The sequence below is a fragment of the Tamandua tetradactyla genome, chromosome 24 (genome assembly GCF_023851605.1).
Source record: "Tamandua tetradactyla isolate mTamTet1 chromosome 24, mTamTet1.pri, whole genome shotgun sequence".
Taxonomy (NCBI): domain Eukaryota; kingdom Metazoa; phylum Chordata; class Mammalia; order Pilosa; family Myrmecophagidae; genus Tamandua; species Tamandua tetradactyla.
Window position 1 is genome coordinate 20,241,074 of NC_135350.1, and position 144,179 is coordinate 20,385,252.

Below are 144,179 nucleotides of genomic sequence, written 5' to 3' on the forward strand. Positions count from 1 at the left end.
GGACATTCAAAATATCTAACAAGAGGTATGGTAATATAAATGAAATATAAATTTAAAATGTAAGAACTATTACCCTTTTACTTTCCCTTTTATATTGTTAACTTTTTAGAAAGTCTTAGCATATTTTTTTCCCATTTCACTCTCTGTGCTATGATTTGACATGGAAAACTGTTCAAGCCCCTTTTGATGACTTTTCCATTAAATTGATAGTCACTAAGAGGCCACAGAGTGTAAAGATTAAAACTGAGGGCTTTACTATTGAACCACCTGATTATGAATCCTGGCCCTGCCACTTAAGTTTCAAATTGCTTCTCTTACACAGTTTATTCATCATAAAATAGAGACAATTATGGCATAAGCATTTCAAATTATTTCTCTCAGTTTATTCATAATAAAATAAAGATGATGGTAATTATGGCATAGAGATTTCTGCTATAATGTGGTTATATTCTGCAAAATTTCCATTCTGGAGGGAGGAAAGCTACATTTTTAAAACCAGGGTTTAAGTGGAAAAATAGGATCAGAGGCACTGCAAAATTTGCGCAACTCAGTGACAAAAGCACGGTGGTAGGCTGAATTATGTCTCTTTGAAACAAATGTTCTTAACCTTAATCCATTCCTCTGTGACCCCACTGTAAATAGGACCCTTTGAAGATGACATTTTTAGTTGAAGTATGGTTCAGTTGAAGGAGGTTGGGCCTTAATCCCATTACTGGGGTCTTTATGAAGAGAAGGCCACAAGGAGGAGAAGCTGGAAGTCAGTGGAATCCAGAAGAGAAAGAAAAGACAAAACCACATGATGGGAAAGCAAAGGAACCCCAGGAATTGCCAGGCCACCAGATTGCTACCAACCTGGGAAGAAAACAAGCCTCCCAATCTCTCAAACTGGAAACTGTGAGATAATAAATTCCTGTTGTTAAGCTGATCCACTGTGCGGTATTTATTAAAGCAGCTGGGAAACTAAGATAAACACTAACGAACAAAGCGGTAATTTGTTCTTGTAGTGAAACTTTGGACTATGGAGACAGGCTACCCAGCATTACTGGATGCAACCTCTGCAGATATAGAAAAAGGCACCAACTTTCCAGTAACAGAGTTATAGTTCCCTCCTTTGCTAAGCACATGTGAACTAATTTGAGTTCGAGAAACGCATGCATTAGCAGAAAAGGCTGTACTCAAATGAGTTAATAAACATTTAGCAGAGAGAAAACCCAGCACAGAATAAGACAAGGTTAGCTTTCATTTTTATTAATATTGATCTTTAATGCCCATGATAGGAAGGCGAACAGTGCATTTTAACAGTTGTGTCATATTAGGTGGAGTTGAAATTCAGCAGGGACAGTAAAGAAAGAGATCCACATCATAAAAAGCATCTGGCCCCAGACGGCTTCAATAGACCCAATTTCTAACTTCTGTAGACATGTTCACCATGCTGACAGAGTCCTTTGTGCCTGCCCAGTGCCTATGATGGACCATTCTGCCTGTCCACCTACGTTACCCTTCTCTTCTAAGCTATCAGCCAGTGTTAAGTGATGTGGGAGTTTGACTCTGAAGAATGCAATCTAGAAGAATGTAGCCACAACCGCAGGAGACCAGAGAAGTAGTTGCCCATCAGTAAATCAAGCTTTATTGATGCCATCTTTCCTTCTGGAGTCTGAAACTGCTATAGCCTGGTTGGGGGGTGAGGGAAGTGGGTACATGTGAGTTTTAGAGGTAGAATTGTTGAAGGCTTGAAGGAGCCAGTCCAGCCTCTATAGTGCCCACTCAGGGCTCCTCAAGCCCAGACAGGAGGTGTGAGCAGCACAAGAAACCATCCTCAGTGGTACCCAGGAGATAGAACTTTTGGAGACTACTACAAGCATTAACTTTTAGAATAGTGCCAGCTGAACTGGAGCAAGTTCTAGAGGAACTTCTGCATCAGGTGTTATCTCAATAGTTTCTGAATTCTGAGGCACTCCAAAGGTTCAGAAGGAATAGCATAGGATTTCAAGGGAAGAAAAATGGCAATTGCCTGTATGTATGTCCAAGTCAATATCATAAAAACTAGTCCAGCCATTCCTGAACAGACCAGCTGCCTCTCAGTCCTATAGGCAGAGGCGGCACCGGTGGGGTTGCCAATAAGTTGTTCGTAGAAGTCAAGTGAGGAAAATCCCTACTCAGAATCACCCTTTTAAATTAATTATGAAAGTAGATAATTTTTATAACAATCACAGAAACAATTTTTTATAAATGGAGATTTCACATGAATATTTCAAAAATATCATTAATGTTCTCATCTTTTGTGTTTTTGAATATTTAAAATTTGCATAATATATTATTATATAATGCATGAATATAATTAGTAAATAATAAAAGATTTGTATATTGATGGTATATGCACAATAACTTTTAGTTCTTGATCAGTAGCTTTGTAGAATATTACACAAGCCCATATATAATAGTATAAAGATGAGAATGTAGTTCATTCTTCAGAGTTAATTATTTTGGATTTTTAGTTTTAACCATATTGATCATCTATAATCAAATCAATTGACACTAAAAACATTTGGAAATAACTGTGTATCCAGAAAAGTTTATATACTCTTATGAGCAAATGTTATCTATTTTATGTTTAATGTACTTCTATTCTTGTGGAGCTTAATATTGAAAATGAAAATTATACCAACCATAAATGAACTGCATGTAAATAAAGATATCAGCACCTGTAGTACATGCTGGTTTCTAATTCCCCCTTCAAAATTTAGCAAATAAATGTGTAGCACAGAAATTATAGACCAAGAATGGAATGCTATAATTTTACTGATTCAATTTGATTCAACTAATAGAGAGCATCCAAACAGTTATTATTATAAGGACTAAAAAGCTGAAAAATCCGTCCCACCAACCCATTCCCGACCCAAAATCAGCAGTTCTTACATTGAAAGTAATATAAACTTTAATGAATTTTGAAACCTAATTTTTCTCTATTATGTCTCATGTGTCTCTTGAAGCAATATAGAAAATTCCAGGGTTTACAGATGTTCAACAGATGTTTGAACTATTATTCCATATTTCTTTTAATCGAACCCTTTCTCTTCTACTGAAAAAGAAACAAATCATAACTTAATGGAATATTTTTAGTTTATTTGTTTATTTATATTAAAGAAATTGTGAGCTTACAGAAAAATCATGCATAAAATGCAGGGTTCTCATATACCACCTTCTTATTAATTTGCACTGGTGTGATACATTTGTTATAATTGATGGTAGCACAATTTTATTTTGTACTATAAACTATATGATTGACTATAGTCCATGGTTTACCTTAGGGTTCACTGTGTTGTACCATGCCACTGAATTTTTTAAACTGTATTATAATTACATACATGTAGCCTAAAATTTCCTTTTTTAATCACATTCAAATATGTAATTCAGGGCTGTTAATTATGTTCACCATATGCCACCATCATCACCATCCATTACCAAAACTTTTCCATCATCCCAAATAGAAACTCAGTACAATTTAGGCATTAACTCTCTATTTTGAAATTTTTCAATAAACTTGTATGATTTTGTTTGTTGGTTTGGAAAATTGTCTCCAAAGTTCTTGGGAATTAATAATGTGGTAGCAAAATAATCATCACTGCATAGTCTTATGGAATTACATTATACATACATTAATTTTCTAAAATCCCAATGTATTTAGTTGAAAGGAAGGAAGGAAGGAAGGAAAAAAAGACAAAGAAAGGGAAACAATTTACATTGTTTAGATAATACACTTCCCATTTCCTTATTTAGCCTGTGTCCAAGAAGGAAGAGGAGATTGGAGACATGAAACTTCCATTCAGTCTTTCTCCGGTCTCAGGTTCTTCATAGTGTAAAGGTTTTGCATAAATGCGTATGATTCCAGTGTTTAAAATATGTGTTTTTGAACTACCTAGCCTAACTACAAGTTAACATTTATCTTGTGTTGAACTGAAGAAGCAGTCATCTATTCCAGTTTGAAGACTAGCATTTTTGTTAAGAAGTTATGTGCGCATAGCATAATTTATAAATTATATAGAGCATCTCAAGGGAAATGTTTATTGTAGATGAAAATCCTCATATACTCTGTGACTATACTGTGCATACATATGTTTAAATATGCTGTTAGTGAGGCTATGAATCATCCCTGAGTTATCAGGGCAGCTCCTACCCAGCTCTGGTCTATGGTGTCTGTCTTTAAATCAGTCTCTCTGGTCCATCGCTGTTGGGTTTTAATTCCAAAAGAGGCTATCTGCTTTCTGTTTGTTTGTTAGAGTAGTTCCTGTTTGTTTTACACAAAAGGTTCTCAGGTCTATATTGCCTGAGTTCCCTATGTTTGAAAATGCCTTTCTGTTGTCTTTATTTTCTACTATGAGCTTAACTGATAGGTATAAATTTCTTTCCCGAAGGATTCTGAAGAATTCCTCAACTATGGAAGTAATATTCTCATGTAAAATTTTTAGGCTGGATTGATTTATTAAGCTTATAAGGGACTTGATGATTTTTACCTGTTATACAGAGTACTCTTTATCCAGAGGCCTAGTAATTTGAATCAAATAGGTCTTGACTGAGTCATCTGTATAAATTTTGAATGGAACATGATGAATCTTTCCAAATTCTAGATTTAGTTCTTTTTTTAAGGTAGAGGTTTGTTACATAATATATATTGAGGTAAAATTCTACATTTTAACTATTTGCTTGCTCTCAATATTATGCATCCACCGTCATTGATTTCAAAATGCTTTCATCACCCTAAAAAGAAACCCCTACCCATTAAATAGTCACTCTATATCCACCTCACCTCCTAACACTGGCAGCTACTAATCTACATTCTATCTCTATGGATTTGCCAATTCTAGACATCACATAAATGGAACATATAATATGTGGCCTTTCGTGAAGACATTCTTTTATTTAGCATAATGTTTCTAACTTCATCCATGCTGTGGCATGTATTAGTACTTAATTCACTTTTATGGAAAAAAGTATTCTAATATTGGAGGATGCTGAAATATGTTTTTTTGATGGGCATTTGAAGTGTTTACAATTTTTTGTGCTATTATGAATAATGTTGCTATGAACAATCACATACAAATTTTGTTTGAAAATATGCTCTCATTTCTCTGGGTATATTCCTAGAACTGAAATTGCTGGGTCATATGGTAATTATGCATTTAACTTTTTTCTGAAACATCACTGAGCTGTTTTCCACAACAACTGCAACATTTGACTTTCCAGCAATTTATGAGGGTTCCAATTTTTTTGCATCCTTTCCAACACTTGTTACTTTATGTTTTTTTATTATAATCATCCAAGAAGGTGAAGTGGTATCTCTTGTTGTTTTGATTTGAATTTCCTTAATGGCTAATGATATTGAACATGTTTAGTTAAAATAGTTCTTTATATATTCTGAACCTAGACCTTTATTAGGTATATGATTTGAAAATACTTTCACAAATTCTGTGGACTCTCTTTTCACTTTCCTAATAGTTTTATTGATCTACACATGATTTTAGTTTTGAGGAAGTCTTATTTATCTGTTTATCATTGGTTGTTTGAAGTATAGGTATCATAGCTAACAAATCTTTATCTAATCTATGATCACAAAGATTTACATCAATGGATTGTTTTTACTTAGAGTTTTCCATTTTTCTCTCCTACAGTTAGGTCTTGGATCCATTTTGAATCAATTTTTGGATATGATATATGGTAGGGGTCTAAATTCATTCTTTTACATATGGATATCCAATTGTCTAAACATGATTTGTGGAAAAGACAATTTATTTTCTCAATAAGTTGCCTTGACACCCTAGTTGAAAATCTGTTAGATGTACATATGTGGGTTTATTTCTTTCAAATCTATTCCATTGATCTATGCTTATCCTTTCAAATCTGTCCCATTGATCTATGCCTATACTACACACTGATTTGAGTAATATAGTTTTGTATTCAGTTTTGAAATCAGTGTGAATGCTCCAAAAGTGTTCATAATTTTTCAGGAAGTTTTTAATTATTTGTGGTCCCTTGCAACTGGGTTTTAGGATTAATTTGCCCATTTTGCAAAAAAATGCTGTTGGAATTTTGATCGTGATTGCATTAAGTCTGTAGAGCAATTTGAGAAGTATTGCCACTTTAACAATGTTAAGTCTTACAGCTCATAAACACAGGATGCCTTTACATTTATTCAGGTGTTCTTTAATTTCTTGCAGAAATGTTTTGTAGTTTTCAAAGCATAAGTTCTGTATTTCTTTTGATACATTCATTTCTAAGTAATTTATTCTTTTTGGTGCTACTATGAGTGGAATTGTTTATTTATTTACAGATTGTTCATTGCAAGTGCATGACATACTATTGATTTCTGAATGTTGATCTTGTGTCCTACAAACTTGCTTAAATTTTTTATTAGTTCTGAAACTTTTAAGCAAATTCCTTATTATCTCCCATGTATGAAGTCATGCCATCTACAAATACAGATAGTTTTACTTCTTCCTTACCAATCTAGTTGCCTATTTCTTTTCTCTTTTCCCACAATTTCCCTGTTTAGAATTTCCAGTATAATGTGACAAGTATGAATATTCTTACCTTTTTTCTGACCTAAGGGAGAAAGCATCCAGTCGTTCACTATTAATCTGATGTTAGCGGAGGGTTTTGCACTGATCTGTTTTTGAGGAAATTCCTTTTAATTCTTGGTTTCTTGAGGTTTTTTTGTTAGTTTGTTTTTCATGAAAGAGTGTTGGATTTTGTTCTAGTTTGCTAGCTGCTGGAATGCAATATACCAGAAACAGAATGGCTTTTAAAAAGGGGAGTTTAATAAGTTGCTAGTTTACAGTTCTAAGGCTGAGAAAATGTCCCAATAAAAACCAGTCTATTGAAATGTCCAATCTAAGGCACCCAGGAAAAGATACCTTGGTTCAAGAAGGCTGATGAAGTTCAGGGTTTCTCTCTTAAATGGAAGGGCACATGGCGAGCACAAGCAGAGTTTCTCTCCCATCCGGAAAGGCACATGATGAACACGGTCAGGGTTCCTCTCTCATCTGGAAGGACACATGGCGAACATGGCATCATCTGCTAGCTTCTTCTCTCTGCTTCATGGTGCTGCAGCATTCTCTGCTCTCTTCGAATCTCATTCATTCTCCAAAGTGTTTCCTCTTTTACAGGACTCCAGAAACTTATCAAGACCCACCCAGATGGGTGGAGACATGTCATCACCTAATCCAGCTAAACAACCATTCTTGATTAAGTCACATCTCCAGGGAGATGATCTGATTACAGTTTCAAACACACAGTATTGAATAGGGATTAGTCTACCTTTATGAAATGGGATTTTGATTGAAACATGCTTTTCTAGGGGACATACATCCTTTCAGATCAGCACAGATTTTATCAAATCCTTTTCTACATCATGTGTTTTTTCCCCTATACTCTATTAATGTGGTATATTGCATTGACTTCTGTATGTTGAACCACTCTTGCTTTTCTGGTATGAATCTTACTTCATTATGGTGTGTAGTTCCTTGTTATACTGCTGGACTCAGTTTGCTAGTATTTTGTTGAGGATTTTGCATCTATATTCATAAGGAATATTGGTCTCTAGTTTTCTTGTGATTTCTCTGCCTGACTTTGGGTCAGGGTAACATTGGTCTTACAGAATGAGTTAAGAGGTATTCCCTCCTCTTTTACTTTTTGTAAGCATTTAAGGGGAATTGGTGTTAGTTCTTTAAATGTTCAGTAGAGCTGGATTTTTTATTACTAATTCAGTCTCTTTACTTGTTAGAGGTCTATTCAGACAGTCTATGTTACTTCAGACAAATTTTTCAATCTCCTTATGCCTTGCTTATTTATTAAAAATAGGGAATAATGATAGTATCATCCCAAAGGGTCTTTAGGTATATAAATATGCTAATATATGGAAAGAGCATATCTTGAACACTGCCTGAGACATAATGTACTCAATGAATGCTAACTATTATTATTATTATTATCACAATAATTTTCCATACTTGCAGCTAAAAGCAATTGATGCAGGTATTATGTATCAAGTACTATTATATAGAATAAATTTAATACAAAAGGCAAGGTTAAATAAACGTATAATAATTTTAAAGATGATGAAACTGAGTCTGAAACAGGGTAAGATCAAGACAATGACGAAGAGTCAAAGCCCCCTTTGAACACTGGCATCTCAGTTTCTAAAGTCTGTGCTATTTCCATGAACCCTAAGGGATAATATAAATAAATAAATGATTAGTAAATTGATGTTTATTGGTTGGATACCTCAGAAGCTATAATTTACTGATCTAAAGAACATTAATTTTGTAGTAAGTATGCAGAGTCTGAATTTCCAAAAGTGTGTTTTCATATCCTTTAGAGAAATCATATTAATGATATTAATATGCTATCAAGTTCAATTAGCTAGTCAGTCAGCTAGGCAAGAATATCAAAGACTTAAAAAAGGTAAATCTTCATTTGGGATATCTGTTTCATAGGGTAACAACCTCCCAATCATAATAAAAAGATATTTTCTGCAACTAGTCATTCAGATTCAGGAATCATTTTTCTTTGTCCTCTTCTTTCTCACAATCAAGCCTAAACTAGGCTGTCCTTTTATTTATCATCTATATTTTTATTATTTATTCTTTTGTAAAGTTCTTTAAACATTATAAAATGTAGAGAACATAGGTATGTACAAGGACAAAAAATATAAAGTCACAAATAACCCTAATCCCAATAGTAAACACTGATATCATCACTGAGGGTACAAATCCTTCAATCCTGTTTTTATTTGCACAATAGTTTGTATCCAATTGAAATCATATGCTACATAGAGTTTTATGTTTTGGGTTTCTTCCCCACTTAACATTATAGCATATTATCCCATGTCATTCACAATTAATCTTTAAATTATGCTCTTCAAATGGCAGCATAAAAGCTCATCTTTGGAGAGGCGAGGATCTGTTTCTTAATTATGGAGAAATTATTTTACATGTATGCCTTTTATATTTTTGCTATCTATAAATATTGCTGCAATGTAGATTTTTATACATCAGTCTTTGTCTGAATTTCTGATTACTTCCTTAGATCACATTTCTAGAAGTGAAGCTACTGGGCTCAGAGTTAGTTTAAGATTTTTGATATGTATTAGTAAATTGATCTCTAAAAATACTGTACCAATCTTTACATCCTTAATGGTTTATAAACAGAATTGAGAGTTATCATTTTAAAAGAATTCCTACTATTTTGAAAGGGGAAGAACTTAATGATGCCTTTAATCATAGTCTCTTTACTCATTACTCTCCACCCAGTGCTTCATTTAGTAATGTCTATGTTAATAAAATAAATTGTTTGCCTGTATTGGCATTGCCAAGAGTGATTCTCTTTTCTGAGAATCGACAGAGATTTTCTAAAAAGTTAAAAAATAAAAGTGGGGCCTTTGAAAAAAAAGAACTTTACCTGCAAAACTGTAGTTTAACCAACAATTGGAAATAAGCCAATTTCAGACCAGTAGATATAATCTATCAAAAAATAGACAAGTTATAATAACCAATCTATAATCATTCACTGCTTTGTAAAACCTTCCTTTGTAATAAGGAATTTAAATGTTTACAACCAATTCTTGTAACTTCCCCATTGGAAATCTCCTAATTGCCTTCCTAAGCCAATATAACTAACCATTTGAAACTCTCACTTTGGTTTGAGACTCTCTTTCAGTAAACCCCACTGTATTGATTACTGATTTTTGATAGTGACTCAGTTTCTTTTGATATCTATATAGAACAGATCAGCTTCCATTCTCCGGTTTCAAAACCCTCCTCAAATGTGTCCTTCAACAGTGAATTTGCTCAACACAGCAGGTAAATTCATTTCTTTAAACTGAAGTGTCTCCTTCCAATTACCAACTCCATGGTCTTGGGCATATTAACTTTAATGGATGCTGCTCAACTTCTCTCAACAACTCTGGAGTTCCAAACCTCCTAAAGAACTACAGAAAATACCTCATTCTTTCACTAAAATCTATAAGAATTTGGGTATGATCACTTGGCAAAACTGACACTAGAACCTAACCATCACTGTGTACCACTTGTCTATTTGGAAGTTATATACATCACATTGAAACACATTTACTTTCCAAATAAAACACAGTAACAGACGTATGATTGATTCAGTTACCAACACTCAACTGTTCTGCATAAACCAGAAATGCACTGCATCTCCACAGAGTAGGGTACAAGTCCTTAGGTAACATTCACTCTTAAACTTCATATCCTATGACTTAAATGCTATGACATAAACAATATAATTGATGTCATATGATAAGAGGAAAACAAGGTATTTGCTTATGTACAAATGCAAACATACTCATGACAAAATAGGGAGGAGATATTCATACAATCACAGTCCTCATTTCTGTAACTGGTCATGTGGTCATAATTCATATTTATCACTACCTTTTTCTACTACCCATACCATGTTCCCTTTATCCTCAGCAAGCACTTCAGCTGGGCATTGTTCTTTGCCAGATGGAGTGACCCCCCAGACCTTCATTCTTAAAGTTTCTGGACTATTGGTAGTCTAGCCTGGGTTGGGCTATTACAGTTTTCCATTGACTTTAATCACAGGGCATGGTAATACTAAAAGAAGCCCTAGAGGATCTCCTGCATCCCAGGAAACTTCTTCTTTACCTCCATTGTGTAGTCATAACTCTATTTCCCCTTGACAGTCAGGATCAATCATCCCAGACAGAACAGTAAACCCCTTTCATGCCTGTTGACTCAGTGGCATGGCCAGGTGGTTGTTTTAACTTCCAGTACACTGGAATCATTACTGTGTCTCCTATAAGGAGCAATTCTCCTTTTGAAACTAAGGCCTATAGACCAGAAGAGCTTAAGGTTTCAGGGACAGGAAGCAAAAATATTCCTAGTGGATCACTAGGAAATCACCACTCCCATTTCAACCCCTTGATTCCTGAACCTGTGAATCCTGGCTATAGGAGAAACAACACCATAGAGTGGATGCTGATTCAGAGCATAAACAGCTTCCTGGAGAACATTCTCCCCAGCCCTGCAAGGTATTACCACCTAGTTGACACCATAATTGGGTTTTCCAAGGCCATTTCACCATTCTGTGAACCCAGCTGCCTCTGGATGATGGGGAAAATGGCAAGATCAGAAAATTCTAAGAGCATGTGCCATTCCCACACTTCGTTTGCTATGAAGTGGGTTCCTTAGTCAGAAGCAATGCTGTATGGAATACCATGATGGTGGATAAGGCATTCCATAAGTCCACTTATGGTAGTTCTTACAGAAGCATTGCCTGCAGGGAAAGCAAACCCATTTCTGGAGTAGGTGTCTATTTCAATTAGAACAAATCACCATTCTTTCCATGATGGAAGTGGCCCAATGTAATCACGTGCCATTAGGTTCCCTAATCACCTCAAGGAATGGTGCCATATTGGGGACTGAGTGTGGATCTCTGCTTCTGGAAGATTGGACACTCAGCAGTGGCCATGGACAGGTCTGCCTTGGTGAATTCAAATCCATGTTGCTGAGCCCATACATAACCTCTGTCCCTACCACTAGGCCCACAGCATTAATGAACCCATTGGGCAATGGCAAGAGTGGATGAAGGAAAAGGATGACTTGTATCAACAGGAAAGGTCATCTTATCTACTTGATTATTAAAACCATCTTCTACTGAAGTCATCCTCTGGGGAACATTCATATGGACCACAAATATTTTCATGTTCTTTGCCCACTCAGAAAGGTCTATCCACATACTCCTTTCCCAGACCTCTCTGTGACCAAATTTCCAATCATGCTCCTTCTAATTCCCTGACCATCCAGCCAAACCATTAGCAACAGTCCATGAGTCAGTATTAAAATGCAACTCGGCCAGTTCTCCTTCCAAGCAAAATGAACAACCAAGCGCGTTGCTTGAAGTTTCACCTACTGTAAGGATTTCCCCTCACAACTGTCCTTTAAGGATATCCCAGAATAGAGTTGCAGTGCTGCAGCTGCATATCTTGTAGAACCATCTGTAAACTAGACCTGAGTTTTCTCTTCTTTAGTCAACTGACTGTAAGGAACTCCCCAAGACACCATAGCTCTGGTCTGGGAAAGAGAAAGTAATGTGGCAGGAGTGGGGGCCATGGACATTTGGACCACTTCATCATGTAACTTACTTGTGCCTTTAGGACCTGATCAAGCCTTATCTGCAATATACTATTTCCATTTTATGATGGAATGCTGCTATGCATGCCCAGCTTTATGGCTTGGTGGGTCAGACAACACCCATCCCATGATAAGCAACTCAGGTCTCATGGTAACTTGGTGGCTTATGGTTAAGTGTTCAGTCTCTACTAAGGCCCAGTAGCAGCCTGAATGCTGTTTCACAAAAGCAGAGTATTTATCTGCAGCGGATAGTAAGGTTTTGCTCCAAAATCTTAAGGGTCTGCATTGTGATTCTCCTATAGGGGCCTACAAAAGATTCCAGAGAGCATTTCTATTTGCCAGTGACACTTCCAGCACCATTGGATCAGCTGGATCATATGGCCCAAGTGGCAGAGCAGCTTACATATGAGCCTGGACATGTGGCAGGGCCGCCTCTTATTCTAGTCCCTACTCAAAACTAATAGCTTTTCTGGTCACTCAGTAAATGGGCCGGAGTAGCACACCCAAATGAGGAATATGTTATCCCCAAAATCCAAAAAGGCCAAGTAGGCATTGTGCCTCTTTTTTAGTCATAGGTGGAGTCAGATGCAACAGATTATCTTTCACCTTAGAAAGGATATCTTAACACATCTCACACCACTGGACAACTAGAAATTTCACTGAAGTGGAAGTCCCCTGTATTTTTGTTGGATTTATTTCCCATTCCCTGGCACACAAATGCCTTACTGATAAGTCTAGAGTAGTTACTACTTCTTGCTCACTAGGTCCAATTAGCATGATATCACCAATATAATAAACCAGTGTGATGTGGGAGGGAGAAACAATCAAGTTCTTTGCAGATAAGATTATGACATAGAGCTGGAGAGTTAATATACCTTTGAAGCAGAGCAGTGAAGGTGTACTGCTGGCCTCGCCAAATGAATGCCAACTGTTTCTTGTGGTCCTTACTGACAGCTATTGAGAAAAAAAGCACTTGCCAGATTAATAGCTGCATATCAGGTACCAGACAATGTGTTGATTTGTTCAAGCAATGTTACCACATCTAGAACAGCACCTGCAATTGGAGTAACCGTCTGGTTAAGTTTATGATAATTCACTGTCATTCTCCAAGTCCCATCTGATTTCTGCCCAGGATGAATAGGAGACTTGAATGGGAATGGGGCGTGAATCACCACCCCTTCTCCTTCAAGTCCTTAAGCATGGCACTAATCCCTGCAATCCTTCCAGGAATATGGTATTGCTTCTGATTCACTATTTTCCTAGGCAGGGGCAGTTCTGGTGGCTTCCACTTGGCTTTTCCTACCATTATAGCCCTTACTCCACGAGTCAGAGAACCACTCAGTAAATGAGCCAGAGTAGCACACCCAACCAGTGAGTATTCTGTCAGTTACCAAGTATGTTGATTCTAATTTTGCATTTTGGAACTGAAGAAATGACCACAGAATGGGTCTCAGAACCCACTAGACCCATAGTACCTGAGCTAAAACTCCATCAATCACCTGACCTCCTTAAGCCCTTACTTTGACTCGTGGACCAGAGTGACATTTTGGGTCTCCTGAAATTAGTGTCACTTTTTAGCCTGTGTCTAATAATCCCCAAAATATCTGATAATTTCATTTTCCTGAATGCATAGTCACCCTAAGAAGAGGCTGTAGGTCTCTTTGGGGAAGACTGGGAGGAAGGTAAACAGGGTAAATTTGGGGCAGTATAAGAGTCCTTCCCCAAGGGTACCCAGCACTCCACTCATTTGAGGGGCTCTGGTTCTATAAACTGTCTCAAAGTTGGGGATTCATTAAGGGGCTTTTGCTTTGTCTTTGTAATTCAAGTTAGACTTCTGTTCACTTGACCTAAAATTCTTCTGCTTATACATCTCAAACAAAAATTTAGTAGACTGCCCATCTATTTTACTTCTACGTACCCCATGATCTACCAGTCAATGCCACAAGTTTTTGTGAGTCAGAATATTTTGACTCCTACTTTGTCTGCTGTCCATTATCATGGCCATGCCACCTTGTCTATAGTGATTAACTGTCACCACATGGCTTCTGCCAACTCAGAATCCAATCATCCCCATTGTGTTTAAGGATTTCAGCTCAGTGACAGCTGTCCCCACAGTAATATCTGACCTACAAAGAAGGGTGACTACAGAGCTCTTTAGGGACAATGGAGCTAGAAACACAAATTTATTTCCCAAGGTTGTGGTGAAAGATGTGCCCTCCAGACATTCTTAAGATATGTGAGCAGGCCCTCCATGATAAATCCACTCTAACATTTCAATTTCTCTAAGCTTCTGGATCTCCTCATATACGTTATGCCAGGGAAGGTCTGGTATTTTGACCTCAGGTAATTTCAGCCACCTTTTGATCCATGCTTTAACCAACCATCCAAACAAACTGTTAATGTACTTTCTAACCCCCTTAAGCTACACAATGTTGAATGCAAAATCTCTGCTCAATGGGCTCTTATCAATAAATTCACCTTGATCCAACTTTATATTTCTTCCACCATTATCCCACATCTTTAATATCCATTCTCACACATATTCTCCTAATTTCTGTCTATATAGATTGGAAAAGTCATGCAGTTCTTTTGGAGTATAGCATACCTACTTATAGGTCACAATTTTACCTTACTATTCAGGGTTTCTTGGGACTTTAATCAGGTTATGAGTCATGAAGAAAAGAAGAGTGGTTACAGGTCTCTCTAGCAAAGGCTCAGTAGATTCCAGATAACCTGTCTATCCATTGCCATCATTATCAAGCCATATATCACCATCCAATATTTCAGGATCCCAAGCTTTTCCAGTCAAAGCCCTTACTTTAGCAGCAGATACCCAGCAAGGTTGAGATTTTAGTTTACATTGTAAATCTGCTACTTGCACAATGAGTCTTTGTGCCTGGTTTTCAGAGCTCTCAATTCTGCAACCATAGGAAACAAGATTTTCTTTCAGAGCACACTTGAAAACTTTTACATCATTCATACGGTGCTTAAGGTACAAATTTGAAGGCCTCAGCTCATCCCTTTCCCTCATCACTGTATCCAGAGTATCTAACATCAACCAACCAACATCATAATACCTCTTAACTCTACAAAATTCCATAAAGGTATAAAAAACTTTCTCACCCAAAACCTTGTTTCATATAATCATACAATTAGCAACATCTAATGTAATATTTTGAGTATTTCTTTTGCCAAACTCACCCCATGGACTGTCAATACCATTTTGGTTTTTGAAAACAGAGCATTAGTACCTCTGAGTCTCACCAGAGTAGAAAACCAACTGTAAAAATATATTTTTAAGTTACTGTTTCTCAAGAACCACTCTTGGTGCCAAGCTGTGTTCATCAGGGTTCTCTAGAGAAACAGAACCAACAGAAGAAATCTGTAACTATGAGATTTATGAAGGTGTCTCATGCATTTGTGGGAATGAAAGAGTCCACAAGCCGTAGAGCAGGCTCTGAAGCTGGTGGCACCAATGAAGGATCTAGACAAATTCCACAGGAGAGGCTCTCTGGCTGAAGAATGAGCGAAAGAATATCTGTTCTTCCTTAAAAGCCTTCAACTGATTGGACTATCTCATTGTGGGAGACATACCTCAGTTGATAGCAGATGTAATCAGCCACAGATGCAATCAACTGACTGATGTTTTAATATACCAGCCTTCTGGTTTATCAACCTCAACCACAAAATAACCTTGCAGCAATGGTCAGGCCAGGCTTGCCTGATCAGAAAACTGGGCATATTCACTTGGCCAAGTTGACACCAGGACCTAACCATTACAGGATTATTCTAATTTTGGGAGGCCTGTTAAATACAAACATGAAATATACCATACTGTGTTTCCTTGGATTGTAAGAAAGGAAAAAAAATTGAATAAGCATCTAGTGTCTATTCTATACTTATAAGTTGCTCATAAATGACAAGGAATAGTATATATTCTAAGCAAAAATATGGAGAACGGATAAACTTGAGAAAAAATATATAATTTATTATTCATAATCAGATAAATATTCTTGGCCACTAGGAATAAATAGTAAGCACTCACATATATGATCATAATTTTTGCCATATATATACAGTTAAACCAGTTTTAGTTCACTATTATCTAAAACACATTAACATCACCTAGGTATATTTCCTGGCATCCACATACATTTTCATAGGTGCACCCTCACCCATGCTCCCTGGTTTTAAATGCAAGTATATAGGATCCTACTTTTAAGAATTTGTTTCTGCTTTACTGCTATTTCCTCTGTCCCTCTGCTCTTTTACCCAGTGGGCCAAGTCTGATGTTTTTTGGTGTTCTTATGGTAAAAGAAGGAGGATGAGGAAGAATAGGGAACCTTATCTGAGTGGGCTCAGAAAAGGGTGCGATCAGACTCTGGAGCTTCAAGGAGAAGATTATTCATCAAATTATTTTAGGAAATTATGTCCTTAGTCATTGTCACCTAAACCTTCCCATTTTTCAAGACATCTAATTTTTGGTACTTCATTCTATTCTCTAAAAGAAATTCTTGGAGAAGTTGGCAGAATCCAGGGGCATAGCATCCCTCTCCTTGGTTACATGCTTCCATTTTTTTTTTCTGCATCTTTCTTATTCTATTATTCTTAATATCTATTAAAATGTCATAAAGTACTGATGGTTGTCCCATACAGAAACTGTTTAAAAAGTTGAAAAAGTGATCAGACTTTGAGTAGAGATGTGAATGAAGCTGTTCTGGACAGGACTAAGGTAAATCAGAATACAGGGCAGAGGATGATATCCATATGTTAAAAGTTCAACTTCTGTGAAAGACCAAAGGGAGAGATGTTTATTTGGTGCAAAATTGATATTTAGGGTAGGGCATTTCCTAATTTAACTTGTATGGTCATTTTAGTTGAACACCCTAAGTACATGGAATCTTGAATAGGGTATGAGATCTTATTGGTTTGTCCAGATTACTGTAATACCCTGATATATCCTAGAGTAATTTGGACAGTGAATTAAAAAAGTATTTGCAGTGTCCTCTTAGGGCACTTGGGAGAAAGGAAGAAATATTCAACTTACCCATTTGGAGAATTTCTGATATCCTCACAAGCAGTGGGGACAGCAAGAATAATCAGTCTAGCCTTTCATCTTGAGATTCACCTCTATGAAACTTATTCCCGCAAAGGATAAGCTAAGCCTGCTTAAAATTTGGCTTGAGAGTCACCCCCAGAGAACCTCTTTTGTTGCTCAGATATGGTCTCTCTCTCTAAGTCAACTTAGCAGGTGAACTCATTGTCCTCTCCACTATTTGGGACATGGGGTGTCCCAGGGGTGTAAATCTCCCTGGAAATGTGGGACAGAAATCCTAGGATGAGGTGGCACCCAGCATGAAAAAGTGTTTGAGAAAGGCTTCTTAGCCAAAAGAGGAAAAAGACAAATGAGACAAAATAAAGTTTCAGTAGCTGAGAGATTTCAAACAGGGTTAAGAGGTTATCCTGGAGGTTATGCTTATGCATTATATTGATATCCCTTTTTAGTTTACGGTATATTGGGGTCGCTGGAGGGAAGTACCTGAAAGTGTTGAGCTGTGATCCAGTAGTCTTGATTCTTAAAGATGACTGCATAAAGATATAACATTTACAGTATGACTGTGTGATTGTGAAAACCTCATGTCTGTTGTTCCTTTTATTTATGGGTATAGACAGATGAGTAAAAAAATGAATAAAAATAAATAAATAATAAGGGGAACAAAAGGCAAAATAAATTGTATTTTTTATTTTGGAAATACTAGTGGTCAATGAGAGGGAGGAGTAAGGGGTATGGTTTGTATTTTTTCCTTTTATTTTTATTTCTTTTTCTGGAGTGATACAAATGTTCTAAAAAATTATCATGGTGATGAATTCACAACTATGTGATGATATGGTGAGCTATTGATTATATACCATGTATGGAATGTATGTGTGTGAAAATTTATCAATAAAAATATTTTTTAAAAAATATAGTGCTAGACTATAGGTTGTATGAGGACAGGATTCGTATCTGGTTGCTTCATTGCTACATCCCTAATACTTAGTACAACACCTGGAAGTAAGTAAACTCCATACATGTCTGAGGAATGATTGAGGTAATGAATGAACAATGACTATATGGAGGAGACTGAATTATGTACTCTAGTGAAAACATATTATTAATCTGTATTCCTGTGGGTGTGAACCCATTCTTAAATATAACTTTTGAAGATGTTATTTTTAGTTAAGGTATGGCCAATTGAGTCATGATGGGTCGTAAGCCGTATTACTGAAGGCCTTCTAAAGAGAAGAAACTGCAAGCCAGAAGTCAGAGAAGGCCAGAGAGGAGCCGTAAGCAGGAAGTCAGTGAAACTTACAGAGCAAACACATGGAGAGACAGAGCTCACCATGTGATGGGATGCCGAGAAGCAAGCCATAGAATCCCAATGATTGTGGCAAGCCAGTGCCAGAATGCTAAAGACTCCAGAAGAAAAAAAAAAAAAAACGCACGGTCTGTTGCGATCTTGATTTTGGACTTCTAGCCTCTGGAACTGTAAGCCAATACATTTTTGTTTATGTCAACTCATTGTGTGGCATATGGCCTGGCAACCTGACTAACTAAGACACTGCCCTTATAGGAAATAGGGAGAATCTTTCTATATAAAGCGGATGGAAGAAGTTAAGGAAAGAACTTTCATCTGGAAGGAAAGAATGTTTTAAACCCCTTTCATTGTACCTATTTCTAATTCCATCATTATCACTTACGGTTTTTGTCATATTACCTCTACTCCTCTATAAGCCCAATGAAAACAGAATCCCAGACATAATATTCTATCTAGGCAAGTGAAACAACAGTACAAACTAAGTGAATTACTTCACAATAAAGTAATTTCACAACTTCAAATACTTGATCAAAGTATGATTAATCACCTAATATAAGCAATTTCATAATCCTGAATTAGTGGTGTGTGCTGGTTTAAATCTGTTGTTCATGTACCCCAGAAAAGCCAAGTTATTTAATTCTCATTCAATTTTGCTGGGTGGAATCTTTTTTATTGTTCCAATGGAGATGTGGCCCATCCAATTTTGGGTGGTAACTTTTGATTAGATGGTTTCTATGGAAATGTGTCTCCACTGATTCAAGATGGGGTTACTTACTGGAGCCCTTTAATAGGGAACTACTTTGGAATAAGCTTTAGAGTCCATGCAGCCAGAGACCTTTGGAGATGAAGAAGGAAAACACCCCCCTGGGGAGCTTCATGAAAGAGGAAGTCTAGCGAGAAAGCTAGCAGACATCACTAGGTTCTCCACATGCCTTTCCAGTTGAGAGAGGAACCCTGAATATCATTGGCCTTCTTGAACCAAGGTATCTTTCTCTGGATGCCTTAGATTGGATATTCCTATAGCCTTGCTTTAATTTGGATATTTTCACAGCCTTAGAACATGTAAACTTGCAAGTTAAATTCCCATTTTTAAAAGCCATTTCATTTCTGGTATATCACATTCCAGCAGCTTGCAAACTAGAACAGAATTTGGTCCCAGAAAAGTGGGGTGCTGCTGCAGTTTACAAATACCAAACATGTTGAAACAACATCTTAAATGGATAAGGGGAAGATTCTGGAAAAGTTGTGAGGAACTTGATAGAGAAGGCCTAGAATGCTTTGAAGAGACTGTTGGTAGAAATGTGGACTCTAAAGATATCTCTGATGAGACTCTAGACAGAAATGAGGCATGTGCTATTGTAAACTGGAAAGAAGGCAATCCTTATTTAAAAATGGCAGATAATATGGCAAAATTGACTAGCGGTGTTGGCTGGATGGCACATTTTATTTATTTTTATTTTATTTTTTACATGGGCAAGTTCCGAACTTGGGTCTCTGACATGACAGGCAAGAATTCTGCCACTGAGTCACCATTGCACTGCCCTGGAAGGCCCATTTTAAAAACCATAAACTTGGGCATTTACCAGAAGAGATTTCCAAATTAAATGTGGAAAGTGGTTTCTCCTTGCAGATTATAGTGAAATGCAACAGGAAAGAGATAAACTGAGAACGGAATTCTTGGGTATAAAAAAACCCAGAAATTGATGGTCTGGAAAATTCTAGATTTCCAGAAAGGGAGACACTAGAGAATAACACCCCATGTGAGGATTTAACCAACTGTAGAACCAGTCAGCTATTTCTGCAAAATCCAGGATTGGAGATGGAATTATCCAGGAAGGACTCATGGAAACTACTTTCATCTGATGGGGACGAACCAAGCATATTGTATAGAAAGCCAACGAGAGTGTTGTGGGATCTGTATAAATGAAACTGTTGCCAGTCTGGATTAAAAGGCTTAGAAAAGGAAAAAAATGAAGATGCAATGTTTTCAGAGGCAGAACTATGAAGGTGAGATCTGAAGTCAAGAAACCTTGGGCCAGGAGAACGGACCTATCCACGTACTTGAAGAGAATGAGTTTGCACTGCATGCAGAGGGTGGGCCTTTCACCTCATTTCAGTGGAAGAGTTATACCACCTCAGACCTTGAAGAGAGTGGAGCACATTCCTTGGGATTGGGGAAAGTCTGGCAGCCATAACATGGAGGGGTTGAGCGTGTGCCCCGGAGATGGCAGAGAGTCTGCATGTGGCCTCAATACTTGGAGAGGGTGGAGCCAAGAAAAAGATGATCTCCCCAATTTCTTCCAAGGTTGCCTTCTGAGAGTGGCAGGCCACTGTGTAGGCCCTTGGAAAGGGTGTTGCAGCCTCCTAAAGTCCTAAAGATAAGTGACTCACAGACTTTGAAATCTAATGGAGTTTTTCCTGAAGGTTCTCAAAACTGCTTGGACTCTGTGACCTTTGTGTTCCTTCCAATTTCTCCCTATGGAAATGAAAACGTATTCTATGACTGTCTCTCCTTTGTATGTTGGCAGCAAATAACTTGCTCTTAGTTTTCCAGGTCCAAAGCTAGAGGAGAACTTTTTTTTTTTTTTTTTAAAGGAAAGACAGAGAGAAGGAAGGAAGGATAGAAGGAAGGAAGAAAGGGAAACATCTTTAAACATTTTCTTGTTTTATTGTATTTTGTTTTTTTGTTTTTGTTACATGGGCTGGGGCCGGGAATCGAACCGAGGTCCTCCGGCATAGCAGGCAAGCACTTTGCCCGCTGAGCCACCGCGGCCCGCCCTAGAGGAGAACTTTTGCCTTAGGACTGACCATGCCTTAGCTGACTTTGATGAGATTTTGTACTGATTCTGACTTTGTGTTGTATTTGTAATGTTACTGAAATGGGTCAAAGCTTTCTGATATTGTTTATGGAATGAATCTATTTTACGTTTGGAAATAATATGCCTTTTGGGGGTCCAAAGTGTGGAATGTGCTGGTTTGAATCTGTTTTGTACTCTAGAAAAACCAAGTTCTTTAATCTTCATTGACTATTGCTGGGCGGAATCTTTTTTATTCTTCTCATGGTAATGTGACACATCCAATTTGGGGTGGTAACTTTTGATTTGATGGTTTCCATGGAGATTTGTCTCCACCCATTTAAGATGGGGTTGCTTACTGAAGCCTTTTAAGAGTGCCCCATTTTGGAAAAAGCTTTAGCATTCCACGCAGTTGAAAAACACCTATCTCGCCCCACCCGCCCACCGCCAGGGAGCTTCATGACATAAGAAGCCTGGAGAGAAAGCTAACAGACAACCAGGTTCTCCATGTGCCTTTCCAGATCAGAGAGAAACCCTGAACATCATCGGCCTTCTTGAACCAAGGTATCTTCCTCTGGATGCCTTATATTAAACATTTCTATAGACCTGCTTTAATTTGAACATTTTCACAGCCTTAGAACATGTAAACTTGCAACTTAAATAAATTGCCGTTTTGAAAACCAGTTCATTTCTGGTATATTGCATTCCAGCAGCTTGCAAACTAGAACATGGTGTGTGTCATACAAAGGGATTTAAAAGAAAAACAGAGGCTTTCATTTGTAACTCAAATAATTTCTAGAAGGTGAATTAGCACAAATAAGTACATTGCCTTTCAAAAAAAAAGGTTTAATTTAGAATTTGGAAACAGGAAGTGTGAAATCACTATTAACTTTACTTATAATTTATCACATATTTTCACAGGCCTCTCTGGGAAGGAATAGAAAAAATATATTTAATAGCTGCCATTCTCAGGATGGATTTATTTTGAAGCAGGGTTGTATCAATATAATTATCAGGTTGTCTCAAAGTTATTATATACCGTATTATTTTAATCATAACTATAAGAAGACAAACACTGTTCATTCTAGTCACCCTATGTTTATTTGTGCAATAACCAGTGCAGGGTTTTGAAAGGGAAAACTTAAGAATATATAACATCTGCAAATCACACACAACTTTCTCAGGAAGCAAACAAAACTTGCTACACATACACAGGTTGATTTTGCCTGAAAATGTTAAGATGAAATGCACACTATTAACCACAGGGAAGGATGTTAACATTTGTTGAGGTCTACTTTCTGCCTGATGATAAGGAAATTATACTGAAAATACTAATTTTCATGATTATCATGTAAATTAAATTTAAAAAGCATTTTCACATGAGGTAACTAGGGTTCAAAGAGTTCATGTCTTTCCAGTAGATTGCTGAAAATATATAACCTTTAGTTCCTAAGCCTTGCCCCCAAGAAACAAAGAAGACAGAGTTGTTGCTCTGGGGACAGTTTAATAAACTGTCTGTAAAGTCGGTTGTGGTGGTTTGAAGCTGTTATGTACCCCAGAGTGGCCATGTTCTTTTGGTCCATTCCAGTGGCTGCATACCTATTGTAGATGAAACTTTTTGATTAGTTTACTTCAAATGAGACGTGACTCACCTTGTTCAAGATGGGTCTTAATCCCCATACCGAAATCCTATATAAGAGGAAAAGGACGCACAGAAAAGCTAAGAGAGGAAATTAAGAGACGCTTATGGAGAAAAGCCTTAGAGAAGCTAAGAGAGGACCCCCAGAAGCTCAAAGAAGAAGCCACTGGAACCAGAAACTAAAAGCAATGAAATAGGGGAACAAAGGACCAGCAGATGCTGGATCTGTGCCTTCCCATGTGACATACATTTCCCAGAGGCTAGCAGCCTGTCTTCAGAGCCCAGGTATCATCCTGTTGATGCCTTGAATTGGACATTTTCATGGCGTAAGAACTGTATGTGGTAAATTGATAAATCTCCATTGTAAAAGCCAACCCATTTCTGGTAGATATAATGCATTTCGCAGCTTTAGCAAACTGAAATATCTGTCTGAGCCCAGACTACATCTTCCAATTTGCTCACCTGTTCTCAGTCAAAGCTCAGAAGTTAGGTCTGCTGGTCTACTGGGAAACTAAAATTACTTCTACGATTCTTCACCCTGAGTCACACCAGGAAAACCAAGACATCAAAGAGCTGGAACTCCAAAGTGTGTTTGGAATTTTTCGCAGGGTACTCTCATTCCAAAGAAATAAAAAAAGTCCAAGTCTGATCTTGCTTTAAAAAAATCTACACTTTGCGGGTGGCTGGGGGCGGCGGGACAGGTGGGGTGGGGAGTGGGGATGGGGAGGGAGTGTGGAGGAGGGTGAGGGTGAGTGGTTTAGGGCGAGGGACATTTTTCTGGGGATAGAAACTAAAGGAAGAGGGGAAAAGGGTAAACTTGAGAAGTGGGACCGAGAGGAAGAAGGATCTAAAAAGCAAGGACATAAATGCAGGAGCAGAAAGTTGAATGAAATTGGAAAAGCTAAGGAAAACCCAAAGCGAGCGCGACGCTCTCTGTGATTACAGCCCTCAGCTGGCTGAAGATTTACACGCTCTTAAAAAAAATAAAATAACATAATCACCTGGTACGTACTTTCTCTCACCAGTGAATGGTTTAATTGGTGCAGAAAAGAACAGCCCATAATAAATAACTGAGAAGAGGGACATCAGCAAAATATCTTGAAGGTAACAGAAGGGAAACAACCCTGGAAAGATTTTAATAAAGCTGAGAAAGCGCAGCCCTTTCTTGTGCGCGTCAGCCCGCTCAGCTGCTAGGCAGTAAATAGCGAATGAATGAAATCCTACCGGCGGGAGGAAGGAAAAGAGCATAGCCTAGCAGACTAAGGGTTTGTCAGCACCGTAGCCCTCCACGTCACCAAAGCCGGCTACTTCACGATACTATAAAGCGGGTCTCAGAGCCCAAGACTCAGAGCTCTAGCGGGTGCCCTGGAGCTCAGCGCCTGGGCGGTGCCCGAATTCCCCAAGGGACCAGGCTCCCTTTCCTTGTTCTGGACTTCTCATCCCCTCAGGCTTCCAGAGCCACGTTCTTCTCCGAGAAAGTGCTGCTCTCGCTGCCCATCACCTGCTGACTTAAAGCATCCCTCAACTTCCAGGGGCTGTGGTGCCTTCTGCATGCACCTGGCTTCCCGGAGGACTTAGGACCAACCCGCTCCAGCGACCAGGAGGCACAAAAGAACTTCCGAGGAGTCAGGTCCAGCTGCGGGCGAGTGACTGGAGGAGGCTGGGGGTTACAGACCCGAAGCGATGGCCTCTTTCCCAGCCGCGGAGAGCTGGACCCACAGCGCAAGAGGCGTGGGTGCTGATACCCGCAACCTGAGTTCCGCGCTCGCTGTGGGAGCGGCCTCGGGGCTGCAAATGCTGGTTCACGCTGGCAACTTGTCTGCCCCCACTTCGGCGCTGGGACTGCCTGCAGCCTCCGCAGCGCCTTCCCAACCCCGGGCCAACCTCACCAACCAGTTCGTGCAGCCGTCCTGGCGCATAGCGCTCTGGTCCCTGGCTTACGGCGTGGTGGTGGCAGTGGCTGTCTTGGGGAACCTCATCGTCATCTGGATCATCCTGGCCCACAAGCGCATGAGAACTGTCACCAACTACTTCCTCGTGAACCTGGCTTTCTCAGACGCTTCCATGGCCGCGTTCAACACCTTGGTAAATTTTATCTACGCGCTTCACAGCGAGTGGTACTTTGGTGCCAACTACTGCCGCTTCCAGAACTTCTTCCCTATCACGGCAGTGTTCGCCAGCATCTATTCTATGACGGCCATCGCGGTGGACAGGTGAGAAGCCAGGGAGGAAGGAGGGAAAAGGGAAAGAAGAGCAGAGCGGTGGGGTAAGGTTACAAAAGAAATGGGGACAGATTTGATAAAAGTAAAGACTTCCTGGGGAAACCGGGTAACCAGCCCATTTGTAATCCAGAAAGGGCTGAACCAGTTTCTGCTTTCCTGGCCTCCGCTATTCCTGTCCTAAACCCCTGCACCTCATGAAGGTCATGGGAGGGAGGCTGAAGAAGGTGGGCAAGGGAGATGGGAAAACCTGCCATTTCAGGGAGGAAAAACAGCCAGAAACAATATTGCAAAACTTCCTCAAATGACTTGAACAATTGCTGGAGATTTTTTCGTCTCTGTAAAATGTACATGTGGTCTTCCTTCTTTCTGTCATATACAGTTCTGTCAGATAAATGAATAAGGAGTCACTCTCCACCTTCCCCACCTCTCCCTGGTATGCTGACCCTTGTCCACCATCCATACCCATCTCCTTTTCCTTGCCCCAAAGGCAAAACTGGCTTGGCCTGGCAGCCACAAATGATCCTAACATGGACAAGCTCGGTAGAAAAGCTTTGCTTTGGCTGGCAGTATCCATAATTTCCAGGATTAAGTGTAACTCGCTGTTATTGGTGGAGACTTTGACCTGGCTAAACCTGGAGAGTTTGCAATCAAATCTTCCAGATGGTGGTTAACAAGCCCAAGGCAGAAATGATTGAGATAGAAAGGGAGAGAGGCACACACATGTTCCTTTAGAACTGTATAGCTGTGTCAGATTTTTTAATGATGTATCCTCACCTTCAGTGGTAATTCTGAGATGCTCAAGCAATTAAGAGGCTGAATAAACCTCAAACTTGGGTTCCCATGTCAAGTCTAAAAAAAACGCGTGTGCATTATCTGTCTCATATTAAACACTATGAAATATGCATATTTGTGAAAAGACAATGATGAATTCCTATATATTATTGAAAACTGGTTTTACTTTAAATCAATGTCATACTAAAATCTAATTACACCCCTTGGGTCCACTCTCAGCTTTGTGATTGGCAGACTGCATAGGGGGAAGCATGGGGTGATGTCACTTTAACTTCAAGCCTCAATGTCTTCATCTGTGAAAAGAAAAAGAACACTTCTACATTCACAAAATTGCTTCAAAATAAAGTAAGGCTAAATAGTAATTCTTACTGCATCCAGATGACATCTCAGAAAAACAAGAAAAAATAATTCTTTCCATAAATCCATCCTCTGTGTCTACTGTTTGAAATAGTAAGGACAGCAGTTTTGAGAACATAAATCTATAAAAATTATTTTCCCATGCCAAGCCTAGATGGCTAAATTGGAGGATTGATGGCTAGTTGCACTAACTATGATGGACAGATGCATCACCATAAAATCACACATTTTAAAACTTCCCTTCCTTTTCCTTTTGTCTCTGGTTCTCAAGCACATATAGCTAGTGATAGAACTGAGTTAAAAGAATGCACAAAATCATTTCCAAATTGAGGAATAGGTGAAATTAACTTGAATCTTATTCCACCAAGATTGGAGTGATATTTCTTTGAGCATCTTCTTTTTTTGTTTGCTTGTTAAGTTGCTGTTTTCTTGTTTTGTTCCTTGTAAGTATGTGATATTTAATGTTATGATTGGGGACAGAAGCATTAGCACATCGTGTTTTAAAATGCTGGAGTTGTTAATGAAGTAATATGAAATTCCATGAAAATTTTAGTGCCTGTGAAATTGCTATTTCAATTTTGAGGAGAGAAAATGCTATTTTCCAATTTCCTTCCGCCATTTATAGAATATCTGAAATTTTCTTGAAATTTATTTTCTTAAAATGCAATGCTATTTTAATACATTCACTCTTCTGAAGTTGAGTTGAACTTCTTTTCTAGAATACATTATTCAATCACTAAAACTACAAAACTTATGGAGATATAATTTTCAATGAAATATGAAGCAAACTCAATTCAGATACTGAAAATAATTGCTAAAGATGTGTAGAAATAGAGAAAAACCTGTTAAAGTAGATTTTAGAATAAAAAAACACACAAAATTAGCAGTTATTGTTCACCGTAGTTTACTAGTCTGTGGAATCTTTCCCCATTTGTGTCTTATCTAAGATGAGCTGGATGAACTGGTTCTGTGATATTTGCAGTCATTTTATACAGTAAAGTTTGCAAGATTATATACACTTCCAAGACAGTATCTTATGCTTGAACTTCCGGTGAGTTATGATGTTTCTGATTGTGGTTGCATGGACCTCCTGACACACACAGCTGAGAATATAGTTAACAGTATATATTAACAGTATTTAAATTTTCCTGTATAATTAATGTTTTATTAAAATAACCATAAATGTTAAGTAAACCCTAATTAGTCCTTATTGACAAAAAGAACACATAATTTTGACTGTAATATGAACACTTCACTTGGTAAATTGTGGTTTCTACCCTCATTTACTGAACTCTATTCTCTTAGCCTAGTAGAAAACGCATTCAAGTGTGTTTGTCCCTCTGCCTAAAATCAAAAGGTCACTTGAGCTTGAAAACAACTTTAGCTTTGACTTAGTCATACATGGCATTCCTTCAGCTGCAGCAAAATGCTTTCAGCCTCCTATGACTTAGAAATTTTAGACTGTGTTTTAGACCTTTATTTTATGAATGGCGAATCTGAAACCAATAGTTACACATCTTGTTGTGTTTACTTCAACGTGTTTGGTAATCATTCTGTAATGGGAGAATGCTTGCTTTATATATTTACTCTTTTTTTTCATAATATTAGTAGCTCTAGTAAGATTTGTGTGGGGTGACAGGTTCTGATCTTATCTTGAAGCAGGCTACCTTCTGTTTGCTACAAATTCTTGCAGAACTCTTTTCTTACTAGCCAAGAAGCCATCTTTCAGTTCTGCTCAGTTCTGTCTTGCCTGGATGGTTACTTATCTTCACACCTACATGCATGCGTGTGCACCCACGCACGCGCACACACACACATGGTGGAATTATTTTTCATTGAAGGGTTACTTTTCCCTCTACCATCGTCCCCAAATATGCCATTATGAAATACAACACATTTAGATATAATATCTAAAATATGCTAAGCATTCCCAAGAACATACAGTAGACCCAAGATGCAAACCATTGCAGTCAGCTTCAGGACCTGGGTCCTTTTAACATCTACATTATTATGCCTCCTACGGAATTGCGTTGATAATAAGGTTTAATTAGACAAGGTCATTATCATCAAGCAAATTGAAATTTAGCACTTGTGTGTGTGTATACATGTATACAATCTTATGCATATATTTTAAACCATATCTTATATATACATCACTTATTACCTATATTTTAATTGAGAATGTAAAATTAGAAAATTATTAATAGATCAGTTAATACAATACAAGTAATGTAATTTATATTCCTTAATAACATATACCATTTGATAAATGGGGATACTAGAAAATTGTTAAATAAGTATCTCCTTTCATTATCTAATCACCTTTTGGGGATTAAGTTAGAAACTCTAGGAAGTTGTATTACCATATAGTAAAGAACAGCTTTAGGGCATATGATCCAGTATTAAACTGAATATTTAATTAAAAATTTTACAAAATGACATTCACTGTTTCTTACCTGGAAACCTTAAGGGAGTAATTTCTTATGTTTTATCTAATAGCCCAAGCATTAACAAAGATAGCAAAAATACTGTAGTTATTTCAACCCCAGGGACATACCTAACATAAAGAAATACTTAATCTAACACAGCTAAATATTGTTTAGCCAAAAATAAATATATCTTACATGCTGCTCTTTATTTTTTAATTTCTTTAGGATGATTCTATTTCACTCTTTTTCATAAAGCTAACAGTTATGCAAATTATTCATAGAAGCCCTATGGAGGGCTCTTGAAAATTTATTATGAACAAATGAATTACACAGTCATGAAAAATAGTGAGATCTCAATCTAATTAGGTAACAAATTATCTAAATGTATTGTGGCAAATTATACATCATTGTTACAAATATATAGACATAAAACACATTAGGATTTTTTAAAAATCCTTTATCAGTCTTTAATTTTACTACCCCGGGCCAATCTTCACATTTCTGTCCATTCTAGGAAAAGTCACTGTCCAAGCTGTAAAACAAGATAATGTTCTTAATTAGTGTTATAGTATGGCTTGAATAGTTAGTTAGCCTGGATGGGTTTAAGCTAAGGTTAGTTGCTTTATAGCTTTGAATTATTTGAAAATATTAATTAAAAGTATGTTTTAGAAAAAATTATTTTAGGGATTTTAATCACTAAAAGTATGTTTTAGAAAAGATTATTTTAGGGATTTTCACAGCAAATAGTCAAAGATTTGACTCCTACTATTTGTTGTTCTTTTTCAAGGATAAAAAATATATATTGTGTAGCCACTAGAATTACTGGTGTAGTAAGCTATGACAAAACAGTTAAAATCATAATGTACTTTTATAAAATTAACCATGAACACATTGAGAAAGCAAGAAATATATATTAATTAAATGGATGAAACGTAAGATCATCAGAGTTTAATTGTAATCAGAGGTGGCTATTATGTAACTAGAAGAATTCTCGCTATCATGGTCACATTAATAAAAGTAGAAAGGAAAAAAAGTCAAAAAAGAATTTACAGGATATTTAGCAGTGTCAAAACCTTTGTAAATAAAGCATTCTTACATACTTACGAAATGATTTAACCAGTATAAAATAGGCAAAAGACAAACAGAAAATTCACAAAAGAAATAAAGTTTCTAATAAACATAAAAAGATATACATTGCTTATATTTCATGTCTCCATTTCTTCATCTACTTTTTGATATTCGAGCCACTCAAATCTGAATCCTTTTCCCACTGTTCTTTCCAAACAACCATACGGTGAACTCAGGTGGACATTTCAGTTCCCAACTCACCTGACCTTCCAGCAGCATTCTACACAGAAGACTTGCCTGTTTCCTGGATGCCTCACCTCTTAGAATCCAGCTTTCCTGATGTCCTCCTCCCTCACCTTTCCCATGTCTCCTTTTCTGACCCTCCGCTCTACAGGATGATTCAATACATATATTCTTTAGTGTTAAATGCTGGGCCTGATTTTCTCCTTACTTTATCCTCTTCCCCCAAATAGTCTCCTCCGGACTCATGGCTTCATTTATCATATTTTTCTATTATTTGTTTTCTTATAGATCACTGGAGGCACGTAGGAATCCACACAATAAAACACACAGATACAAATAAATGAAAAATTAAGAATAGGGAAAATAAAGAGAGAATGAAAATGAGATGACCAGGGTAAAGTTGTAATGCAGACTTTCAGGTCACAGAGCAGTAATCACATATGGAAGGTAAACCTCAAACATGTCTCTTAGTCTCTTAATAGCCATATAAAAAGGAAAATACAAATGGTATTTTCTATAATTTGAGATTGAGCAAATTCTCTGATTATAAAGAACACTGTGTATACACTGCCATACATGCAAAAGCAGGTTTCCTATAGGCGTTTGTTTAGCATGCCTCTGAATAGGCCTAAGGCAAGATGCCAAAGCATAACCCAGTGAATGACGTTCTTAGAAGAATAAATCTCTGTCTAAATACAGTATTCAGATGGTCTTGCTTGATATAAGGATAAAAATGCAAGAATGGATAGAGAATAAATCCTCCAGAAGTATTTCTGTCACCTAGACTTTGGATATAGCTTGAGAAGCTGAAAATTCAAATTTGAAATATGTAGCAAAAACTACATATCATTTTCATTCCAGTCCCTAGGTTCTGATACTTATCTGTCCCTGCTTCCCCCCATCCTAGTCTTTTATTTCACTGTATTTTTCTTTCTTGCTCCTTGCAAGAAACGCACATGCAGAGTGAGAAAAAAATTCAAAATTATAAATGTTAGAAACTTAAATTTAACCATAAAAATAACATCATTTTAACTTGCTGGGTTATTAAACATTTATTGAAGAAAGATATCTTATTGATATTAGAGTTTTCAGATTTATCTTACTCTATAAAAATGTTTAATTTTTGAATAGATAATACATATATATGGTTTAAAAATTTTTAAATGGTATGTAGAAAAAGATTGATGAATTTAAAATCCCACTCCTAACCCTTAGTTGAACTCTGGACATGGATAATCGATTGTCTACTTGAATTCTCCATTTAGATGCCTGAAAAGTACCTTAGACTTAATCAAACCCTTTATCCTACTTACAAACCTTTTCCTCTTCAAGTGTTCCCCATTTCAATAAATAGTACAAACATCTATGTAACTGTTCAAGTAGTTCCCAAATCTATCACTTTCTGTTTTACCATGATTTCCCTAGCCCAAACTACCACCATATTTTACCTAGTTTACTAGAATAGTTAATCTCACTACATCCAGTCTTAACCAACCCTAATGTGTTCACATTGCAAAAAAGAGTGTTATTTTCGAAATATGCATGAGAACATGTTTCCTGTACCCCTGCTTAGAATTATTCACTGTTTTCCCATAGTTCTTATGAGAAAAAGAATATTCTTAATCCATATTATAAGGTTTTGTACAGCTTAATCCTTTGATCTTTCCAACTTCATCTCAAACCATTATTCAACTGGCCTAATCACTGACCCTGCCACACAGATCCTCTTTAAAGTTGCTGAATGTATCAGGCTGTATTTTGCTACAGAACATTTGAGCGCACAGTATTCTGCACCAAATATTCTTCTTACTGATCTTCATTATTTAAATCTGTTCCTCTTTTAAATAATAGCACAACTGTCACTTTCTCAGGGAAAGATTCCATGGGCCTCACAATTAATTTAGGTACCACTTTACAGATTTGCATAGCACATGTTATGAGATTTTTCTCATGCTATGCTATAGCATTTTTCAAGATTCTATTTTATAGTTATATTTAAGAATATTTGATTAATAATTACCTCTAATAGACTTGTAAACACCATAAAGATAGGTTCAAGTCTGTTCTTAAGTATCCTTGTGTCTGTATGCTTATCATCAATGAGGAAGACCAGTCCTGGGACATAACAGGAAAAGACTTTTAAAAACTGGCCCAAAATATACTCAAAGAGCTAAAGGAAAACATGGACAAAGAACTAAAGGAAATTGGGAAAGCAGTAGATGAATGCAAAAATATCAATATAGAGATCGTGTGGCAGTTTGGAGCTATGAACTTCAGAAAATCCATGTTCTTAAAAGTAATCCATTCCTGTGGGTGTGAACTCAGTTAAGGTGTGGCTCAGCTGGATCAAGCTGGATCTTAATCTTATTACTACTGAAAGCTTTATAGGAAAATTCACAGAAAGAGAAAGCCAGAGGTAGCAGCTAGAAGCTGAAAATCAATGGAAAATGGAAAAGAAAGGAAAAGGCAGGAGAGTACTGCTGTGTACATTGCTATGTAACAGAAAAGCCAAAGACCAGGGAAAGCTGGCTGCCAGCCCCAGAATTCCACAGTTGTCTGGTAAAAAGCATTGCCTCATTGATGTCTTGATGTTGGACCTCTTCCATCCTCAAAACAGTGAGCCAATATATTCCCATTGTTTAAACCAATCCATTGCATGGTATTTGCTTTGGCAGCCAGGAAACAAACAGGTTGAAATGATTGAAAGGAATGAAACCAAGCTGAAGAACACAGAAACAAAAATTAGAATTTCCATAGAGGCGTTCAACAGCAGATTAGATCAGAAAGAAGAAAAAAATCAATGAAATTGAAGATAAGATCATTGAAATCATCTAATCTGAGGAGCAGAAGGAAAAGAGAATGAAGAAAAGTACACAAAGACTGAAAATTCTTGGAACACCATACAACAAACCAAAATACACATATTGGGAATCTCAGAAGGAAAAGAAAGAGAAAAAGAGAGAATATTCAGAGAAATAATTGATGAAAACTTCCCAAATTTAAGGAAAACATGAATATATATATCCAAGATGCTCAAAAAATTCCAAACATGATAAGCATCAATACACCCATACCACAGCATATTGTAATAAAACTGTTGGAATAATAAAAAATAAACAGAGAATTCTAAAAGCCACGTGAAATAGACAATGTGTCATGTACAAGAGAGCCTCAGTAAGAGTAAATGTCAACTTCACTTCCGAAACCACAAAGCAAGAAGGCAGTGGGATGACATGTTTCAAGGGCTGAAAGCAAAAATAGTCAAAAGAATTCTATGCCCAACAAAACTGTCCTTCAAAAAGCAGGGAGACAGGACTTCTGAGAAGATGGTTAAATAGAGTACCTCGAGATTAGCCCTGTTCCATGGAAAAGTTAGAGAAGGGGCAGGAGGGCAACTGAGGTGGTGATTTGGGAGTGCGGCCAACTTAGGAGAAACTTCGGCACCTTATAGGGCACTGTTCTAGTTTGCTAACTGCTGGAATGTAACACACCACAGATGGATTGGCTTTCAATAAAAGGAGACTTATTTAGTTAACGTATAGTTCTTCAGAGAAAAAGCAGCTAACTTTCAACTGAGGTTCTTTCTTACATGGGAAGGCACAGGGTGATCTCTGCTGGCCTTCCCTCCAGGCTTCTAGGTTCCAACATCTTTCCCCAGGGTGATTCCTTTCTGCATCTCCAAAGACCCGGGCTGAGATGGGAATGCCGAGATGAGGTAGGTTGGGCTGCTTGGGCTATGCCATATTGAGCTCTCTCATTTAAGCACCAGCCAATTAAATCAAACATCATTCATTGCAGCAGGCATGCCTCCTACCCTACTGCAGATGTAATCAGCAACAGATGAGGTTCACATGCCATTGGCTCATGTCCACAACAATAGAACTAGGCACCTTCATCTGGCCAAGTTGACACCTGAATCTAACTACCACAGGCACCCGGGTTGCAGAAGCCGAGGAACTGAGAGGCAAAAAGCTAGAGCCTGACACAGAGGCACACGGTAGTGCATGGATGGGAGCCAGGTACTAGGAAGTAAGTCAGGCTGTGTTCCTCAGTGCAGTCCCATGACCAGCGACTCACCCCACACTCCATGCACCCATACCTGGTCACCTGCTTCCATTCCCCACACTCCAGGCACCCTCACCTCACCAGACCTCAATGCACATACCTACCTCAAACCTCCCCACACCATGTGCAGCCCAACCCACCTCCCCTTCATACCTCACAAGCACTACCTCCCCTATCCATTCTCTGCAGGCTGTTGTCAGTGCATAAATGCTGCGGGCACTAACCTCCATACACAGGCTACCACTGCCCCCCACCCATAGTGTCACACAGCCTCACCCCACCACCCCTGAGCTCTGTGCATCAGTTTACAGCTTTCCTAGGCCCACACATACTCATGGGCCCCCAATCATGTCATTCAGCTCTGGGAACTACACTTTGCAGCAGTCCTAGAACCGTACATGTGCACATCCCTCAGCTATATTCCCCATCTCTGAGAAAGTGCTGACCTGCATAGTCAGGTCATATCTGCTCCCAATCCATGAAGGCATAATGCCAACCAGCTGCCACAGCTCTACACTCATGTACTAAGGGCCCCATGCCTTAGAGCAGCACACACCAAGAGTTACGCCCCCCAAAAGACTGGTGCACTGGCACACCTACATACTGCCTAGCTGCTAGGCACTCACGTTCACAAACATCAGTGTAACATCCCCAATCTGTGCCTATACCTGCTTTGAAATAAATCACTGCACTGAATGCTCCACTTCATACGCTGCTCCCTGCTCTACAACCATCCTGCAAACACAAAGCCATAGACTACTGAAAGAAATCAACTCCCAAAGTAAATCAATCAAAATATTTACATGCCACGAAGACAGCAGAAAATTACTAAGCATATTACAATGCAGACAGATATAGCCCTGACTAATGACCAAGTTAAAACACCTGAAGAGACACAGACATTGGAACAACTAATAAAAGATGCTCATACAACTCTACTTAATAAAATAAGTGGGATAGCAAATGACATAAAGGAGATCAAGAAGACAGTAGAAGAGCACAAAGAGGAATTTGAAAGAATGAATAGAAAAATAACAGAAATTAAAGACTCTGTTGACCAAATAAAGAACATGCTACAGGCACACAACACCTGATTTGAAGAGACAGAAGAAAGAATAAGTGATATGGATGACAGGATAACTGACGTCAAAGACTCAAAACAGCAAATGGCAAAAAAAAAAAAAAAGATGGAAAAAAATGAATTGGATCTTAGGGAAATGATAGACAAAACAAGGTGCACAAATATAAGAATCATTAGTGTCCCAGAAGGAGAAGAGAGGAGTAAACGGCTAGGAAAAGTAATTGAGGATATAATGGGGGAAAACTTCCCAAATCTCATAGAGGACATAAATATACAAATCAGAGAAGACCAACAAATTCCAAACAGAATAAATCCAAATAAGCCTTCCCCAAGACACATGCTAATCAGTCTGTCAAATGTTAAAGAGAAGCAGAAAATCCTGAAAGTGGCAAGAGAAAAACATTCTACTACATACAAAGTAAGCTATATAAGACTGAGTTCAGACTACTTAACTAGCAACCTGGAGGCGAGAAGGCATTGGTATGATATATTCAAGATCCTGAAAGAGAAAGACTTCCAGCCAAGAATTCTGTACCCAGCCAAATTCCTTCAAAACTGAGGAAGAGATTAAAGTTTTCACAGACAAAGAAGTCCTCAAAGAATTTGTCAACCAGAGAGTGGCCCTACAAGAAATACTAAATGGAGTTCTGCTGGCTGGAAAAAAAAATACAGGAGAGGGAAGTCTGGAGGAGGGCACAGAATTGAAGAGTGCCACTAAGAGTAATTTAAATAATACAAAGAAAAAGAGGGAAAAGAATATATAGATCTGACAAATGAAAAAGAGAAGATGGTGGATTCTAGAAATGCCTTTTCAGCAATAACTGTGAATGTTAATGGACTAAATTTATGAAGTAAAAGATAAAGATGGATTAAGAAACATAATCCAGCTACATGCTGCTTATGAGAGACTCATCTTAGACACAAGAATACAAATAGATTGAAAGTGAAAGGATGGAAAAAGATTTTCCATGCAAGTTGTAACCAAAAGAAAGCAAGAGTAGCTACATGAATACTGGACAAAATAGCCTTTAAATGTAATATCATCAGAAGAGACAAAGAAGGACACTACACACTAATTAAAGGGCCAATTTACCAAAAAGATATAACAACCATAAATGTCTATGCTCCCATTCAAGGAGATCCAAAGTACATGAGACAGACATTGGCAAAATTGAAGGGAGCAATAGATGTTTGAACAATAAAAGTAGGAGACTTCAATACACCACTCTCCTCTATAGATAGAACAACCAGACAGAAGATCAACAAGGAAGTAAAAAATTTAAATGACTTGATAAATGAATTAGACCTAACAGATATATATATATATATTCATTGCACCCTAAAGCACAAGGATATACTTTCTTCTCTAGCATTCATGGAACATTCTCCAGGATAGAGCATATGCTGGGGCACAAAACATGTTTTTATAAATTTAAAAACATTGAAATTGTTCAAATCACTCCCTCTAATCACAATGGGATGAAGCTGGATCTCAATAACCACAAAAGAATGAGAACATTATCAAATATATGGAGGTTAAATAACTAACTCTTAAACAACCAGTGGGTCAAAGAAGAAATTTCTGGAGAAATTAGTAGCTAGATGGAATGAATGAAAATGAGAATACAACTTATCAAAACTTATGAGATGTGGCAAAGGCTGGGCTGAGAGGGAAATGTATTGCCCTAAAAGCCTATATTAAAAAACAAGAAACAGTGAAAATTGAGGGCTTAACAGCACACCTGGAGGAACTCGAGAAAGAACAACAAACTAACCCCGAAGCAAATAGAAGAAGAGAAATAACAAAGATTAAAGCAGAGATCAATGAATGGGAGAACAAAAGAACAATAGAAAAAGTCAATAAGACCAAAAGTTGGTTCTTTGAGAAAACCAATAAAGTTGATGGGCTACTAGCAAGATGACAGAAAAAAAGAGAGGATGCAAATAAACAAAATAAGAAATGAGAAGGGGTGTATTACAACAGAGCCTGAAGAAATTAAAGGAATCATAAGAGGATACTATGAACAACTATATGCCAACAAGCTAGACCACTTAGATGAAATGGACAAGTTCCTGGAGACACACAAGCATGCTACAATGACTCAGGAAGAAATAGATGATCTCAACAAACCAATCACAAGTAAAGAGATTCAATCAGTCATCAAAAAATTTCCTACAAAGAAAAGCCCAGGGCCAGATGGCTTCACAGGGGAAGTTTATCAAACATTCCAAAAAGAACTAAGACCAATACTGTTCAAAATTTTTTTAAAAATTGAGGACAAAGGAACTCTTCTTAACTCATTTTATGAAGCTAATATCATTTTAATACCAAAACTGGGTAAAGATGATATAAGAAAAGAAAACCACAGGCCAATCTTCCTAATGAACATAGATGCAAAAATTCTCAATAAAATATTAGCAGATTGAATACAACAACACATTAAAAGAATTATACGCCATGACCAACTGGAGTTTATACCAGGAATGCAAGGATGGTTCAATACAAAAAAATCAATTCATGTGATAAAGCACATAAACAAATCGAAAGGGAAAAATTGCATGATCATCTTGATTGATGCTGAAAAGCATTTGACAAAATTCAGCATGCTTTTCTGATAAAAACACTCCAAAAGATAGACATCAAAGTAACTATCACAATATGATAAAGGGAATATATGAAAAACCAATACCCAGCATTGTACACAATGGAAAGACACTGAAAGCTTTCCCCCTAAGTTCAGGAAGAAGACAAGGAATTGTCCAAGAAATCAGGCAGGACAAAGAAATAAAAGGCATCCAAATTGGAAAGGAAGAAGTAAAACTCTCATTATTTGCAGATGATATGATACTATAATTGGAAGATCCTGGGAAATCTACAGCAAAGTTACTTGAGCTAATAAAAAAATTCAGCAAGGTGGTGGGATATAAAGCTAATGTGCAAAAAATCAGTAACATTTCTATATACAGCAGTAACCTAGCTAAGGAGTCAGTTAAGGAAAAAATTCCATTCAAAATAGCAACTAAAAGAATCAAGTACTTAACTAGGGTCTTAACTAGAATGAACTTAACTGGGGATATAAAGGACTTGTACATGGTAAACTACATAACATTGCTAAAAGAAATCAAAGGAATCTAAATAAGTGGAAAGACATTCCCTGATCATGGATAGGAAGGCTAAATATAGTCAAGATGTCAATTCTCCCTAAATTGATCTACAGATTCAACACAGTGCCAGTGAGAATTCCAACAACATACTTTGAAGATTTGGAAAAGCTAACTACCAAATTCATCTGGATGGGAAAGAGATCCCAAATAGCTAAAATGCATCCTAAAAAAAGAAGAATGAAGGGGGAGTATTAACACTTCCTGCCTTTAAAACCTATTATAAAGCCACAGTATTCAGAACAGCATGGTACAGGCACAAAGATACAACCATGGACCAATGGAGTCTAATCAAGAGTACAGAAATAAACCACCAAATCTATGGTCAACTGATTTTCAACAAGGCCCCCAAATCTTCTGAACTGGGACAAAATAGTCTTTTCAATAATTGGGCATGGAAGACCTGGATATCAATAGCCAAAAGAAAGAAGGAGGATGCCTATCTTACGCCCTGCTCAAAAATTAACTCAAAGTGGATCAAACACCTAAATATAAGAACTAGCACCATAAAGCTTCTAGAAGAAAAGGTAAGGAAACTTCTTCAAGACTGTTCTATTTGCTAACTGCTGGAATGCAATATACCAGAAACGGAATGGCTTTTAAAAAGGGGAATTTAATGAGTTGCTAGTTTACAGTTCTAAGACTGAGAAAATGTCCCAATTAAAACAAGTCTAAAGAAATGTCCAATCAAAGGCATCTAGGGAAAGATACCTTGGTTCAAGAAGGCCGATGAAGTTCAGGGTTTCTCTCTTAAGTGAGAAAGCACATGGCGAACACAGTCAGGACTTCTCTCTCAGCTGGAAGGGCACATGGCAAACATGGCATCATCTGCTAGCTTTCTCTCCTGGCTTCCTGTTTCATGAAGCTCCCCAGGAGGCATCTTCCTTCTTCATCTCCAAAGGTCGCTGGCTGGTGGACTCTCTGCTTTGTAGTGTTGCTCTCTCTGAATCTCTCTGAATCTCTCATTCTCCAAAATGTTTCCTCTTTTATAGGACTTCAGAAACTAATCAAGGCCCACTCAAATGGGTGGAGACATGTCATCCCCTAATCCAGTTTAACAACCATTCTTAACTAAATCACATCAACCAGGGAGATGATCTCATTACAGTTTCAAATATACAATATTGAATAGGGATTATTCTACCTTTAAGAAATGGGATTTATATTAAAACATGGCTTTTCTTAGGGGGCATACTTCCTTTCAAACCAGCACATTCCACCCTCTGACCCCTAATAAAGACATGTTTTTCCCCTATACAAAATACATTAATTTCATAACAGTATCAGAAACTTAAACTTTTCAGTAGCAATACAATGAAGTACAAAATTAGAGACAGTATAAAATCTCATCAAGTCAGTTACAGGCATGGTCTATCCTAAGGCAAAATTTTCTCCATTTGCTCTGGACCTTTGAAAACTGATAACAAGTTATTTGCTTCCAACATATAAAGGAGAAACATTCATAGGATACACATACTCATTTCCATAGGGAGGAAGGAACACAGGGGTCACCGGACCCATACAGTTTCGAAAACCTGCAGGGCAAAGTCCATTAGTTTTCAAAGTCTGAGACTCATTTATCCTCAGGGCTTTAGAAAGTGGCAGTCCTACCCTTTCCAAATGCCTATGCCTGCCTCTCTCTGAATGCAACCTTGGGGGATATTGGGGAGACCACCTTTCTCTTGGCTCCACCCTCTCCAAGCATTGGGGCCTCACCTGGGCTCTCTGCCATCTCCAGGGCACACGCTCAACCCCTCCATGTGGTGGCAGCCAGGCTCCCCCCAAACCCCAAGGAATGTGCTTCACCTTCTCCAAGGCCTGAGGTGGCATGACTCTTCTACTGCAATGAGGTGGAAGGCCCATTCCCTCTGTCTTTGGGGCAAACTCACCCTCTCCATGGGCTTGGGTGGGTCCACTCTCCTGGCCTGAGGCTTCTTGACTTCAGATTCCAGCCTCCATGGTTTTGCCTCTGAAGTTATTTTTCCTCCAGTGTGTCCCTTCTCTGAACCCCTCAGTCCAGACTGGCAGTGGCTCTGTTCATACAGGTCCCACAGCACTCTCATTGGCTTTCTATGCAGTAGCCTTGGATCATGCCCATCAGACATAAGGAGTTTCCACAAATCCTTCCTGGATAACTCCATGTCCAATCCTGGCTTTCTCTGAGATGGCTGACTGGTTCCACATCTGGTCAAATCCTCATGTGGAGCACTATTCTCTGGGGTCTCCATTTCTGGAGGCCCAGAATTTTCCAGAACTTCAATTTCTGGTTTCTTTGTACCCAAGAGTTCAGTTTTCAGCTTATCTCTTTCCTGTCGCATTTCACTATAAGCCGTGAGGAGAAATCAGGCTGCACTTTCCACATTTGACTTGGAGATCTCTTCTGCTAAGTATCCAAGTTCATGGCTTTTAAAATCAGCCTTCCAGCCAAAGCCACTAGTCAATTTTGCCAGATTATCTGCCATTTTAAAACAAGGATCACCTTCCTTCCAGTTTGCAATAACACATGCCTCATTTCTGTCTAGGGCCTCATCAGAGGTATCTTTAGAGTCCACATTCCTACCAACAGTCTCTCCAAAGCATTCTAGGCCTTCTCTATCAAGCTCCTCACAACTCTTCCAGAATCTTCCCCTTATCCATTTAAAAAGCCATTCCAACATGTTTGGTATCTGCAAACCACAGCAGCACCCCACTCTCCTGTACCAAAATCTGTTCTAGTTTGCTAGCTGCCGGAATGCAACACACCAGAGACGGATTGGCTTTTAATAAAAGGGGATTTATTTTGTTGGTTCTTCAGAGGAAAGGCAGCTAACTTTCCACTGAGGTTCTTTCTTACGTGGAAGGCACAGGATGGTCTCTGCTGGTCTTCTCTCCAGGCCCCTGGGTTCCGACAACTTTCCCTGGGGTGACTTCTTTCCGCATCTCCAAAGGCCTGGCTGAGCTGCAAGTGCTGAGATGAGGAATGCCGAGCTGCTAGGCTGTGCTACATTGCATGCTCTCATTTAAGCACCAGCCAATTAAGTCAAACATCACTCATTGCAGCAGACACGCCTCCTAGCCAGCTGCAGATGTAATTAGCAACAGATGAGGTTCACGTACCATTGGCTTGTGTCTGCAGCAACAGAACTAGGTATGCTCACCTGGCCAAGCTGACAACTAAATCTAACTAACACAAAGACCTAGTAATATAGGGTAGCTTCCTAAACTTTACATCCAAAGCACAAGCAACAAAAGAAAAAAATAGATAAATGTGAACTCCTCAAAATCAAATGCTTCTGTACCGCTTTGTCAAAAAGGTGAAGAGGCAGCCAACTCAATGGGAGAAAATATTAGGAAATCACACATCAGACAAAGGTTTGATTTCCTGTATATACAAAGAAAGCATACGATTCAAAAACGAAAGAACAAACAACCCAATTATAAAATGGGCTAAAGATATGAATAGGCATTTTTCTGAAGAGCAAATACAAATGGCTCAAAAGCACATGAAGAGATATTCATTTCCATTGGCTATAAGGGAAATGCAGATCAAGACTACAATAAGGTACCACTTCACACCTATAACAATGGCTGCTTTTAAACAAACAGGAAACTGTAAATGTTGGAGAGGATGTGGAGAAATTGGGATACTTATGCACTGCTGGTGGGAATGTATAATGTGCAGCCACTATGGAAGACTGGTGGTTCCTTATTAAACCAAATACCAAGTTGCCGTATGACCCAGCATATCACTACTTGGTATATACCAGACAAGCTGAAAACAAAGAAATAAACAGATATTTGCACACTGATGTTCATAGCAGCATTATTCACAATCACCAAAAGATGGAAACAAACCAAATGCCCATCAACAGACGAGTAGATCAACAAAATGTGGTATGTACATGTGATGGAACACTATCAGCAGTAAGACAAAATGACATCCTGAAGCACATGACAAGATGAATTAACCTTGAGGACATAATGCTGAGTGAAATTAGCAGACACAAAAGAATAGATACTGTATGATTCCACTTTTATGACCAGCATAAAGGTATAATCAGAGGCCTATAATACAGAATATAGGGGACTTAGAGATACGTAGAAGCTAGAGATGGATGAACCATTAGCTAATGAGGTTGAACTCCAATGTAAGGGTATAGATAAGAGTGAAGGGGGTTCTCTAGTGAGCCTATAAGTAATACTACCATATTGAAGATGAACAAGATTGAAAGGGGTTGTATAGACTATATGTCCCACTGATTAATACTAGAAATATGAATTAGTTCTTGCAAGAATTTCTTCAAAGATATGATTCTTGTACAAAGAGTGTTTAAGTCCAGGGTACAGGGGAAAAACTGCTATTGCATGCTATGAGCTATGTTCAAAAGGAAGCCATCGGCACTACCACAGCAACGGCAGAGGTAATTAATGGGGAGAGAGTCAAGAGTTAAAAGGAGGTTTGCTTTCCTATTTGGCAAGGGTTTGTTTATTGGTTTTCTCTCTCTTGGGAACAATGAAATTATCTAAAATTGAGAATGTTGATGGACTGTGTACTCTGGGCCCTATACATGATGCCTGATGAATGCATCTCATCAGCTGAAGGAGGCACTCACTGAGAAGTAGATTGACAAACAATAGTGTATACTTACAAACAAAGGTTGTGCTGCTTCAAAAAGGAACAAAGTCGTGAGGCATGCAACGATGTGAATGAACATTTGGGACATTTGAGACAAAACACACCAGAAACAAAAGAACAAGAATGGTATGATCACCTTTCGAAAATGCTTATAAGAAAACAGGGACCTAGATTGTAAGCTTTTAGAGCAGACACATTAAATCCGGAGTGGTGATTATTGTATCTGTATTTTGAGAGGCTGTCTCATATATATCACCTGATATTTAGAGATAAGAACAAAGCAGAACAGGTTACAGTTAAAGTAATTCAGAACATAGGGGTAGGAAAGACAGTGTCTCCATTTTAGAACTACATATTGGAAGAAAGGTTTATTTGACATGGAACTGAAATTTTCTGTAGTGCATAATTTAATTCAACCTATTTGTATAGCTAATTTGAACAATTGCAACACAGGGAGCACAAAATAAGAAAGAAGTCCTTTGATCCTGTATAGATTATTTTAATGCTGGATACATCCTAGAGTATGTTAAGCAGATAATCAGAAGGTATTGGCAAAGTGCCCTGAGGGATGGGAGAAAGAATATGGAACTATAAAACTTTATTATCAGGGGATTCCCTGATACTGCGTCAAACTTAAGGACCACCCATATCAATAGGTCGTGCCCTCAATCATGAGGCTTACTCTTGTAAATCTTATGTAGGTAGCAGAGAAAATTAGACTACCTATAGGCATGCCTAAGAGTTACTTCTGGAGGACCTCTTTTGTTGCTCAAATGTGGCCTCAGTCTCTCTAAACCCAACTCTGCAAGTGAAATCATTGCCCTCCCCGCTATGTGGGACATGACATCCAGGGGTGAAATTCTCCCTGGCAACATTGGAGATTACTTCTAGGGATGTATACAGACCTGGCACCATGGGATTAACAGTTATATCCTGACCAAAAGGGGAGAAAGAAGTGTAATTAATAAAGTATCAGTGGCAGAGAGAGTTCAAGTAGAACTCGAGAGGCTAATCTGGAGGTTGCTCTTATGCAAGCTTCAGTTAGACCTTGCTACCTATCATAACCTGCCAACCCCCAACCAAGACCATTCCAGCCAATCCTACAGAACACCTAGGGAAATATATAAAATTCCACATGTGTTCCATGCACTAGAGTAACTTTTCCAGAAACTACAACCTCTAGGTGGGCCCCTGGTCCAGATAAATCCTGAAACCTAGCCCAGCCTCTCCAGAACATCAGATAGTTCCATCTCCCTACCCCATATTAGTGACAGATCCTTCCAATATGAAAAATTTAGAATTGGAATAGCCTAAACACCCCTAAAGAGAGGGATGGAAAGATCAAAGGGGATGGTAGACTTATACATAGAAGATAGGATTTAACAAATGAATATGAATGTTGAATCATTAAATTTATATATCTTTTAGTCTCCAGAATTTTAGAGTAGCTAGAACTGAGATTTTCTGTAGTGCATAATCTAATTCAACCCTTCTGTATAGCTCATTTGAACAACTGAAACCTTACCATCAGAGAATCCCCTGATACTGTATCAAATTTTAGGGACACACAAATCAATAGGCCATGCCCTCAATCATGAGGCTTACTCTAGTGAAGCTTATGTAAGTAACGGAGAAGCTTAGAATACCTGTAGGCATGCCTAAGAATTACTTCTGGAGGACCTCTTTTGTTGCTTACATGTGGCCTCAGTTTCTCTAAGCCCTACTCTGCAAGTGAAATCATTTCCTACCCCACTATGTGGGACATGACATCCAGGGATGAAAGTCCCCCTGGTGACAAGGGAGATGATTACCAGGGATGAATCCAGACCTGGCACTGTGCAATCAACAATTGCATCCTGACCAAAAGGGGGAAAAGATGTGTAATAAACAAAATATCAGTGGCAGAGAGTTCAAATAGAGTCAAGAGACTACCCTGGAGGTTGCTTTTATGCAAGCTTTAGACCTTGCTACCTATCATAATCTGCCATCCCCCAACCAGGACCATTCCCGCCAATCTTAAAGAACACATAGGGCAATATATAAGATTCCACAAGGGTTCTAGGCACTGGAATAACTTTCCAGAAACCTACAACCTCCAGATGGATCCCTGGTCCAGATGAGTCCTGAAACTTAGCCCAGCCTCTCCAGAACATTAAATAGTTCCATCTCCCTATCCCGTGTTAATGACAAACCCTTCCAATATAAAAAATTTAGAATTGCCATAACCAAAACAACCCCAATGACAGGTATGGAAAGATCAAAGGTGATGGTGGAATTGTACATACAAGATAGGAATCAACAAATGAATACGAATTCTGAATCATTAAATTGATATCTCTTTTAATCTATAGTATTTTAGAGCAGGTAGAAGTAAAACCTAAAACTGAAATTGTAAACCATGTCAAAATCTGAACTATGTTCTACAACTAAGTGTGGTGCTGTGCTTTGAAATTTGTAGGTTTTTGGATATATGTTACTGTTCACAAAAAAAGAAGGAAAAACAAGCTGATTGTGATGATAAAAAAATATTTAAGCCTTCGAGCCTTCTATATTCTGGAGCAGCTAGAAGGAAAAATAGGAGAGGATCATATGGTAGCCCATGACAAACTCTGGGATCTGTCCTGTCACCACTTGTTGAAAAGTGCTTTGAAAACTATTGTTTTTTTTTTTTTATTTCTTTGCTTTGTATATGTTATAATATACAATTAAAAAAAGTTAAAAATCAAAAAAAAAATAATGAGGGAGACATGTCCTGGAGACTCTTATGCATTGTATATGTGTCCCATTTCAGTTTATGGTGCATTGGAGTGGCTAGAGGGAAGTACCTGAAACTGTTGAACTGTGTTCCAGTAGCCTTGATTCTTGATGATTGTATAACTATATAGCTTTTACAATGTGATTATGTGATTATGAAAACCTTGTGTCTGATGCTACTTTTAAGCAGGGTATGGTCATATGTGCAAAAAATAATAATAATAAATAGATACATAATAGAGCAGATAAATGGTAAAAGAAAAATTGGATAGATGGAAATACTAGTGGCAAATTGAAATACTAGTGGCAAATGAGTGGGAGTGATTAGAGGTTTGGAATGTATACGTTTTTTTTTTTTCATTTTTTTCTTTTTCTGGAATGTTTCAAATGTTCTAAAAATGATCATGGTGATGAATACACAACCATATGACGATATTGTGAGCCCTTATTGTATACATCAGATGGACTGTATATGTGTGAAGATTTCTCAATAATTTTCTTTAAATGAGGGAGAGATTAAGACATTTCCAGATGACCATAAGCTAATTGAGTCTGTTGCCACTAGACTGGCTCTATAAGAGATGTTAAAGAGAATTTTGCAAGTTGAAAGGAAAGAAAAAAAGTACAATAGAACAAAGCTGCATGAAGATGTAAAGATCTCCAGTGAGAGTAATCACATGAGTAAATATAGATGTCAGTACTATTGCATTTTGGTTTGTAACTCAACTTTTTACTTACTATGGGATCAAAAAGGCAAATGCATAAAATGCACTGATAAATCAGTGGTTTGGGACTCATAATGTATAAACATATAATCATAACAAGAATTATATAAAGGTGGAAGGAAGGAGGGATATAGAAACATAGTTTGTGTGCATTATTGATGTTAAGTTGGTATCAAAGTGAACAAGATTGCTATAGACTTAGGGTATTAAATTTAACCCCAGGGAACTATAAAGAAAATATCAGAGAATATTCAAGCTCATAGAGACAGAAATTAGAGTATAGACTGCAGGAGTAGGAGGCAGGTGAAATGAGGAGTTAATGAAAAGTAGGTGTAAGGCTTCTGTTTGGGGAGCTAAGAAATTGTTAGTAATGGAAGGTGGTGAGGGTACCACAACATAGCGAAATGTGATTAATCCTACTGAATGATATGCTGGGGAGTGATAAAGATGGGTAAATTTATGTTGTATATATGTTCCCACAATAACAAAATCAATTTTAAAAGAAAATAAAGAATATCTAGAGAGACGATGATAATTAAAGGCAATATATGATCCTAGACAGGATCTAAGAAAGGAGGAGAGAAGGTTCAAAAGGACATTATTGGATTATATGAAATAATTAGAATGTAGACTGTAAGCTTTATATCAATGTTGAATTTCTTGAACCAGATAACTGTAGGTGGATACATAAGTGAATATTCTTGTTTTGAGGCTATACGCATGACAATATTAAGTGCACAAAGAGCATAATGTGTATAGTCTATACGCAAATGTTTAGAAAATGTATTGAGAAATATATAGACAGACAGATGGATCTATAGATGGACTGATAAACTGATCAATAGATTTACATAGAATGGTGTGTTAAATATGGCAGTGTTAAAATTGGTAGATATGGGTATTTAGGGGAATAGTGGTTTGTTGCAGTTCTCTGTATGGGGTTTGTATTATTTATGTGACTGTCCTGTGAGTTTGAAAGTATTCTGTAATAAAAAGTTTAAATTTTTTTTTAAAGTTAAACAACAAAATGAAATGTAAGCAATTTTGGACTTCTTGCTTTTGAAACTGTGAGACAATAAATTACTAATGTTTAAGATAATCCACTATGTCACTTATCATGGCAGTCCTCGCAAATTAAGATAGTAGGCATGCACTTAAAAAGGTCATTTTTACACCTACTTTTAGATAGAACAATATAAAATTGTCATTTTCATAGTCTGAAATTGTCAAATACTAACTATTTCACACAAATACTATTTTAGTAATTGGGCGTAAATTCACAACAATTTTTCAGGAGTGCAATTTGGCAACACAACTTCTCTGAGTCATTTATTCTACTCTTCAGAGTTAACCCTAAGAAATCACAATAGATTTTAACAAAAATTTATGTTCAAAGATGTTTTTCAAACGAAAAGTCAAAAATAGAACTAAAGTCCCAACAAAAGGAAATGATCAAATAAATGATGTGCATCTTATAAAATTTAATTCTATATATTAAAAAAAAATCACATATCTGAATGCCTCAAATTCTTTCCCGTCTGCAGGCCTATGTTTATAAATTAGGTAACATCAGCAATGATATCCAAACCTCTTTGGTCCATACACTCCACCTATAAACATCTTCCTGCTAGAGTCTCCCAATTATTTCAGAGTTCCCAGAATATTCTTATAAGAATTCATCAACAGTTCTCTTAAACATTCCACCCTCCCCACCTCAAACCCAACAAAACAGCAAAGTCAACATTTTGGTACAGAAGGGTGGCTGTTTCTCTGGAGGAAGAAGCCACAGTCCTTCTCCAGGTTGCTGGTTTTTAGTAAATAGCATCCAAATCTGCAAAACCCATGAGTTACAACCACTGTCCTTTTTTTACGAAGTCTATTTGTATCCCAAACAGATCATGGAAGAATGGTCTTTTCCTTAATCTTTTACTCTGTGTATTACCAATTTCTTAACAACCACGATTCCTTCAGCGTCTACTTGAAACTCTCTCTCCATTGGGTTCAGTTTTAAACCAAATGTTCAGGATGAGGAATTGTCCATAACTCCCCTTTCCCATGCCTCATCACTCAGCATAAATCATTTTTATTCAGGCTTCCTCACTGATACAATAAATAAATGCTGCAAAATAGACAACTGGGGTTTGCAGCCCTACCACTTCATTAGATACAGTCAGAGACTGAATCCCATTTTATACTCAGCAGGATCCCTAACACATGAAGAATTTTTAGGCCATGGATCTAATAGCCTGATATAGTTCTATATGTGCAATAAAGTAGATATAGATTTGATTTTCTCTTAATAGTGAGATTGTGGATAACTTTAGTTTTTGTACTTTTATTTTTATAATTATCTACAGCAAAATGCAGTCCATTACATGAAGCAATAACTTAAAATATTGATTAATTAAAATAAATACTTCTAAACAACCAATAATGACTTTGATATAAGTATAGAACAGTTTGACTCCAGATAGTTTGCAGTAGATGTTTTAGGAAAAATTTTACACATTTTTTTTCTAAGCTGAATTTAGAAATCAAAGAAATATTTCTGATAAGAGAGAACTGTTGACCTTATAATAACTTGTTTCGTATGATATGAAATCTCTTCTCCAGGAATTGTATAAAAATAGCTAACATGTGAAGTAATTTAAAAGAATGCCTAAAGGTACAGTGATAAATTAGTTCATTATTTCTAATTTGATATGTGACACAGGTTTTTAAATATTGGCCCAAATCCCTTATTTCAGCTTATAATATTATGTATGAGAAATTTTTTACGCCTTCCTAAGAATCAAAGTTATTTAAAATTCTCTTTTATATACTCCTATAAATAAGGGCGAATGATTAAGTGGTTCAATAGTACACATTGGTAAGGTCACTTGTGTTCTGGAACCGTCTGTACTGGCCAGAGAGAACCCAATGTACAGTTTCTTCTCACTGCTCCAAGTTCAGCAATGTTATTTCAGTGGCTATAAATCCTGGAAATCTGCAAACTTTACAAATCAGAATTTTTTTTTTCTCCAAGTGCCAGTTGTTATACATGTATCAGCATACAACTCACCAGTTTGTAATCACTCACTCAACAGATATATCTCAAGCATCTCCTAAGAACTAACCACTATATAGGTAGTACAGGGCACACTGAAACAAACAAACAAACAAACAAAAACAGATATGGCCCACACCCTTGTAAAACCATAATTAATATCTCTAGGTTGAAATGCTCAGGTGAATTCCAGAGTCATAAATCCAGTAACCTACTTTTGAATGTCTAATACTCATCTCTGACTTTGCATGTTCAAAACTGAATTTCTGACAGCCCCCCCAAATGTATTTTTTCTGCATTTTTCTGAGGTCAAATTCTAAGTCTCAGTTCAAAAATCTTGAAAGCATTCTTGACTCATCTCTTCTTTCATACGTTATATCCAATCTATCAGCAAAATTTAGTCATCCCTATTTTCAAAACATGTGCAGAACCTCCATTGCTACCACCCTGGTCCAAGTCAGTATTATTTTGTCCCTAAATTACTTAATTGGTTTTCCTACTCCTACTCTTGCTCCCTTCCCCTTTGTTCTCAACTCAAGAAGCAGAGTGATGAGTGACCTGCTAAAAATGAGTCAGATCATGCATCCCCCCCCCCCCCCGCAACAAAATCTCCCATTGGCTCCCCTCTCAAGTTGGAAAGCAAAGTCTTTTAGTTGCCTACGAGGCCTATAGTGACTGGTCCTTCATTACTCTCTGGCCTCATCTCCTATGCTCACTACAATACCATGTTGCTCCACCATCACTCCTCTGGATGGTTCCGCCTAGGGAGTACTCTTCCCCCAGATAGCCATGTCGCTCACTCCTTGTTCTCCTTTTGCACTCAGACCAGTCTATTTAAAATTGATTTATTGTTCATTATTACATGTATCAACTTCTAAGATAATACATAATATGCTTATTTGTAAATCATATTATTATTATTTTTTTGTCTGTCTCCACTGGAATGTAAATTCTATGAGGGCAAAGCTAGAGCTGTGCCTTTATTGAATGAATGTATAATAAATGGACTGCATAGTACTTTGGGGAGACATAGCAGCAAAATTCACACTTACAGAGTTAGTGTAGAAACACACAGACATTGTAGAAGTGTTTTTAAACATCTTAAACTACAAGCTTTTAAACTACAAATTGTATTTTCTTTGTTGTTCTAGTTTTCTAGCTGTTGGAATGCAATATACCAGAAATGGAGTGGCTTTTAAAAAGGGGAATTTAATAAGTTGCTAGTTTACAGTTCTAAGTCTGAGAAAATGTCCAATCAAAGGCATCCATCCAGGGAAAGATACTTTGGTTCAAGAAGGCTGATGAAGTTCAGGGTTTCCCTCTCTCTCAAGTGAGAAGGTATATGATGAACACAGTCAGTATTTCTCTCTCATCTAGAAAGGCACATGGTGAACACAGTCAGGGTTCCTCTCTCATCTGGAAGGGCACATGGCGAACACAGTGTCATCTGCTAGCTTCTTCTCCTGGCTTCCTGTTTCATGAAGTTCCCCTGGAGGCATTTTCCTTCTTCATCTCCAAAGGTCGCTCGCTGGTGGACTCTGCTCTTGCGGCTTGGTCATTCTCCTCTCTCTGAATCACTTTCATCCTCCAAAATGTTTCCTCTTTTATAAGCCTCCAGAAACTTATCAAGACCCACCCGAATGGGTGGAGACATGTCATCACCTAATCCAGTTTAACAACCACTCTTGATTAAATCACGTCTCCTGGGAAATGATCTGATTATAGTTTCAAACATACAGTATTGAATAGGGATTATTCTGCCTTTATGAAATGGGACTTAGATCAAAGCATGGCTTTTCTAGGGGACATACATCCTTTCAAACCAGCACACTTGTCAAATCATAATATTTTCAATATCTCTTCAAGAAGGATTTAGATAATCAAATTTCATATTGAAGACCATGGTATGTAAGGGGGAAAACAGTGCAATACAATACTATCTTTTTAAAAAGATCATAAAACAAGGCTCTCCTCTATGAGAAACTGCTGGCAGTCCCCATTTACCAATCGTAGAAACTTTGCTGATGAATATCTGCAATAAAATGAGTGAAATAAAATTCCTTTTAAACAAATAAAAGGATACCAGCTTTTAAAGTTTTAGCAACTCACAAGGAAAATACATATGCTAAAGATAACAGAAATTTATATTTGTGTATACAGATTACTGTTTCTCACTTCACTTGGCACAATCCTCATATGCAGAGATTTCAGTCCTCAAGCTTTAGTTAAATAACCAAGTCCTCCACGAAAAGTTCAATTTTCAGTGACCACCGAAATTAATTGCTAGCATTTGTATGAAGTACAAGCTTCCCCACCACTTCATAAGTGCACACAAAAGGCTGCTTAAATAACAGATGTGCATTATGATGTGTGCCCAATCATATCCCTTCCTTCAAAGTCTGTCATTTTTTATAGATACTGAGCATCTATTCAGTTCATGCAGTCATTACAAAGCATGTAGTTTTGGTGCCCCCTGACTTTCCATGATAAACCCACAAGATATTTTACAAAATGCCTAATCAAAGAGGTAATTGCCAACAAAGATGAAACTGTAGCAAAGAAAGAATAACGCTGAGAGGAAATTCAAATCCGATGTAAATGGAATTATAGACTAGCCCAACCACAGGAATGTGACCCCTGCCGCAGTAGGAGAAACTCTAGATATGCAGCTGGAGAAAGTTAGTAAAGATGAACTTGTGTACCAAAATGAGAGAAGTGGTGGTGCAGTAAGGATGAAGATATCCCAGACAAAGTGACATCAGCAAAATCTTCACACACACACAAAAAAAACAAAAAAACGAAAAAAACCTCAGGGATATTTCACCCTTTTGAAAGTGGGAAGGATAAAATTTTGGAAATTGATTCAAACTTAGAAGTATAACACTTCGCCAAGGCTAAGAAAAGAAGTTTGTTTTGTATCCTGAGTTCTAGCACAAGAAGTCAAACACAGCTCAAACTATTCACGGTACATTTTCTTACAAAGAAATAGAATACTTTAATTTCCCAAATTTCAAATGTTTTAAATTGCATTGTGCTAAATGAATTCGTTCTACTATTTTTTATTTCTCTATGCATTTATAAGTGGCAGTAAGAGGGTTTTTAATGCTTGGGCAAAAAAGTTTGAAGATCACAGAAAAATAATTTTCTCCCTGATTATTAAGACTGCTTGCTTTGCATGATTTTAGCTTGCATGATCGCTTTTATGTTCCCACACTACTTTACAAAGCAGGGTCTACCTGTATTTCAATTATCACAAACTTTTTGCCTAAGGTAATAAATAGATACTTTTCTCTTAGACACTTGCACATTATTTAACTAGTTGACTAATTTAGACCATTCTATTCACCAAATATAATTGATATTGAAAATATATTTATCAAAAATATGAATTATGTAGCCTCAGAAATAGAAGGCAAAGGAAAAATGGGTGAAAAGTAAAACTCCAAGAAAAGACAAGCAGGAAAGAATGAATGGCTAAATACTGTAAATTTTTAATGCCTAACAAAATAAGTATATGATCATCTAAGAAGATTCTGAAAATGCGGCTGAGATAACTCCATACCCAGTTCTGACACAATTCTCAATCAACTACAATATAGGGTACTTTCTTAGCATGATAAACATTATCAATCCACCAAAGTATGTGAAATATATACGAAGAAAACTAAAAAAAACAAAAAATATTGTAACTTGAAATGTTAGAAGACACATACTAAAGAGACCAAATAGTAAAAATATAAGTCATGTTAAGGTTCAAGGTAAGTCTAGTAAAACCACAATGAAAGTTCAATAGAACTTGATCAAAGTAATCTGAAGATTTTCTGAAAATAAGAGGCTGAGACCAACCCAGAAGTTGTGAAAAAAAATAACAATAACGAGTGAAATTGATTTAGGAAAATACTATAAAGTTATAATAAATGATAAAGTTTGGTACTAGGACTAGATTGATAGGATATATAATAGAACTTCCTAAATATTTTAACAAAGAAATGATCACAAACCAATAAGAAAATCATAGGCTACTTGAAATAAGAAATATGGAATTTAACTAATTTTTAAGGGAATAAAAAAAAAGAGTTGGAGTCTCACCTTATACCATGCACTAATATAAATTTCAGGTGGTTTAAATTGCAAAACCTAACAATAAAATACAGAAAATATTATTATTGAATTTTCCATCTTATCTAGGGAGAATTTTTCTAAGTCTAAGGGCAGCAGAAGGATGGAGAAAAAGCTCATTAGATCTGGCCACATGAAACTACATAACCAAAATGTTAGTTTTACCATAAAACTAAAACATTAAAGCATAATGAAATGGCAAGCAAACTGCTTTAAGTACATACAATATCAAGGGTAGACAACTTTAATAATGAACTCCTATAAATCAACAAGAAAATGTGCAAAAGACATGACAATTTTAATCTACCATACTTCATGTTAATATAATGCTCTTTAAAGTCCACAGAAGCATGCTTTCTAATTTCTACTGGTGGAAATAGAAACCAGAACAAGCTTTTGAGAAATTAGTGTAGTAATACATATACTAAGATTTCTAATTCTCTCACACATAGCAATTCCACCTCTAGATACATATTCATAGAAAATAAAATTTCAAGAAAAGATTTATAGCATTGACAACTTTTTAACATTAATGATAGTGCTGAAATGGACTTCCTTGTATGTTTTTATGTTTTAATGATTAAAATGTTTTAGATTATTGATATATGTCATATAGCAAAATATTAATTTTTAAAAATATAGAAAACTATAAGCACAGATACAAATATAATGGTTCACATAAATATAAATAAAATAGTAAATGGAAGATAATCAGGATGTTTAAAATTGTTTTCCCTTAGTAGCAGAATTGTGGAGAGTTTGTATTTTTTTATGTATACTCTTCCATATTTCAAAAAGATGCATTTAATAATCAGGAAAAAAAAACAAAAATGCACTTTTCTCTAAGGCAGGACAAGATTATTCTTCCACAATTCCATTTTGCACAAAGACTTGAAAGGTTCCTATGCTTTCTCATTATCGTGTGATTCTGTTACTGATTTACTCACAGAAGCTCCCTGTGCAATGACTCTGTCCTTGCATAACCAGTTCCTTAGAACTCACACAGAAGTTCATTACATTTATCCTGCAAATCTGTTCCTGCAAGTCTCTGGAGATATGCAATAGAAGATATCTAGTGACACTTCGTACGATGTTTTCCATTCATTTGCTATTTTGGTTCCACTGTTTAATTTATTATATTCTAGAGGAAAATGCTCTAAAGGATTTAGAAAAGAAAAAAATCTTATTAGCCATATTAATGTAATCACACAGTGTGTAAATTTTTGAGACTGACTCACCATAAGGTTTTTGAGATTTACGAAAGTTGTTGAGCGTATAGATAGTTCATCACTTTTTTATTGCTGATTGTTTTCCTTTGTATGGACGATACACAGTTTTTCCATTCACTCTTTGAAGGACATTTGGGTTGTTTACACTATGGCAATTATGAACAGACCTGCTATAGACATTCATATATAGGTTTTTCTATGAAGATAAGTCTTAATTTCTTTAGGCTAAATAACTAGGAGTGGTACTGCTGAGTCATATGCTAAATGCATATTTAAGTTTATAAGAAACTATCAAACCATTATCCATTGCGGCTGTATCACTTTGCATTAAAATTGAAGTATATGAACATTCCACTTGTTCTAGAACTTTACCAATAATTGCTACTGTCAGTATTTTTTTTTATCTTAGTTGTATCTTAGTGTGGTTTTAATTTGCATTTCACTAATGGTTAATTATGTTGAACATCTTTTCACATGAGTATTTGCCATTCTGACAGGATTTCCTTCAGGTATATTGGGATTCCCTTGTTAGGAGCATATATATTTGCAAATGTTATATCATCCACATAAATTGGCATTACTTATTTTATTCTGGATATTGGTAATTTGTGTCTTTTCTCTTATTTGTAATTCTTGTTAGAAGATTACCAATTTTATGTAACAAATATGATGTTGCTCCAGCGATTATGTTATGTTATATAAAGTTCCATCTTGCTAGCAGTTAGTTCTAGAGTCTCTCTCTTCATTGCTGGCTTTAAAGAAGCAACAGACTGTGATTCCTATTTTACTATTGTTTGATGAAATAGTCTACAAATGCCAATTAGATCCAGTTTGTTGGTAGAGTTTTTCAATCTTTTCAAGATCTTACTGAGTTTTTGCTTACTAGTTCTATCAATTGCTGAGAGAGGATTGTTGAAATTGAATATAACTGTAGCTTTGTCTATCCTTTCAGTTTTGCTTTTTCGCTTATGTATTTTGGAGCTGTTACTAGGCACATTTTAATGCTATTATATCTTCTTAGTAACTTCACCTTTTTAACATTATGCAATCACCCTCTGTATCTCTGGTAATTGTCTTTGTTCTGAAGTCTATTTTGTCTGATATCAATATGGCACCTCAGCTTTTTTTTTTTTAGTACTTACTTGGTCTATCTTTTCCAACCTTTTACTTTTAAGCTAGTTGTGACATAATATAAGGGCCCTTTTAGATATAAAATTATCTAAATATGATTAATGAATTCCAATGAATTATAAATGAAGGGATGATGTCAGGGAACAAGAATGATATGTTTAAAAGATTTCTATTAATATATTTTATGACACGAAGTATACACCACATCTTAGGATGCAGTCCCTAGCAGGAGAAAATGAGTGGGATAGAAAAGTGTGAGCAGGTAAATTTGGGGGGGTTTTTTGGGGGAAACTGCTGTATGAATGATGTTTGTGGTTTGATCTTCTCTGAAGTGAAATTTCTTCCTGAGTTTGGTAAATGGATATAAAAATGTCTTGTTGGAGCAGTCTAAACAGGCAGGAGAACCTCCTGGCTGCAACTTAGAAGGTGTAAGATTTCATAAGTGATTGTATATCACCCACTGTTTTGAATAAAGTAGTTTATCTTTAAAACAGAAAAAACTAACCCATTAAAGATAAAAAATGTAAGGGGGATAAGGGATAAATTTAGAAAATTTTAATTCACCCAGAAATAAAACTACTTAGTTTTGGTATTTTCTTTTGAAAATTGTTGTGTTAAAGTAATAGCATTTATTAATTAATCTCTGAATACTGACAACAAATAGTTGGACATACAATCACAGCTATCAGAATAATTTCCACTTGCCTAATAGTCCCAGTAAGTGAGAACATAAATAAGGATTCTTATTTTAGAAGGCAAAAAAAGATTCTCCGATGGTAACAAAGCAAAAACAGAGCATTTATTTGCCATAAATAATTTCAGGTAATATGATGGGTTAGGTAAAAAATACTCAAATGAGAAGTGGCCTCCTGAACAGATTTCCACTCTTAGCTACATATTAAGGTTCAAATGAAAAGCAGATAAATATATATATTTATATCTGTTATTAAGTTTCCACTTGGCAATGATGAGAAAGATGTATGTCTTTTAAATTATTCTGGCAACCATCTAATGGACTATGTTCAGAGCAAATTTCCATAATGGTTCCTATTATGATTTATGTTCCTTCTTTTCTATTTATTGTGGTCCCATTTTTTCACTTCTTATCTGACTTAGATTTTCCTATCTCAATAGAATAAAAATCTCATAGATTAGGTTTCATTTTCTTTTTTTTTTTTGGTGGGGCGGATTATGACCGGTATTTCAATTGGTTAGCTCACCATGCTAACAACAGCAAAAGTAGGCTCACATGGGCTATTTAGCTTTCTTTGTTTTCATAAAGTCACCTTCACCCCTAGATCCAGGAAGGCATGACATTAGTAATAAGGAAAATGGAGGAGAAGATGCCTTAGCAGAAAATTTTTCCAACTTTAGAAAACTAACTCAAAGCACCATCATATTAACAAGAAGCCAGTAAAATCATGCCCCTGTTCTTCAAAAGAACAGGTTCTAAGATCCTTGTGGACACTTGTCATGTAGTTTTTCGTTTGTTTGTTTTGACATGTAGTTTTAGTAGCACTGAGTACTGGACAGGTAATAAACATCTAATGCTTCTTGATGTAATGTTAAGAGTTCTTCGCAATATTCTATGTTCTAGAAGATGTAAATACAGTAGAATTAAGGACCATCATTTTGAGGTGAGGTACTAAAGATTAGTAGTTGTGGTATGAACAATAAGTTGTTTCTATAGCTTCTATGTCACATCAGCATGCATACGTCGAGATCAGTTTAGTGACTTGACGTGTTGCTGAATCCGAGTTATACACTTTTTTTTTTTTTTGGCATGGCCAGGCATCAGGAATCTAACCCGGGTCTCGGGCATGGCAGGTGAGGATTCTAGCTGGTGAACCATCGTCTCACCGCCCTATGCACCATTTTTACCCACCCTATAAAATTGCTCCTGTGTTGCTAATTGACTAACTGAAGGTTTTCGAGTGGCTAAATATTGCACATATTTTATACACTGGAATGGGTAGTAAAAATTTATAAAGCATGACTTAGAGTCTAAGGCTTAGATATTTTGAGACAGATTTTAGTTTCTTCAAGTTTTTAGTAATAAATGTGAACTTAATGATTTCTGATAAAATAATAAAATAAACATATTTCTAAACTTTTTAACTCATTTAGTCACATAAATGACTTCTCTTAGCACAGCTGTAATACTATGGGGAGCATCCTACTTTTATTTATCCTCAAGTACTGCATGCTTCTTGGAAACAGTCCGACAGTCTAATCTGAAACATAATATGACAGGAATTAAAGAGTACTTTCAATTAAAAGATATAGGGGTATTAAAAGGAAACATAATTGGTTGGTAAAATGGTAATATGGCTTATTGTTGAATGAAATAAAGATATCACAAGTCCTATTTATCTCACCCATCTAATCCATATTGTCAGTATTAGTTTGTCCCAAATTCTGCATTCTGTGGAGTTCCACTGAGTCTTTTGTTAGAGAACATTGTTATTCAATCTTTTACTTTTCCGGCACTGCAGTGTTTCCATTATAATCTATCATTCTACTTACTTTTCCTCATAGTTCTCAAAAGTTACATTATAAACTATGGCATAAATTTAAATTTGCATCCTCAAACTAAAGTTCCAAAAAGTGTTATTTTATTCTTACATAACAGTGGAGCTCCACATATTCCCATCTCACTCAATTTCCTATAGTCCGCAGTACACCCACACTAGGGTGGTTGAGGATCATTTTAATGCATTTTAAAGCCTAATTGAAACAGAGGATTTGGTGGGAGAAATTTTTGCACTCATTTTGAAAACCAAAATTGTAACTACTCTATCAAACAATTATTTTGGGTTCTGGTTATTAAAAGACAGATAAAATGATACCCCTTTCCAGTCATAAGGTTTAGAATATACTGCTATTAAGGTAATAGTAGCAACCATTGGCCACCCTGTAATGGCAAAGACACAAGCACAGTTTTACCCACAGAAAATATGAATTTATTTTTCCACATTGGAACAGGGGAATACCAATGCAAGATTTGGATGGGTTTTTAACTGCCAGAAAGCAATGCAAGCAAACAAAGCATTAGGATCTACAGAATGAAATTTTACTTTCTTTACATAGTAATGCATTATAGATGTCATTTACCACTTCATGAAGATTATAAAGTGAACACAATAATGTCCTACATTTAATGGAACTGAAATCCATTGTATCAGAGATTGATTCAATATTGAATGCTTTTTTTAAATGAGTGAACTCGAATGATACGACAGTGGCTCAGTGGGAGAACTGTTGTCTGCCATGCCAGAGACCTGGGTTTGTTTCCCCTGGCGCCTGCCATGCAAATAATAAATAAATAAATGAATTGTCTAGCATCCTTGATTTGCTTCATTGATGAGGTATATGAAAATTATAGACCTGTAAAACACTTGCTTTTTGAAGTCAGACTATGTGGCTATTAAATTATTTATCTACCATGAACTCATGGAGTCTTGGGAGACTAATGGTCCACAAAGAGCAGAAGATATTAAATAAAATAATCTTATATTTGTATGTATGACATGAGTGAGAGGAAAGAGAAGCCGCTCTTACAAAGAAATCAATAGCTAACTTTTGCTTTTCTTAGTATATCTCAGGTATGAACTGACCTTCATCTAAAAGAGCAGTGTCCCAACATTTTCTCTCTGCTTATTTTGCCTTTTTCTTCATAATATTTGCTACAATTTTTTTTATTGCTATATAGTCACAGCATCTAGAATAATGCGTGCACATACTTGGTACTCAATATGTATTCATTGAATGAACAAATGAATGAACAGAGAGAAATTTTTAAACTTGTTTTCATACTGTTAATTAATTTATGCCCAAATTAACTTTAATAGGATATATTAAAATATAATTTTTCATATTTTATACCTTTACTATATGGCTTTTGAGATTATCTGTGGTGTGCTTGTTGTATTCTACTTGCATAGTTAACTCACCATTTACCTCTTCACAACGTAAATACCCTTAAGATTTTGAAATTCTCCTGCTTGATAGGCACCATCAGGACAATCTACCAGAACTGTCGTAGGCTAGCATTTACATATTCTGTAAAGGAGCTTGATATTCTGTAAATTCTTATTAGACCAATGTGAAGGGAATTAATTCCTAGTGCACCCAAAGGACACTTGTTATACTCCAAACAATTTTAAGGGGAAGCTAGTAGACAGAAGGCAACCTTTGGTTCCATACGATTTGATATGTGACCCATAACACGTGCAAATTAAACATGTAATTCAAACATATACATTTTCCAGCATACCAGTTTGTCTCCATCAATCCGCTCCCTGTCACAATTCTCCTTATAAGAAATGAATGATTACCTTTCAGAATCATTCCAAGTAGAATCAGAATCTCAAATTTGCGAGGTAGGCTGTTTTCATCTATTTCAACAATGCATCTCGTAGTTTATAGTCCTTTAATTCGCTCAGTAAAGGAGTGAATTCCTGAGTACCACCACCAACAGCACCGTAAAGAAATAATCCATTATGTCCCTACACAGTTGTGAGCGATCTTTCTCACAGAAACCACAGAGTCTTAGTTCTACTTATTAGAGTGATCTAACACTGTTCTAATATCCATTCTACACAAAGTCATATATTTGACTAAAGCCAGCCTGTGTCCTGGCTTTTTTTCTGGGCTTAAAAAGTTTCACTTTGATTTCACAATAATTATTTTATGACATGTCCATTACTCCAACCTGGATAGTTCTTTAGCTCTTATACTAATTTCTCCACTTTTTGGCAACTTTTGCACCCTCCCTTCATCTAAAAATTCTTCTCCTTATAAAATGAAATAAAACTATATTGAATGGTTTTTCTATTGTCCTGCAAAAAAGGCTTTGTATGCATTTAGGGTAGCATTTTACCTTATAATCTAAACTAAATATCACATTCAGTTGAATATGTATAGTATTTTGTGCTATCTCTATAAAACTTTGAATACTATAAGTATCATTTATAGTATTTAACATATATTTAAATTTAACATATATTTTATTGAAAGCATTGCTTATAAGAAAATAATCTGCCAAGAGTTCAAAAGTAGTTTCACAGGGAATTAAGTTCTCAACAAAGTTAAGTTTGTGTGTGTGTGATTTTTACAAGTTACTTCATGAAGGCAGCTTTTTGGAAGTGACATGTGTGCATGGTTATATAATATATTTTCCCATTAATTTTCTGGGGGCAATATAGAGGTAACAAATTTCTACCATGCACATGATAGTAAATTGACCCTCAGAAAAGTGACTTCAAATTTTATATTATCTCATGCATGAAAAAATCAGTTTTAGATTTCAAAATTATACGTCATCAGGGACTGTATAAATAGCAGAAAATAGTCTTTAGCAGTAAATCTGATATTGTCAATTTAGAAAAACATTTATAAATTTGTCTGAAATTTTGACCAATTGTTTCATTTAAAATTCACTAAATTATTTTATAATTACTAAAAATAACTATAATTTAAGGATTAAAAGAATTATATATGAAGCTCCAACAACAGTGTTTGGTGAACAGTCAGCATTTAACATTGCTAGCAATGTATTTAACACCTTTACCACCATCTCAACCTTTATCCCAGACTAGATCAAATTCCCCTATTTTATGGACCATAATTACTAGTACATCTTCATTACACAACAATGTATATGACTGTGAATTTTATTCACAATTAGACTGGCCTAATGAGGGACTGGGTTAAAACTCTCAAGAGGTTGTCAATAGCTGGGTCACCGATGATGCCCACGGAGTTTTAGAAAATTGCAAAATATGAGGTGAGCAGCACAAAGATAATGTGGTAGTTAGACTCAGTTGTCAGCTTGGCCAGGTGAAGGCACCTAGTTCTGTTGCTGTGGGTATGAGCCAATGGTACGTGAACCTCATCTGTTGCTCATTACATCTGCAGTCCGTTAGGAGGCGTGCCTGCTGTAATAAATGATGTTTGATTTAATTGGCTGGTGCTTAAATGAGAGAGCTCAACATAGTACAGCCCAAGCAGCTCAGATACCTCATCTCAGCACTCGCAGCTCAGCCCAGGCGTTTGGAGATGCAGAAAGGAATCACCCCAGGGAAAGTTGTTGGAACCCAGAGGCCTGGAGAGAAGGCCAGCAGAGATCACCCTGTGCCTTCCTGCATATGAAAGAACCTCAGTTGAAAGTTAGCTACCTTTCCTCTGAAGAACTAATGGAATAAATCCCCTTTTATTAAAAGCCAATCCATCTCTGGTGTGTTGCATTCCAGCAGCTAGCAGACTAGAACAGATAACAAAGTCAAGTCTGGAACTAGCAGGATGAAGAACGGCAGTGCATTCTTCCTTCCCCCAAACTCCTAAAGCTAATATAATTTTACAGTCTGCCATGGTTAATATAATTGGATTTCTTATGGAAACCAATAAGATGAGACAGTTTTAAACCCAGGTCCATACTCCACGACATGAATATATTTTTGCACAATGAAGAATGGAAACAAAATGTACCATATGCATAAGGTTAAAAGTTTAAGAAATGCTTAACCAAATATCCAAGATCCAGTGTCCTGTTGCCCCCGCAGACATTTGGATTATAATTTATTAAAAACTTTGTAACTATTTGAATGATACATTTCTTCTGCATTGGACTCTGAACTCCAAAGGAGTAGCAATCACATCTGGTTTATTCATCAATATGGCCAAATAATATAAGACAATCTTGGATAGTAGTTGGCACTCAAGAAATAGTTGATAATTAATAAGCAAATGAATAGATAAATCTAATTGTTTAATTTAAAGTAGCCATATAAAACTCAAATGCCAAAATATCAGTGTTCAAATTTTACTTATAAAACTCAAAGAATTTGAGTAAATGAGCAAGTGATTTTTGGATAATATTTTGAAGTTCTTATTAAATGTATGCATATATTTACATGTATGTAGATATGTTTATTTTGTTTATTTATTTATTTTTTGCATGGGCAGGCACCGGGAATTGAACCCAGGTCTCAGGCATTATATGTTTGTTTATAAAGTTCTTGCTCCCTTTGTAAGTTATTACGACAATATTTATGATTGACTAGTTGTTTCATTTTAAGCTTGTTTTAAGATATTTATGGAAAAGTAAAAAGTAAAATGTCTCTAAAAGATACAATTTAGAGAAAGCTTATGTATCTCTCAAATGATTTGTCAAAACAGAAAATTCCTACCACCAAAGACCAGAATTTGAAATTTTATGGGTTGGGAGTAGCTGTCACAACTAATCTTTATTTTGCACTAACAGTAGCCAGACTGCATCTTATACAGAATTTACAGACCAAAATATCTTCTATTATGATAAGATGTAAACTGGAAGACAGTAAAATCCATATCATTTCAGGCAAATGTTCTTTGCATGGTTAGTACAATCAAGTGAACACCTTAAAACAGTACTTTGTCTTCATAGCAACTTGAAAACTTTGAAATATATAAAGATCCAAAAATTGAGTTTAACAGAAATGCCAACAAAGGGAATTATACCAGATTACCAACAACAATTACAAAATTGAGAAAGCTTACTTAATGAGAATAAGCAAAAAGTTACATCGAAAATTTCTATTTAGCAAAGGACATCAAAATAAACAGAAAAGATTCCTCAACTATATCAGAAAAAAATTAATCTTCATGTAAAGTAGCCCTGTCTTAGAGTGCAAAGGGAATCTAATAAAAGATATAAAAGACAATAAAAAATGACTTTAAGATTGATAATGCTAACTGGAAGAGTGAAGAATCCAATGTTCGCTGTTGTTTATGAAATAATCGCAGTAAGGGGATTCTAACATATTTAAGAATCTATAGGGATCTGTTTGGTGAGGGAAGAACAATGGTGAGAAGCTTCACCAAAAAAAGTAGGAAAAGCTAATGCAATCATATAAACATTATATGTTTATTTAAAGTACTGACAATTATTCAGGTAATATTATATCTCAGTATTGGATCCTTTCTTCTCAAGGTCTAGATGATATTTATCTGAGTGAACCTAATGATCCATTTTCTCCACTCCCACTGTGAGGAAACAATTGCTCCTGGTAAAAGTAAAAAATAGGGAAGATTGTTGCTATAATGGATTCCTAATCCATCAATTTTAAACTGGTCTTCATTATGGCCTCTCAATCCTATCTGCTTCTTTGGACAACTGACTCTTACTTCCCACAACATTTTGAAATTTTTTACTTTCCTCAATCCATTCACTTATTTCAATCTTCATTACCACCCTAGTGCAAGCAGTAATCATCTCTCACTGGAGGCAAAGCAAAAGCCATGTAATTTATCTCCTTAATCTTCCACAGTTTCCCTCCTCCAATCCATTCTGTAAACTGCAGCTAGATGCTCATTACAAAAGAAAAACCTGATTATTCTGCTCCACTAAATCACCTCAGTTACTTCCCATAAGACCAGATCTTTAACCTGCATTAGAGCTTCATCTTGAACCACTTTTCTCCTCACTTTTTTTTGTACCTCCATCCATCATCCATGCAGGATTTTTACACATTCTGTTTATTCTCCCAGAAGTCTTCTATACAACCCTTACCCTTTTGCCACTTTGCCTAGTCACCCTTCCAAGTCTCAAATATGGTTTAAACATCCAAATTGCCCTCATAAAATCCCAAAGAAAGCAAAAAAAGAAAAAAGTTATGATGGAGTTGAAGAATATTCAATCCAGTACAAGAAAATTCATTGACAGTGGTTGTACTAGGCTCTGGAGATACCATATAATGATAATTCAATATATTGTGATAAATGCTATGCTAACCTATAATAAACAACAATGGGAACAGAAATGCACACTTATCATTCTTGCCTTTAAATGTTTGACTCTTTTTTTAATATTACACATAAATGCTTTTACAGTCACAAGGGAATGTGATACTTCTGATTATTTGGGAGGCATCTACCTTATCTATTTTTCTTTCTTTTCCACAATTCCTTACATTATTTTGGTTAAAGTCAAAAGTAAAAATCTGTATCTATAAACTCTGAAAGAATGAGTGAATAGGTTTAGAGTTCCAAATCATCTTCTTAAAAATATGGATCATTTTGGACAATTTATTTTTGTCTTTAGCCCCAGTTCCCTTTTCTATAAAATAGGGATAATAATATATCCCCTTTAGTGGATTACTTTGATCATAAATCTATATAATGTATGCATTAAAGTGACTGGCACATGCTTAGCAATCAATAAATGTTGCTATTATCATTATTATTCACTAACAAGGTAAGTATGTGAAGATTTAGAGTCTTCTGTTCCAAATATGCACATTTTATTTTTCTTGTAAAGTTCACTTTATTTTCACAAGCCATGGGACTGCTTTTTTAGTTATCTTTTCATTTCTCAGATTCATGCATTTACCTATTAACTATCATACATAATGAGTTAAAAAAACTTCTGCTAATTAAATTGTGATAAATTCACATTAAGAATACTATATGATGAGATCATATCTACCAAAGACATAATTCTGACTAGTAGTTATAAATGTAAAGAGCAATAAGCAAATTGATGAATTGTGTCTATTTTGAATTATATTCTCAAAGTTAACATGTTTTTGGCTTAAGTAGCTCATTCTTTGATGAAAGCACTGCCTTTGAAAGTTTTGCAGAAATAAAACTATGTTTAAGAAGCACAAAATGACCAATGACAAAAACGAAACAATTTAATAATGTGTTTTATTTTTAAGACTACAAAACAATAATTAATTTGGTGTAAATTATTTTCTGCTCTGAAGACTAGTGAATAAAGTTTGACTTTTATTACTGTATTCAGAGAGTTCCCTAATTCCCAAAATGTTGCACTCTGAGAGAGATATGTAAGTATGAGTCTCTGGTGTAATTTTCACATAATAACTGTGTCATACATGGTTTCATATGTAGGCATCATGAAGATTTTCATGACATATTATGAATTCAATTTTGTAAGTTATAGGAAAGCATATCCTCAATCAAATTTGATGTAATCATCCTTACCTGGATACTGAACTTGTCCTTTGCTGCATTTAAATGTATATGATGATGATATCCTCATAGGAGTTCCTCATACTTAATAATTTTTACTCATATTCTTTCTCTAGCATTTTCTTTCTTTTTTTTATTAGAAAAGCTGTGGGTTTGCAGAACAATCATGCATAAAATACAGCATTTTCTTTTCAGAATTTAAACATAGGGAAGAAAAAGGAAGGTGGGAATTAGTATTTTAAACACTTATTATATACCTTTCTAAATCAATTCAGCAGACATCTATGAATTCTGATAATGTGCTGGACACAATACCAAACAATCAAAAACTTCCACTTACATTATTTATATTATATTATCTATACTGCTCCTCACTTGATCCTTAAAAGGTGGGTTTTCTTTTTTATATTTAAAAAATAATAAAATCTGAGGCTCAGTAATGAATCAAAAATAATGAATAATGAATTTAAGTGAATGACAGAATAGGAACTAAATTTGCCTAGTTGCTAGGACTAGGCCACTTTTATCATTCTCTGCTGCTCCTACACAAGCAAAATCCTTACTGTCTTGTTTACTGGGAGAGAGACAGCCCTGGCCATTGAAACTACATTTTAGATCTTTTAACAGGACAACTACTGACAAAACGGTTTTGCTTTTATATAGATATATGGCCATCATTGATCCCTTGAAGCCCAGATTGTCTGCCACAGCTACCAAGATTGTCATTGGAAGTATTTGGATTCTAGCCTTTCTACTTGCCTTCCCTCAGTGTCTTTACTCCAAAACCAAAGTCATGCCCGGCCGAACTCTTTGTTATGTGCAGTGGCCAGAAGGTCCCAGACAGCATTTCACGTAAGTTAATTTTCTTTTATGCTTCTCAATTCAATTTATCAAGCATTTAGAAAACTAGAGGTTGGAAGCAACAATTTTGTAAATAAGAAATAAACACACTTCCCTCTTTTAAAGGTGCTGTTTTATTTAACTCTGTTCTCGGTAGAATCCAGTTATTTTTTAATATTAGGAAGCACTTATTCAAGGAAAAGCAAGCATCAGTTGTTAAGCTGAGGGCTGTATACAATCCATCATGGCAATAACTCTCAGTTTTATGATAATATTCTCATCTTTAAAACTATATTATTTGTTGACTGAATTACTTCTTCATTGACTTCAAATCAATATTTAATATATAAATTTCCAGGAACTGGAAGACAAGGAAGTTTAATATTTCCTTTACAAAACAAATCAAGTATTGAGGACTGTTATAACAAACTCTTTCATTGCTTTAAGCCTTCCTATGACATCAGGAGCCACACAGATGTTTGTAAATATTCTGGTTGGGCTGTAACATTATAGGTGCCCTCTTATACCTCCTTAACTGCATCCTTTTGTAATTTCGTAATTACAAAATTTTGTAATTTTGTAATTTTGATTGAAAGTGTGAAAGCCCAGAATTTCATTTAATAGTATGTAGTTATCATGGCTTTGGTATAGCTATTATGTCTGAATTTTATTTACCAAAGTAAATAAGAAATATTCATTTATCTGATTTTTAAATCACAGCCCAATAATGTGGAATCATCATGTCTCAAAGCATCTAGTTATATTTTTCATTTACAAGAAAAAAACGTGAAAAAATATCTTTAAGCTAATTCTATCATTCTGTCCCTCCACTTTTCCTCTGATAATAAATAAAATTCTTTTAGCTCAACAACTAGCAAGCAGAGTAAAAGTACTCATCTTGGACCTCTAGGTAAGGGGAATATGTGCGATGTAAATGAATATCTTGTTTCAGCTGTTGTTTCCATATGCGAAGCAAAGATTGACAAGGTCAACTAACACTCTTTGGAACATGACTGTCGGTTACCACAGCATGATATTTTGACGGATTTTTAAAATGAGGACACAGAGATAATATGCCAAATAATTTGATGGCATTTAAAATTAGGATTTAAAATTGAACAAATTCAAAGTCTCAAATAGTTCATCTCAATATGCTCTTCAGTCCATATCTTTTTTTTATTATTATTTCTTGCAGGTACCATATTATTGTCATTATACTTGTGTACTGTTTCCCACTGCTCATCATGGGTATTACATACACTATCGTCGGGATTACTCTCTGGGGAGGGGAGATACCAGGAGACACCTGTGACAAGTACCATGAGCAGCTAAAGGCGAAAAGAAAGGTACTGTTCCATACAAATTACCTAGCATTTGTGTAAATTGTGGCATATCAGATAGGAAAAAAGCTACTTGCAACTTCTTTTTTTTTTTTTTTTTTTTTTTTTGCATGCATGGCCAGGCACCGGGAATCAAACCCGGGTCTCCGGCATGGCACGGGAGAACTCAGCCTGCTAAGCCACCATGGCCCGCCCTACTTGCAACATTTTAATACGATGTACTTTGATGCTTCACTTCCACTTTTTTTTGGCTTTTCTTCCTTTTTTTTACAATGTTAGTCCTTCCTTCCCTCCTTTTTATCCTTCCTTCCTTTTTGTCTTCCATAACCAGTGTCCTCATCCAGTATCTATGATAGAATAGATTCTTCCTTACAGCAGGACATTTTATCACTTTAGCAGAGAATTCCCCATTGCTCCACCTGAAACTGCTGAAATTTCACTTTAAACCAGGTCTCAGTTGATTCTATTTCTGTGCCTCTAGCTATATTTGCCCTTTATTGAACAGAATTTAAGGAGCTCTCTCTCTGCCTCTGTTGTTCTCTATAAACAGCCCAAAGCTTGATTTACCCTGGGAATGGTATGTGCTGCAATTTCCTAATAGCTCTCTTTTTCGCTTTCTCTCTCCCTCACCCCTCTCCTTATCTCTTCCTGATCTGGTTTCTTCACAGCATCATGTATATCAGATTGAGAGATGAGAACTGCATGAATATTATTTAACAATTTATTGAGTGATATGAAATACACCTATTTTTGACTTATTCACATCAACCAAGAAATCACCAAAAATTATTCTAACATCATTTTGCTAGGATGAATTTTTTCATAAAGATTATTTTCTATCATTATATGACTCAATGAGTGAGAGTTTACATAAATTCATGTAGTTGAAAGGAATCTGAAAGTCATCTGTTCCATCTACCTCTTTACAGTTGATGTGTGCCTAAAGCAGATAAGAGATTTTTCCAAGGATGAGTGCAACGTACTGAAAAGGTCAATTATTATTTATTCCACTTACAATTTATTTGTTTATATAGAACTAGTAGTAACCACATGAACCCTTTTCTTAAAGTACACTCAACAATCTTGAAAATATTTAACTACAAACATTCACTTAATAAACAGTCATGTTTTGAAAATCTAATGTAGAAAATTTATCCCATTTCAATACTCATGTTTTACTGTTTTGGTATTGACAAATAATTTGTACATGAGATTTATATTCATTGAACATTTATCATGATTGCTAATATTTAAAAAAGAAAAGGTAAGCATGCAATTTTCCATAATTTATTTATTTTAGCCTATAATATATATTATTTCATTTATCTTGCAAGAAAGGTATCTTAAAATTGATGTGGACAGCAATGAAGCTTACCTTTGGCATATTTTTAAAAAAGAATCCTAAAACTAACTAGAGAAACTTCAATAACATGGTCATCTCTGAACAGTATATATCTCTCTTTTCCAATTTCAACCCTCATTTTCTAATTCCTAGCTCATATTGCAAGATATTTTTTATGGATATTTTCTTATAGCTCTGTTTTTGGCATCATCATATTACATAATTGGCTTGACGTCTGTCAAAGACGTCTTGTCTTTGAATTACCCACTTAGTTTCCTGTCTTTATTTCATTTCTTTCTTACTGATTTAAGTATCCTTTTATAGTTTTACCACTTTCACTCCTAAATAAAATTTAAATAAACCCATAATTATAGATAATCATTCTTTACCTTCATATATATATATAATATTCTTCTAGAAAGAAATGAAAATTTATTGTTGAGTTTTGAGACCCATTATGAAGAATTGCAAGAGAGAATATTTTTGCCTATACCCCTCTCTAACTGATGAGAGTAAGGCATAAGAATTCATTTTGATTTAATTACTCTAGAATTTCAAAGTAAAAATATCAACTTGAACTTAGAGTATCTTTCTTCTAGGATATTAAAAAAAATAAGAGCATTTTAAAATCCCAGTCCACGTGCCTTTCTTTCAGAGTGTGCTATGAACTTATCCAAAGCAAAAGGACATTCATATATCACCTTGCCCTTGGATTCCTTTTGCATTTGCTTATTGGTGTGACCATCCATATCTAGGCAATAATACCCATTTTGTCCAAAATTTTTAAAATTCAACATATTTCTAGCTCTTCTTTTATTTCCTTTCACCTAAATTAAAATATTCTTCTGATATAGTTTGGAATGCATTTATTTCTAGCAATTATATTATTTTCCTATTTTTCTTTATGACCAGTTCGATCACAGATGTAAGTCCTACCCTTACATCTGTGAAATAGGTCAATTATGCTCTCATACCTAGAGACTATGTCTTTGAAATTACAGACTAGATTTGAAAGATAGAGTAATCGAGAATGACTACAATAGTGTGAATTCATTATGACTATTGGAACAAACAACTCTGAGTACCTTAGTAATAAAAGAACAGTGGATGTTGATTGAACTCCCAAATACACATTTGCAAAACAAATAAAAGCTTACAAAATATTAGTCAAGTCATGAAGAGAAGATCTATGTAACTACTGAGGAAACTTTGATTTCTTTCTCTCTCACTCTCTCACATTTTAGGAAGTGTGCTAAATTTCAAGCCTTGAAGAGCAAATTCTTTGAAGACTGGCCAGTAGAATATATTACATTTTTACATTATAATAGATCCTAATGTGCCTAAAAGTTGAATTCATATAAAACTTTCAGATAATTTAGGATTAAACATCTCTGTTAGAGCTCTATGTATTTACTACATATATATAGTTTGAAAATAATGCCACTGGTTCTAGCCAGTACCAGGTTAAAAAAAAAAAAAGTAAATATTAGTCTTGAAAAATAAGTTAATGTCTTTAAAAACATTTCCTCATTAAAATTAGAAGGATGAACCTTAACATCATTATTAAAATTATATGGCTACAAGAGGCTTAATAAAATCGAGAGCAATCTATAAGGATTATTCCAACATTTAAACCATGTATATAGAACTGGGTCTTTCTAGAAAGAAAAACTGTTTCTAAGTATAATAATAAACTCTTTCTCACATAATGTATTTTACAGTTTCAAAGCACTTTATAAACCTTACCAGCCAACCAAAGTTATCCTTAATTTGTACTAAATGTTCTGGGTTTTAAAAGGCTGTATGTTATTTACCATCAGCTTTAAGTATTAGACTGTCTAGTATGTATATTGAAACATCATTTGTTTCTTTCATGTAACAAAAGTGATTAACTTAAGAATTTTTGCACTCTAAATAAAAGTAACTATCTCCAAGTAGTTAGTTGCAAAATATAAAGTATTATTTAATATCACATAAATTCTAAAGCCTAGGCTAAGTTTATTTCTATTTTTTAGTGGCAATTAATTAATATTCATATCAAATCTACCCTTCAGAAATGTATACTTTATAGCGCATTGCTATAAGCTTAAAATTGGAAGCTGTAATTACAATATTTTATAAATTTTTAAGAGAATGCTTTTTGACTATTATCTTGGTTGCCAAGCACATTATATTAATGCTTCAATTCTAGTGTGAGAGAATTCATTGTCTAGATAAAGAAGCTGATCATCTTTGTCTACTTTTTTCAACTTATTTGTAAATATAGTCAAAGATTTTACCTGCCTATTAAAATCTTGTCTAAAATTCCCAATATGAACATTACTATTAAAAATTCTATACTTAAAAAACTTGAAGCCTATCTCTCCATTTAATACATCATATGTGGGCATATGAAAACTCAAATTCTAAAAATTCAGTCTCCTGACAAGGAAAAAGTATATCCCAATATATCCCAAAATTATCCATGTGAGTGGTACAGATGAATGTCTATTGGAATTTTGGCATACCTACGTAGAATATAAAAACTAATAGACTAGTGATTAGCGAGATTGGAAGAAAAATTATACTAATTAACAGATATTTAAACTGGGCAAAATACCAGTAATACTTCAAATTATTATAATTATGTACACTTATAAGAGAAAGAAGTGGTTGTGACATAGAGAATGAAAATAATGAGAGCAGTTATGTTAGATCAATCATTTCATTCATTTATTAATAAATAATTCTTATTACCTGAATTCACAAAAACTTTGTTCATATTTCTGATATCCTTGTAAATCAGGTAAATAGAGATGGACTGTTTGCCAGTTGTATTAATACTGGTAGAATGCACAGACTCCAAGTATGCTGATGAAAAGAAGGTTATCTATCTGGAAGGAGATTTCTAAAGCTATGCCACAGAGCTCTACCATACATCTTGCCATGTTCAAAATTCATCAATTACAGGAATTCAGACATTGTCTTCATGATAATTAAATACAGAGTTGGAATATGAGGTGACTGGATTAGGAGGTAGCAATTTTCTTGGAGAGAGTCAAGAGCACAGGGCCACATGCATGGTGGATTGTACATGCCATAGAATCTTGGTGCCATGGCCACTGGAAGAACAGGGTCTTGGAGGGTGAGGACTGGTAGTCCAGCTCTTGCCCTATGTAGGTGTGATCTTAGACACATCACTTTAACTTTCCTTGGCTGTTTACCAAAAATTGTGAAGAAGGTTATACAGAAAGGCATTTTGGAGTTGCAATTGCAAAGCTTGGAAATGGAAGATTCTCATGCCTAGTACTGTGTGTTTTACATAGCAGGCACAATCTATGTTGATATTTAGTTTAACTTATCCCATTTTGTACCTTTTCAATATATGAAGACCTTAAAATTTGATGCAGAACTTGATGAATTTGAACTTGAAATTTGATCCAGACATTGATATCTCTACCTTTTAATTAAGAGCTTATACTCAGGATGGCTGTAGAATTTAATCAAGATTTTTGTCAAGATACAGTACCTTAGGATAAAATCAGTTTCCATGTGCCGTAAGGTTTCTTGGTTCTCTGTGTATTTAATTGTAACAACAAAGATAAAGGACACATTGCCTGCAGCTACATTTAGCCATAGTAATGACAACAGCAACATTCACGCCCCAAAAAACTTATCTTCAAATTTTTAGGTTTAGCCTACAAATTGAATGAAGAATTTGATACTATATTTGTTTCCTCCTCTGTGTTTTAATATTAATATGTTTGATGCTGTTAACTTGAATTGCTTAACAGTCAGTCCCTGTTAGCCACATAGCTACAGCAAAGTAACATAATATGTATATATGTGTGTGTGTATATATATATATATATATATATATTCCGAAAAGAGAGATCACCATGCAGTGAGCAACAATGTAACTGTTCAGAGAGTATCAGAATCTCCTGAAATGCATTTCTCTTTCTGCCAGATTTGTGAAAAGATTAAAATTGCTCTGTGACTCTTTGCCCCATAACAAGCTTGTTTTTTGTTACAATTTAAAACAAAATTGTTTGTTACAATTTGAAAAATACTTGATGTTATCCATATGAATTAGACTTCAAATATCAATATCTAATGTGGTTATTCAAACCCATAATGAATAACTTTGATCTTCCTATCTTTGTTTCCCACTCTCATTTCTATGCCTCCATGACTCACTTCCACACATCTTCCCTCCAATATTTGTCATAATGATATCATTTTTATTGATAATATTACTATCAGTCATAAAACTATGTCTCTTTTCAAAACTCATGTATTTTACTTCTACTTTTTAAAACATATATTGTCACACAGCCATAAAACCAACATTTTCATAACAGATTTTCTTAGGGAACTAATTAAGAGTTCGAAAATGTCTTTCCTAAAATTCTGTCATGTATTATAAAATGTCTCTCTAATAAAGAAAATAAAAGGCATTGCAAGCATTTTTTATATAGAAGTCCATGATTTTTTACCAACTATTTTTCATTCAGGTATTTTACATTTTTGTTTTGGCTGATGAAACAATGAACAGTATTACAACCTATCTGCCTTTTATCTTTCTGAAATATATATATAATCAACCCAGCATGCTATGACAAAAAAAAGTATCTAATTAGATCTTTGAAAGCCTCTCTATATTGAGAGAGGAACTAAAAGCCAAAGAAAACAAACAAAAAACAGTACAAACCTAAAATAGATGTGACTAATATTACCATGAAATGCTTCTAATCAAAACAGGATGCTTAAAGGTAATTTATAGCAGTTTGTTCACCTTACTTAATATTGGCCACCTGACGCTGTGCTACAATCTGCAATCGGGAGAGTCTTCTACACCTGAATTTTGCAGTGATTGTCACTTCCTTCAAACGTTTCCATAAAAAGCTCTCCCTATTCTCTATGGTGGCAGTGGCTGGGAATCAGTTTGAAAAAAAAAAAAACACCTAGAAATGTTTCGGTGTTTCTTTACCAGTATTACTTGAGAAGTAGAAGGGTTATTCCTTTTAAAAAAGATGAGATAATCACCTTAGGTGGCAATATATACAACATTTTAGTGCTTACTAAACCTCGGAAAAGTTTCTCTGTGGAATACCCATGAATAATTCTTATTGTGCAATGACAGGAGCAGAGAAAATTGGGGACAGATTCAGGCATCATGGATTTCTGGCAGGAAAATGAGGTTTTTCATATAATATCTAATAACAGTTGCTATAATTCTCATATATATATGTATATATATATACACACACATATATATTATAAAAATTTGCATTTGAGAATTGTAGTAGTTGTAGATTTTATAAAATCACTGTCTATATGGATAGATTAGATTTAATCAAACTGTTCTAGGAATTTTATGGAGTATGTGTTTGTTGCTTAAAACTTAAATCCATTTGAAATTCATTTATACAAGTTGTGGGATGAAGAGCAATTTTACTTTTTCTCAATACTTTCCTGTTATCTCCATCACCATTTCTTGAACAGTCCATGCTCTCTAAGCTAATATAAAGTATCACATTTATCATATTCGATATTCCTAAATATGTTCTGTCAGCATTTTCTATTCTGTTCCTTTGATCTGTCTCTCTATACATGCATTAGAACTATGCTAGCTGAATTAATGAAGCTTTATAATATTTTTAAACATTTTTTAAATATCTGATATAGAAACCTTCTAACCCAATTAGTCTTCTTTTTTCCATAATTTTCTTAGCTATTCTTGCTTGTTTACTTTTATATATAAATATAAAATTTGTAATCATCTTCTATAGTTAAAAATAATTTTTATTCTGGGAATTGGATTATATTTACTAACATTGAGAAAATTGAACAATAAATATTTAGTAGTGGAAATTTGGAATGGATTAATGAGTGGATAAGTGAATGGTGTTCTTTTGTGTTACTCTTAGGCAGTAGAGTTAGTGACTGGGAATAGAAGCAACAGACTCAGTGTATCAAATTTAAATGCTGGCTCTTGCACATATATTGGGAAATATAACCTAGTTGAGCCCGGAAAAGTTACATTCACTGTAAAATGGAAATGAAAATAAGGTATACTCGTGTATTTGTAGAAATTAAATAAGGGAATATAGGTTAAGTACTTAGAACAGTGCCTAGCATACAGAAATAATCCCAACAAATACCACATATTATTTTAGGTACTTTGCTGTGAATATATATATATACAAGTTTTGTGAGCATCAGAAACCATCATGTGGTAGAAAAATAGGGATTTAAGACTGGCCATTTATCTTTTTAAACACAAAATGGCCTTCATTTTATAGCATCATAGTTAATAAAAATCTCTTATATATATATATATATACACTCATATATAAAAATATATACTCTTATATATTTAAAAATCTCATATATATATAAACTATATATATAGTTTAATTCTCATGGTATCAATGTGCATTTTTTTGTGTTTCATACAAAACAGAAAATGTCTCAAATTTACAGAATTAATGAGAAACAGAACATGGACTTGAATCCTGGATAGGAGTTTTTAGGGTTGCGGTCTTTTAGAGAAATAATTCAGAGAACAGGTTTCCAAATCATACCTTATGTCTGAATATTATTTCTAGTACACAAGGAACTTTCTCATTTATTGTCTGTACTAATCCTCACAGTAACCCTAGAAGGTAAACTTAGCAGAAATTGTCTTTTCCATTTAATAATTCAAGAAAACAAATAAGAAAATGAAACACCAAAACTCATACAGCTAGTACTCACACAAGTGGAGTCAGTTCAGTCCATCAGAACGCAAGATCACCATTCTTTCCACTACTAAGGTGCGAATAATTGGTGGCTAACCCTAGCCAATCTCTTGCCCGTTGAAATCCCCACCCCCATCAACCCACTATACATCCTGACATACTCTCAAACAGTGCTGCTCAATAGAAATTTCTGTGATGGTGAAAATATTTTTATCTAGACTGTCCAATACAGAAGCCATTTGCCACATGTGGCTATTGAGTACTTGAAACATGGTTATTGCAAATAAGGAACTGAACTTTTCTTATTTTATTTTAGCTAATTTAAATGTAAATTTAAATAGCTGCATTGGTTAGTGCTGCTCCTAAAAGACATAAGAACAAGCCAAGTCAGTAATTATTATACAATCAGCATTTACTTTCATTTATTTTGATAATATAGTAGGTCATTTATTTTGATAATATAGTAGGAATTGAAGAAAATTTCCTGTCTTCGATTAAGTTTTGACAAAGGTTGAGATTCATTTATTTTAACATTTTCTTCCTAGAATTCTGGTGTTTGAGACATTTTTCTCTATTCTTGACTCTCATTGTGTGTTATATGTATGTCTGCCGAATTGTGTCACATATATTCCTATTTTTGTTAAGTTTCTTTAGCCACAAGTAAAGCTTGCCCTTGCAAGGAGAAAGGCACCATGACTTCTTGGCATTAATATCTAACACAAATGCACACATATCTTTGCAGCATTATATACTGGAGAAGAGATGAACTGTAGACCAGACAGTCTGGCTCGATTCATGGATTTTCAGCTATAGGCTCCCTGACTCTTGATTGCTCAGCTTTTATTTCCTTATGTTTGAAGTTCTGAGATAATATTTCTTTGCTTGCAATATTTTGGTGAAGGTTAATCAAGATAAAGTATATGTTGAAGTGTCTAAACATAATAGACGCTCATAAACGTGTGATGCCAATCTGCCCTTATTTTGGTCTGCTTGTGAGACAAAAATACACCTAATTATGCTCATCAATAAAAAGAACAATGCTCATGATAATGCCATAAACGCAACTAGCATTTATTGGTGATTACTATGTACCAGATGCTTGATTTAGATGCTTTAAATAGATCAGCAAATTCAATCCTGACAACCAAATGAGGAAGACACTATTGCTATTTTCATTTTATAGAGGAATAAACAGCTTTTAGATGGGCTAAGTAACCTTCCCAGTCCATTCAATGACAGAATCAGGATTTGGACCCAGGAAGCCTGCTTCTAAAGAATGTGTTCTTAACCTCTATATAATATTGATTATTTTGGCACTAAGTTCAAGTGGGAAAAAAGTAAAGCAGATAAGTAGTTCTTTACATTTTTTCTATTTAATTACTAATAGTGCATTTGAATCATACCATTGTTTTACGTGTTGCTATATTGTGAGCTAGGCTTCCTTTAAGAAAGAAAAAAAACTAGTGACCATTTACGATTTTGATTAGTCAATCGTGATAAAATTATATTACATAAGATATTACCCTACGTGGGAGCATTCTTTCTTGCTAATGAATAACATATTTAGACTATAGAAATCAGAGCCAAATAGAAGATTTCAAAAATCTGGCATGAGTTATTGGCTTAATGTAACCCTAATATCAATAGCATCAGCAGTCATATTTTCTGCCTAGTGTATGAGGTAGCCACACACTCTCCACTCACTGTAATTGAAGTTGTACAACTGATTTCCTTCCTGCGCAATAATTCTATAAATCTTCCCCTAAATGCCAAGATATCTTACCTTTATCATATTTTTCATTTTAAAAGGTAAGTATAAGATCCAGATATAAATTTTAAGCAAGAAGAAAGCTATCTGGTTTGTTTTGAATTTGCAAGTGTTCATCAAAGTTAAATAATGTAAAACTAAGTTGAAAGTTTATCACATAGTAGAAGATACATATACAGATTTATTTGTAGAAGCATCTGTTAAAAAGTCTTGTTGTCAAATTACTATGATATGTATGTATTAACATATGCAACAGATTGTTTAACAAAAATGAAAATACTTTCCCATGGTATAAACCACTACTTTACATTTGTAAATCATTTATTTAGGAGTACTTAGAAGCTTAGTCTAATACAGTAGGTATGAATTCATTAAAATTTTATTAATTTTCAAAAATAGGAAACATGTAAGAAATTTGCATTACTGTGTCTTGCTATAAAAATTGTTAATATTTTTGAGTGCTTGTATTGGGCCAGGTAGTATACTTAGTGCCCTGTACATATTACCACATTTAAACCTCCTGATGATCACTATAAAGCAAGGGTCAAACAAGACTAGTCTGAGAAAAGAATCCTTGCTCTTACTGATTAATCTAGGCTGCAACTAAGAATCGATTATGATTCTGAAATAAGTAGAAGAATTTACTTGTATTTCTGCCTGCGTATGGAGTGCATGGAAGTAAAGGTGGCTAAATGGTTTCCAGGCAGTAAAATATTTTTGTCTTAAATTAAGATAGTTTTTGAGTAAGAGTTGTTTTCTTTTTAAAGTGATGATGGCACAGACCAAAATGTATTGACACCTCAAATTTATTGCAATGTTTATATTACCACAACAGTAGATTCGTATTATTTCACCTCTGACATGATACATAAAAGACAATATGAAAATTCTAGTATAGAGGTTCCAGAGCTAAGGTTATGCCAGGCTATTAAGTAAATTCTTCATTCGCTCCCTTGGTAACAATTAGCTATAAACAGGCTTGTTTTACTACTGGAAATTATTTTCTGGTAACTGGATAAGTTGCTAGTTTATGGTTCTAAGGCCAAGAAAATGTCCCAATTAAAACAAGTCTATAGAAATGTCCAATCAAAGGCATCCAGGGAAAGATACCTTGGTTCAAGAAGGCCGATGAAGTTCAGGGTTTCTTACTCAAGTGAGAAAGCACATGGTGAACACAGTCAGGGTTCCTCTCTCAGCTGGGAGGGCACATTGCAAACACAGCGTCATCTGCTAGCTTACTCTCCTGGCTTCCTGTTTCATGAAGCTCCCCAGGAGGTAGTTTTCTTCTTCATCTCCAAAGGTTGCTGTCTGGTAGACTCTGTTTATTGTGCCTGTGTCATTCTCTGCTCTCTCCAAATCTCTCTCATTCTCCAAAATGTTTCCTCTTTTATAGAACTTCAGAAACTAATCAAGACCCACCCAAATGGGTGGAGACACCCCTCCATCTAATCCAGTTTAACAACCACTCTTGATTAAATTACATCTCCAAGGAGATGATCTAATTACAGTTTCAAACATATAATGCTGAATAGGGATTAGAAGAAACGGCTGCCTTTACAAAATGGGATTAGGATTAAAACATGGTTTTTCTAGGGTACATACATCATTTCAAACCAACACATTCCACCCTCTGGACCCTAAAAAGACATGTTTTCCCCATATACAAAATACATTAATTTCATAACAATATCAGAAATCCTTAAACCAAAAAAAAAAACTAAGAAAGAAATCCTTAAACCATTTCAGTAGCAATACAAATGAAATTCAAAGTTAGAAACAGTACAAACTCCTATCAAAGTTAGTTACAGGCATGGTCTGTTCTAAGGCAAAATTACCCTCTGGCCCTGGACCTGTGAAATTCAGAACAAGTTATTTGCTGCCAACATACAAAGGAGGGACAGTCATAGGTACATATTCCCATTTCCATAGGGAGGAAGGAACACAGGGGTCACTAGACCCAAGCAGTCTTGAAAACCTGCAGGGCAAACTCCATTAAATTTGAAAGTCTAAGAGTCATTTATCTTTGGGGCCTCTGAAAGTGACAGTCCCCCCTTTCCAAGAGCCTACGCAGATGCTTGCCTCTCTCCAAACACAACCTTGGGGGATATTGAAGAGACCACCTTTTTCTTGGCTCGACCCTCTCCAAGGATCAGGGGTACACCCGGGCTCTCTGCCATCTCTGGGGCACACACTCAACCCCTCCATGTGATGACATCCAGGCTCTCCCCACTCCCCAAGGAATGTGCCACACCCCGTCCAAGGCCTGAGGCAGCATGACTCTTCCACTGCAATGAGGTGGAAGGCCCATCCTCTGCCTTTGGGGCAAACTCACCCTCTCCATGGGCTTGAGTGGGTCCCCTTTCCTGGCCCGTCTTCTTGACTTCAGACCCTGGCCTCCATGGTTTTGCCTCTGAAGTTATTTTTCCTCCAATGTGTCCCTTCTCTGAACACCACCCCCCCCAGTCTAGACTGGCAGTGGTTCTGTTCATACAGGTCCCACAGCACTCTCATTGGCTTTCTATGCAGTAGCCTTGGATCATGCCCATCAGACATAAGGAATTTCCACAAATCCTTCCTGGGTAACTCCATGTGTGAGCCTGGCTTTTTCTGAAATGGCTGGCTAGTTCCACACTTGGTTAATCCTCACACAGGGCAGTATTCTCTGGGGTCTCTCTTTCTGGAGGCCCAGAATTTTCCAGAGCTTCAATTTCTGGTTTCTTTGTACCCAAGAGTTCAGTTTTCAGCTTATCTCTTTCCTGTTGCATTTCACTATAAGCTGTGAGGAGAAACCAGGCTGAACTTTCGACATTTAATTTGGAGATCTCTTCTGCTAAATATCCAAGTTCAGCCTTCCAGCCAAAGCCACTAGTCAACTTTGCCAGATTGTCTGCAATTTTAAAACACGGCTTGCTTTCCTTCCAGTCTATCATAACACGTGCTTCATTTCTAAGTCTTCATCAGTAGTGTCTTTAGAGTCCACATTTCTACTTCAAAGCATTTCTACTTCAAAGTCTCTTCAAAGCATTCTAGGCCTTCTCTATTAAGCTTCTCACAACTCTTCCAGAATCTTCCCCTTATCCATTTAAAAAGCCATTCCAACATGTTTGGTATCTGCAAACCATAGCAGTAGCACCCCACTCTTGTTACCAAATTTGTTCTAGTTTGCTAGCTGCTGGAATGCAACACATCAGAGATGGATTGGCTTTCAGTAAAAGGGGATTTATTTAGTTAACGTATAGTTCTTCAGAAGAAAGGCAGCTAACTTTCAACTGAGGTTTTTTCTTACATGGGAAGGCACAGGGTGATCTCTGCTGGCCTTCTCTCCAGGCCTTGGGTTCCAACAACTTTCCCTGAAGTGATTCCTTTCTGCATCTCCAAAGGCCTGGCTGAGCTGCGAGTGCTAAAATGAGGTATGCTGAGCTGCTTGGGCTGTGCTACATTGAGCTCTCTCATTTAAGCACCAGCCAATTAAATCAAAGATCATTCATTGCAGCAGGCACACCTCCTAGCCAACTGCAGATGTAATCAGCAACAGATCAGATTCACGTACCATTGGCTCATGTCCACAGCAACAGAATAGATACCATCACCTGGCCAAGTTGACACCTGAATCTAACTACCACACCTGTACAATATTCTAAACTGGACTGAAAATTAGAGGCCCAGGTCAAATTGGCCTACAGTTCTGTTTTGCTGTTATTGTCTGTTTTTAATTTACACAGCACTTTAAAGAATTTGATATAAACACTTTTAGCTAAGGTGAGCAGTCTCCAAGTTAACTCCAGGTTAACTCCACCTGGCTATGTCACATATTTTATGTCTAGTCCCAAAAGGCATCTCATTTGTAACCCTTGTTCTTAAACACTAGTATTTTTTCTTACAATTTTTATTTTGAAATAAAATAAATACAGGACAGCTGCAAAAAAATAATACAAAAGCCACATGGAGAATCCAACATACCCCCACCCCCCAGATAACCAAATCCATTAATTTTAACATTCTGCTATGTTTTCTGTATCATTCTCTCTCCCTCTTTCTCTCTCTCACTCATTCATCCATCATCTATCTATCCATCTATTTTCTGAACATTTGAAAGCAAGGTACATACATCATACTCCTTGGATACTTAATATTTCCATGTATATTTCATAAGAACAAGGATATCCATTACATAACCATCTTAAGTACAGTTATAAATTTTAACAACTTGATCATTGATATAAAGCTTAGTCTATATTTGAATGTTTTTCATAATTTCCAATAATGTCCTTTCCTTTTTTAACAGTAGTATTACAGATGATTTCTATTTTCTTCTATTATTTTTAAACATTTCCAATTTTCTATAATTTTTTCACAAATTTTTATAAATTACTTTTGAATTTATTATTCAAATATATTTCAAATAAATTATTCAAATAAATAAATTATTCTGATTAATTTTATAATCAGAAAGAATATTAATTTTACCTGGAAATTATTGTCTTTTTTAATTAGAGAAAAATCATACATCAAATACAGGGTTCCCATATACCACCCTACTATTAACACCAATTATTAACTGATAAAGCACATTTTTATCACTTTACTGTTAACTGTAATCATGATTTGCATTGTGCAGTTATACAGATTTTTTTACTTTTGTAACATATATACAACCTAAAATTTCCCCTTTTAACCACATTCAAATGTATAATTCAATGCTGTTAATTATTTTCACAATGTTGCACTACCAACACTAGCATCTATTGTCAAAACTTGTCCATCCTCCTAAATAGAAACTATGTACATTTTAAGCCTTAACTCAACATTTCCTATCCCTACCCCATCCTCTGGTAACCTTTATTCTAGATTTTGACCCAGTGACTTTGCTTATTCTAATTATTTCATATCAGTGAGATCATACACGTAAGTTAAAATAACCAAGACTCATAACATTGTTTCTAGGGAAAAGCCCCTTTTCCAGTAGCAGCAGTCAAATGAAAATTAATTCCTAGAAAACAACTTAGCAGTAGACAAGTACCGCATGTACGTATGCAGTGAGGGGCATCCATCTTAGCTACATACAAATATACACGGATGTAAAAACTGTTTTGTGATTGCTAAAAATGTTAAATTAACTCCATACATAGTATTTTTTTGTTTTCGATTCAAACGAGTTAGTTGTTTTTTTGAACATTCTAAAACTCCTTTTAACACCAACTAAATAAATACACACCTCCTTAACAAATTCTCCTCAGTAAAGACAACACCCTAAAGCATACTGGTGTTAGTATTTGCTGAAACTAAAATGATTCCACAATAGTTACATTGCCAAATTACAGTAGATAGATATAAATATAATCGCTTCTTATTCTTGGGAAAAAAAAGCACAAAATAGTGTGTGTAGTGTGAGCCCAAAGGAGGAGAGAGAGCGAGAAGGTTACTTAGGAGAGTGATATAATTACGCAAAACAAAAGGTTTTATAATAGAGTGGAAGGAGCCCTGGGACTCAGGACTGATGAGTGCTAGGCCTGGTATTGTAATATTGGTCAAATCACCATTTATCTCTGGGCTCACAGTCTTATTTGTGAAGTAAGAAATTTGAAATAGATGACCTCTAAGGTCCTTTCCAATGATAAATATCCATGACCGAGATTCATCAAATATTTATTCAACATGCAATTTGTTCCAGGCATTGTGCACCAGTGCTTTCATTTAAACGTTACAAAAATCCTATAGAAAATGCCAAGCTCATAGAGAACTTACCAATGGACTCTGTGCAGTTTATTTTGCTTAAAGCCAAGGTTTTCCCTCATATTTTTGGCCCCATTTAAGTAGCCAAAATCATCCACAGTTGATACAGTGCAGGGAGGCTTAGAAGAATCCTTCACAGATAGATACATAAAGTTTATAACGTTTCTCCCAGTGATGTATTGGGCAGGAGTGGGAACAGGAAGACATGCACTTAAGGGCAGCTTGGCATGGGGCCTCCTCAACACAAAAAGGAAAGTTATCCTTCTTCCAACTTGGAAGACTCCAGTACCTACACTTCTTTTGTTTCAGTCGCAGCTGTTCCTCTCTCTCCTTTTTCAGCCCCTAACCTTAATCTTATTTAGCTGCGGAAAAGACAATATAAGAACTTTGATTTGTATTGCAGCAAGTGTATCATTGGAGTAATAATGGGAAAGAAAACAGGAAAAAAGGGAAAGTACTAGAAACACTGACATGTTAAGTATCAATTCATACTTACAGTGCAATGTCGTGTTATTTATATTTTAATTCTTTTCCCACTAAATATATATATGTGTATGTGTGCATATATATATGTGTGTGTACATGTATGTGCATACATTTGTGTATATATACATGTGTGTGAATATATATGATCGCAATATATAATTATGTGCACAACACAGCACTGCACTTTTGGTTATAATGAAAAAATATTCCCAACTCTATAGTCTGTATAGCATACTTAATGGTCATATATATTATTTTATTTGACACTCACAATAATGCAATGGGAAAAAATAGAAAAAGTATTATTACCTTTACCTGAGAGATAAACAAGTAAGAAAGTTGGAGCTGGAAAAGATAAAGCTGAAATAGAAAGAGATCAATGTGAAAAACTTTTAACATGATCATCAGAGCTTGGTGACTGATTAGATATGAAGTCTTAGAGAGAGGAAATGAAGAAATTCTATTTAAAGATTCAATCGTTGAGAAACTGAGGACACTATTGATCGAAAATAGGCTGTGAGAAAATCCAGCACTTTTTGGACAAAGAAGACAACTTCATTTTAAGAGTATCCAGCAAGGTGGAAATGGTCCATTTGCAGCCAGAGAGAAGACTTAAAGCTACTGAATATGGCACCTGTATTAATACTGTAGAAGTAGTTTCACACTGCTGTACACTCTGAACAGATTCATATCAGCCCATTCCATATTCTGATCAATAATTTTCATAAGCATATTCTACAACACCCTCTGCACTACAGAAAAATCATGAGTCTAGGGACAACACTACTGAGTACCATGAGCACAAATTCTTCTGCTCACCTCTCGAGTTCCAAATCTTCACACTCCCTACTTCCTGGAGCCCAAAGAGGAGTAAAGAAAACCCTACTGCCAGAACAGCCAGCTTCTATTCATGTTTATTTTATTATTTCTATTTTATATTTCTAAGTAAAAATAAGATTTTCAATCAGTACAGAAAATCTCTTAATACTGTTCACCACAGGTTAATAAAATATCAGTTCATGCAGCTATTTGTGCACTCTCAAAAGAAAGCTGGTCCATCTGCTTTCTTTTCTTCTATTCCAATTTAATTTTGCATCATAATTACATGACATGTTAATAGTACATAGTCTTTTAGCTTCTCACTCTTTGTCAGCAGAAGATGCATTCATAGCTCTTTCTTCAGCGCTGTTGGTAGAGTGACAGGTACTAACTCATGTTATATACTCTTTTTAGCCTGTATTTTGAAAGACCATATTTGTTTGAAAAAGAACTGACTAGATTTAGGAAAATTTATGGTAAGAGAAAATACAGTTAACCTCTAGGAGAATTAAACTCTAAGACAATGAGCTCAAGAAACCATCAGTTTGTTTTTTTTTAAATAACTCAACCTAAGACAAAAATCATTTCATTTAAATTCACAGTAAATAAGCTATCCCTTGGATCTCTGTTATTTTATCCATTTAGAAGCAGGTGACCATTCGGACTATAAAATCTAAATATATTTCTCTACAGATAACTTCAATATTTCTTCATGTATATAATCATTTTATTATAACAAGAAAATTCCATTTATGAGTATCTATATGTCTTTTAGTCACACATATTATCACATTTACTGTCCTCATAACACTATAAGGCATTATTAACTTTAATTAACTAATGATATAACCAAGGCTTAGAGGGTTTAACTTGATTAAAGTTATTTGTCAAATAAGTGGAGGAATCTGGTTTGAATCCTGATCTAACACTAAGGTTAAAGAAATAACCCATTGTCTTTCTACCTCCTTTTATAAAAAGTGTCTTATAGATAGTGTCAATAAAAGAGGTAAACCAGGGGAAAATAATTTATAATATCACCATTCTAATACTCTCTAGTCTTTTGTTCAATATATATTCAATACACAGATTTTAAGAAAATAAATTTTCTTATAAACAAAATCCCTCTGATTCTATTGTCTATAAAACGCATATTACATCTTTACTTTCTTTATTTATCTATGAATAACTGTGGCTACATTCACAGACCATTGTTAGATTAGATTTTTTTTAAAAATTTAATCCTAAATGATCTTCCACTTTTTTGTATGAAAGTTCTTATCTGGAAACAAATTGGTGCCTGTTCATGAATGTATTATTTTCTTCTTTATTCATAAGCTTTCATCCAACTTTCAGTGCAGCTATTAAGCTGACAAGATTCTTGTTAGAATGTGCTTTAATGTTTTCTGCATCTTATTTGATGAAATAAATCTGCACAAGCATTACTGTATCTTCCCTCCCTTAAGACTAATGTCCATTTCTAAATGCTTTCCATGTTCTTCTATTTTACTTTGCTAACTGTAGTTTTTAAATGCAAACTTAATTAGTTTTAATTAGGATATGTGGAAATCCTTGAAATATTCCTTTTTGCCAAAAATGATGTATTGTTTAGTAGCCACTTACAATTCTTTAGTTTACAATGAAACCCCATTTAAAAATAAGTTCAGGGGGCTATTAGAAGGGACTAAGAAATAACGGAAGAAACAATAAGGTGGAATAAAACTACTTGAAATTAAAATCCTGCTTGATAGTATCCCTAAGAGAAATGAGGCATTTCATGACAAGTAAATCCTCAGATCTATGGAAGGGTTCTAAGCCAGAGCTGTTCTTACTCGTCACTGTATCCTCAGTGCCTAACACAGTGTCTGATGGAAGGATGGATGGATGGATGGATGGATGGATGGATGGATGGATGGATGAAGGGGTTTGTGAATCAGCTATCTTATTGCTTTATAGATGAGGAAATGTACAGTCACAAGCTGTGACTTGCTCAAGGTCAAAATTGCTAAAAGAAAAGAACATTTCTGGAATTTAGGAATTGAGTTCTGGTTCTCTGCCCCTGGTCCCAACAAACACAGGAAAAATTTTAGTGTGAATCTTCAGGACAATTTGTATGCCTTTAGGACTATATTCCTAACCATAGGGTTAAAAATGAATTTTACATATCTTATTGCTAAATGAATTAAATTGTTCTTTAAGGGTTTCCATATTTCATTAAATACTTTGTTAAACAAAAAATATTTCTTAGCTCTGCCATAAGTAAGATAATCTATAGGAATTTCCCTATTATTTAGATTCTTGATATAGTATCCCAGTAAACCAAATCGTCTAGTCAGCAAAAAGAGTTTATATTATACATATATTACTCATTATAAAATTAACCCCCAAATTCCCTAACATTAAGCTATACTAAAAAATAGTGCCTGCTTTCTTTCACAGTGGAGTAAACCACTTCAATGTTTGGCAGGAACCTCTTTATCCACATCAAATATTAATCACCTGGCCAAATAGAATAATTAATAGAGAGTTTCCAGTTAACAAAATAATGGATAGCCGAGGATAGTATACTGGTAGGCTTAAGTGCTGCAAATCTCCATGATATATTTACTAGCCTAGTAGAAATTTCCACAGGCTTGCTGTTGCACCCCTCAGCTGGTAATATCAATTATAAATATTTTTTAAAAAAAAACAAAAAATCCTTAAAAGCAAACTTAAAACAAGGAGTACATAGAGAAAGCGGTTTTCTTTCTTAGTGTCCCTTTGGTTGATAGCTAGGATTCAGGCTAAGCCTCTCTGCTGGAGGCAACCTGTAAAAAGTACCAGAATAAGTTAGCTATTGCAGTCACAGGAATGTAAATTAGGTGTGTATAATTACCTGGCTCACTAAGGGTCGACCTTGATGCAGTTCGAGAAAACAAAGATCAGTTACATTTCACGATATCTGCCTTGTATGATGCAGTGGGTAGGTGAGGTGATGGAGAAGGGAAAGGTGGAAAGATTAGAAATGGATCCCACAGTTCACTGTCACTGCATATGTAATGGCAGATTTCTGGTACCAAGGAGAAATTCTGCCCTTGTCTCTCAGAAGTGACAATGCTACCAAATAAGGCAGTGTGGTAGACAGAGTTCCTCCCCATCTCATTCAGTTAAAGGCTTACCCTTAAACTGAAGAAAATTGAGGAAATGATTTTTTGTTTGACTTGAACATTTTACTCCTTTCTCTCATCCCTAGTTGGCACGGTTTGCTTTTTAGAGCCCTCCTCATGTCTCCCAACTCCCCCATCCTTTTTCCTCCTTTCCTGCCTTAGAAGAAGCAATTCATTTTCTAGAAATTATCTCACCTTTCCATCTTTCAATGATCTATGTAAAGGAGGACAAATCACAGTCTTTTAAACTGTCTGTTATGATACCTGCCCTCCCCCCCAAAAGGCATTCATTCTTTAAGTGGCTCTTGCCCTCTTAGTTTTTTATGTAATATACAAATCCCAGAAATCTGCTGGTTTTATTTACCATTTACCATTACTTATGTAACCCAGATTTAACTGACTTCATATAAATCACCTATTTTCACCTTCATGTGTCCTTAATGAAAAATATAAATTTTACTGTGGAATTTTTGCAGGTTAGTCCAAAGGGAGAATTGACCTCTTACAGCAAATTTAAAACTCCTTTTGACATATCTTCCCAAACTAGCCCCCAGCCAAAGGTGTCTCTCTTTGCCCTCTCCCTCTCTTCCTCCACCCTGCCTTCTTAGCCCCTCTTTAACCCATTTCTTTTCTCCAGAATTACTATTCAGCCACAATTTTAAAAGACAAATTTAGTACTGTTTCTATTCTTCCAAACTTGTATTCCACATCTATGTTCATTATCTTGTTCAGCAAACAAAATATCTTCCATATACCCAATTTCACTCTCTTCCATGTCAGGTGAGAATTATAAATACAAAAATCATGTATGTATATGTGTGTTTGTGTGTGTGTGTGTTTCTGTCATACATGTTACACAGTCATTTTATATATGATTTCAGTTACTTGTTCTAAGTCTTCTTAGATGTCTTTCTGCTCCTATTTTCAGTTTTATTTCATTTCAGAAAAGATTTCAGAGAAACTTTTCTCTGCTGTTTTGTTTAGGCAGCAGGTCCATAACAGGCTGGGATTCTCTGTATTTCAGTACGTTTTGCTCAGCGTATTTCCAAATTTGTGGCTGTGTCAAATCATGTGTTACCTCCCAAATCTGTCTTCAGTCTGTTTTTGTTTGGAAATATTTAGAACCAGTGGAATAATTCCTTGTGAATTCTTTGTACCTTCTGATTCTCAGGTTTTATCCTCAGATTATTTCTGCCTCATTATTTCATCATTCTCCAACAAGATGAGGCAGTATTATATAAATCTCTGAAATAGGAATTTCTAAAGCCTTCTGCCGCAGGCATCTAAACCCAGATGAGAAGAATGATTTTCACTGACACCCTAAAGAAACACATGCATTCTTCACCTATGCATTCTGCAGAGAAGAAGAGCATCTTAACAGAACTGATGACAACAGACCGGACCATAGTAACACACCAAATAAGAAGAGGAACCCCAATATTAATTAAAATAAACGACAGGCCCTTCAAATGCCCCCCATGGAGATTAAAAGGCAGAAGATCAAGTACAAGATCATTCTTTTCATATAAGCAATGCTTCACCACAAATGAAAAACTGATGACTGATGGTCGTAAGCCTATTGTCACAGTTGATCCAGCTTGGACAGCATACAGTGTTTTACTTTAAAACAAGGTTTTTGGTTTGCTAAAGCTGCCAGAACACAATATACCTGAAATGGAAAGACTTTTATAAAGGGAATTTATGAAGTAAGTTTTACAGTTCTAAGGCCATAAAAAAGTAATCAACCTAAGGCACCCAGAGAAAGATACCTTGATACCTTGACTCAAGAAAAAGCCAATGACATTTAGGGTTTCTCTGAGAGTTGGGACGGCACATGGCAATATCTGCTGACTTTCTCTCCTAGCTTCTCCTTTTAAACGGCATCCCCGGGGGCATGTTCTTTCTGCATCTGCAGAAGTCTCTGGCAGTGTGGGCTCTGAAGCTTTTCCCAGAAATGTTTCCTTTGAATCGGACTCCAGTAAGCAACCTCACCTTGAATGGGTGGAGGCACATCTCCACAGAAACAACTTCATTAAAAAGATCCCATGCAACAATTTTTAATGAGGATTAAAGAATGTGGCTTTTTGGGAGTACACACCAGTTTAAACCCAGCGCACAAGATTAATGGAGAATGAGAAGATACTGCTCACTCTTTCTTCTCATAACTAAGAATACCAGCCATGCCTCCATCATCTCAATGGCAATCTGCTTTCTAGCCATAAATTTCATGGAATACCTACTAGATCATTTCATTACCAGACCAGAGAGTTCTTCTAGCAAGGACTCTACACATGAGCTCTAAATCCAATGCTGTAAGGCAATAAATAAATCAACTTACATGTATTTAGGGATCACCTGTAATACTTTGAATGGGAAACTGTATCTTATAATTCAGTTTGTATTGCTCTCCTGTCATCCTAAAACACATCCTAAGATGTGAACAGCTTTGAACAAAAGATTGAAAAATGAATGTTTTTACTCATACCTTCTTTAAGTTGCATAGCCTAAGATGGAAAGCAGAGTTCAGGAAATTTCAAGAATTTATGAAAACTTGTGTTCTATCGTGTCTAAAAAAACACACATAGAAGTGAGTCTCCACCTCTAAGTATTCTCTTTTAATATAATTTTCATGATTTTAGTAATTCAAATTTTTCAATATATATAAGCCACAAAAATGGCTGTACATTTATACTCTGTAATGAGTGGGAAAAAACTTGTACATAAAATTAGCAAAAGAAGGATTTTCTAGCACATGAATGAGATCACTAACATGTTTTAAGTTTTGGAGTAGAGTCACAGTTTCCCACTTTGAGTGACTTCATAGCACAAATAAGATTCTCACCTCTTTGAAATGAACTATAGCTTTGAAAACAATCATCTTTTTCCATCCAATTAAAATACCTCTTTATATTAGTGGATAATTTTCAACACAGAGAGAAAGGCTTTCTCTATTCATTTTGAATGCTTTTTCTAAGAAAGGCTCAGGTATACTCCAATTTTGAAGGACTGATCCAGCAAATGACCTCAGAGCATTTTCATTAATAATAATTGCCTTCCATTTCTTTTTTTTTTTTTTTTTTTTTTTGGCATGGGCAGTGTGTTAGTTAGATTCAGTTGTCAACTTGGCCAGGTGAGCATACCTAGTCTTGTTGCTGCGGACATGAGCCAACAGTACGTGAACCTCATCTGTTGCCAATTACATCTGCAGTCAACTAGGAGGCGTGTCTGCTGCAATGAGTGATGTTTGACTTAATTGGCTGGTGCTTAAATGAGAGATTGCAATGTAGCACTGCAAGCAGCTCAGCATTCCTCATCTCAGCACTTGCAGCTCAGCCCAGGCCTTTGGAGATACAGAAAGAAGTCACCCCGGGGAAAGTTGTTGGAACCCAGGGGCCTGGAGAGAAAACCAGCAGAGACCATCCTGTGGCTTCCATGTAAGAAAGAACCTCAGTGGAAAGTTAGCTGCCTTTCCTCTGAAGAACCAACAAAATAAATCCCCTTTTATTAAAAGCCAATCCGTCTCTGGTGTGTTGCATTCCGGCAGCTAGCAAACTAGAACAGGCAGGTACCAGGAATCGAACCCAGGTTTCAGGCATGGCAGGTGAACACATTGCCTGCTGAGCCTGAAGTTCTAAAATTAGAACTTAAACATGCAATTCATTTAATTTTTGGAAGTATGGTTCCTCAAAGTTGGTAAATGCCCCTCCTCATCCACCAAGACATTGACCTTTTTTGGGTCGGGGTGCTCCTTGCTTCTGAGCTCCCACAGCTCTGCAGCAACACAGCTCTTCTGTGACACTTGAACAATTACCAGAAATGTATTTGGATCCACTCCTAACTGGGGCTTGGGGGTCCAAGTGGCCACAGATTGTTGACGAGGCTCACTGTCTGCACACCTCATCAAGCTTCATCATCTTCTTCTGTCATTTTCCTCTGGTCTCTGCCATCTTACATTCTTCATCCCTATATGTGTTCTAAGTCCTTGGCACTTTCTGCTCAAGATTCAGCCACTATTGGTAAAACTCTCTCTTCTGAACCCAAATCACTTTCCATTCACTATATCCACCTTCAAAGTATGAGCCTACATCTCTTCCATCTTGTGTTGTTTGCATTTGCTTTCTCTTCTTACTCACCAATATTTTACTCCTGTGGTTACTGCATCATGGCTTTCAACACATTTTACTACTGAGACTGCACTTTCCTAGGTTATCACTGACATTGCATACATTCAGTCATTGCTTCCAGGTTAAAGCAATAGAAATGATTTGATCTCTTCCCATTTGAGAAGTTCATCCTGTCTATGGTTTTTTGCCTCCTTGCTCTTCTTATTTCTTTTCAGTATTGCTTTCTGGCTTTTCTTCCCCCTAACTACCATGCAAATGATACTCTCTACCCCAGTAAATCATTTTTTCATATTTTTATAGCTTTCCTAAGGAGCTTTATTTGGATAACTTCATCTACTTCCAGGGAATCAACCACTACACCCTTGAAAATTAATTCTAATTATGCATTTATATTACAGCCATATCTATATTTCTCTTCTGAAGTCCAGGCCTGGTGCTCAAAATTAAAATTCTATTAAATATTTCTCACCCCATCTCTACGTGTAATAGACACCTCAAAACCAACTGGTCAAAATAAAAATCATCCTCATCTCTGAAATTAGTCTTCTCATTTCATAGAATGTTACTATTATCCATTCAGCAGTCTAGGAAAAAGAAAACACCTAGAAATAACCTATGAATTCTCCTTTTCTTCAATCCATATCCAATTAGTGGTAAAGCCTTTCAGTTTATCTCTAAAGGCACTCAAAGAGATTCTTTTCTTTCCTAAATTCCTGCTCTACTATGGTATAAACCTACATAATTCCTTGCCTATATTAACACACTAATCTACTAAGAAGTAGTCTCTTGCCTCCAACCTATACCACTCAAATGACATCAATTTACACTGCCTCCAGATTGAGCTCCCCAAATCTGAATGTATTAATGCCCTCTTTAAGATCATTTAATGGCTCCTGTGACCTGTAAACACATATTGTCCCTCCTTATTCCCAGCTTCGTCTACCTTTTCTCCAGCTGCTCCATCATCATATTCTACATTTCACTGTATATCCCAGCCAATCAAACTATCTGCAGTACCAGAATGAGACATGAACTTCACATATTTTATTTTCTGTGAGCAGGATACCTCTCCAGACACACACACTCCTTTTCAACTCCTCTATATTCCATATTTTAAATATTCCCTATTTTCTTTCAATATACTTCTCAGATGCTGCTTCCCTAGACCTGCAGTCTAGGTTTAGTGCTTTACAACATGCTCCTGTAATACCGCATAACGAGCTCTAGCACATGATTTACAACGTAATAGGAAATGATGTCCATTTGCTTAATTGTCTTTCCAATAGACTTTACATAACTGAAAGGCATAGTTTATGTCTAACTTACCTTTAGATTCTCAACAACTCAGAGAGTGCTTGGCATAATTCAGGAATTCTACAAATGCTTATAAAATCAATGAACATGTCTGTTTTCTAGGATTTTCTCTCAATGGCCAAATGCCCTTGAAGGAAGACTGAAAACAGCATGTGCAATTCAGGGTCAGCCAAGGATTTAAGAGAAGTTTGTCTAAATGTGAATCTCACCCAGGTTAAATTGTCTCCAGATTCAGCCTCCTTTTCATCACTCTCCAGTGCCTTCAATTTTTATTGCTGTTATTTTTTTTTAAATATTTTTCCAGAGTTTATCATTCTTTGCAGAAATCGTAGTCCAAGGCAAGCTACTTTGCCTTTACTGGGTGCCAGAACCCATGAATTCCTTATTTTGGAAACAGAAGCAAGTTCATAATCAACTTAGGCAGCAATAATAATCTAAAATATGCTTATAAATTACTGGGAACTTGGGAATGAAGTGAAAATGAATATAATTAGCATGCCCTTAGTATCTTTTATGAGCCTGGTTCTCTCATTCCCATTTAATACTCACAATCCCCTAAGTAGTGATTGTTCTTGTATCTTCTTTACCAATAAGATTATTGACGTTCTGTAAGATTTAGTAATTTTCCCAAGCTATTTACTTGTAGTAAATAGCAGAGCTATTTACTAGTAGTACTTATACCAAGTCTTTAGCTCTAGCACTCTTAATAGTGCACTACATTATGCACTACTATGCAATGAAAACATCAAGGTTTGCTTATAACCATTCCATAAAGAGCATGTGCCTTAACGCACATGGGCACTCACACATACACTCACTACCACCCTATAGTATAAACCATCTGATGATCTATTGGAACTCTTTGCCTCAAGACTAAGTAGAACCAAAATCAGAGTTTAGTTTACAGACTACAATATTTCATTTGTGACACCAAAGTTTTGCCACAGCAAAGGAAAACAGATCACTTGCAAGAACCAAAAGTAGCTTTGGAGTTCAAGGGATGACAAGCAATTTTTATAGATATAAAAAGGAAAGGAAATTAGCTTGGCTACTACTGATTGGACTAGGTTTTGTCCATCTTATTGGGACAAGCTTAGGGTAGGTGGGATTTATTTTGTATTAGGTCAGAGGTAATGAACCATGGGCTTGATTGGCTATTTAGATCAACTGCTTTGGTGATAATGTCAAATTTCAAAAGACATCAAAAGGAAGCTCAAGAGGAAATTCAAAGAAGAAGGAGGGCATATATTTTTTATTATTGAGTGGTCCCCAAGGCTATATCTGTACAATTTTATCACCTATACCTAAAAATATCAGGAAATAACGACTCTCAGAAGCTCCTTAAATAAGTTGTGTTATTTTGTGTCTCTCCCAATTTGAAACTCAGCCTTCCCAGGCCAAATAATGAATTATAATATATTAATATAAATATTAAAATGAATTATCAAAGGAAAAACCTTACTTTCTAACAAATACCAGTAGGCAATTAACAACTAAATAGGAAAACATAGAAAAGAATAAACCTAAAGGCTTTAATATATTTCAGAATATATTCCATGCATTATTAGTTACTAAAATATAGAGATATTTTTGACAATTTCCCCCATGTGAGTCTGTAAAAACACTATTTTAAATGACGTTTACCATAGTCTTATGAGATTTGCCTTATATTATATATGCGGAATCTCAGACTTAGTGACAGTAAATAACTTGTATAAGATCCCCCACAGATATTTACCAGCCATATCTCTTGACTTTTAAGCTTTTCTTCTATCACAATATTGAAAATATACTTTGCCCATGTACTGAATCATTATCAACAGCACTACCTATGACTGTGAAACATATGACTAATGTTATAGGCAATTTTACACCATGCAGAGCTATGTACATATTATTAATTACTTTTTTCACTATAGAAAGAATCAAAAGAGAAACTCCTTTGCAAAAGAACTATTTATTCATGCTTTCTCCACTTCCCATTCATAAGTTAAACCTCTCCAATTTGGATTTTATCTCTAAAACTCCCTCAAAACTATTCTTGTTCAGTATATTACTAGTCACCATGGAAACTGGAATTTATCTTACTAAAACTTTGGGCATCGGTCTGCAGGATCAGCAATCCTTCCTCTTAATAGAGGAGCAGAACTTTATTTTGTCTCATTTCTTTCTTCCCCCTTTTGATCAAGAAGGCTTCCTCAATCCCATGATGCCAGGTTCTGGCGTATACCAGGAGTCCTGTCCCACTTAATTAGGGAGATCTACACCCCTGGCCTGGGAGTCATGTCCCATTGGGGGGGGCAGGGGGAGAGCTGTGAGTTCACCTGCCTAGTTGATTAGAGAGAGGCCACATGATATCACATTCTTATAGTTTTCTTGCCAAATCTCTGATTTCTGCTCCTTCTTTTCATTTCCAGCTCTTTGACTCTAATCTTGAAATATCTGAGTTACTTGGGTCTTGGCCTGGGCTACTTCTCACTCTTCAATCTGAGTAATTTCATTCACTGTCTTGGCATTGACTTATTAGCTTTAGATTTCTGGCTCTGAAATGTATCTTTCACTAAAATACTTCCTCTATAAGCTCTAAGTTTATATAATCAGCTGCATTCTTACCATTATTACTTTGACTATTTCTCAGGTATTTTAAAGTTATAATATACAAAATTGAATGATGAGTTTACGTCTCTACTTCTGGCATGCAAATTGGTTTCCTTACAGTCTTCCAAATATCAGTAAATGTCATTTCCATTCACCCAGATAATCAATTCAAAAAAAATCACTTTTGAATATCCCTGTCTCTCACCCTCATCTGATTCATCAATAAGCCCTAATCATTGAGTCTCCTCCCTAAAAATATCTCTCCACCACAAGAATTTTCCAAGATACATCACTGATCATCAGTCCACAACAACAGCCTCCCCAAGTGGTCTCCCCAGGCCCACACTTCTTGAAGTCATTCTCCACACAGCAGTTAAGATGATGTTGTTAACAGTAAATCACGCCATACAGTCTGCTTACAATTTTTCCAATGTTTCTCAGCGTGTTTAAGAAAACAAACACATAAGAAATTGCAAACCCTGAAACTGACACACAAGGCTCTATATAATCTTACTGCAATGTACTCTGCCAGCCTAATTCTGCACTTTGTTGGTGACTCTTGCTTTCAGTTTCTTGAACATATCAAACTTTCTCCCACTTCTGAGCCTTCACTCGCACTATTATCAGAACCTGGAATGATATCTTCTTCCTTCTTCTGCCATACGTCCTCTAGAGCTCAGCTTATAAATATTATTTCCTCAACAAGATCTTCTCTGCCACTCCACAAATCTAGACGATTATTTTTCCCTACAGAACTTACCATATTTTGTAATTGCATATGTGTTTTTTTTTTTTTTGTCTTTTAATGACTGTCTCTTTACTATGATGTAAGTTTTGTGAAAGTAGATATTGCCGGTTTTTATTCAGTGTTGTGCCGTAGAGCCTACACCCTTGGTTTCTGTGGAAAGCTGGCATTACTGGCAAGCAGTGGTAATCTAACTGTACAAAAGATTAAGTAAGCAAAAATAAATGCATTTCTTTCTTAGGGTGGTGCCATAACATGACTCAGACAACTATTCTTTTCAAATATCTTGCTAAATACAAGAGCCCAGGGCAGTAAAAATTATGTTAACTTTGGTGTAAAATGTCTTCAAGTTTTTTATTCATTTAAAAAATATTTTTGTATTACTATTATGTGCAAAATAGGGCTAAAATCTGGTAAGATGAAGGTAAATAATTTTTCCTTCAATCAAAGTGTTCATGAAATTAATGGAAAAATCAGATGCCCTCAGTTAGCAGATATTGATAAAATATCAAAAACTATACTTAGTACTGGCATACAAAGATTAATCATGTGCCCTATTCTAGCTTGAAGTAAGTAAAAATATGCAGGTCCTGTGTTATAAGACGTAAGTATAGCATGCTGGGTTTAATTAGGAGGCATCTAACACTATCTGCCTGGAAAAATTAAAGGAAGTTACTCAGAAAGGTGACTTTGAGATAGTCACCCAAAGGATGGATAGGGTATTTTATAGGAAAAGAAATGGGGCCAGGGCATTCTAAGTAGAGGGAGAGCATGTGCAAATCACAAAGATTTATTTCAAGGCAAATATGAAATAAGGACAATAGCATTATTTATACATTATGCTTTCTTAGTTTGTCAAATATCATAAGGAAATATATTAATTTTTAGCAAATGGTCTTGTATTCTATAAGAGTCAATCCAGAAAGAATAATTTCAAGCATTCTAGATTTATGCTGTTTCAGAGACCACCTTCAGGAGAAAAAGCTAAGAGTAAAAGCATTTTAAGACATAGGCTGACTCAAAATCTCAGACCACAGACTATTAACAACTTTGTATTTTTAAAACAACAGGTTACGTCAACCTACGAAAAACATATAGTCTGTTGGTCTGACAGATCATGTCAGCCTAGAACTTCCCACCTGGCTAGCCACAGTCTCAGGATACCAGATCTCTCCTTGCAACTCCTGGTACAGAAAGAGATGATACAGCCATATGTCATGAGGTCTGCAGCCTGACCATTGATTGCAGCTTTTGATCTTTTATACCCTCTTCCCCAGAAACTGAGACAGAAAACCCCCTAACTGGCCCCCTCCATGAATGTCAACAATCTTAAATTCTAACAATAATTATTTATTTGGTACTGAAATAGTCCTTTCAGCATTCCTACTATATGGCTTTGATGTATAATGAAGATAGCAGATTGCTAAGGATTTATGCTTCTCATCCTTTTGTCTTTAATTGCTCTACATAAATGAAGATTATGAAAGTAGGTTGAGCCTTCCAGACACATAAAATGTTTAAGGTAACTGAGTCCTTACATTTTTTTAGTTTAGAGAAATCTGTACATCTTCTCATTAGAGTCAGATTAACCAGTCTCTAACCTCTAATTCCCATGCCCTCTCCACCATCCCAACGTCTTTTCTCATTCTTTTCCTAGTCTTCCTGAGGAAAAATACCCCATCTCAAATGGTTTGTCCATTGGCAGAATAAGATTCTGTGATTACTTTTCCACCTATGCACCCCACAAGTGTGCTAAATGAGGAAGGAAGCAAAGGTTATTTCTATGGGTCTTGAGAAGCAAAGTGAGAAGATAACAAGAGCCCTAGATAGGGAGAGATTAAGAGACTCTCTGTTCTAGTTTCCTAGGCTGCTCAAGCAAATACCATGAAATGGGTCAGGTTAAACAATGGGAATTCAATAGCTTACAGTTTTGAAGATGAAAGAAAGCCCAAATCAAGTTGTCATCATGGGTGCTTTTTTCCACCAGAAGACTGGGGTTCTGGGGACAAGAGATCATTGGCTCCTCTGCACCTAGCAAAGCACAGAGCGACTTCTTCCAGCCTCTCCGGTCTCTTCTGAGAGGCTGGTTTCAGCTTCTAACTTCTCCCTCTGGTTTTTTTCCATCTGGCTTTTTTCTCTATCTGTCTGAATTTCACTCCGCTTATAAAGTACTCAAGTAATAGGATTAGGACTCATCCTGATTTAGGTGGGCTATACCTTCTTAACTGAAATAACCCGCAAATAATGTGTGCACACCCACAGGAAAGGATTGGGTTTAAGAACTTGCTTTTCTGGGGGTACATACAACTTCAAACCACCACAACCATTAATTCTAGTTCTGAAACAACCGTTGAGATTTTGATAAATCACTGTATCTCCTTGGTTTAATGTCTCTCATCCATAAAAAGGAGAATTTAAATCTCTAGTCAAGGTTTGTCATGAAAATCAAAAATTAAATATGCTAATGTTTTGGAAAGTTTATTTTAATCAATATCAAAAGCACTAAGTGTAGCCCATTTTACTTAAATTAAAGTGGATACAACTCTACTGACTGACCTATCAGTGCTTGTCCTTACATGGGGCCCTCTGCATTTGCACCCCTCAAAGGACATTACAGTTGCCACTATTATTCCTTTCTTCAAATGAGTGTCGGAACACTTGGTGGATTTACAGAATGCTAAATAAGTCAGGGAGCACAGCACCCCAAAGCTCTGAGCATGGCCTCCTCTAGTACATAATCTATAACAATACAAATTTGTCACAGGAATGTCACTAAGGGAAAGATAAAGAAATAGGAATTTTGATAGATAAGATGAGGAAGTACTTAAGCAGAGCACAGGAGGAAAAGTTTGAAAACACTGCTTTACCTTCTAGAGTTTATGAGACAGAAACTTGAAAATCAGAGGCAGGAATGGAATCTGGGCTATCAAGCTACAACATAACAACTCAGCTCATCACCACGGGTAACAGCACAAAACAGGAATCAAAACATTTCAAATGTGATTCTCATTATCAGACTACCTTCCTGCAATTAGGAATTTGGACTTTTATATATTTTATCCATATGCTGTGAATAGCACACTTTTATTATATTTTTGTATTAATTCACCAGATACAAACTTTTAAAAGAGACCATATTTTGTAATCATATTTGGACATTCTTTCCTTTTCTAACATAAGAACCTCAGAAGCTTGGTGCCCCCATGTCTCATGTCACAGAGGTTCTGAAAGTTATAAATTTACCTTAATAAGAATTATTCATTTTAATAATAATTTTAAGCCAATATTCAAAATATCTGAGAGTTTCTTAGAAAAGCATTCTTCGTTGGAATTTGGCTCGTTCATTTGAATACCTGAAATACTGGTAAATAATTCTGTTTTTGTAAACTGCAGAAGCTCTTTTTTAGCTCTTTCTATCTTGTCTTCTTAAAATAAACAAATCACACCAGCTCTGCTCTTTTAGTGGTGTGATAACAAAGCGTGATAACATAGAAGCTTTTTGCTTTAATCAAAGGGGTTGCTCTTCAATCTAAGTTCAAGTGACAGATTAAATTGAATTTTGAGTCTTCTAACAACCAAGAAGAATCTATCACTTCACTCAGCAAGCAAGCTTTCCCAGTCCTTGACATTCCTTCTACTGAGAGGGAATTAGCAGTATTCGTGAAGAGGACCGTATTTAACCTAATAGAGGCTCAATGATGGAAATGAGATTATTCAGGATACATTTCTGGTCTACCTCTTACACAGCTTCTGAAAGAATTCTGCAGGCAATAGAACCATTCTAAAGATCTCCATTTTCACTGGAATCTTGCACAATAGTTTGCCTCCTAATTTACTGGAGTGAAGCCATGTTCTATATTATCCTCAGCTCTCAAACTCTTTTTAATTTTCCCATCCTTTCTGGCTTCCTTAAATCTCAGAGAAAGAGGTGTCCTAAGCCTCTATAAGTTTTTATCTCTGATTATGATTCAAAAATGTTGGTCTTTATTCCTTCTCCTTCTCTCCCGCATTCCTTTCTTTGGCTTCAGATCATTGCAGTCCTGAAACCTCACAATGACCAAATTTCCAACAAAATAAAATTCCATTAAAAATAAGACATGACCAAAGAAATAGCAGGAAGCAGAGTACAAACACGACAAAACTTGTTCAACACATGTAACAATGCTGTCATGTATAAAAACATTTTCCATATTTGCATGCAGATAAACATAGGGTTTTTCTTTTTTTCATCTTAGCATCATTTATTCTAGGCACCAGTGTAGGCATTTGTTAATTGGGTGCACTTATTAGTTGAATTTGGCGACAGTGTCCAATTACTTGGATGACAACAACACTATATGCCTAAAAGATCGTCTAATTCCGAAAATCCTGGCATAATTCAACTCATCTTCTGGGCCATTGAGCACTTATCCATGGCATTACTAAGTTCTTATTTTTTCACTTGAGACTGAAATTCTCCAGCATAGGCGTTGAAACTGAAGCAGCAGCCAGACATAAATAGTCCGTGAAGAGGCAGTACATTAAGTTTTGATGCTTTTCTTTTCCTCCTCTTCTTGGATTTAGGGCTGTTGTGGTGACTAAATGATTTACTATCCCTCAAACACATTGGACTTCTGTGGCCTCAGACTGCCAGAGTAGAGAGAGTGGCTTGTAGGGCCCCCTATGGCTTTAGAGCTGCACTGCACAAACTCGTCTCCCTCACCGGCCATTCTGAGTTACAGAAAGAGCCTCCCTTGATTTGTGATGCTGCCGCCTCCGCTGCAGCAAATCCTTGTCAACATTTTGGTGTTTTTGTTTTGTTTTGAATAGACTTTATTTTTAGGACACTTTTAGGCTTACAGAAAAACTGCGCAAACAATACAGAGAGGTCCCATATACCGCCCCCTAGACATATTTCCCTGTCATTAACAGCTTGCATTATTAGTGTGATACTCTTGGTATGAAGGACCAATAGTGATATAACAGTAATAACTAAAATCCATAGTTTACATTAGGGTTCATTCTTTTTGTATACAGTTTCATGGGCTTTGATAAATATGTAATGTCATGTATCCTCCATTATGGTATCATACGAAATAGTTTCACTGCCATAAAAAGGCCCTGTGCTCCATCTATTTATCTCTTCTCTACACCGCAACACCTCCAACTTGTGGCAACCACTGATCTTTTTTTTCTCACAAACGCTTCCCCTTTCCCCTGCCTCTCATTCTCCCCACCTGTAGCCTCGAATCTGCTTTCTATCTATGCAAATTTGTTGTTTCTAGGCATCCCATAATTACAAGTGATGTTATACCATTTTTGTCCTTATGTTGTCATGTTTGTTTCACTCAGCTAATGTTTATAAGAATTTCCCATGTTGCAGTATGTCTTATAACTTTATTTTTTCCTAGGGGTGAATAATATTCCATTGTGTTTTATGTGCAATTTTGATGTTTTAAATGGAAAGTTTTTTTTCCATAGCTTACTCTTGAGAATATTATTGTAATTTGCTAATGTGTGCTAGGAGTAAGTGGGCTTATATACTTTTATTTAAAGAAATATGGTGGTCCATTTGAGAACAATTTTAAGGAGGAAAGGTTTGGAATGTTGTGTCCTAAGCCTCCGTAAAATATTTCAGTAAAGTCACTTGGAGTGAAAGATCACGGTGACACTTTAGAATAATGTCCATCTTCACCAGTTGATATGCCATCCATTCTTTAAACACCAGCTCAAATATGTTTGCAGATTCCCCCCCCCCTTCCTGAACTCCCACAGTATTTTGTCCCTACCTTATGGAAAGTGCCTTACCTTATGTTAAAGTAATTTCAATTCTGCTGATAAATCTAGAGAGCTCACTAAGTCTGTGGTACATTTCTGCAGGGATCATTGACTGCAATGAAGTAGCATGGGAAATAACCTTGATGCAAAGCTAACCTCCAAGTACCCTACCAGACAAGCTATCTGAGAAGTTATGGGGAAAAAATATGGAACATAAAGACTCACAGATCAAATTAAGATCCTTGACTCATGCAGATTATTAAATCAATGAAAAATATGTAGCAAGAAGCCAAATAAACCACATGGAGCAGGTTAACACACTTAAAGTATGAGCAGGGTAGAAAGAGCATACTCCATGAATCCTGCAAGGCTTTAAGTCCTCTCTCTCTCTCTCTCTCTTTTTCACTCTGCCTTATTGGCTTTCCTGGCTGATGGTGAGGCTTTGATGATCAGAGCTGGGGATAAGCCAGGAAGCTCAGCAGACAGAAAATGCCTGGAGCTAACACATGATCACTCTCGTGGTGAGAATCTGGGGCAAGTATTCCTGGCCATACCTGTAGCTTAACAATTAGCCTGCTGAGCAGCTATAAAGCTTATCTGTGTTAAGATAAGATTTTGGTCAGAGCACAGGTGGGGTCAGAATGGGAACATAACAAATTTCATCAAGGAGTGACTAATTTAAGGATGACAAAACTATCTTCTAGAAGTAACATGAACAATATTTTATGAAGTGGCCTTTCCATTCCTTCTCTCTTGTTCATGTTTTTACTTTATGACTAGCATATATATATATTCCATTTATTCTCTGCCTTACTGACAAATGGAAGCATGATCTGTTAGTTCAAATAATGAGAAGATGCATTGTAAGAATACAGGGGGATCTTATGAAATGTAATTGTAAAACACAAACCAGGCCTTACAGTGACATTCTCTTTCTTGCCCTCTCTGGGGCTTTGTGATCTCTGCAACTCTTTTTCTTTTCCCCTGAAGCCCACCTTTCCCCCTCTACTTCATCATAGATTTACCACATCATCACAGCCACCAAAGTAGCCTCCTCTATGCTTATGTTTACATAATCTCTCAGAGTATACCACTGCAGCTGAATGACTAAGTCTATATATCCCAAATTCCCAGCAAAGTGAAAACTGATTGGCTCACCTTGGGTCAGTTATTCACCTCTAGTCTTAGCAACCATGGACAGAAGTTGGTGAGGTCATGTCATATAATTATGACATGAGCCCATCCTGATAGTGATGCAGAAAGATTGAGAATAAAAGGTAATTTTCAGGAAAAGATGTATGCATGAAGTTCTTATTATATTCCACACTTGCCTCACCAATCAACCTGGCTTCCATCAGTATGATTCCAAAGATGCCTGTTTTAAATGACCCAGAAATTCCATTCCATTCACAAATTTACTTGTCCCTTCTCAATTTGAGAAGATCTGAGTCACTCCAAAAGGACCACTCATCTGGGAGTTTACACTTCTTAGACCACATGCCTTCCTCCTCTCATTCTCTTAAGACCTTATCTTAGTATTTGGTAGATTTAACCACCACCAACTACCCATGATGCAGGAAAGAGGGACCAGCATCCTGGATACTGTGCTCTAGATGTTCCTACTCTGATCTAGCTCCAAAGACATTCTTTCACATGGGGGAAGAATCCATGGAAGCAAGAGGACATACCCACTTGCAGCTAGTCTCCTTCCCACCAACATTCCTTTGAGGTTTATGAGGAAAAGAAGCAAAGATATGGAAACTGGTTTGGAAGTTTAAGAATAAAAGCCTCCAGCCCTCCCTTCTTTACAAGTTCCTGAGTCCATGTACTGTGGCTGTATCAAGCATCTACACTGGTCACTGATTCTAAACATATATCATAGCCTTCAAAGGCATACTCCAGCCATAGGTACATTTTCAGTACTTAATTTTGTACATGTCCAGATCATTGTGGATGCTCTTACATCATAAAAGCAGTAAAACCAATGGACATAAGGTCACTGCCTCGTTTATTTTACTAAAAAGAAGAATTTCTTAGTCAGTTTCTTGGCAATGTTGTATGAAATTCCAAGACAGTATACAAGCCATTCAGTAAGTCAAAGGATATGAATATATAGCGCTGATAGATGCATGAGTGTTCATGAACTGAAAGGAGACATAGTAAGGTATGTCCAATAGTATGGTCCTAAAAATATATCCTGAGGAGTTTCTAATCAAAACAAGAATTTCCTGTTACACAGAGTTGACCATTTACAGCTCAGACATTTAAAAAGAATATATCCTATCCTAATGAAAATGACCCACAGATTTGTTTTTGTGGTTGGCATTATTTTATTTCCTAGATTGATTTTTTTCATTTATAACCTAAATCTCAAAAGTATCCATCCTACATTAATTTAATATGACAGAAAAGAACAGCTGCAAACATTCTATTCTAACCTGTACAGGATAGAAAAATCAGACTGTTTTTCCTTTTGATCCATGAAATAAAGATGCCCAATGCTTATCCTTGCTAAAATGTGACATGCTATTCAATCCTGCCTATGTGGTTAAAGTGGATCCTTAACTACCAAAAGACAACCACATCACTTGTCCCCACCTCTTTCTCCTTCTCCTAGTTAGTACCATGGCAAGGACAATGGGGCACCACAACTGTATGTGTTGCCATGGAAAATAACCCTCATTGCTTCGAAGCAGGATATGTCATTCAGCTTCTTGAAATAGCAATAACAATCAACCCCTATATTAAGCTACAATAAAGTTGAAGATAAGCTGAAAGTCTTGAATCATCTCTATCCCATCTCTATCTCAGCAGTTTCAGGAAGTTTAGCAACTGATTATTTTTCCCACCTAGCTTTCATAGCCTGTCTGTGCTATTGCCACTGTTCAGTCATGACAAAATAGTGTAATATTCACAGAATTTGCACATCTCTCATTGCTCAAAGTTTGTGATTCTTCCTGCTCTTTTCTTTAGCATTTTATGAAGAGAAAGATTACTATGCCATGAGTTTCACACTCCATGAAGCAAGGCATTTCTTCCACCCAAGTGCTTACTTATGCAGTTATACCCAGACTGGGTCCTGAGAGTTTGATACCTGAAGTAACTCTCCAAGGCTTTGTGAATTAAGGTGACAGTTAAAACATAGTTTATAGAAATAAATAAAATACATTAGAGCAGATTTTTTCACTTTAAAGGAAACAATTTCCTAAAAATCTTCAAATAGGTTTATAAATGCTTTGCAACAAGGTCCTAAAGACCCTATACATGCAAGTTAGATTTATCTGAAGCCTGTTCCATTCTCCAAATGAATTTTAATTTTTTCCATGTTTTTCTAAACTTCCTCCATGTTAATAGTTGGAAGTCACATAAAAATACTCAAATAATCTTTGTAGGTCACCAGCTATTGTTGGAAAACAATTTCATGTGGCCAGTCTGTACAAAAACATTGAAATTTTATCTAAATTTTCTGATTCTATATATAACATTGCCAGCTTTACAATTCACATTGCCATAGATATTTTTCTGGCCCTTAATATTTATTCCAAGTGAAATTTAGTGCTTTCATGCACACCAGATAAACATGGTTAGCTTGTTTGTGTACTCATGCTCTATACCAGATTTTATTTTATTTTACTTCTGGCCTTGAAAATAGGAATAGTAAGTGGCAGGCTTTTCTTTATGTGTACATGCCCATTGTAAACTTGCAGAACAAACAATACCAGTAATTAATGACTAGTAAAACCATGGGCATCTCTTAACAAACTATATGTCTTTCAGTTTATTTATTTTTGTATTCACTTTCATATTTACTTATTTTTTGTAATTTTGAGCACCCATTATGTGTGAATACCGATACAGATACCTAAAATACATCAGAGAGCAAAACAAGCCAAAAATTCTTGGTCTTTCTCATTCCAGCATGAGGAGACGCAAAGTAAAAAATAGCCATAACAAATAAACACAAAATAAAGAGAAAACAAAGGGGTTTGGGGAGTGCTGAAAAGGCAGCTTGCAATTTCAAATAAGTTGGTCAGAAGACGATTCACAGAAAAGGTGACATTTGTACAAAGGCTTAAAGGAGATGAGAGAGTTAAGAGAGGGAAAAACCAGAGGGAAAGTCTTCTAGATGGAAGGGCCATGGTAAAGTATCCAGGAAAAGGGCTTGCCAACTGTGTTCAAGAAATAGTGTGAGGTTCAGATGTTCAAGAATGAAACAGTCAATAAAATCTATTTCATTCAGTCTAATATCCCCTGATACTCAATGTAGCAGGCATTCATTGAGTAATTGCTTACAATAAACTATTATTTTCAATTTTATCAGCATTTGTTCACATTCACTGCACTACTGTGCATTTTTATACAATTTTTGTACTTTCATTTTTTTTAGCATATTTTAAATTTCTTCAGGATAAGAAATTGGTTCTCTATTCATTATTTTCTCCAATACTGTTTTCTAGACTCAATACCCATTCAGTAAATGTAATTAACTGAAAGCAGAAAACATAAGTCTTAGGAGAATATGGAACTATTAAACTTTACCATCAAGGAATTCCCTGATACTGTGTCAGACTTTAGGGACACCCAAATCAATAGGCCATGCCCTCAATCATGAGGCTTACTCTTGTGAAGCTTATGTAGGTAGCAGAGAAGCTTAGACTACCTATAGACATGCCTAAGAGTTACTTCTGGAAGACCCCTTTTGTTGTTCAAATGTGGCCTCAGTCTCTCTAAGCCCAACTCTGCAAGTGAAATCATTGCCCTCCCCCCTGTGTGAAACATGACACCCAGGGATAAATGTCTCCCTGGTGAGATGACTCCCAGGGATGAATCCAGACCTGGCACTGTGGGATCAACAATTACATCCTGACTAAAAGGGGGAAAAGAAGTGTAATTAATAAAATATCAGTGGCAGAGAGTTCAAATAGAGTCAAGAGGCTACCCTGGAGGTTGCTCTCACACAAGCTTCAGGTAGACCTTGCTACCTATCATTACCTGCCAACCCCCAACCAGGACCATTCCAACCAATCCTAAAGAACACCTAGGGCAATATATAAGATTCTACAAGGGATCCAGGCAGTAGAATAACTTGCCAGAAACCTACAACTTCCAGATGGGTCTCTGGTCCAGGTGAGTCCTGAAACTTAGCCCAGCCTCTCCAGAACATCAGATAGTTCCATCTTCCCACCCCATATTAGTGACAGACCATTCCAATATAAAAAATTTAGAATTTCCATAGCCCAAACAACCCTAAAGAGAGTTACTGAAAGATCAAGAGTGATAATGGAACTATACATAGAAGATAGGACTTAACAAATGAATATGAATGCTGAATCATTACATTGCTATTTCTTTTAGTCTCCAGTATTTTAGGGCAGCTAAAAGCAAAAACCTAAAACTGTGAAATTGTAAACCATGACAAAGTCTGAAATATGTTCTACAACTATTTGTGGTGCTGTGCTTTGAAATTTATAGCTTTTTTGTATATATGTTATTTTTCACAAAAAAGAAGGAAGGAAAGTTGATAGTGATGATAAAAAAGTATTTAAGCCTTCTAGCCTCCAGTATTCTGGAGCAGCCAGGAGGAAAAATATGAGAGGATCATATGGCAGTCCATGAAAAACTCTGGGATTTGTCCTGTAACTACTTGTTGAAGAATGCTTTGAAAACTGTTGCTTTTTTATTTCTTTGCTTTGTATATATGTTATACTATAGAATAAAAAAAGTTTAAAAAAGTATAAAATTAAAAAAAAAGACTTAGGAATCTGAGTTTTAAAATCTTCAACTCAGTTTCATGAAATCACAGTGGTCATATCCTGAAAGACAGTTAATAAGTGATTGAGTATGTGAAATATTGCATAAGAATAAGTTACATTAAATATGGTTATTTTTATTTCACAAATATGTGATTGAGAAATGTGAAAAACCCATGACCAAATCTGAATGAAGTTCTTTAGAAAATGAATACAATTCGAGGAATACTGAGAAAGATTTTAGATTGTGGCCAAAGACGACATTCTGTGAGCTATTGACCTGCATTTTCAGCTCTGATGCTCAATTTTCCATCAGCTCAATACTGGTCACCTGGATGTTGCAGTGATTAGGCCCTTGGGGAAGCTTTGCCTTCCATATTGATCATTTTTTCATGCTTTGTCTATTTCTAGAATCACATCTCTTATGACTCTTAACCTTGCCAAATTTCATCTGAATACCCAACTACTGTCACGGCAACTCCACTACATAAATAACATGTTTTTGTAATTATAAGATTCCTCATAGACTATTTATGTCAGGACTTTTTCTGAATTATATTTTACTCTGATGGCAAGTAAGGCTCAAAATTATTTGTACAACATATATTATTTTAATCTTTTAACTAGGTCTAAACTCCCAGAAAGGTTTGAATACATTTCAGATTATTAATGACAAATATTAAATGAGGTGATCAGAGAATACTATTTTCATTCCCACTTGTACACAAAGTCCAGCTGCTCTGTGTTCAGAAAGTTTGAACCTATCATTCTACAAAGATAATTGAACAAATTTCATTTCATTTATGAACACACAAAATATCTTCTCATTCAACCTCTCTCATTACAAACTGTACTTTGTCAATTATCATTCATTCATTTTAAAACCATTATCCACCTGTATATCAGGGATTTGCTAAGTACTGGGAAAAGCAAGATAATTAAGACATTCTCCCTGCCCTGTAGGGGGTAAGGGCTACTGGAGGAGACAGAAAGTTGGCATTCTGCTTCGGCTAGGGCTTCCCAGGATATTATTGTCCAAAAATATAAAATCAGAAAAAATGACCCATGTTTGCCAAATTCATAAAAGTTGATATATAAATCAGTTGTATAATATGATTACCTACTTATAAATTTAAAGATAATAACATTTCCCAGACTAAGTGAATATACATAATCACTATTCAGGGAAACCTTTCCCAACTATTAGGTTACAGTAAGAACCAAATTAACATTCAGAAAGTTGCCTAGTGAGCATGGTGTCAGAGTAAAGAAATCTGTATAGGCTTCAGTCTACAATAAATACTAAGGAATCAGCCCAGCCCAGCCCTTACAGAGTAATATACCTCCATTTTAATTCGACAGTGGGTTTCCTTAGGTATGATTCCCTTATTGCAGTTTGCAGGACAGAATGGCCAAATCCTAGTTTCTGCTTCTCTCTTCCCTAGACTCTTTGGGTTTTTCGTAAATACTGACTTTCTTCAGACCAGCTAAAATATATGTGTTTATGACTGGGAGAGCCAGTTTTAAATAGGTTAAAAAAAAAAGGTAGGCATGTTTAAAGCCAATTTGGGGGGCCCAGAAACATCCCAAAGTCACCAGGGTTAGATAGAGGTGAAATAGAGATACATGCTTTCTTGAAATTCATTGTAGGCAACTGTTGTAATCATCGCACCAAGTTTTAATATATCAACTCTTCTTTAGGCATGCTCTATATTTACTGCATTGGCAGAAAAATATGATTTGCAGTAAGTTATTGAAATTATTAAATTTAATGACCTTTAAATTTGCCAAAAAATGTCTCTTTCTTTCTTCCTAGGTTGTAAAAATGATGATTATTGTTGTGGTGACATTTGCCATCTGCTGGCTGCCCTATCATATTTATTTCATCCTCACTGCAATCTATCAACAATTAAATAGGTGGAAATACATCCAGCAGGTCTACCTGGCTAGCTTTTGGCTGGCAATGAGCTCAACCATGTACAACCCCATCATCTACTGTTGTCTGAATAAGAGGTAAACAAAATTACAAAATGCAAGTTTCTTGTCACCCTGCTCTCAGTGGAAGCATATAATGTTCCAGATTTTAGGGGTACATTCAAAATACAAAAGGAAGGGGAAATTTAAAAATTCAAGGAGAGTTGCACAGGGTCTTTATTTATTTGTTTATTTATTTTTTTTTAGAACTTTGCTACTTTAGGAAATATCCCATCTTAAAAATAATTGAATTCTCTAAAAATGTTCTTAAAGATTTTAATAGGGAAATTTTTATATAAATCAAATTCTCCTGGCAAACCCTTCAGAATTTCATCCACCAAAAAAGCATAAATTGCCTCAGGATCAAAGGATCTGAGATGGAAGTGTGCTTACTTCCTTGAACAAAGAAAAGCACTTCAAATGCATAGATAATTTCTACCAGGTAGAGAGACTATGACATCAGTGAGTGGTATCCTGTAAAAGGATACTTTATACAGGTTTCACAATAGAAGATGTAAGAAGAAGCCCCTCTCTGCACAGTGAGGTGAGGCAAGAAAGAGAGAGCACAGCCTACATGGGAAAGGGTCATGAAGAAATCAGGGATGTAAAGGGAAACCTGGCTTTAAAAGGTTAAAAAACAAAAGTCATTGTATTGAAAGACAAATTTTAAACTAGGAGAAAGGTAAAATATAGTTTCTAGATAAATACACTTTGGCTGTATGTATGGTCAGCACATGAAGGGTTAAGGTTAAACTTCAAAAGGTTGGTAATCACCTTAATGAGACTAAGGTGGTCTAGTGCAGGAGCAGAAACTTAACTTCATGTAAGAAACTGTATGAGCTGAGTCCTAAGTGCTCTTCTCCATTGGTCGTATACTGCTCCATGTTACAATTTATTAAATAAATATTTAACTTTCACTTTTTTTCATTAATTGCATGAGCCATGTCTCAATTCCAGTCACCCCACTGGCAATACATCTGCTTTTAATGAACTTCATTTAAAATGGCTTACAAAGCCAAGGATTTTGTACTTTTACATATGATGATATATAAACCATCCAGTTTAGCAATTAATACCAACATTAAATAAGACTGATTAATAATGTAATTATTTCTGAAAGAAGCTGTTTTGAAATGTCATGTTTAAGCACCTTACCCAGTAAACCAGATTCATTTATACGTATGTAAATGTATGAAATTACTGCAGAAATGTGCAGTAATTTTGGCATATTTATTACCTGATACTGCACCTTTACTGTTTGTTGAGTCATTTCCTATTGACAGGAAATTAAGTTTCAATTCAAACAAGAACTTAAAAGACAAACCAACATACCAACAATAGCATAAATTCTAAGAGTTTAACTAGAAAATCAAATTTAAAACCTGAGCGGGCATTACTGACTACAGTGGGTTTTTCTATGACAGTTGAAAGAAATTTCCACTTGAAAAGATGACTTTTCGTGTCACCTGTTCTCAGATTCCGAGCCGGCTTCAAGAGAGCATTTCGCTGGTGCCCATTTATTGAGGTTTCTAGCTACGATGAGCTGGAACTCAAGACCACCCGGTTCCACCCGACTCGGCAAAGCAGCCTGTACACTGTGACCAGAATGGAGTCCATGACAGTGGCGTTGGATCCCAGGGACGCGGAGAACTCCAGATCGAGTCGGAAGAAAAGAGCGACGCCAAAAGACCCACGCATCAATGGCTGCTCAGGCAGGAATTCCAAATCTGTCTCCACCACATCAAGTTTCATAAGTTCCCCCTGTACCTCTGTGGATGAATATGCCTAAATCCATTTTCTGAGACGGAGGTTTAGAGTGAGGCTTCCCATCCTCCATTCATCAGTCCTGTTCCATATTCTACATACTCTCTGTAAACAAAAGGGCAGCTATGCTTCAATTGAGAAAGGTGACATAAAAATGTGAAAAGATACTATTAAAATATTTTCCACCACTGAAAAAATAAATGAACTTTAAATGTATTCACTGAAAACTCTAAATAACTATATGTAACCAATTGAAAGATATATCTTATAAAGTGTGCAGTTTTCTTCATTTAAATATTGCAACATATATTTGGGTCACTAAAATGGCATGTAGTTTTTCAAAAAAATTAAGTAATCTTTAAAATACAACATTGTAATTGAATAGAAATGATAAATATAACTTATTAACCTATAATTAAAACTGAAAATAAAAGTTAAATGACTCCTTTTTCCACAATAGTGATGGAAAATTAACCTCAAAATGTAGAAATTATATGAAAATTTTTGTTCACAAAAATTCATTTTGTAGAATGGAAAACTTTCAAAGATTCCCTCCATGTAATTTAACTAAAAACGGAAATCTGATCAAACTACTAGACAAATGTACATATCACTTTCTTAATTGTTTTCTCAAAGAAAGTGATTTCAAAAGGAAAAAATCATTTATTTTTTGACCGTTACTTTTTTTAAATGGCAAGCTAACAAATGGTTGAAATTGGAACCTTAAAAGGATAAAGAAAACTCTTACTTTTTCTTTCTTTTTTTTCAAAGATATATTTTTTATTTAAATTGGTAGATCATAAAACACTAAAATAATGCCTTCTAATGAAGAAGAAAAGTGTCCCGTTTATCTCTAAATTTGACTGCCAGTTTTTAGGCAAGAACTAAAGATAGTACTCGTGGTAATAAAGGCAGACAGGAGCATATACTAGTGTCAATAGAAGATGTGTTTTTCCCCTGGAAATAATTTCAGATACAATGAACTTTATAGTGTCCCCCTTTTCCTGTTGAAAAAATAGGACTAGGGGGAACTACCAGCAAATATATCTGAATACAAATCCTTTCTAAAAAAAACTATACATGCAACAAAGGAAAATGGGGTTGAAAAATGATGATATGTGTATAGAAAAAGCAGACAAGATGTAGAGAGAGGAGTCAACAGTCAGAAAAGGTTAAATAGTTTGGAAACATGTGAACTAATGTCAGGCAAAAGAGTATAAAACAACAGAAACAGCTTTTTTTTTCACCCTCTTAGATAATCATAAGTTTCTCAAGAAAGAAATGAGCTATTAGTCCTAAAGAAGTACTGGGTTACTACAGGAAAAAAATATACCAATACATTTCTGAGAGCCATCACAAAACAGGGCACACTTTTAAGTGTAAGATTTATCATCCAGACCTCAGTGCTTATAAATCATATTTCCTTGAGTTAGAGCTACTGTCTATTCTGTTCAAGAAAAGAGAACACTTATGAGATTGTGGGTGTAAATGTAGAAACATCTCTTTTAAAATATTCAGTTAGATTTTCAGATCTATCTACCTAAAATAATTATCTCTAACACTTCACTTGATTGTTAAGACTCCTTCAATCAAAGAACCAACTGTTTTTAGAAGAACAATATAAAAGCAATTATTCAATAGTAAATAGCAGTCTATTACTACCACACCATTTAATTTCCTAATCCTCCTCTCTATTTTGACCCAAACTAGAAATACTTAACTGTCACAAAGTGATAAAGCCTATACAACTCATTATATTTGTATGAACTGATTTTCTCCTTTTGACTACACCAGAACATAAACAGACACACACACACACACACACACACACACACACACACACACACACACATGTGCATGGAAAAATGCAATTATTTTAATGAATGCAATAACTTCAAAGAGTTAAATCAAAATTGAAGGCTGAAATGGTGGGTAGTCATTACAAAGTTGCCACAACAGCTCAATAAAGCCTATGAAGTTTGTGTGCATGCTTTAGATAAATAAATCTATCATTTAATATCTCATCATTTTAATATAACAGTGTTTTAAAATATTCATTCCAAAAAATGTAAATGTTTATCATACATTGTAAGAGTGTCAAGAAAAAACCTAGTATTTAAAAACAGGTATTATTTTCTTCTTAAATTTATAAATGATTATGGGACTAACATTAATTAATGTTCTAGATAAATGGGAAAATAATCAGCTGTAGAACATGAATGTGAAGTTTGGCCCTCAAATTTAATGCAGTTAGCCACCACCAACATACACTTGAGAAACACTGCTCCTGCCTTTCAGAGATATTAGGGCAATGGAGCAGAATTGCTAAGACAATTCTAAGGAAAGCTATTGCCTTAATAGCTTGGGTTTTAATTTTTATTATTTTTTAAAATACATTTGTTGTTACTTTGCTTATAGAACATCATCATTCCTAGGGTGATGGAAATACATGAGCTCTAGATAGTATCCTTTTACTACCTTTTAGGAACAACTGAGATCATTCATTCATTACTAATGGATCCTCAACCAAAGTTTATAAAGCAGAAATATTTTACATTAAAATTTTTTTAAATAATAAATCAGAGTACAATATGAAGAGAGATTTTAGCCCTTTGAATTTTGACATGAGGAATTACAACATCAAGGAAATCACTTTCAGTGTGAGTCACTTTAAATAAAGCTATGCCAGTGCTTTCACATTTGCAAGAGCTTGGAAGATTTTGCCTCCAAAATGCATTCTACTCTCTTTGATGTTAAAGTTCATGTGAGTGTTTTTCATCATTTGCAGAAAAATACTGGCTTTGAAAATTCAACAAATGGTTAAACTGTCCTAGGTATTTTTTTAATTTAGATCAGCACCAAAAAACCACACTAATTTACAAGAGTCTGAAAAAAAAGTCTTGCATTATTTTAAGTATTTTCATTAAGAGGAAAGATAAGCAACAGTACTTTTAATTATTATTTTAATCTGTACTAAGTGATTTTGAAATTACTTGCATGGGAAAAAATAAAAGAGCATAATTATTGTAGAATATAATCTAACATCTTTTATTTTTTTAACGAGCTCACAATGCTGCTGCATTATTCTGCCCCCTAACTTCATGATGGTGACATTTTTGACCCAGCACACCAATTCTTATTCTTTCAAGACCTTGCCAGTTTGTTATACACAGAGATACAACCAACTTCAAATGACCTCCATCCTTACAAAGCACACAGAATTCTGAGAAGCTTAGGATCAAATGCTTAAAACAAAAAATAAACATGAAAAATCAATACTGGCCAGCTCAAGCAATATTCAATTTTTATTAGTGCCAAATTTTCTCAGAAAATCTCTATTTGGAGATGGCAAATTATCCCATCAAATACAAAGGCAGGAGAATGACAACAGTTTCTCACACTTTTAATAGTAATACCCATTTGGAATTGATAACGGTGCCAAAAGATAAGGAAAAGAAGCACAACTCTGGCCATGTAGAATTGTAAATTGTAATAATTGCCCCTAATGCTAAGTAGTAGTAGAGAATGAAGTCCAAAAGTGCTGTACAAAATTATTTGCTATGTATTGTAATATTTTTTGTATTGTAATATGTATTGTAATATGTAATATTTCTCGGTGAAAAAATTATGTATATAAAAAAGAAATGTTTATAAAGTCTATAGCTAGTCGAAGTCTTCTGAAGTTGTGTTAATTATTATCAATGTTTAATAAATTAGAACCCTTCACATAATGGTTATATGAGACAGATTTTATTTCTCTTTTATTTCTTTTAAAACAATAAAATGATATTAAAAATGAAAACAACATAGTACGTTCCTAATAGCTAGCAAAATATGGTGTCAAGAGTCCTATCTTGACTTTACCCACTTACCCAACCCTCCCTCAAAATTACATTGTGCTTTCTTTTTTTGTTTGTCCTCATAAAAATGTGTAGTAAAGATACCTTTACTCAGAAAAATCCCTTATGTGGAGCAATGGAAACAAAGTGTGAAAAAATATTCTGTATGAAGAGGAGGAACAGGTGAATTGGACTGTGGAGCCAAAAGTACATGTAGTTGAGTCTGTAACAGTATTATAGAGCTGCGGCACAGGGGAGTTTATATTCAGTCTCCACCAACTGTTTGCTGGGGGAACTTTGGCAAGTGACCTAGCGTCCTGAGATTCACTTAACTCATTAATAAAAAGAGAAAATAATAATTTCTTTAGAGAACTTTCATGAGGATTTAAAAAGCTCATACATGAATAGGGCAGAATCAAGCAAGGAGAAGAATATTGGGGAAACCCTTTCTTGCCTGGATCATTCTGACTTCATCCCTTCTTTGATGGGCCATCAGTAGCCTCATAAATTATCACTTAGCCGGACGCAATATGCAGAGTCACCAGAAGATCCCAAGGATTGTGTATTAGTGTTCTGAGAAATTTCTATCTGACCCAGGGTCCTCACTAGTGTAAAGCAATACAGGTGAAGAGTTAAAATTGGGATCAAACAGGGGAGGGAGTAGCTTTGGGGCATGTGAAACCCAATTCTCTTCTTTGGAATGATGCAGTTAAATGCAGCCATTTTAGCTAGAGAATGAGAATATTAAACTTTGGGGATAATTGATGAAGGAGGAAAGCAGGAAATTTTCTTTTGAGGGGTTTCCAATGACAGCTTCATTGGCTGCTCTCTCAGTTCCACCTCCCCCTTCCTCAGGGAAAGAGTGTCCAGCGGCACTTCCATGTTCTGTGGCAACAATGACCCACTCTATCTATTTCCTACAGTCACAAGGGCATCTGCTCCAATTAAATCTCTGTTCTCCACTCAGTTAAACATTAAGTTTCCTTTGCCCTATCCCAACTCATCATAGAGGTTTCAGAAAGAGAGAAAGAAGCAGTTCAGCTTAACTAGCACACCACAACATCCAAAGAATAAGAAAATCCTTCAAGCTCTTCAAAGTATAGCCAATGTCCTACCACTTTGTATTATGTCAACTGCTACAACCCTGGTCCAAGCTATCATCATCTCCTGAGTGGATTGTCGTAACAGCCTCCACCTTTCCTCAATAAAACAACCTAAGTGATTATTGTAAAATAGCACCATAAGATGTTACTTCTTTATCAAAACTTTCTTGTAGCTACCCATTTCACTAGGAATAAAATCCAGAATCTTTACAATGCCCTGGGAGGACCTTCCTGATCTGGCTCTCTTTATCCTTCTCACTCCTGCTATGCTATGCACGCTCATTCATTTCTATGGATTCATATACATTGATACAATAGTTAGGTTCAGGTGTCAATTTGGCCAGGCGATGGTGCCTAGTTCTGCTGCTGTGTTCTTGAATTGTTAGCATGTCAAACTCATCTATGGCTGATTACATCTGACATCAGTGCCTTCCACAATGAGTGATATTTAATTTAATTAGCTAGAGGCTTTAAAGAGAGCGGTCAGAAGAGAGTTCACTGAAGCACAGCCCAAGAAGCTCAGCATACCTTATCTCAGCACTCACACATCAGCCCAAACATTTGGAGATTTCAAAAAGTATCGCCCCAGGGAAGGTGGATGGAAACCAGAAGCCAGGAGAGAAGACCAGGAGATATTGCCATGTGCCTTTCCATGTAACAGAGACTCTCAAATGAAAGTTACTTGCCTTTCCTTTGAAGAACTTTGAATTTTTAAGTAAATAAATCACCTTTTGTTAAAAGCCCATTCATCTTTGGTGTGTTGCATTCTGGTAGCTTTGGCAAACTAAAACAATTGCCTTCTTTACTGTTCTGCAACTGTGCCAAATATGTTACAACTTCAGGACTTTCAGACCGGCTACCCCTTCTGTCTAGAATGTTGATCACTGATACAACTGCTTGACAAACTCCTTAATTTAATTCAGATATTTGATCAATGAGGCCTATCCTTATTATCTTATTAAAAATTGCAAACCTTCAATCCCATCCCTCACTATTTCTCTCAACTCTCCTTATGTTCTTTAATTTTTCATAGCATTTATTACCTTCCGAAATCTTATACAATCCACTCATTCATTATATTTTTTGCTTATTTCTCCAGTTGAAATGTAAACTTTATTAGGATACTTGTGCTGGTCTGAAGATATTATGTACTCCAGAAAAACCATGTCCTTTAATTCTCATTCAATATTGCTGGGTAGGACATTTTTCATTGTTTCCATGTGACCTACAGTTGGGTGGGTGGGTCACAACTTTTGATTACATAGTTTCCATGGAGATGTGTCTCCACCCAATTAAATTTGGGGTTGTTTCCTGGAGTCTTTTAAGAGGGAAACATTTTGAGAAAAGCTTTAGAGGAACCAGAACCAACAGAGCCTGTTGGTTCATCTTTGGAGATGAAAAAGGATAACACCACTGGGGGCACTTCATGAAACAAGAAGCTGAGAGACAAAGCTAACAGAAATCACCATGTACCCTCCCAGTTAAGAGAGAAACCCAAAACTTCATCAGCCTTTCTTGAGTGAAGGTAACTTCTTGATGTCGTAATTTAGACATTTTCACAGCCTTAGAACAGTAAACTTGCAACTTAATAAATTTCGCTTTATAAAAGCCATTTCATTTCTGGTATATCACATTCCAGCAGCTTTTGCAAACTAAAACAACATGGATTTATTAGATGATGAATTGAATTTACTAGGCCTGGATTAATTAAATAATCATTATATGAATGAATAAATGAATGAAATCTGATGCAAGGTGTAGTGAAGATTAAAGTTCTTCACATATTCTATCATTTCAGTTTCAGAGTATGCCAGCTGATTATTTTCTGATTATTTATCATCACCAAGAAGAATATTCTTCTCTGTGATACCAGGGCTGGGACTTTGTGAAATACATTCTCCCATCTTCCTTATTGCCCAGCTGTCTGTTACAGTCTGTAATGTGAAGCACTACAAGGGAAATGTAATGCATAAGGAGAAACATTCTGACCAGTAACATTCTAACAGCAACATACAGTTGACTTCTATCTTTAGGTTCTTTCAACACCCTCAATGCTAGGTTTGCCATGCACCAATAGCAACTGTATTGCTTCAACAATCAGTTTATAACACATTCCTTCACCTGAAGTGCTACAACACCTTCTCAGATGCCCAAGCACCAGAAAACTTAGGTCCCTCATCTGAGCTCCCAGAGTCTAGCAATATCTTCTCTTTCCATTTGTTACCCCAGCCCTACAGATTGCAACTGCTTCCTGCAGATATTAATCTCTGGATTACTTCAACACCACATTTTAGCTCTTATAGATTTCTACCACTTATGTAGCCAAAATTTCTTCTGCCTGAAATATCTAGTGTAGCTAATATGTTCCTAAATGGACCTCCGTTATACAACACTTAGTATGAGGAATGGTTACAGAAGATTCTGGTTTGGTTTGAATATATCTTTGGTCTTGAACACCATTTGAATTTCCAGCTGATGGAAACTGGGGTGTTAGTAGTCAATGGCATGCAGTGTCATCATGATTAGTTAAATTACAATCTATTCTTACTTGGGATGAAGGTTTATTGACACTAGGTCTTTGGGAGATCATATGGCTGCTATATGTAACATTTAGAGATTATTAAGTGCTACAGAGAATGGGTAGGGGTGGCATTCATGTTGATGTTTACACTGGAGAATTTACAGAATGAAAATGAAAATGAAAATCTTGGGGCTTTACATTTTTAGCTCAAGTAATAATCAAGGACATCTTAAAGTACTCTTTTTTTGGTAACCACAGAGTAAGGATGGTTAGAACTTATTCCTAAAATTTGACTGTGTAAGTTACATAATTACAACATAGGTTGAATTCAGTGTACATTATGTCAATGGAGGATAGTTCCACTTGAGAAAGAACCCTGAAACACTGCCACAAGTATACAGTGTAAATTTTCCTCCAAGCCTCCCCTCAATGGACCTGTGACATTTTACTAAGGAGAATGTACACTAGCAAAAAAGGAAAACTTCAAACATTCTAGGGATTACAACATACTGAGCTGATGATAATATCTGAAAACCCCAAAAACCACTGTGGCAAAGAGTAAAGGCTTACTGAGGTCAGAAGATAAATTGAGCCCTGGTACAACTATGTTATACAATGATCTCAGAGGGTTTATTGTATAATACCAGTCAAGACATAACTGGTATTATTTTTCTAATTCCTAATTGTATAAATGGAATAGCCATACTCAGCATTTGGAAGAGTCCCCATGCTGGCTGTCTGGCCTATGAAATAAGAGTTATTCCAATAAGAAGAGCAAAGAAGAAAGCACAAATAGATAATATTAAAAAAGATGTAGCAACTATGAGCAAAATGGAGATGTAAGAGTTGAAAAAAGCGCAATAACTGAAATGGAAAATTCACTGAGGGCTCAGTTGACAGATTTGAGTTGTCAAAAGAAAGGATCAGCCAACCTGAGGATAAATCAACAAAGACCATGCAATATAAACAACAAAGAGAAAAAGAATGAAGAAAAATGAATAAAGCCACAGAAAAATGTGGGGTCCTATTAAGCACATCAGTAAACACTAAATGAGAGTAGAGTGCCAGGGGAGATAACAGTGATAAGAAAAAAAATTTTTTAAGGTAATAGCTAAAAATTTTCTAAATTTGATGAAAAAAATAAATTGACATGCAAGAAAATTAATGAATTCTAAGCTGAATAATCACAGAGATCCACACTATGACACAGCATAGGCAAAATGCTGAAAGACAAAGAAAAACAGAAACCCCTGAAAGCAATAAGAAATGACTCATCATGTACAAGCAAATACTGATAAAATTAACAGCTGCCTTCTCATAAAAACAATGAACGTTAGAAAGTACCGGAATGACAAATACAAAGAGGGGAGGGCCAAGCCAACCAGTAACCTTATACCCAACAAAAGTATATTTCAAAAATAAAGGTAAAATAATGACATTCCTAGATAACTAAACTTAGAGAAATTTCTTCTAGCAGACCTAAAATACCCTGAATTAGTCAAGGCTCTCTAGAGAAACCAAACCAATTAGGAGATATTTGTAACTATGAAACTTTTAAAAGTGACTCAGAGAACCATAAGGATACAAGAGCCCAAGATCAATGGAGCAGGCTGTGAAGCTGGCAACTCTGGTAACAGTCCTTGATGAACTCCGTAGGAAAGGCTGGGTGGCTGAAGAAAAAATGAAAATTATTTCTTCTCCCTTAAAAGTAATCAAATGATTGCATTAAATCTACCTGACTGGATTATCTTGTTGTAAAAGACACATCCTTAGTTAATCATAGATGTAGTCAGCCACAGATGCAATCAGCCACAGATGCAATCCACTGACTGATGATTTAATACAGCAGCCTTTTAGTTTATCAACCAGCCATAAAATACGCTTGCAGTAATGGTTCGGCTAGTGCTTTCCTGACCAGACAACTGGATACCATCACCTGGCCAAGTTCACACTTGAACCTAACCATCACAGTCAACCCCTCATCAGCTTGGCAGCTTTACACTTCATTTTAAACCTTGTTTAATCTCTAAATAGAATATAATCATAAACATATGTTTTGCCTAATAATACTCAACTGTCCTACATACAACCAGAAATGCACTAAATCTCTCCAGAATAGGATGCAAGTTCTTAAGTAACATTCAGTCTTGATTTCAATTTTAAGTTTGAACATTCACTTAAGTATTATCACATGAATAATAAAACTTACATCGTATGATAAGAAGAAAACAAGATATTTTCTTATGTACAAATAAAAACATAATCACAACAAAACAAGGAGGAAATATTCATACCATCATAATGCCAAAGGAAGTTCTTCAGACAGAAAGGAAGTAACATGAGAAGATAATCTGAATCCATGAAAAAAACAAGAGGATGAGTAAGAGTAATTATGGATATAATGAAAAATGAAAGTAAAATAAAACTCTATATTGTCTCCTTTATTCTCTTAAATTGATTCAAAAAGCAATTGCTTAAAACATTGATTACAAAATTGTATTGTTGAACTTATAACATATAAAAAAGCAATATGCCTTCCAAAAATGGAATAAAGGAGAGGATAGGAATGAAGTTATATTGTAATAAAGAAATGACACAAGATGATTAAAAGAATCTACAGGAAGAAATAAAGAGAACTAGAAATTAAGAAAGTTGATTAGACAGATAGATGACAGACAGATGATAGATATAGATAAATAGATACATAGGTAGATACATTGATGCATAGATAATGGACAGATGAAAATGAGACTATGAATATACATTTCTCTCCTTTCTTCTCTTAATTTCTTTAAAAGATTATATAAAGCAATAGTTATACCATTGTGCATAGGCATAATATGTATAAACATCACAGAAACCAAAGGGGAAGAAAAGGGCTATGAGGAAGAAATGTATAAATAAATCTGAAGTAGATACTGAAAATTTAATATGTATGTTGTAAGCCACAGAGAAATCACTAAGAAAATAACTTAAAATTAGAATTAAAATATCACTAAAGGAATTAAAATGGTTGTTTTGGTTTCCTCATTAATAAAGCAAATACAATGTAACAGGCTGACCTAAATAATGGGAATTTATTCATTCATGGTTTCAGGCTGGGAGAAGCCCATAATGATGCATCACTAAGTTGATTCTTTCTTCCTAAGGACTGGTACTCTGGGGTCTACTGGTGATCCCTCATCCTTGGCTTTTCTGTCAAATGGCAAAGCACCTGGTGGCATCTTCTTTCTCTTCCAGGTCTCATTCACTCAATTTATTCATTTGCTGTGGTTTCTCTCTATCTATATCTGAATCTCATTCTACTTATAAAGGACTCCAGTAATATGATTTAGGCACATCCTGATTGAACTGGGCCACACCTTAACTAAAATAAACCCAACAAAAGTTCCTATTTAGAATGAGTTCACACCCACATGAAAGAATTAAGTTTAAGAAAATGTTTATCTGGGGTGCATACCTCCAAACTATCATGATAGTACACTACATCCAATATATATGTACAAAGTTATCACAATGGCACACTAGAAATCACCCACTACATACAAAAGGAAAATATTCATAAGAGATATGGAAAAAAATAGGAAAATTATAGATGTAAATCCAACTGTATTATTTATAACTGCATAACATTAAAAGTGGATAGATTAATAATTCACTCATTCAAAAGGCAGCAGTTGTCAGGTTGGATAAACTATAACAGTGATATGCCATCTAAAAGAGACACATTTTCAATTCAATATATAAATAGGTTGAAAGTAAAAAGATGGAAAAAGATTTACCATGTAAATTGCAATCATAAAAGAAATGAAGTCAATAAACTAATATCAGACAAAATAGACTATAAAACAAAGCCTGTTACCACAGATAAAGAAGGACATTTTATAATGATCAAAGTAATAAATCATCAAAGAAGATATAAACTTTATAAATTTGTACCTATCAAGACAGCGCCAAATACATGAAATGAGAACTGACTAATTTGAATGGAGGAAAGGGCAATTCAACAATAATAGGTGGAGACTTCAATACATCACTTTCCATAATGAATAGAATAAGTACAGGATCAACAAGGATATAGAACAATTTAACAATACTATGAAACAACTAGATCTAACAGACCTCTATAGAACACTCCACCCAGCATCAGCAGAATGTAGATTCATCTCAAGAGCAACACATGGTGCATTCTCCAAGCTAGACAACTGTGCTGGTCTGAAATTCTTATGTACCCCAGAAAAGTCATGTGTTTTATTCTAATCAAATCTTGTGAGAGAAGACCTATTGTTTGGGTGAGATCTTTTTGATCAAGGTATTTCTGTGGAGATGTGACCCACTCAATTGTGGGTGGTGCCTTTTAATTAGGTGGTTTCCATGGAGAGGTGTCTCTCCCCATTCAAGGTGGGTCTTAACTACTTACTGGAGTCCCTTAAGAGGCAGTCATTTTGGAAAAAGCAAAGAGCCAACTTAGAGACATTTGGAGATGCAGAAAGAAAATGCCCTCAGGGAAGCCATTTGAAACCAGAAGCCAAAGGACCAACAGATGCCAGCCACATGCCTTTCCAGCTGACAGAAGAACTCCAGACAGCCCTGGTCTTTCTTGAATCATGGTATCTTTCTCTGAATGCCTTAGTTTGGACATTTTTATGGCCTTAGAATTGTAAATTTGTAACTTAAATCCCCTTTATAAAAGCCAAACCATTTTCGGTATACTGTATTCCAGCAGCATTGGTGAACTAAAACAATGATATTCCAGACCATATAAAACTCTCAGTATATTTAAAAGGACTTAAAGTATACAAATTGTGGTCTTCTGCCACAGTGGATTTAAAGTCAAAATCAATGGCACAGACAAATAAGTAGAAATACAAGAACGTGCTCCTAAATAAGCAAAGGATCAAAGAATAACTTGCAAAGGAAATGAGAATTACATTCAGTTAAGTAAAAATGAAAAACAGTATACTGAAACTTACGGGATACAAATAAAGCATACACAAAGGGAAATTAAAAATTGTAAGCAACTATTTTTTAAAAAGATCACAATCAATAACTTCCATCTTAGAAAATCAGAAAAAAATTAGCAAATTAAAAACAAAACAAGCCAAAGAAAGGAAATAATGAGAATAGGAGCCAAAAAACACCCCAATAAAATATAAAAGAGAAAAACAGTAGACAATATCAACAAAACTGAAAGTTGATACTTTGGAAAGATAAAAAAAATGGATAAATAGTTATGCTGACCAAAAAAAAGAAAGAAGACTCAATGCATTAAAATCAGGAATAAAAGAAGGAGAACACAACCAACCTGTTTCAGTTTGCTAATGCTACCAGAGTGCAATATACCAGAAATGGATTGACTTTTATAAAGGGTTTTTATTAAGTTATATATTACAGTTCTAAAGTTGTGAAAATATCCAAATTAAGACACCAGAAAGAAGATACTTTCTTGGAGGAAAGGCAGCTGGCAGCTGGGTTCCTCTGTCACATGGGAAGTACATGGTGGTGTCTGTGCCCCTTTTCTCCTGGATTCTGGTTTCAGATAGGTCTCTCAACTTCTGGTGTCTCCTGCGGCACTTCCCATCTGCATCTCCAAACACCTGTGTCCTCTCCAAAATGTCCCTCTCTTCAGAGGACTCTAGCAAGTAGATTAAGACTCACTTTGAATTGGCAGGTCTCCATGGAAGCAACTTAATCAAAATGTCCATAGAAAAGTCCAAAGCACCATATAAAAGTCTCCATGGAAACAATCTGATCAAATGGTCCCACCCAACAGCAAGTCTGCCCTCACAAGATTGGATTAAAAGAACATAGCTTTTCTGGGGCATATAGCAGTTTCAGAGCAGCACATAACCTTACAGAAATAAGTGAATTCTGTAAATAATCATATGCCAACACATTAAATATCTTTGCTAAAATGGACAAATTACTAGAATGATTCAAATTAACAAAGCTGGTTCAAGAAAGAATAGGAAACCTGAATACAATTATAAATAATAAAAAATTTGAATTAGTAATATAAAAGCTTCCAACAAAGAATCCACTCATAAATTCTATCAAATATTCAAAGAAGAGTAAACACAATACTTTCCAAATACTTCCATAAAATGGGACAGGAGGAAACAATTACAAATACATTCTATGAAGCCAACATTATGGTGATGCCAAAACTGGATGAAGACATCACAGAAAATGAAAACAATAGACCAAGACTCTTTATGAAATAGATACAAAAATCTTCAACAGAATATTAGCAAACCAAATTCATCAACATATAGAAATGATTATACTCCACGATCAAGTGGGAGTTATCTCAGAAATACAAGGTTGATTTGACATCCAAATGTCAATTGATGTTATACATCATATTAATAGAATAAAGGAAAAACCACATGATCATTTAAATAGAAGCAGAAAAAGTATTTAACAAAATCCAACAACTTTTCCTGATAGATACAACTCAAGAAAAACTAGAAATAGAAGGGAATTGAAGGGAATTTATTCAAACTGATAAAGGGTGTTCATATAAAAAACTATCATTCTTAAGATAAAAGACTGAATTCTTCCTCCTTAAATGGGAAGCATGACCTCACTCTTGACACTTGTATTCAACCTAAACTAGAGGTTCTAACAGGGCAATAATAAAAAATAAATAAATAAATAAAAGTCATCCATATTTGAAAGAAAGAAGTAAATCTCTCTATATCTCTAGGTATATGACCTTGTATATAGAAAAAAGGTAAATGACTTGAATAGACACATGTCAAAGGCATGTAGATGAATAGCCAATTAGCACATGAAAAGCTGTTCAACATCATTAGTTATTATGAAAATATAAATCAAGACCATTAGGAGATGCTATGTCACATGTATTAGAATAGCTATAATCAAAAAGACAAACATTTACAGGATATGGAGAAATTGAAACTCTCATGACTTGTTGGTAGGAATTTAAAATACAATGGATCTATGAAAAGAGTTTTGTATTTCCTCAAAATGATAAACAGAGTTACCTTAGGAGGAAGCATTTCTACTCCCAGTTATATCAATAAGAAAACATACGAGTACATAAAACTTGCACATAGATGTTCTTAGCAGCATTTCATAATAGCCAAAAGGTGGAAACAATCAAAGTGTCCATCAACATATAAATGAGTAAGCAAAATATGGCATTTCCATAAAATGGAATTTTATTTAGCAATCTATAAAAAGAAATGGAGGGCAGTGCGATGGTGGCTCAGTGGCAGAATTCTCACTTACCATGCTGGAGATCCAGGTTCAATCCTTGGTGCCTGCCCATGCAAAAAAAAAAAAAAAGAAAGAAAGAAAAAGAAATGGAATACTGATAGAGTGGTAGAGCGAGATGGCAGCATAGGGAAGTATAGAATTTACTTTGTCCTCTAAGGCAGCTAGTAAATAGCCAGAAATTGTCTGAAACAGCTGTTTGGGGAACTTCCATGACCAGACACACATTGTACACCAGTCTGGAATGGGTGAAAGGATGGAGATCAGGGAGCAGAACTCTTGTAAAGTTTTCCAAACTGTGGAGGCTGGCACCCCCTCTCCACTGACATGGAAGACTGTTTTGGAGTCACTCCATCATGGGAAACAGAATTAGTATTTACTAGGAGCAAAGAAAGGTAGCTCAACCTAGCACCAATTGTAAATTTAATGAACAGATTTGGACTGCTGAACACAAGCTCCAAGTTCAGATAAATCCATAAACCTAGAGCAAGGATGTAAGGAACCCAAAGATCTCTCCCTAGAAGAGAGGAGGCAGGACTGATGAGAAATAGAAACAAAAAAAACAGGGGCTTTTGGAGTCAGCTGAGCTCATAATACTGGAAAAGAGCTGTGCCCCAACAAAGGGGCACATGGAGCCAGGTACAAATTCCAACACTTGGTTGGCAAAACCTGAGGATCTAAGGACCAGCTTTGAAGCTTTTTTTTTCCCTTTTATTTCCTTAAAAAAAAAAAAAGACTTTTAGCCTCATTAGTCTTTCTCACTCTCATAACTTCTTCAGCATTAAAGAAAGCCTCAGGGATTTTCAGTTATCAGCACTGCCCCAGTCAAGGGTGGAGTTGAGTTATGTCTGAGAAGCAAAGTAACTAGTCATATGAAGGAGATAACTCCCTGTGGTAGTTAGGTTCAGGTGTCAACTTGGCTAGGTGAAGGTGCCTAGTTCTGTTGCTGTGGACATGAGCCAATGGTATGTGAACCTCATCTATTGCTTATTACATCTGCAGTCGGCTAGGAGGTGTGCCTGCAGCAATGAATGATGCTTGATTTAACTGGCTGGTGCTTAAATGAGAGAGCTCAATGTAGCACAACCCAAGCAGCTCAGCACACTTCATCTCAGTACTCGCAGCTCAGCTCAGATCTTTGGAGATGGAGAAAGAAATCACCCCAGGGAAAGTTGTTGGAACCCAGAGACCTGGAGAGAAGGCTAGCAGGGATCACCCTGTGCCTTCCTGCATAAGAAAGAACCTCAGTTGAACGTTAGCTGCCTTTCCTCTGAAGAACTAATGAAATAAATACCCTTTTATTAAAAACCAACCCATCTCTTGTGTGTTGCATTCCAGCAGCTAGCAGACTAGAACACTCCCTAAAGCATGCATCTTCACAAAGAAGAGGGGGGCCAGGCTCAGCAAAAGTGGGGGCTCTCATTCAGAGAATTCAGACCCCAGGAGCTGGAAAACAGAAACAGTTTAATCCCACCTTCTGCCTCAGCCTCTATCTCAAACATGTCTTTAGCAAGGACAGGGTCTGTTGAGAATTAAAGGCACCATACCACTTAATGCTGATGGGGAGCTTTAGGCTGACCAATGGCTGGGCAGGATAGGAAAAGCATAGAATCAAGAAGTTTCAAAGCAAAAACTGTTGGGTCTCATACCCAGGGATCCTTGATATTGTGTACACCCTCTTCCAGACTCTTGGGACTGTCTTGTCTGGGAAAATTTGATTGGGGTTGATCATATCTGGTAGGGAAAGGAACAGAAAAACAAGAGCTAAAAAATTGTGATTAATTAAACAAGCGCTATGCTAGCTGTCAGAATAAATTTCACTGACTGTCAAAGAACAAAGAATAAAGCCAATCAACAAGAAAACACTAGGTAAATGAGAGAAAACAAATTCCAGAATAAGCTAATCAAAGTAATCAGATGTACAGACATAAGCAAAAAATCATGAGTCACACTAGGAAAAATGAAGATATGGCCCTGTCAAAGGAACAAACTTTGGTTTGTATTCCTTTATCATATTGAGTAAGTTTCCTTTGAAGTATTTGTAAGAAAGGAGGCTGAATTTTGTCAAAAGCTTTTTTGTGCATCATTCAAGATGATCATCTGTTTTTCCCCTTTGATTTATTGATCTGGTGTATTACATTAGTTGATTTTCTTGTGTTGAAACAGCCTTGCATACCTGGAATAAAACCCACTTGGTTGTGGTGTATAATTCTTTTAATGTTCTTCCAGATTCTATTTGAAAGTATTTTGCTGAGGATTTTACATCCATACACATTAAAGAAACTGGTTTGTAATTTTATGTTCTTGTAGTATCTTCAAATAAGGTACAGGAGATGAAACAACAACTTAAAGATGTTCATACAAATTTTCTAAATCAAATCAATGAGTTGAAGTAAACTGTTACAAAAAAGCTGAAGTATACAAAGAAGAAACTGGGTGATGATACAGAAGAACTTGTAAGCTTGTAAAAACAAATGGAAGAATTTATGAGAATGAAAGGCATAATAGAAGATAAGAAAAACAATAATGGATGCAATAATGGATTTGAAGAGGAAAAAGAAAGGATTAGAGAACTAGAGGACAGGACATCTGAAATCCTACACACAAAAGAACAGATAGGAAAAAGAATGGGAAAATATAGGCAGCATTTCAGAGAACAGAATGATAATATGAAGCTCATGGATACCCCATGTTATGGGTGTCCCAAATGGAGAATACTAGGGGATAGGGGCAGAAAGAATAATCAAGGAAATAATCACTGAAAATTTCCCAACTCTTATGAAAGACATAAAGTTATACATACAAGAAGAGCAGCATACCTCAAACAGAAATAGATCCAAACAAAACTACTGCAAGACATGTATTAATTAGATTGTCAAATGTCAAAAATAAAAAAAAGAGAATTCTGAAGGCAGCAAGAGAAAAGCAATCCATCACATACAAGGGAAGCTCAATAAGACTATGTGCAGGAACCAGGGAGGCAAGAAGAAAATGGTACAATACATTTAAGATACTGAAAGAGAAAAACTGCTAACCAAGAACTCTCTGTCTGGCAAATTGAGGGGGAGTTTAAAATATTTTCAAACAGACACAGAAAGTTTGTGAACAAGAGTCCTGCTTTACAAGAAATACTAAAGGAATGTTATAGGCAAGTAGGAAAAGACAGAAGAGAAAGGTTTATAGAATAGTGTAGAAATGATAATATCAGTAAGAGTTAAAAGAGAGAAAAATGACATATGAACTCCAAAAAACAAAATGGTAGAAGAAAATAATTTTACAGTAATAACACTCAATGTTAATGAATTAAACACCCCAATCAAAAGATATAGACTGGCAGAATGGATTAAAAAAAAAAAAACAGGAGCCATCTGTATGCTTTCTACAGGAGACTCACTTTAGATCAAACAACAAAAATATGTTGAAAGAAAAAGGTTGGAAAAAGATGTTTCACACAAAGCAACAACCAGAAAAGAGTGGAGGTAATTATACGAATATCCAGGAAATTAGACTTCAAATGTAAAAAATTAAAAAGACAAAGAAGGACATTATGTATTAATATAAGGAACAATTACTCAAGAAGACATGACAATCATAAATATTTATACATTATTATTATTTATACAATAGTAGAATACACATTTTTCTCAAGTCCTCATAGATTATTCTCCAGGATAGACCATATATTGAGTCACAAAGCAAGTCTCAATAAATTTAAAAAGAGCAACAATTATACAAAACACTTTCTCTGATCTTAATGGAATGAAATTAGATGTCAATAACAGCTGGAAGGTGAGAAAATTCACAAATAAATGGAACAAAGAAATTCTGCAAAGTGGCAGGATAAATCAACATGCAAAGTTCATTATTGTTTCCATATACTAGTAATGAGCAATATGAGGAGGTAATCAAGAAAAAATGCCCTTTCAGTAGAAAATATTTAGGAACAAATTTAACCAAGGACATAAAGGACCTATACAAAGAAAGCTACCAAAAAAATGCTAAAAGAAATCAAGGAAGACTAAATAAATGGAAGGACCATGTTCAGGCATTGGAAGACTAAATATAGTTAAGATGTCAAGTATACTCAAATTGATTTATAGATTCAATGCAATACAAATTAAAATCCCAACAAGTTACTTAGGAGAAGCAGAAAAAACAATAATCAAATTTACTTGGAAGGGTTGTATTCTCCAAATAGCTAAAAAATATATTGAGAAACAATAATGAAGTGAGAGGTCTTTAAACCATATTTACAAAGCTACAGTGATCAAAATAGCAAGGTACTGGCATAAAGATAGATATACTGACCATTGGAAGTGAACTGAGTGTTAAGAAATAGACCCTCTCATCTACAGACAATTTTTTATAAGATGATTAAGCCCACCCAACTGGGACAGAGGAAACTTTTCAACAAGTGCTTCTTGAAGAAATGGATATCCATATTCCAACAAATGAGACACCCCTATCTCACACCTTATAGAAAAATTAATTCACAGTAGATCAAAGGCCTAAACCTTAGAGCTAAGACCATAAAACATTTAGAAGAAAATGTAGGGAAATATCTAATGATCTTGTGATAAGAGGTGACTTCCTACACCTTATGCCCAAAGCATGAGCAATGAAAAAACAATTATATAAATGGGATCTCCTCCAAATTGAATACTTTCTCACATCAAAGTGTAGCCTACGTAATAGGAGGCAATATTTGGAAACCATATATAAAGTAAAGGTTTAATATACAGAATGTATAAAGAGATCCTACAACTCAACAACAAAAACACAACAAGCCAATTTTAAAATGGGCAAAAAAAAAATATTGACAGACATCTTCCCAAAGAGGAAATACAAATGGTCAAAAACATTTGAATAGAGATACTCAGTTTCACTAGCTATTAGGGAAATGCAAACCAAAACTGCAATGAGATATCATCTTCCATGTACTAGGATGGCTATTAACACAACCAAAAAAATGTATATATATATGAACCCAGAAAACTACAAGTGCTGGAGAGGATGTGGGAAAGAGTTACTCTTATTCAATTTTGTTGGGAATATAGAATGGTGCAACTGCTCTGGAAGGCAGTTTCTCAGGAGGCTAAGTATAGACTTACCATATGATCAACAAATCCTATTACTGGGTATATGCTCAGAGGAACTGAAGGCAGGAACACGAATGGACAATCGTACACCAATGTTTATAGCGGTATTATTCACAATCGCCAAGAGATGGGAACAGCCCAAATATCTATCAACAGGCAAGTGGATAAACACACTGTGATATATACTCATGATGAAATATTACACAGTTCTAAGATGGAATGGAGTCATGACACATGCCACGATGCACAAGAACCTTGAGGATAATATGTTGAGCAAAATTATCTAGAAACAAAAGAACAAATACTGCATGGTCTCACTAATATGAACTAACTATAATGGGCAAACTCTTGAGAGTTGAAGTTAAGAACATAGGTTATTAGGAGATAGAAGGAGGGTAGAGATTGGCCATTTGATGTGAAGGAGTACAGAATATCCAACAGGATTAATTTAAAGATCCAGAAATTGATAGCACAATGCCATCTGATGGCAGCATAATGTTGTAAGCATAATGAACAAAGCTGATTATGAGTATGGTTGAAAGAGGAAGTCTAAAGACATGTATGACACAAGAAGGAAAGATGAAAGATAAAAACTGGGACTGTATAACTTAGTGAAACCTACCATGGACAATGATGGTGATTAAATGTACAAATATAAGAAAGTTTTGTTTTACATGAGGGAGAACAAATGAAGATCACCATTGCAAGTTGCTGAAAATGGGATGGTATGGAAAACTATAATCAATGCAAACTAGGTTCTATGGTTAACAGTAAAATTGTAGTATCTTCTGTTAATTATAGCAAAGGCAATATACCAAAGCTTAATGTCAATAAGAAGGGATATAAAGGAAGGGTATGGGATTTTTATTGTTGTTTTTGTTTCTTCTTTTTATTTTTAAATTTTTTCCTCTTCTTTCTTTTCAGAAGTAGTGTAAATGTTCTCATATAGATTGTGGTGGTCAGTGCATAATTATGTGATTATGCCAGGGACTATTGATTGTTCACTTAGGATGGATTGTAGGTGTGTGAATAAATTTTTTTTTAAATAAACTAAAAATTACGAGTGCTAGAGAATATGCAGAGAGAGAAAGATAACTGTTCACTCTTGATAGAGAGGTATAAATGGTTAGCCCCTCTGAGGACAGTGTGGTGGTTCACAGGAGGCCAAGTATAGGTTTGCCATATGATCCTGCAACCCTGTTATTTAGTATATACTTTGAAGAACTGAAAGCAGGAATATGAATAGACATGTGCACACTGGTATTAATGGTGGCATTATTCAGGATTTCCAAAGATGGAGGTGGTCTATGGGTACATTGACTGATGAATGAAAGGGCAAACTGGGATTTATGCATACAAGGAAATATACATACATACAAGGGAATATTGAGTAGCTGCAAGAAGGAATGAAGTAGTGAGGCTTGCAGCTATGTGAATGAACCTTGCGGATATTATGTTCAGTGAAATAAGTCAGAAACCAAAGGACAAATATTGTAAGACCTCACTAATATGGACTAATTATAATTAGAAAACTGTGAGAATTGAATTAAAGAGCATAGGTCATCAGGGGATAGAACATGGGGAGAGACTGGACATTCAGCAATTAAGTAGCACAGAATGTTTAAAGATACCTCAATCGTAAGCTCTTACAGCAGTCACATCTATTCCTGAGTTTCAACTGTCATTTCTAAATTTGGAGATATTGAGCTTTCTATGTATAACCTGGTAGTTCCCTGGAACTTTAGGTATCTGTGTGACACCTGAGACTCAGAGTTAGAGTTCTGCAGCTCTGAAAGTCAACATTACTCCATACATCAACTATTAAAGAAGCTGCAAAAGAGATCAGATTTCACTTAGAGATATGAATTAAATGGACTTTGGTAAGAATAAGTTAAAACAGAATACTGGAAAAAGGGTGATATTGACTGTATTCTAAAACTACAACATCTCTGTGAGACCAAAGGAAGAGATGATTATTTGGCACAAAATTTATATTTTATGTAGCACACTATCTAATTTAACCTCTCTGGTAAGTTGATTTAAGCAACATATTTACATGGAATCTAGAATAGGAAATGAGATCTTGGTATCCCATGCAATTTAATGTAATAGTCTAGTAATACACCCCAGAGTATCTTGGTCAGAAAAAAAAAAAAAAAGATTTGCAAAGTCCCCTTGAGGAATTGGTGAAATATGTGGAACTGTTAAACTTTCCTACTTAGGGAACTCTTGATATTCTCACAAGCATTAGGACTACCAATTTTATAAATTAAGCCCTCAATCTTGGGGCTTGTCCTTATGAAATGTATTCCTGCAAAGGAGAAGCTAAGCCTTCTTATAATTATGCCTAGATGTCACCCCCAGAGTCCCTCTTTTGTTGCTCAGATGTGGCCTCTCTCTCATTCAACTCTACAAATAAACCCACTACCCTCCTCATAAGTGTGACATGACTGTCAGGGGTGGGGTATAAATCCCAGGGATGAGTCTGGCCATGACATTATGGGATTCAAAATGCCTTCTTGACCAAAATGGGGAAAAGAAATGGAACAAAGTAAGGTTTCAGTGGCTAAGAGATTGCAAATAAAGTGGAGAAGTCATTCAGAGGATATTCTTATGCATTATACAGGTATTCCTTTTTAGTTTCTAGTGTATTAGAAGAGGTAGAAGGAAATACCTGAAACTATTAAACTGGTAGACTTGATTCTTGGCAATGATTGCATTACTATATAACTTTTATCATGTACCGTGTGATTGTGAAAATCTTTTGTCTGACACTCCCTTTACCCAGTGTGTGGATAGATGAGTAACAAAATAAAGACAAAAATAAATAAATAATAGTGGGTATGATAAGATGTATGGATAATTTGGGTGTCAGTTTTTATTTTTACTTAATTTTATTATTTTCTCTTTTTTAGAGTAATGAAAATGTTCTAAAATTTATTGTGGTGATGAATGCACAACTATATGATGATACTATGAGCCATTAATTGTATACTTTGGATGGATTATATATATGTGAATATTTCTCAATAAAGTTGCATTAAAAATGAAATAATGATTTAGGTTATTACATGTATGAACCACAAAACCATTATGCTAAGGGAAATAAGTCAGCCACAAAATACCACATATTTTATGATTCCATGTATATGAAATGTCCATAATAAGTAGATCTATAAATAAAATAGATTAGTGGTTGCCTAGTACTTAAGGAAAGAGGGCAGAAAAGAGATGGGCAGTGATTGCCAATGTGTATAAATTTTCTTTTGGGGATCATGAGAATGTTCCAAAATTAAATTATTGTTATGGCTGCACAACTGTTTCAATAAACTAAAGTCTACTGAATTTTATGCTTTAAATAGGTATGAACTACATATCAGTAAAACTTGAAAGAAAAAAAATAAAGTGTTTACTGAGCAAAAGTTTAATGGGGATATCAACAACCCATCTCATTAAAAAAGTCCTGAGAAACAATCATTGAATCAGCAAGCAAAACCTTGGTTGAAGGAACTCATAGGAAAATAGAAGGATTGATTTCTATCTTCACAAATGCAACTGGATTTCATTATTAATACTCACCCCTATTATGGACATAACCCTGAAATGAGACACAAGAAAATCCTCCAGAAAATTTCAGCCCACACATAGGATTTGTACCAAACTTAGAAACATGTTGAAATATGATTTCAACCATTTAACAAAAAAAATCCTCTGATGCAAATCCACTGATTGGTTTTTAGTTGCAAATAATAGACACTGATTCAAGTAATTCTAAAGTCAAAAGGAATTTTATAAAACAAATTAGGAAAAACAAATCTGTTACCGTGTATGATAGGTTCAGTTACACACTCCAAGAAACACATCTTCTTAATCATAATCCAAGTTCCTGTGGGTATGACCACATTGTAAACAGGACCTTTTGAAGATGATATTTTTAGTTAAAGTTTGACCCAACTGAATGATAATGGGTCTTGATTCATATTTCTGGAGAACTTATAAACAAGGCCAGAGAGGAGCCAGTAGGCAGAATTCAGCAGAAACCAGAAAAGCAGATGCAAGAAAAGAGACATCACCTTGTGAAGGGAAGCAGAGATACAAGCCAAGGAACCCCAAGGATTTCCAGCAGCCAGCACCAGAGCACTTTAGACTCTGGAAAAAACAAGCCTTGCTGATATCTTGATTTTGAACTTCTTCTACCTTCAAAACCATGAGCCAATAAATTCCTATGTTACAATGAAATCTATTTTACCCGATCAGGCAAACTAACATATAGTGCAATCACCAGCAATACAAAATCACATCCCCAAGCCATTCAGGAAGCCACATTGCTACCAGAAGAATTGAGCACAATTACTGCTACCTGCAACACTTTCATCACTAAAATCAGGCACTAGGTGCCTATGTCTGTTTTGCTTCAAGAGTTGTCAATCCAAAGTTCAGGGTGGCAGGCTCAAATTAGGATAGCCTCAGCTATGTATTTACACTTAGCTCGGAGACCAGCTGAAAATGAGAATTGGATTTTCCACTTCTAAAACAGGAAGCCAGATCTGCCTCACAACATGGAAATTCCCCAAACAGAAATTTTGGATCTTCAATAAGAATGGCAAATATCTGTTACTGATACCTAGAGAAAAGAAAATATGCCTGAATATCATTTAGATGCTTTAGTATACAGAATATATATATATATATATATATATTCATATAGAAGCAGGATTGACAATTTCCTTTATAATTTTCGATATTAACCATTTTCCTTAATGAGCAAGTACTGCATAATACAAATTTTTTAACAGCATAATTCTGAGAAAAAGAGTGAAACATTCTGTTTTAACCTAATCAGAAGAAAAGACCGTGAAAACAATGTCTTCATTGTTCTCCAAGGTTAATAATATCACCTTGGCTTTGCAAAGCAAAATAATTGCTACAGGTTTTAAAGGTTAGATTGTTTGGCTATTGAAAGGCAGATGATATCACAATTAGGTGAAATTAGCATAATTAGGGTCTAGATATAATGTCACAATCACAAAGGCATGGTATAAATTTAAAAAGAACTCCTCTGATTCTGACAAGACACATAAGCAGTGATGAATGGCCCAAATTCCTCCTAAAGAATTTGAACTTCTGCCTGGTCTGAGATTTCAGGAGGACAAAAAGAAAGCTTCTTTTGGTTACCTATACACTTAACTACCAGTGAAGTTCTCTGTTCAGTTCACAGCAAGTTGCTGTAGTTCATTTTAAAATGTATTGGAAAGGCTGGAGAAAATGATCCTGGTACATAATGAAAAGGCATCAGAATATTGTTCAGTGTTCTAACATAGAAGTCTCATCTTTACCAGAGATCTCAATTGTTGAGTTTTCTCTTCTAACCTCCAAAAATAACCTAGTGTGGGTCTGCTTGGGCAGCCTTAAATGACCTGAGAGGATAAATTAATTTTCATGAATTTGACTCCTGAGCCTTTGCTTATGCATCAGGCTAAAGAAAGCATTGAAACATTTAGAGCTTCTGCTTTGTGCTCTTATAAGGTAGGAGCCCTGAGAATTACATGAACCTTAATTTAGCAGAGCACTGTGCACTCTTGGATTATAAAGTATAATAGGTAGAAAGAGTTTGCAAGATGTGTGGTGGATGAACTGATTCAAAATGTGCAATCTTAGTATAACTGGAGCTCCGCTAACATTAGAGCCAGCTGGGCCCCATTCTAGGTTCAGAATCTCACAGTGATAAAGAATTCAGTGACAAGAGAGTAAATAGTAGAGTTTACTGAAAAGTCAGTACATGCTAAAGGAGTTAACGTGGGCATGTTTAAGAGTGAGACACATCCAAGTGGTGTGGGTTAGTTTTTTTATAAGGAAGTCTTGTAGCCATGACTTCCTACTTCAACCTTTGAATATTGGGTGTCTATTTTGTTTTAAGAGGAGATGACTATCAGTGCTTGTAGAGCTTCATCACATACTCAAAATTAGTTTTGGGGCAGATGTTTCTTTATGACCACAGGATTTTGTTATTAAATAAGAGTTCACTTTGGGCCCATGATTTTATAAACTTTATGGCTTTGAGCAGTTTGAGGGTTTTGGGGGAAATTATTGTTCTATGTAGTTTGCATTCTGCATTAACTCCTTCAGAGCTGGGTATGAACCAGGGATCACAGCCTCAATGCTCTATTCTATCCTGCCTCAATGGTGGTAGTACATTTCTGAGCAACTGAGAGGTCACAGAGAACCCTAAATAGGGAAGTAGAATCAAAGCAGAACAACCCAGTGGGAGCCCAAGGGAACCTCTGGATCAGTGAAGAGAAGTATGAGGTTTCGGCAAGAGACACCTACTCAAAACGTTGGGCACTACAGTCACACCCCAGGTTTAGCCTAGCAAAATTTCATACTTAAAAAATGATTATATACTTAAAGAATTGATGCTAAGAAGAAAATCCTGATAAAAATGGCTGAATACTAAAGAATGAAGTGATTTTGCTGAAATTAGACTTTCTCTGTCCACACAATAAAGGTAAAGGAGAAAAAAGAAGAGCACACATTCTCTAACCAACACTCCTTGCCTTTTCATTGCATGTCTCTGCAAAACAGGTAAGAACTATATTGCTTCCTTATTTAAGAATAGCTGTCCAGGCTAATTGGTCAAAAAATTCATGGAATTCTCCTCCTTACTCACCAATGTAGATGCTGCTACTATATAGGAATTCTTTCTCATCCCATGTTATCCCTTATGGCATTCCTCATTCATCCCATTTCATTCATCCTATGTCACCTCTTGCCCAGTCAGTACTCTGCTTTTATCCTGTTTTTTTTGCTATTCCAAGGTGGGGGTCTTGTGCTGGTTTGAAACTATTATGTACCCCAGAAAAGCCATGTCCTTTAATCCTCATTCAATATTGCTGGATGTGAACTTCCTGACTGTTTCTAAAGATATATGACCCACCCAATTGTGGGTGGTAACTTTTGATTAGATGGTTTCCATAGAGATGTGTCTCCACCCATTCAAGGTAGGATTGCTTACTGAAGTCCTTTAAGAGAGAACCATGTTGGAAAAAGCTTTAGAGCCACCAGAGCCAATATAGCCCAAGCATCCAGAGACCATTGGAGATGAAGAAAGAAAATGCCCCCAAGGGAAGCCATTGAAAAAGCTCTGAGGTGAGCCTGGAGAGAAAGCTAGCACTGTCACCATGTGGCTTTCCAGCTGTGAGAGAAACCCCAAATGTTACTGGCCTTCTTGAACCAAGGTATCTTTCCCAGAATGCCTTAGTTAGGACATTTTTATGGCCTTACCTTAATTTGGGCATTTGCATGGTCTTAGAACTGTAAACTTGCAACTTAATAAATTCTCCTTTTTAAAAGCCGTTCTGTTTCTGATATATCACATTCTGGCAGCTAGTAAACTAAAACAGGTCTGAAATACTAATAGTGGAAATGTCAAGGAAATAGTTGTTTGAAACTCACTCAAAGCTTTAAGAAGACATGAAGACAATGATTTCTTAGTCCTCTACAAATTAAAGAAAAAGGTGATAAGTAAAACAAAGGACCATGATGAATTACTAAAGATGAAAGCTCATTTATCAATAAAAAATAAAGAATAGTTTTTAAAATCCTATGTCATTCATTTAAAGACCAAAACTGAAAATAGTCCTCTCAAACATCATCAATTCAGTCACCACAGGATGAAACTCATTTTATGTCTTTTGAGAATTTTGACTTTCAAATAGCAAACACATATCTGCATTAAAGTACTGAGGAATTGAATATATGATGCCAAAAACTTATAATATAATAGTTTATTTTTCACACGAAGTCCAAAGATAGAATTCTTGTTCTTGGAAGAGGTGGTTCTCCTCCTAGCTCTGAATCAATGAACTGTTGCTTTTCTTTCCTTGTGGCTTTTGTAACTTCAAAACACAGTTTCCAAATGAGTGTTTTCCTGAATCAAGGCATGTGGGTTTTGAATAAGCATGGAAAAACGTATACCTAATTCAGAATTGCATTCCACTATAAAGAACTAGATTCACGGTACCATCAAAATGCAAAGATAAATATAGACTCTGGCTGTGCATAAACTTTTTAGCAAAAATTTTGCACTGTAGCAGGGCAGCATAAATATTCAGTAGAAATCTAACCTTCTGTGGCAATAGAGAAGGGACAGAATAATCACAATTATGAATTCAAATTCAATAAAAAGTGGACTGGGAGGCACACAGCAGGTATGGGTCCATTACAATTATGAAATTCTAGGAGATAAGCAGTATGTATACCTCCTATTTTAGCAGTGGAAGGTTTTCTTAATCACACCTCATTTCTGCTTTCTGAGAGGTACTTCTTTGTGCATGTTATATATAGTCTCATATTCTACAGCTTTGACATTGTCCAGTATCCTCCATAGCACATCCAAAGTTGACATTGGGAAGTAATCCGTATGGTGACAGATGTCCAAATTTTTCAGCCTGCCCCTTGATCATGCAAGTTGGCAACCCAATGTTATGTTATTGACTAAGATAGTCAAAGTGTGTGTGTGTGTGTGTTTGGATGGGAGATGGTATTCCAGGCTAATAATTATTTGATGATCTGATTCCAAAACAGCCTTAGGAGTCCTGATCTATTTGCTTCCAATCAGTTCCATGAGCCAGAAGCCATAGCAAAATTATTTCCTAAAGTTCCTAATGGATTAATATATTCTCTTTCCCTCTTCCCCCCTCTCTTTCTTTCAACTCCCCACTGCCCCCACCCCCGTTTCTCCTCTCTTTCTCTCTCTCATATGCACGCGCGCAGACACACACACACACACACACACACACACCAACACAAGCTTAAAGATGGCCTCTGTAGAGTGGGCCTGTATGTTTTTACATCTTCACAGCAGCCTGGGCCCATTAGAAAAACCATCTGATACCAAACTCAAGTTCTTACATATACAGTTGTTTTTAAAACAGTCCAAATAAGCAATTTTTAGCCACTTAGAGATAAGGTGCTTTACGTACCTCCTGAAGCTGGGACCTTATCATTTTACAAGCTCCTGCACTTATAAGGCCCCAAGCAAGTTGCTTTGTCACCTTGGAGCTCTGGCCTAGAGGTTCCCAGCTCTACAGACTCTGTGGCATCACCTAGACTGGTAAAGACACCTTCCCCCAAATTCCTTTCTCCTTTCCCCTAAGAGGTTGGGAGTTTTCCCTTGCCCTGCTTCCCCCCTGGTGGCTCGATCCCTCACACTGGCCTCTGGGAGGTTTGCTGCCCTGAGGGACTCTCTCTCTCATGCAAACCTGTTAAAAATGTTTCCCTGCCATGTATAGCTTTTGTTACTAACATCTAGTGGTCGAATCTTCTTCTTGGTCAAGGCTGAAATCCTTGAATTTAAACTCACTGGGATGTCATTCTTTTCCCATTAATGGTGGTGGTAACCTCCTTGAAGCAATCTAAAAAAAAAAAAGCTTAGGGGAGTTCGGTTTGCTAAAGCTACCAAAATGCAACCTACCAGAAATGGGTTGGCTTTTACAATGGGGATTTATTTACTTACAATTTACAGTTCTTCGGCTATGAAAATGCCCAACTCAAGGCATTAACAGGATGATACCTAGACTCTGAAGACAGGCTGCTGGCATCCAGGACATCTCTGTCACATGGTAGAGCAAATGGCCAGCATCTATTGGTCCTCTCGCAGGTTTCATTGCTTTCAGCTTCTGGCTTCTCCACTTGTGAGTCTTCTCTAAAGTTCTCTGGGTATTTCTCTGCATTTTATCTCTTCACTTCTGTTTGTGTTTTATCACCTTATATAGGACTCCAGTAAGAGGATTAAGGCCCACCTTGAGTTCGGTGTGTCACATCTAAATTGAAATAACTTAATCAAAAGGTCTCCACACTAGGTCTGCACCTGCAGGAATGGATTAAAAGAACATGACCCTTTCTGAGGCACATAGCAGATTCAAACTACCATAGGTGGGGAGGTAACAAACTTCCTTTGAATTTTGCTACAGAGACAAGGCACTTTATTCAACTAGACCTCTAGTTTTCAAGGCATCTTTCAGTCTTAAACTTCACTATTTCAGTTCCAGGTGAATTTCTTGTACTAACAATTTTAGGCTCCTAATCTTTGGATTATTTCCATTTCAGAGATCCAGATCAGACAATTGTTTCCTCAGCTCATCTTATATTTCCATGCTAGTGGCAACTGTTAATAGCTTGTGCACATTAACAGTTCTTTCCTACTGTTTTCCAAAAGCCATAAGCTCAGTTAGTACATGGCTTGCCTTAAAAATCATCATAGAGACAACAAATATAGTACTAAAGAATGCAGTGAAGGTACACCCCCCCTTGTCCAGAGAAAAACATCATTCTGTGCTCCCTTTCAGTTAACATGAGCTTGGTCTTTTCTTTGATGCACATGTAGAGATCTACATGGATCACTGAAAAATACAATCCCTGGCCAAGTGGCCCCTTCCCAGCTTTGGTAGGAATCATGGTTACATGTGGTTTTCTCATTCATAAGAGTAACTACGTTCTTTAGCAGAGTAATTGCATCTTTAAACATAAAATTATCCTTTAACTGTTCTTGAAATACAGTCATGATTAGGCAAGCAATTATTTTGAAACAGTTTTTTCTGTTATTGGTTGATAGAAAGCAAATAACTTCCACAAGAACACAACTGAAGAGATTTAGATTTGTTCATCTGTAAAACGTGGATAACAACATGTCCCTCACAAACTGTTGCAGTAACCCATGTGTACCGTTTAGCACAGTGCCTGAGTATTGGTTGGTGAGGCCTTTCCTCTGAGTGGGACTGTCCAGTCAGCACTGCTGTATGCAGCACAGGCAGCAATATATAAAGTATAAAAGTTTTTGCTGTTAGCAGTTCATTAGAAGCATGCCTGGTTTGTGGTTAGCTAAAAAGCCTGTCAAAGTTTTCATTTCCCTGATTGACTCTGCTCTCTCTGCTTCTAATAAGAGCAGGACTGGTACCCTAAAGCTAGAAAAATAATCAGGAAGTTGTGAAATATCCACCATTTGAAATTCCAATATGTTAAAATACAAAGATATACCAAATCTCAGTTTCAAATAATATGGAATGTTTTAAATAGTTACATTTTTAAAATGTATACCTGAGAAAAATATCATAAATGGATTCTGGTCAAGAAAAAAATGCAATTATACCTGTGTTCTCTAAGGGAGAAAATATAGGAGACATGAAAATATTAATTCATGCTACCTTTGCATGCCATGTGGCTGAAGAATGGTATGCAGTGACTTCATTTGGCCTTGTCATGCTATCTCTGTGAGTGAATGTATTATGTGTAGAAAATATCACAGACTACATTTATGATCATTTGTGTGAGCATGAAGCCCAACTTTTAAGGCCCCCGGAGTCCCTTAGATGAGCTTTATCTAGAATTTGTTTCTCTGTTAGTTACTTGCTGAAATATCTCTGATAAACCAAGAAAATTTCTCCTAAATTTGGTGGAAAGAGAAGAGAGATGGATGGAAATGCCTTAACACTGACCTGGAGTGAAGCCGCAGCAAAGACAAAACAAGAAATTTAGACACTAAGACTTTTCCAGTTGTAGCTTCTGCCATGTAGTTAAGGATATGATAAGAGCATCTGCTAAAACCAGGGAATTTGCCCCACATGATTTGTAGTTGAGTCTAATATTCTTGGGGAATTCTTTCTACCACTATGACCCTGTTTATAAACTGGGAGAGCAGAAATACCAGCAGTGTCTCCCAGGGCCATGATTCTGAATCATATAAATAAGTCTGTCTTGCCTCCAAGCAAACAGTAGTTCTTCTATGCCAGTGATTGCTAGAAACTCTTCATAATTCAAATATATAATCCATTTATATTTATAGTTATATACACATACAATAAAGGTAAAATATTTACTTATACATTTTATGTACATACTGTTGACCCTTTAAAGCATATGTAATAGAATTCCTTTATAAAATAAGAAACTTTAAAATAGACTTTATTCTTCAAATTTTTCTCTTACTGTGCCTGCTCATGCAAAAAAAATTTTTTTCTCATACTAAAACAAGAACTACAAAATTTTTGTTACTTTTTTAAAAATTTTCATTTAACATTCTGCTATACAACCATCAAAAGTCTATGTAAGGATAGTTTTATGATCTTGTTAGGTTAGGGCTTTTGGGAATTGATCTAAGAAAAATTTACCTTCATTATGTCTCAT

At 35.9% G+C, this 144,179-nt stretch overlaps 1 protein-coding gene across 1 annotated transcript; it reads left to right on the top strand.

Moving 5' to 3' along the window:
• Nucleotides 1–24,646: 24,646 nt before the first annotated feature.
• On the top strand, nucleotides 24,647–112,373 carry TACR3 (tachykinin receptor 3). Its single transcript, XM_077143223.1, has 5 exons — nucleotides 24,647–25,176; nucleotides 66,637–66,825; nucleotides 68,009–68,159; nucleotides 110,274–110,470; nucleotides 111,908–112,373. The coding sequence occupies exons 1-5, from the start codon at nucleotides 24,647–24,649 to the stop codon at nucleotides 112,218–112,220; spliced, it is 1,380 nt and encodes a 459-aa protein (XP_076999338.1). The 3' UTR covers nucleotides 112,221–112,373.
• Nucleotides 112,374–144,179: the final 31,806 nt, after the last annotated feature.

Bases quoted from the DNA above. Each gene is read 5' to 3' on its own strand.
- TACR3 (XM_077143223.1), top strand. From the start codon at position 24,647: ATGGCCTCTTTCCCAGCCGCGGAGAGCTGGACCCACAGCGCAAGAGGC. The intron at 66,826-68,008 runs GTAAGTTAATTT...TATTTCTTGCAG, and splicing joins GGTCCCAGACAGCATTTCAC to GTACCATATTATTGTCATTA. The intron at 68,160-110,273 runs GTACTGTTCCAT...CTTTCTTCCTAG, and splicing joins AGCTAAAGGCGAAAAGAAAG to GTTGTAAAAATGATGATTAT.